Source organism: Podarcis bocagei (genome assembly GCF_964188305.1).
Source record: "Podarcis bocagei genome assembly, chromosome: Z".
NCBI lineage: Eukaryota > Metazoa > Chordata > Lepidosauria > Squamata > Lacertidae > Podarcis > Podarcis bocagei.
In genome coordinates, this window is record NC_138140.1 from 21,132,745 (window position 1) to 21,276,040 (window position 143,296).

At 45.3% G+C, this 143,296-nt stretch overlaps 5 protein-coding genes across 9 annotated transcripts; 4 read left to right on the forward strand and 1 right to left on the reverse strand.

Moving 5' to 3' along the window:
• Nucleotides 1–44,636: 44,636 nt before the first annotated feature.
• Nucleotides 44,637–48,647, forward strand: P2RY4 (pyrimidinergic receptor P2Y4). The gene is made up of 2 exons (XM_081179100.1): nucleotides 44,637–44,691; nucleotides 46,659–48,647. Exon 2 carries the CDS (start codon nucleotides 46,662–46,664, stop codon nucleotides 47,715–47,717), a length of 1,056 nt encoding a protein of 351 aa, XP_081035226.1. The 5' UTR covers nucleotides 44,637–44,691; nucleotides 46,659–46,661; the 3' UTR covers nucleotides 47,718–48,647.
• Nucleotides 48,648–50,460: 1,813 nt separating this feature from the next.
• Nucleotides 50,461–77,258, reverse strand: LOC308578447 (diacylglycerol O-acyltransferase 2-like). 2 transcript variants are annotated; one of them, XM_081178843.1, is made up of 9 exons: nucleotides 76,914–77,258; nucleotides 72,472–72,679; nucleotides 62,928–63,056; nucleotides 61,461–61,568; nucleotides 59,551–59,621; nucleotides 58,599–58,803; nucleotides 56,724–56,898; nucleotides 54,594–54,796; nucleotides 50,461–53,199 (listed from the first exon to the last, which is right to left on the reverse strand). In XM_081178843.1, exons 2-9 carry the CDS (start codon nucleotides 72,509–72,511, stop codon nucleotides 53,045–53,047), a joined length of 1,086 nt encoding a protein of 361 aa, XP_081034969.1. In that variant the 5' UTR covers nucleotides 72,512–72,679; nucleotides 76,914–77,258; the 3' UTR covers nucleotides 50,461–53,044. The 2 variants fall into 2 exon arrangements, with proteins under 2 accessions (XP_081034969.1, XP_081034968.1); XM_081178842.1 differs by having other exon boundaries at nucleotides 72,472–73,665.
• An 80-nt stretch (nucleotides 77,259–77,338) lies between these two features.
• YIPF6 (Yip1 domain family member 6) lies at nucleotides 77,339–85,990 on the forward strand. Its single transcript, XM_081178912.1, has 7 exons — nucleotides 77,339–77,450; nucleotides 78,755–78,883; nucleotides 79,870–79,948; nucleotides 80,496–80,538; nucleotides 81,391–81,516; nucleotides 83,155–83,312; nucleotides 84,297–85,990. The coding sequence occupies exons 1-7, from the start codon at nucleotides 77,394–77,396 to the stop codon at nucleotides 84,410–84,412; spliced, it is 708 nt and encodes a 235-aa protein (XP_081035038.1). The 5' UTR covers nucleotides 77,339–77,393; the 3' UTR covers nucleotides 84,413–85,990.
• Nucleotides 85,991–88,958: 2,968 nt separating this feature from the next.
• On the forward strand, nucleotides 88,959–97,137 carry LOC308578419 (uncharacterized protein). Its single transcript, XM_081178770.1, has 2 exons — nucleotides 88,959–89,083; nucleotides 93,645–97,137. The coding sequence occupies exons 1-2, from the start codon at nucleotides 89,077–89,079 to the stop codon at nucleotides 95,414–95,416; spliced, it is 1,779 nt and encodes a 592-aa protein (XP_081034896.1). The 5' UTR covers nucleotides 88,959–89,076; the 3' UTR covers nucleotides 95,417–97,137.
• A 2,111-nt stretch (nucleotides 97,138–99,248) lies between these two features.
• Nucleotides 99,249–114,310, forward strand: EDA2R (ectodysplasin A2 receptor). 4 transcript variants are annotated; one of them, XM_081178806.1, is made up of 9 exons: nucleotides 99,249–99,352; nucleotides 100,989–101,112; nucleotides 103,033–103,143; nucleotides 104,606–104,784; nucleotides 105,520–105,605; nucleotides 106,647–106,817; nucleotides 108,402–108,548; nucleotides 110,378–110,889; nucleotides 113,745–114,310. In XM_081178806.1, the coding sequence occupies exons 2-9, from the start codon at nucleotides 101,065–101,067 to the stop codon at nucleotides 113,823–113,825; spliced, it is 1,335 nt and encodes a 444-aa protein (XP_081034932.1). In that variant the 5' UTR covers nucleotides 99,249–99,352; nucleotides 100,989–101,064; the 3' UTR covers nucleotides 113,826–114,310. The 4 variants fall into 4 exon arrangements, with proteins under 4 accessions (XP_081034932.1, XP_081034931.1, XP_081034934.1 ...); XM_081178805.1 differs by having other exon boundaries at nucleotides 99,339–99,473; XM_081178808.1 differs by having other exon boundaries at nucleotides 99,339–99,473; nucleotides 110,378–110,460.
• The last annotated feature ends 28,986 nt before the right edge of the window (nucleotides 114,311–143,296 follow it).

Genomic DNA, 143,296 nt, shown 5'->3' on the forward strand with positions numbered 1-143,296 from the left:
GTTAGGAGTTGTTTAAGATTGGGTGGCTGTCTGTAGGCAATGAAAGGTCTTCCTCCCAGAGCTTGAGAAAGAGAACTGTCATTGTCCAGGAGAGGTTGTAGATCTCTGATGATGCGTTGAACTGTTTTAACTTGGGAGCTGTATGTGATGACTAGTGGTGTTCTGTTATTTTCTTTTTTGGGTCTGTCTTGCAGCAAGTTCTCTCTGGGTATCAGTCTGGCTCTGTTGATCTGTTGTCTAACTTCATCTGCTGGGTATTTTAGTTCTGAAAAGGTTTGCTGTAGATCTCTTAGGTGAGAGTCTCTGTCTGTAGAATTGGAACAGATGCGGCTGTAACGTAGTGCCTGGCTATATACAATGGACTGTTTGGTATGTTTGGGATGGTAGCTAGAGGCATGTAGATATGTTTGTCGGTCAGTTGGTTTACGGTATAAGGTGGTGTCTATGCGTCCATCCTGTAGGAGAACACTTCAATCTCCCAGGACATTCTATACAAGATCTCAAAGTAGCTGTTTTACTACAAAGGAATTTCAGAAATAGACTGGAAAGAGAAGCTGCTGAATTGCAACTCATTACCAAACTTAAAACAATGGAGAGACCTGGTCTGAACAGAGACATTGGATTCTTATCTCATTATACATGACTAAACCATTTCTCACCTTCCCACCCCTTGCCTTTTCCTGTAAGACCTATTACAGTCGTTAAGAGTCGTCAACAGGCTCATCAGGCTCATCTCAGCTATCTGCCAATCTCCGATTCCCACCACCCTTCTGAGTAATACCCCTCCCCACCTTCTCTATATATAGAAGGATCTGGCAACTTCTGTTTCAGTGTATCTGAAGAAGTGTGCATGCACACGAAAGCTTATACCAAGAACTAACTTAGTTGGTCTTTAAGGTGCTACAGGAAGGAATTTTTTTATTTTGACTATGGCAGACCAACACGGCTACCCATCTGTATATAAAGCAGATATTGTGAGGGAACTTCCATTCCTCCTCACCACTATGAGCTGAATAAAGAGCATGAAATCCACTCTCGATTCCGAGTATATTTCAGGTACCTTCCATCCCCACTATCCTACAGTTCTATGAATAACAGCAACAACTCTCCTTCACTAGAGGTTTTTAAAGCAGAGGTTAGATGGCCATCTTTCAGGGATTATTCAGCTGTGATTCCTGCAGAACTAGTGTCCTTTCCAGTTCTACTACTCCATGATTCTATGATCCAGTGAACACTGCCTAGTTGGTGAGAGTAGTTAAGGGTTTTGTCACCGCAAGACTCTCTGAGGAAGTTGTACAATTTGCTCACCTGCACTCCAAACTCCCTCTCACTTTGTGGCCTTGAACATGATGCTTTCCTGAAAGGAAGGTGGGCAACCGAGATGCAAAATAAGCCATCCCATAATGAGATTAGCCCAACAGGAGTCAGGATCCCCATTCCCAAAGGGGAGCGGGGTAGTGGTGATAGGGCAGAGGCATGGTGGATTTCCACTCCCCGCAAAAATAAGAAGAAAGTAGCATATTTGTTATTGTGAGCAGAGCCCTGACCTTATAAGAAAAGGATTATGTGGGGTTTCCAAGCGGAAATGAGCACTAGGATGTCGGGTGAGTGTGTGTCTGTGTGTGCTCAGCTTAATGAAACCTCAAGTTCAAGGGGTGACTCTGATGAACGTTTCAGGGGAGGGAAGTGTCTCTTTGTCCTCCATGCATCTGTCCATGAAGCACCACTGTCCCCTGGTGGGCCTCTTCAGGAACTGCACCCACTAAAAGAGAAAATAGTGGCTGAGTTCACTTTAATCCTGACAGTTAATAGCAGTCGGCTTATGCACACTTCCTCTCCTCTGTGATTTCCAGGCATGGTCCAGGATTTAAAGCTCCATGTCCAAGCATTCTTTCCCTTGCTCTGGAAATTTCTGTGGAAAACCTGAACTGATGTTAGCTCCAACTGAGCACTAAACAGTGGGTTTTTGTGGGGAGAGCTGGGGGGGGGGGGAGATCCACGCTCAGACATGGAGCGTTAAAGCATGGATCTCTGCCTGGAAAGACCAGGGCAAAAGGTAAGCATGGATCAGTCCTGAGTGGAAATATTTTGTTGCATGGCAAAGGTTTGGATTAGATTATGCTTGGCGTGCTCCTGCCTCCCAGTTCTATGATTCTGTGATTCTCTGGAGGTATTTAAAGAGAGGTTGGATGGTCATCTGTCAGGAATTCTTTGGCTGGGATTCTTGCATTGCAGGGGGTTGGACAACATGACCGTTGAGGTCCCCCCCATTGTTACAATTCTATGAGTCTATGTCAGGGTCCTTACCAAGTGCTGTTTCTGGGACACTGCCACTACAGTGGTACCCCGGGCTACATATGCTTCAGGTTACATACGCTTCAGGTTACAGACTCCACTAATCCAGAAATAGTACCTCGGGTTAAGGACTTTGCTTCAGGATGAGAACAGAAATCGTGCGGCAGTGCGGCGGCAGCGGGAGCCCCATTAGCTAAAGTGGTGCTTCAGGTTAAGAACAGTTTCAGGTTAAGAACGGACCTCCGGAACAAATTAAGTACTTAACCCGAGGTACCACTGTACAATGCCTTAAGCAAAGTGACCATGGTCTGGTTAGGCAGAAAGCAGGCGTAAGAAGAAATGTTCACTGGAGGCTTTTAAAGTAGAGGTTAGATGGCCATCTTTCAGGGATTCTTTATCCATGATTCCTGCATTGCAGGGGGGTTGGACTAGATGACCCTCAGGATCCCTTCTAACTACAATTCTAGCATTTTCAGATTCTTTAGAAACTTCCTCCTTCTTCCGTTTCCCACCTTTCTTCCTCTCCACCCCACCATCGCGATGATGAGATTAGTCCAAGACTCGATAGCATAAAGGCAGTAAACCATTAATTTAGCATAAAATCTTTAAAAATCTAGCATAATTTAGCATAAAATCTTTAAACCAAATATATATTTCAAGCACTGCACGAGAGCGGGTCTGCACATTTTCATTTGTTCTGCTCCTTCTCCAGAAGACTCTGTCCAGGTGCCTGCGAGCCCTGGCAGTGGGGCATCTGCTGTGAATGTCTCTCTGTGTTGGAAATAACAGAACCCCAGCCTCGCCTCACATGCATATTTGCACTCATGCCTTCCCCCTGGAAATGGTTCTTTAGCTGTGTGATTGACAGATGGCAACCCTGGAAAATAGATCCACCCCTTCTGCTGCACACATTTTGTCAGAGCAATTGGCATTTGTGGCACTAAATTGCTCTCTAATTTCCCTAGCAGTCTCACAAAATGCTGATGTCCTCAACACACATGCACACACACACACACTTAAAGGAATAAAGGCAATGTAGCTTTCAGGGAAGGAGGGAATTGAACTTCGCTTTTAGGGGGTGTCCTATGTCAAAATCTCTATCCATCAGTGTACATCAGGATGGATGAAAGAAATTCCTTCTTCACACAGCACAAACTATACACAAGGGTAGGGGGGAGGGGAATAAAAATCTTCCACATGTCATGCATTCTTTTTCTCCAGAGAAAACTGCCTTCCTCTCTAAGAGCGGAGTGAATGATTCTATTTCACAGATGCTGACCGTGACACCTTTTCAGCACCAGGTGTCAGTCAAGTGAGTGTGGTAATAATTGAAGGAAGAGTGAGAATCTCAAGAGGCTAATGAAGTCCCTGTCAATGGGGGCGGGGGGGGGGGGACACCTCCTGGAGAGGGCAGAAAGCAAACATGTTATCCCTGTATAATAAAGCCATCATGTGAACTGTGCTTGAGAAAGGAAGCTCTACCTTCACAGAACTGTAGAACTGTAGAGCTGGATGGGACACCCAAGGGTCATCGAGTCCAACCCCCTGCAATGCAGGAATCACAGCTCAGGAATCCCTGACAGATGACAAACCAACCTCTGCTTTGAAAATTCCTAGGAAGGCGAGTCCACCACCTTCCAAGGGAGTCTGTTCCACAGTTGAACAGCTCTTACCCTCAGAAAACTTTGCCTAATGTTTAGTTGGAATCACTCTTCTTGTAATATAAACCCATTGGTTTTGGGTCCTCCCTTCTGGAGCAGCAGAAAACAAGCTGGCTCCAAGAAAGGAGATTCAGACTAAGCTTTTGGAAGAATTTTCTGAGGTTAAGAGCTCTTCGACAGTGGAACAGACCCTTTCCAAAGGTGGTGGATGATTTTATGGTTCTGTGTCAAGGATGCTTCAGTTCTGATTCCTACATTGCAGGGGGTTGGACTACATGACCCTTAGGGCCCCTTCCAACTCTACAACTCCATATTTTTAATGAATTTATCTTGGTGGGATGCATGGAGACTGGCTACAGATGACATTTGCCTATGTGGCAGTCCATGGTCCTTGGGGGCCCATTCCATGTTCTTTCCCAAGAAACCATGAGTGTCTCTGGGCTCGTGCTTTCAACATGATGTCACTTGACTGCCATTGCTAGAGAAGGCTTTCAGTTGTGGCTTAATACTGGGGGTGGAGTTGTACTTGAAAGAAAAGAGTTATTAGCCTGACAAAAATTCAATTACAAGCTCTGATTAATTAGGGGCGGGGAGGAGGGGGCTCAGGGTAAGAAGTTGCTGTTCCAGATGTGAGGGGGGCTTTTTTGTTGTTGTTCTGATTCCCTCCCCCTCATCTCTTCCAAGGATTTAAGCCCTCTGGCTTTCTGATTCTGCTTTCAAAGCAAAGGAAATATGGATTGTCAAGCTCTGCCTGGGTCATCTTCTCTGCTGTGGGCAACACATGATTAGAATCATAGAATTGTAGAGTTGGAAGGGATGCCAAGGGTCATCTAGTCCAACTCTCTGCAGTGCAGAAATCACAGCTAAAGCATGATGGCAAATGGCCATCCAACCTCTGTTTAAAAACCTCCAGGGAAGAAGAGTCCACCATCTTCTGAGGGAGTCTGTTCCACTGTCAAAGAGCTGTTACTCTCAGAGAGTCAGAATATGTATTTTCATTTGAATCCATCAGTTCAGATCTCCACCCCCCACCCTTTGCAGCAGCGGAAAAGAAGCTTGCTCCATTTTCCAAGTCCTTAAGATATTTGATGATAGCCAACATACGTATCTCCTTTAAGTCTTATTTTTTCCAGACTAAACATTCCCAACACCTTGAACCGTTCATCATAAAGCTTAGTTTCCAGATCCTTCATCATCTTGGTTGCCCTCCTCTGCCCACCTTTCACCTTGTCAATATCCTTCTTAAATTGTGGTACCCAAAACTGGACCCAGGACTCCTGATGGAGTCTGACCAAGGCAGAATAGAGTGGTACTGTGACTTCCCTTGACCTCAACACTATATTGTTGATGCAGCCTAGAATAGCGTTAGCTCTTTTTCTCTCTCTTCTATTTCATCACATTGCTGACTCATTTTAAGCTTGCAGCCTACTAAGGCTCAAGATCCTTTTCACATACACTTCTAGCAACAGTAGAAAGGTGTCAATACGAACCAGTCTGATGTGGAGGGGACATTGCAGTTTTTGGGCTATGTGGAAATTATTTGGGCTTTTGCATATACAGTATTGTACTAGTTCTCATCTGAATGCTTTCCTGCATAATACTGTGCCAGTTTGAGGCTGAACTCAACAGCCAGGCTGCTGCACTTTCATAGAATCATAGAAGTTGGAAGGGACCCCAGGGATCATCTAGTCCTACCGCCTGCAATGCAGAAATCACAACGAAAGCATCATGCAGCCATATGATTCTATGATCTTGTGAAAATGGTTCGAAAAATACCATACACAGCTCTGGGCTTCCAACTGCAAGGGAGAGCAGTCTGAAAACCAAATCATGAATACTCTCCTTCTTCCCATGTTTCCGAAATGATCAAGGGGATAGAGTGACTCCCCTATGAGGAAAGTTTGTTTCGTCAGGGACTTTTTAGTTTAAAGTAAAGGTGAGTAACGGCTCATCCATACTAACTCTCGTCCCACTGCTTTTCCCCAAGGAAAACCACTCTTTAGCTCTAAATCAGAGCAAACAGCAATTCAGATTTTCTCCAAATTGACATTTGCTCTGATTTAGCACTAAAGAGCAGGTTTTCCCTGGGAGGGAAGCTGGGTGAGGGGAAAACTACTTGGACCCATGATTTCTAGGCTTGGTAGAAGCAGAAGTATGGATGAGCCCTACGTGACAACACAATGGGAGATGGGAGGGGTATAAATAATAAAATGATGATGATGATGGAATAGGACATCCCTATTTCCATTGGAGAAAAGTTGGAGGGTATATTTCCAGAGCCTGCTGCCCTGAGGCAACTCCCTCACCTAGCCTCAAGGGTGATCTGGCCCTGGGGTGGAGCAGCATTTTCATGCACACAAATACACACACATAGACAAAAATCAGCCAGTTTATGGCAGGGAGGCCTTACCTTGACACTTCTTGGCAGCCTGGTGCTCTTTGCACACATGTACCTGACTCTTCATCATTTTTCTCTTCTCTTTGGTGGCTCAGTGTTAAGGGCTGCTAGCACTTTTGCCAAGCTAAGCAGGGTTAAGCAGGGTCCCAAAATGGATGGGAGACCTTGGATTCTTCATTTGACCCTCTTTAACTCTGGGCTGTTACCAGCCATGTGGAACTATACATATATTATTATTATTATTATTATTATTATTATTATTATTATTATTATTATTATTATTATTCTATTAGGAGACATATGCAACTTTTCACTTACAAGTGACAAATCTCAAAGCAGTTCATATATACATTTTAGAAAAAAAGAAAGAAAGAAAAAGATAAATCAATGAATAGCAATGATTAGAACATCCATATAGACAAAACACAGAACATATAATTTCAGCATTTATAGCTGCCCGAACCAAAAGAAGAGAGAGGAGGAGAAAGGGAATGATCAACAGCTAGGAAACAATGGGGTAAATAAAGAGATATTTGAGCGCCTGCAAAAGCATCTAATTGTCACTATAGTAAACATGGTATCTCTGGTACAGGCAATATTGAGCTAGAAGGACCAATGTTCTGAGCCTGGGCATGGCAGCTTCCAGGTCTCAGCCATGCAGTTCCCATTATGGCACTGGACTACAAACCAATGGGGTAACCCTGGAGACCCCAATAATTAATGTCTACAATATTTATTGAGGGACTTAAGGATCTGAATATATTTACATTATGGAACTTGCTCTCACAAGAGTTATTAGTTTTGTTTATTCATTATGGTATGTATTCCTGTGTTTTTGTACTGCAAACCATCCTGTGATCCTCAGATGAAGGGTGGAATATACTTTTTTTAAAAAGCAAGTAACAAAAATAGTCATGATCACCAACTTGGATGGCTTTAAAAGAGAATTAGACAAACTGGGGTCTGCCTCCACAGTTGGAGACAGTGGTGCTTCTGAGTGCCAGTAGCTGGGGCCATGGGGAGGTGCTCTTGTGATTGAGACCTGCTTGCTGGTAGATTTGCATAAAGAAAGACACAAACCAATAAATAAATTTTAGAAAGGGGCAAGATTAAACACAGACACACAAGGCATTAAAAAATAATAATAATCAAGATTCCTTGTGCTCCACTCCCTCTTTCTTCCTGCCCAGCTGCCCAAAGGAGGAGGCCAGCAGCAGCAGCAGCAGCCATGGATAGGCCATGGAGAGGCAATGGGATGCTCCTTCACGCTGGCAGCACCATAGTGACCTCTCTGGGACGCAAATCTGGGCAGTGTGTATGAAGGTCCGGGGCTGTCCAGATGACAAGACTGGCCTTGCTGATGTGGTTCAAAAGGAAAACAGAGCAATACATTTGGCACCAGCTTGGCTGAAAGAGATGCCATCCAACCATCTTAGGGACTCTACTCTGGATTTGTGTAGGATTTACACCATATCCTTTTCTTCTTCTGAAGTTATTCTGCAAGGCGGCAAAGGTTTAGAATCAGAATTTTCCTTCTCCTAGGTGGGCTCCCTTCTCTTCCCAGGTTGACGAGCCCCATCTGCCCCTCACTTCCTTCTATGGCACATGCAGAAACTGCCTTCTTGACCATTGGACTCGCTATTGGTCTTGTCTGCTTAATCTGCTGGAGTCTGTCTTCACACACAGGGGAAATCCCTAACTAACTGAGAGTTTGAGACCCATCAGCTACCCTCACCTGGTTTAGCTAGCCAGTTGAAGCCATTTCCCAGAGTGTGACTACTGTTGCATGCTGACGGCTTGTAGGAGCCACAGGTGAACGATGAATGCAGAGTGGGGACCAAAGGTAATAAACAGAAGAAGCACATGTCTCTCACCAGAAGTACTACCTGTGATGGCCTGGGAATCCGATTCAGAGGCCGAACCGGAGGAGTCCCAGCCTGCACAGGAGTCCCCGCCTCCAGGGCCGGCTGAGCTGGGGCAGGGCCTTGGATCTGAAGCACCTGCACCTGTGCTGGATCCTCAGGAGCAGGCACCAGGTGAATCCTCTCTGGCTCCAGAGGTGATTGAAGACACAGTGCCTACAGGTGCGCCTCTCCCAGCCCTGTCAGGGGAAGGTGAGTCTTCCCCTGGGTCCAGTAACCCTTCAGCCTCTCCTGCGCTGCAGAGGCTCAGGGCAGAGAGGCGGAGGGAACTAAGTTCTATCAGGAGGAGTGCTCGCCTTAAGGCCAGGAGAGGCGGGTCTCCTGGGGGCCAGGACCGCCCCTGGCCTCAGAGAAGATAAAGGCCAGTCAGCCCAGTCCCAGGTTGCGGGAGCAACGTCGTTGAAGAGCTGTTTCGGCCAGCAGCCTGTCCTGTTCCTCCAGAGTTCCTGTCCTTGCCCTGCTCCTCGCCTTGAACCCCGCTTCGCCCGTGGAGGACTGTCTGCCGACCCTCGACTCAGGTCCTGGACCTCGCCCCACGGTAACCTCCCCCTGGGACCAGCACACTACCCCTCCCCTAATACACCATTCACCACCCACCTGGACAACTGTGTCCCTTTCTGGGCACCATCATTTAAGAAGGATATTGACAAGCTGGAACATGTGTAGAAGAGGGTAACCAAGAAGATCAAGGGTCTGGAAACAAAGCCTGATGAGGAATGGTTGAGGGAGTTAGGGATGTTTAGCCTGGAGAAGAGGACCCTGGGAGGAGATAGGACAGCCATCTTCAAATATCTCAAGGGCTGTCACATGGAAGACGGAGCAAGCTTGTTTTCTCCTGCTCCAGAGGAAAGGACCCAAAGCAACAGATTCAAATGGCAAGAAAGGAGATTCTGACTAAACTTTAGGATGGACTTTCAGATGGTAAGAGCTGTTCAATACTGAGGCAGACTTCCTTGGATGCTGGCAGATTCTCCTTCATTTGAGGTTTCAAAACACTGGTTGGGTGGCCATCTGTCATTTAGGTTTTATTTCTGCACTGAAAGGGGTTGGACTAGATGATCCTTGGGGTACTATCCAACCATGCAATTATTTGATGGTATGATTCTTTAGCTGTGATTTCTGCATTGCAGAGAGTTGGACTAGATGATCCTAGGGTTCTATCCATCTCTACAATTCTTTGATTCTATGCTAGGATTGCCGTATTTCAAAAAGTGAAAATCAGAACACAACGTTGTTGTCTATAAAGAAGAAGAAGAAGAAGAAGAAGAAGAAGAAGAAGAAGAAGAAGAAGAAGAAGTTGTTTTTGAGCTATTTTAAGGGTTGCCATAGGCCCAGATTTTCCTGGATATTTAAGCTCTTTCCACCCGGGCATTGTTTCCAGCAGCCAAATCACAACAACAACAACAACAACAACAACAACAACAACAACAACAATAATAATTTTTTATTTATAGCCTGCCCATCTGGCTGGGTTTCCCCAGCTACTCTGGGTGACTCCCAACAAAATAAACAGAATAAAACTTCAAACATTCAAAACTTCCCAAAACAGGGCTATGTTCAGATATATGGCATACCTTTCTGGGGTAGAAGTTCCATGTCATCCAGTTGCTAAGGTTACGAGAGTTGGGTAGTATCTCCTGAAGCTGCAAACTTTGGGGCACAGATGCATCCACTCTAAAGTGAAACCCCCAAACCACCCACTCAAAGATTATTGAAAAACAGTGATACCAACTTTGATTCTGAGTCAACCTTAATTGGAGAATTGTTTGTAATTTTTTCTCACTTGGCAACGGCTCATTTTCGCTGTTGGACTGGGAGGCTGCCAAGCAGATTTTCAAATCAAGTGGCAGCAATGAAAGGAGTCTTTCCTCCTCCCCTTTTGCTCCCTGCAAACAGCTGCAACTGGCTTTGGTGTTTTTTGCTTTTTATCTTCACTGAGCACTGGGCCAAATATCCCCCTTACGAATCCAAATTCAAAGCAATTATTGCTCATCGTTGCAGTCCCTGAGCAGCTGTGAGCCCTTTTTTCCTCTGATTTCCCCTTTATGTGGAAGGCTTCCCATAAAACAATCCACACGAAGCTCAGTCTGTAAAATCACGCCATTCCCCCAGTTATTGGACAAAGGGTGTGACAGGCTAACACCACAGAATCATGCAGACTTGGAGTTGGAAAGGACCCCAGGAGTCATCTAGTCCAACCCCTTGCTATTCAGGAATAGTATCTAAAGAATCCCTGATAGGTGGCCATCGAACCTCTGTTTAAAAACGTGCAGTGAAGGAGAATCCACCACTTTAGAAAGTGGTCCATTCCACTGCCAAACAGCTCTTGCCCTCTGAAAAGTCCTCCGTAAGTTTTAACTGGAATCTCCTTTCCTGCTACTTAAATCCATTGGTTTAAGTCCTTGTGGCATTTGCCCATTCGTTTGAAAATGTCTGTACGGGGGAGAGAAAGAGTTAATAGGTAGACCAATAGAAAAGCAGGAGGCGGAGCCTACCTGTTTATAAAAGGGCTTAGCCCAAGGTTTAGACAGTTGGTTGGTTGGTTGGTTGGTTGGTTGGTTGGTTGGTTGGGAAAAGGCAGCTGGGAAAGCAGTTGGCAGACAGATGGAAATAGAGAGACAGTTAGTGCAGTTGGTTCTTGTGTGAGGGGAGGTAGAAGAGTTAAAGACAGAATAAAATAAGACTAAGAGGGTAAAGGGTAACAGTGTTTCAAATGCATTTAAAGTTTATTTGTGTTTGCAATAAACTACAATCTTCATTGTTAACTTAAGAACCTGACTGAGATTAAGTGATTTACCGGAGAGGACCTGGTTGGTGGCAGCGGATTAGTGGTGTATGGGTCAATAGTGCGTGAGACGACCGGGGCTCCATATGAACACCAAGGTCCTCACCTCTGGAGTGGCAGTAAACAAGCTTGCTCTGTTTACTTGGGACAGACCACCAGATATTTGAAGGTGAGATGTGTTTCCATCTGGGGTACTGAGACACCAACCTGCTAATATCTGTCCCCAATCCCTCCTTTAAACTTTCCCAAAGCCACAGCCTAGAGACATTATCCAGTCCCACACATCGATGATGTTAAATTTCCACTTACTAAGAGTTGTTAACAGCCCTGCTCATAGGATGATCAATCACCTCCCTGCACTGCACAGGGACTCACAAAGCATCACTCTAGCAGCAGTCCCCACCACTCCACCCCCATCTTCAAAGCTTCCTACTTCGCTAAACTAATTGATACACAAATCTGCAGATGACAATAAACAGGGAAGGGTAGCTAACACCTCAGAGTATGGAATGAGGTTTCAAGAGGACCTTAAGAGAAGCTAACTGAATGAATTTCAATAGGGACAACAGTAAGGTTCTGCACTTAGGCAGGAATAATCAGCTGCTCAGCTATAAGATGAAGGACATCTGGCTTTCCAGTAGGATATATGACAAGGATCTAGGGGTCTTAGAACCATAGAATTCTAGAGTTGGAAGGACCCTGGGGATCATCTAGCCCAACCCCCTGCAATGCAGGAATCTCAACTAGATCATCCCTGACAGATGGCCATCCAACCTCTGCTTAAAAACCTCCAAGGGAGGAGAGTCCACTACCTCTCATGGGAGTCTGTTCCACTAACTTGCATTGCAAAGGGTTGGAATAGATGACCCCTGAGATATCTTCCAACTCTATAATTCAATGATTCATTGGATGTTTTTAAACAGGGCCATCTCTTGGGGATTCTTTAGGTGTGTTTCCTGCATTGTTGGGGTTGGACTAGATGACCACTGAAGGTACCTTCTATTTCCATAATCTACCTAGGAGATGGTGGACTCTCCTCCGCTGGAGGTTTTTAAGCACAGGTTGGATGGTTATCTGTTATTCTTTAGTTGTAATTCATGCATTGCAGGGGGTTGGACTAGATGACCCTTGGGTGCACCTTCAACCCCAGAATTCCATGGTGCTGTCTATTATTCTGCCATGTGAAGTAATCCATTGGTACAAGTCCTCTGTACTCAGAATTTCCCCCCCACCCAGGCCCCTACTCTTCCCTTCACCCCTCCTGGTCTCTGCGGTGGAGATGTTGACTTTAAAGCCTTGAAAAACTTTTATCTGGAGATCTGGTCCTTTCTCTTTCACTGTGCTCCACTTTCCCTCCCCCCCACCCCACCCCTAGCCCCCACCATCCATCACTTTGAAAAATGACACTTCCTTGCTTTCCCCCTCAAGCTGCGCTTTCTCACTAAACCACCCTCCTTGCAGTTTTGATCCTGGACAGGAAACACTGCCATGTTGTTAATTAATGGTGATTATTTAGGGAAATCACAGCTAAATACCCCGGCTGGTCTTTGGGATGACAGATGGACCTTCGCCCAGGATGCCCAGCACAATTCATTCCACGAGCGCAAAAATCCCCAAAGTTCATGAACTTTTCAACTAGACCATTCGTAGAGAGGTACACCGGTTAACTCCATTGCTGCTGCTACCAGCTACATTCAGTGGCAGATATTCTGTTTTATTATCTATATATTAATAGAGTACTTTTTGATATTGCTTTTATTCAATTAGAGTTTTAATTTAAACAAAAAACGATTACCTTTAATACATTTTTAGCTTTTGCATTTTATCCATGTTGCTTTAATTCATTGGAAGTTTTTCCACAGAGGTCGGGTGGCCCCCTTTCAGGCATCCTTTGGCTGTGATTCCTGCATTGCAGGGGGTTGGACTAAGTGTCCCTTGGAAGTACCTTCCAACTCTCTGATTCTATTGTTCTATGACGGGCTCCTCATCCTGTTTGCTTAGTTAAGACTGATTTGGCTTTGTTGGGAATCAAACAGGATGCACTTACCTATCGCTTTTATATCCCACCTTTTTTTCCTTCAAGGAGCTCAAGGTGGCATCCATGGTTCTTGCCCCCCTCTGCAGTTAAGCCCCCCAAAAAAACCTCTATAAGGTGGGATCAGTCAAGAAGCAGTCACTGGCCCCCAGTGTTGTCACACCCAGTGAGAGCTTCATGGCCAAGTGGGGGGGGTGTCTCTCCCAGGTCACAATCCAACACTCTAGCCCAGGGGTCAGCAACCTATTTCATCAGGGGGCCAGTCCACCGTCCCTCAGACCATGTGGGGGGCCAGACTGTATCTTGGAAAAAAATATGAACGAATTCCTCTGCCCCACAAATAACCCAGAGATGCATTTTAAATAAAAGGACACATTCTACTCATGTAAAAACACACTGATTCCCGGACCGTCCGCAGGCCGGATTGAGAAGGCAATTGGGCCACATCTGGCCCACGGGCCTTAGGTTGCCTACCCCTATTCTAACCACTATACCATGCTGATTTTCTTGGATATAGTTGAAATTAAGGTTTTGCACAACCTTGAAATTAAGGTTTTGCACAACCACTTGCAATGCTGGTATAATTCTATAATTGGAAAGGGAGTGTGGTTAATTGGCCTGGGTTTCTGCTCTCTACTTGAAATGCCAACCCTTTACAGGATCGGACCATTAATTTTTATTTCATTCATTCACACACACACACACACACACACACACACCACACTTCATTAGCAGAAACCTCAAAGCAGTTTAGAAAAAGGATAAGAGGCAGAAAAATTAATGACAATCATTGAAGACATAAAAGCTAACATAACAATGGTCTAAAAACAGATGAAACTAGCATTAACTTTCTACATATCTGTAAATAAATAAATAAAAATTGTTTCAGCCCAAATGTGTGTAGCCTAAAACCAGAGAAATCTCATTTAGAAAACTGTGGACCAGATCAATGGACATCTTGAATGGCTGAAGGAAGATTCTGGGTGGATAAAAGAAAGTCCTTCTTCATGCATTGAATAGTTAAACTATGACACTTGCTCCCATAGGAGGCAGTGAGGGTCATCTACATAGATGGCTTTAATGGAAGATTAGACAAAGTCATGGAGGAGAGGGCTATTGGCTTCTTGCCAGGATGGCTCTGCTCTGCCTCCATGGTTAGAGGCAGCAATGCTTTTGAATACCAGTTGCTGGAAACCCCAGGATGGGAGAGTGTTTCCTTTGTGCTCAAATCCTGCTTGTGGGCTTCCCAAAAGTGGCATCAGGGTGGCCACTGTGAGAACAGGATGCTGGATGCCATTGGTCTGATCCAGCGGACTCGTCTTATGTTATGTTCTTGGGTTAATGTCACAGATTGTGGTAGAACTTAAAATGACCCTTTCTTTGCCAGCCCCCCAAAAATCAGCCCAAGTCAGAAACTTCCTGGCTAAACAAATGGTTGACCTTGGATGGCCTTTACAGAGTCTAAAATCATTTCCTTCTTGATACATGGGCAACCTTGGAGGATAACTCCATATTTTTTCAGACAGAGCTCCCTGAGCACCAATGAACAGTTGATTCTCTAGAGCTATCAACACGCCAGAGGTCAATGGTTGACATGACACTGTGCTAGCTGCAGGAGAAATGCTGAGAACAAAGAATCCCCTTCCACATCACCTTCATAGACCTGATAAAGCCTTTGACCCCGCCAGTGGAAAATAATTCTTCACACTGCTCCACAAACAAGTTGTCCACCTGAGCTCCACAGGATGATTGCATCCTTCCACGAGAACATGCGCAGCTCCATCTAGTGTGGCAGTTCATCCTCGGATGCCTTCCCTATAAAAAGTGATGTGAAACATGGCTGTGTTCTCGCCCCAACTGTCTGTGGCATATTCTTCTCCCTGTTGCTCTCATATGCCTTCAGCTTGACTGAAGATGGTGTGTACATCCATTCAAGGAGCAATGGCAGTCTGCTCAACCTTGCATGTCTCCACACCAAGAAAAAAGTGTGATAGGTCTCTTTCTGAGAGATGTTGTTTGCAGATGAAGCAGCCTTTACAGCACACTCCAAGGAAGCTCTACAGGGGCTATCAACCATCTTGCCCAAGCCTACAGAGAGGTCGGCCTTACCATCAGCCTGACAAAGACCAACATCCTGGATCAGGACATTGCCAGCACTCCATGCGTCAGCATTGGTGACCAAACGCTTAAGCTTATAGACAATTTTGTGCTTCTGGGCTCCACCATAACCAGCAGCCTCTCCATTGATGCTGAGCTGGACAACCGTATTGGCAAGGCAGCTCTGGCAATGGCTCACCTCTCCAAAAGAGTATCAGAGAATGTGATGCTAATGACCAATACCTAGATGAAGGTCTACCAGGCTTGCATGTTAAGCTTTCTGCTAGTGAGATATGGGAGTGATGTCTCAAACCTTTCCACATGTGCTGCATTAGGAATATTTTGGACATCACATGGCAGGACAGAATCTCAAACAAAGATGTGTTCTCCCAAAGCCCACATTCCCAGTGTGTTCGCACTCCTGTTTCAGTGACGTCTACACTGGCTTGGTTGTGTCCACAGAATGGAAGATGGCAGAATCCCCAAGGACATGCTCTACAGGGAGCTGGCTACATGGACCAGGCCCATTGACAGACCAGTTCTGTGTTACAAAGATATCTGCAGATGTAACATGAAGGAGGGCAACATCAACCGTGGTGTGTGGGAATCACTTGCAGACAAACGCAGTTCCTGGAGACAGGTCGTGCATCTACAGCAGTGACCAGAGGAGAAGTGACCACTGCCAGGGATTCTTTAGCTGGGATTTGCATATTGCAGGGGGTGTACCAGATGATACATAGGGACCCTTCGAACTCTACAATTCCATTGTTCCCCATGATGGGAGAAGCAGACCTTTGGCGTCCCACAATCCCGCCAGATAATGATCCTCTGCCTGTTATTAGGAAGGTTAGCGAGGCATGGAGCAAGCCGGTGGCCACAATTAGTGCTTTATTTTTGAAACAATTATAAATTGTGCAGAGTTATAATGAAAACAGACTCCAGGCCAAGAGCGTCCCGCTGCCAAAAGCACTACCAAGGGAACAGAGTTGGAATGAGCGATTCTTTCAAGATGGGAATCCATTTATTTTGCTTGTGTGCTCTCACAGAAGGGTTCAGGGTGAGCAATTTGGGGCTGGCAAGGAAGAAGTAAGCTATGGCCTCAGAGTATTATAGTACACCACACTGACAGTGGAAGCACACTCCATTTGAAGATGGTGGGCTCAGTTTCAGGTGCCCACCATTCCTTTTCAGCTAGAGTTGGGTAGAAATGTCCCAGCATTTGTTCACACCTGGTCAGTTCCAGTGAGAAATCTGGATTCAATAAGGTCTGTGATTCCTGCATTGCAGGGGGTTGGACTAGATGACAATTGGAGGCCACTTCCAATTCTACAAATACTATGATCTACATGGGCAAGAAAAGACTTCACTGCATTTGCAAAACTGTATACAGTTCTGGTCACCTCACTCTCAAAAGGATTCAGAAGGTTCAGAAAAGGGCAGGCAAAGCAATCAAAGAGATGGAGCGAATCCTCTATGAAGAAAGGCTGCAGAGTTTGTGACATTTTGTTTACAAAAAAGGTGACTAAAAGGGGACATGAAAGATGTTTATAAAATTATGAAAGGAATGAATAAGTAGATGAAGAAAAGTTTTTCTCCCTCTTACTTAACACTAGAATCCATGGACATCGAATGATGCTGAAAGGTTCAGCATACAAAGAAATATATTTATTCATGCAGTGCCGTTATACTCTGGAACTCCCTCCCACAAGAGGCACTGCTTGCTGTACTGTGACTTCCCTTGATGTGGACACTCAGCTTCTGTTGATGCAGCCTAGAATTGCATCAGCCCTTTTTTTGCTGCTGTGTTAAGTTTGTGATCTACAAAGACCCCCCAGATCCTTTTCACATATGGTGCTGTCAAGCCAGGTGTCCCCATCCTATATTTGTTCATCTGAGGATTCCTGCCTAGGTGGACCAATGGCCTGACCCAACAGGCTTTTTTCACATTCCTAATACTACTACTTTCAACCTCTCTCTTGCCTGCCCCCTGCCCAGCACCCATCCTTTCTCCTTTTTGCACAAAGAATCATAATCTAATTTTCAGAATGCAAATCCTTAACATGGGGGGGGGGAGGGAGAGAAGCAGAAAAACCCACACTTAAAACCCCTGTTGCAGCCCAGAAATCTGGTTGAATTGCATCACGAATGTATGTGTGTGTGTTTGCAATGGAGAGAGAAAATGGAGGTGGTGCAAAAGAAATGGAGGAGGAAGGGGGAGCTCAGAGATGTCGGGGAGGGGGCCAGCCAGGGCCTTTTCAAACAATCTGTTTACCCCTGCAGCAAAGGAGCCCATTAACCAGCCGCCGCCTCCCTCTCATTTCCCATCATGCTGCGTCCCGCAATAACCCTTGCTGTGTTTATTTGGAGAAGCAGGAGAAAATTGTTTGTATAATTAGATCAGCAACAAGGGCTGCCCTCAGATGGTCCTCAGCAAGTGCTGAGGACCATGGGCTTCATCCTGCTCCATTGGAGGGAGCAGTTTGGGGGCTGCCAAGAACAACAGAGACCAGCTTGGATGGGCTACAAGGCCTAGATGGGCCCCATATGCTTTTTGCCCCCTCCTGCTGCTTGCACAGACCCACATTGTTCTCTAGCCTACCCTGTGGTGAGAGATGCTAGCCGCAGATAGGATTCGGCTGAAGAATGAAGCAAAGGGGCTGATTGGGCTGCCAGCCCTCCTTAGTGTCCTGGGAAGGGCACAACATTGCAGACATGCTACCTTTGCCTGCTTAGATAATAGAATCATAGAATTATAGAGTTGGAGGGTCTATAAGGGTCATCTAGTCCAACAGTCTTCAGCGCAAGATTCACAGCTGAAGAATCTCTGGCAGATGGCTATCCAACCTCTGCTTAAAAGCCTCCAAGGAAGGAGAGCTCATCACCTTCTGAGGGAGTCCACTGTCACCCATCAAACACTGGAAGGAGAGGGGGAGGGGGAGTAGCAGCTGAATAACTCGGGACCAGTTTACCTGTGAGCTTACTTTACCCCGTATATGCTCCCTTGACCACTTTGATTGGTGGAACTGGCACCATTATAGGTGCCACATGTCACTTGTTCAGCATTTATAAGAAATTAATCATTTATTGTGTTGGCACCTACACTCTGGAACTCCTTGCTGTTTGGTGTCAGTCAGGCACCTTTGCTGTCCTAGTTTTGGCATGTGCTATTAAAGAAACAACACATTTTGGTTTAGGCAAGTCTGCCCAGACATGATGACGTATGTTTTAATCTGTTTTTAGTTGGATATTGGTTTTTTATCATGTGAATGTTTTATAGAGCGGTTTTTATACTGATAATTTTATTGTTTTATTCCATTTGTAAAATGCTTTGAGGTTTCTCAGTTATCAAGCAGTGTATAGACTTTGTGAAATAAAATAATCACACCACGACTGCTGCCCGCAGGATCTTCTGCAAAGCCAATTTCCCCAGCATGTTGGGAAGTGGACTGAAGGTTCCACTCCAGAGCGAGGTGCATGTGAAAGATGGCATTTGGTTTGATTTGATTTAATATTTGTTTTCCACTTTTCCAACAGCAGCTGCCTTACTTCAAAGCTCACAATGATTGCAATAGCAATGGGGGGGGCACATGCAGATATTGTAGAATCATAGAATCATAGAAGTGGAAGGGAGCCCAAGGGTCGTCTATTTTAACCCCTTTCCATGTAGGAATCACAGCTAAAGTATTCCTGACAGATGGCCATCAGACCACTGCTTAGAAACCTCCAGTGAAGGAGAGCCCACCTACTTCTGAGGGAGTCTGTTCAAACAGCTCCTACCATACAAAATGTCTTCCTAATGTTTAATCAGAATCTCCTGAATCCGTTGATTTGAGTCCTATCTTCGGGAGCAGCAAGAAACAGGCTTGATCAGTCTTCCATATGACAGCCCTTTAGCTATTTGAAGGTGGCTGTTGTATCACCTCTCCTTCTCTTCTAAGGCTAAACATGCCCAACTCCCACCAACATTCCTCAGTATTTATCATCTTGGTCACCCTCCTCTGCTCACATTTCAGCTTGTCAATAAACTTATTAAACGGTGGTGCCCAGAACTGGACACAGTATTCCAGGTGGGGTCTGACCAAAGCAGAATACAGTGGGACTGTAACTTTACTTGATCTCCAGATGCAGCCTAGAACAGCATTAACCTTTTTTGCTACTGCATCACACTGTTGACTCATGTGAAGCTTGTGATCTGCTAAGACCCCGAGATCCCTTTCACATGCCCTTGGCAAGCCAAGTGTCCCCCATCTTGCATTTGTGCAGCTGGATCTTCCTGACATTTGTACCTATTGAGATTGTAAACACTATGATAGCGAACACAGTAACATATAAATAACGCAGGCAACAGCAAGCTCATCGAAACAGTGCATGAAGTTTGGTAAAATCATAATAATTCAAAACATCAGAAGGGGCTGCTGAGCACCAACCATGGCTGCCCTACCCGTGAGGCTGGTGAGGCAGTTCCAAGGAGCATGTCTCCCATCACCTCCTGTGCTTGTCACCTACTGCTGCCTCTGCAACACTCCTCGCCTTTTGCTGCTTTGCTCCCCTATGGCCTTATTTTTTCCTCACCTGTTGCCTTCAGCATACCGGGGATTCCTTAGGCCACCTCCAGTTGCCTGAGGTGGCAGCAGTGGGTGGAAGAGGAGGAGGAGGAGGCACCAAGGGAGGTGTCATTTCCTGTTTTGACTCAAGCAGCAAAACACCCTGGGCCAACCCTGACACATTCTCTTGGGGAACGGGCTTCTTCTTCACTCATTGTAGCAGGTAGTCCACTTTCAGGCAGCGAGATCTTTCATAGTTTTTTTTTATAAAAAAAAACTTGCCAGGTCCTTCTATTTGCGCCAGTGGATGAATTGGTCGATTTCATTTCTCAGGACTTAATAATGGACTTCCTGTCCACATCAGTTTGTGGTCTTTTTTTTTTTTTTAACTCTACCATGTATCTTCCATACATTCCTGTGTTACACTGAGACCCACAAGGAGTGCTCCACCCCAGTTTCTGCACCTGAGCTGATCTAGGCACTAACAGGAAAATCATCCCCAGTGTTCAGTGCTAGAAGAGGGCTAGACAGCCGCAGCCAGACAAAGAGCTCTTAACGGAAATTCAATGCACAGAGCCTTCCCACTCTGGCTGCTGAACACTGCCTGTGTCTGGGGCTATTGAATCACCTGCCTAAGTACCTGCCTCCCGGCCTCACAGGGGATCTGCGTTTATGTCCTGCGGAAAAGGTATCCTGCTCAAACAAGCAGAGACCTAATAAGGAGAGCATCCATTAAAGAGAAGGAAATGAGGGCATGTTAAGCATGAAATATGCATGAGGGCTGTTGCTGGCTTGTTAATGCATTTTGTTTGCGAAATAGGCCTCCCTCACTAACAAGGCCACACAGAGATATTGAGCTTCAGAGAGGAGTTTCCAGGAAAGATATCGGGAGACCAAAGAAAAGATAGAAAGGTACTTTTGGATCCTACCAGTTTGAGACATTCGTCCAGGAAGAAGGAGAGCCTGAAGCTTAAAAATATATCACAGATCCAAATAAAGGCACACTGATTTGGTTTTGGTTTTTTGAAAAGTGTTACTGCTTTTTTATTTAAAAAAATCGGCAGTTGTGAAATGAGCAGAATATATTAAAACGCTGCTTTTGCAGGAACACTGTCATTCCACTGAGACACGGTCTTCATCTGCAAAACCAAGAGGAATTCTAGGAGACTCTGTTGAGTTTCAGCCCTAGAGAAAAAGTCATCTATCTCACTGCTGGCTACAAAGAACAGATGGAAGTGATGCTTCTAGGACAGGAGGGGGAAAATGATTCAGAATGCTATTTGAATATTAAATGATGACTGGCATGCTGAGTGTCATAGAACCATGGAATCATAGCATTGTAGAGTTGGGAGGGATCCCCAAAGGTCATCTGGTCCAACCCCTGCAATGCAGGAATCTCAAGTAAATCTGTGTTTGTTTGTTTTTAAAAAAACCAAGAACACTAAAAACTAACAGGTTCGCTTTTTACAGCTCAACTCCCTCTCAAGGGACCAGAGACCCCGCAATGTCTGCTATCGGTCAGAGGAAGTAAAAATAATCAACAACCAGGGGGAAAGTATCATGACTGACAAGTCCTGGGTGCCATGTCTGTGAACTCCTGCTACAATTTCTGCAACACATCCATGCTAGATGACAGTTATTTTTATGTCCTTATGGATGTGGTGTACATTTACAGTCTACAATGAAAAAGATTGTTGATATACAAAGTTTGGCAGTGACATCCCGATCATCTGAACATTAGGACACAAGAAGAGGCTGCTGGATCAGGCTGAAGGGGGCCCATCTAGTCCAGCATCCTGTTCTCAAACTGATCAACCAGAAGCCTGTGGGAAATTTGCAAGCAGGACCCAAGAACAAGAGCACATTCTCCCCTCCCACACTTTTCATAAGAATATAAGGAGAACCTGTTGGGTGAGGCTAAAGGCCAGCATCCTGTCCTGACAGTGACCATCCAGAAGGTCACAAGGAGGACATGAACACAAGAGATCTCTCCCCTCTTGTGGCTCCCAGAAACTGGTATCCATAAGCATTGCTGCCTCCAACTGTGGAGGGTAGAGTACAGCCATCACAGCTAGTAACCATCAACAGCTTTCCCCTCTATGAATCAATTCAATCCTCTCTGAAAGCCAGTGCATTTTTTCTGGGGGGACGCAGGGGTACACATACCCCTAAACATTTTGTGAACATTTTGGCCTCATTGAGGGGCAGTATTTCAATATGAGTAGGAAAATGAGAGTACCCCTAAACATTTTTTAAGGAAAAAAAGCACTGCTTAAAGCCATTCAAGTTGGTGGCCATCACTGCCTCAGGTGGGAGCAAATTCCACCATTCAGCTCCATGAATAAATCCTTTCTATTATTTGTCCTAAATCTTCCAGCAATCAGCTTCATTAGATGTCCACAAGTTGTGGAGTTAGGGGAGAGGGAGGAAAAAATGTCTCTGGTCACTTGTATTTATAAACTTCTATCATTTCACTGTTCCTCACCTTTTCTCTAAACTAATCTGCCCCCTGAAACACTACAACCTTTCCCCATAAAGGAGTTGCTCCATCCCCCTGATTGGTTTGGTTACCCTTTTATGGAATCATAGTATCATAGAATCATAGAGTTGGAAGAGACCCTGAGAGTCATCTAGTCCAGACCTCTGCAATGCAGGAATCTCAGCTAAAGCATCCATGACAGATGGCCATCCAACCTCTGCTTACAAATCTGCAAGAAAGGAGAGTCCACAACCTCCTGAGGGAATCTGTTCCACTGTTGAACAGCTCTAACTTTCAGAAAGTTATTTCTGATGTTCAGTCAGAATCTCTTTTCTTGTAAGTTGAGGCTTTTGGTTCGAGTCCTACGCTGCAGAGCAGGAGAAAGCAAACTTGCTCCATCTTCCATATGACAGCCCTTGAGATTTTTGAAGATGGCTATCCTGTCTCCTCTTACTTTCCTCTTTTCCAGGTAAAACATACTCAGCTCCTTCAACCGTTCCTCATAAGGCTGGGTGCCCAGACCCTTGATCAACTTAGTCACCCTCTGCACACAATCCAGCTTGTCAATATCCTCCTTAAACTGAGGCACCCAGAACTGGACACCCAGACAGGGCCAACCATGGCAGAGTGGTACTATTTTCTCTCTTGATCTTGACACTAGACTCCTGTTGATGCAGTCTAGAATAGCATTAGCCCTTTACAGGGCTGCATCTCGCTGTTGGCTCATGTTCAGCTTGTGGCCTCCTAAGACACTAGATCCTTTTCTCATGTGCTGGTGTCAAACCAGATGACACCCATCCTATTTTTGTGCATATGGTTATTCCCGACTATGTGTAGCACATTCAATTTGTTCCTATCCATGTGGAAGACGGATGAAGCTTCTTTTCTTGTTGCCTCAATGGGAAGCAGCATCTAAAGAATTTCGAGTGGCAATTTCTCTTTCAGTCAGTACTTCATCTCAGGCCTGGTATGCTGATATACATCCCCTTTTCTGTGTTAAGTTAAAAAATCCCCCAGGTTTGCCATTGGGGTTGTTAAAGTGATGTGTCTGTCATCTCACAAAATTAGCATGTCATGAAAGAATTAAAAACAGAGTGCTGTTTCCAGCCGCTGACGGAGATCAAACTCACCTCTCCCCGCTGCGGCCTCCATTCAGTTAACATCAGCCTCCAAACTGCAAAAAAGCCAGAGTCAACAAAAGTGTATTTGCCTTGTGTGCAAGGAGGGTTCAGCACTAGACTGCCCTTGGTGGGATTGCAAAGGCTGGAGACTCTGAAACTGCAGGAGAGTCTCTGTCAGCTCCTCATTAGACTTCCCTTAGAATCACAGAATCATTGTAGAGCTGGAAAGTAGCCCCCAGAGTCATCTACCCTAACCCTCTTCAGTGCAGGAGTCACTGCTAAAGAATCCCTGAGATGGCCATCCGACCTCTGCTTGAAAACCTCCAATGAATCATAGAATTGTAGGGTAGGAAGGGGTCCCCAGGGTCATCTAGTGCAACCTGCTGCGATGCTAAATTTATTTGCAATTGACATCCATTTGCTTTTAGTTGTGAACATATGAAACAGACGTTCCACTCCATGGAAAATTAAAGTTGTAGAGAAGGTGTTGATCCAATGCTGGTGAAAGCAGAGTGACTTGGGTAAGCCATTCTGCAGGGGCGAAACTAGGCTTTATTTCACCTGGGTCAAAGACCCAGTTCGGCAGGCCCCCCCAGTGCATTTGCATGCACGTGCACACACACACAGACACACACAGAGACTGGGAGCCTCAATGGCACCTGTCTGGAGACTTCACCCAGGGTAAAAAACCCACCTAGCTCATCCATATCTGTGACACTGCGTACTGACCTCACTAGGATTCACATAGGGGTCCAAGTACATGCTAACCCTTGGCAAATAGATCAGGGTTAGGTTGGTGCTGCCACCCCTTCTGGATGCTCAGGGCATGTCCAGATCATGATAATGAGGATAGCCTGTGTGCTGGTTCTGGATCACAGATATAATAGTCAGCAGTCTTGCAGGGCTAGGCAAATCTTCTGATTGCAGATTCTTTGGGATGGATATCATCCCTTTGCTTTGTCCTACTGCAAACCTCCATGAAGCAGCAGCCTTGTGTGGACAGACAAATCTTCTAATTCAAAGGTTCAACTAACCCCACCATCCCACCATGGTGTCTGCTTCTTGTACCCACCGGATGCAGATTCTACATGGATATATTCTCAAAGGGAAATGTGCTACCTTGGAGTAAGGCCTTCCTACTTGCCTGAAACATCAGTTCAATCTCAAGAAGAGCTCAGGACTCTGGTGAAACTAGCAATTTTCACAATCCGGGGGGTGGGGCAGGGGGAAGGAAGCATAGACCATAGATGAGCAAAGTGGCTTTAATTATCCATTAGCCAATTGACTGAACGGAGGCTTTGCAAAACATGGTCCAACCACAACGTCTCCATCCGTTCCTGCTGCTGGACTTAATGAGCAAATTGATCAGGAAGAAGCACAGAACTGACCCCTATCTCTGCATCTGCTCTAACCACTGCATGCCCCTCCGAATACTTCATGGCCCGATATGCTTCAAACTGCCTTCCTCTTTCCCCCCACTTTGGGTGGCATTGAAATCTAAAAATAAACCCACTTCCCCTCTCCGTCTGTAATGCAAAACCAGGTTAACATAAACAGTTGGCATACACTGAAATTAAATGGATTAAGGCAGTGGTTCCCAATTAGCAAAGTACTGCAGACCCCCTGTTTTTCAAAAGCCAAGCCATGGACAACCTACTTTTGAAAATGTTGATATCTCTGTGGTAGTTTTTGTTATGGGAATGGTGCCACCATACCCTTCAAAATGTCTCAGCAGAAAACCAGATGCATGTCTTTCGGGCTGCACTCTGTGCGAGTCACGTGACCCATGTGAGAGTATGGCACCTAAAATTGTGCATTTTGGGGCACTGCAATTTTGCCTGCCATGATCTTGCACATTTTGGGGCACCATGCTTTCATGCACCAGCACAGCCCCCAAACAGCATGCTCCAGACAGTTCACAGGTATGTGCCACTGACCCCCTGAGTGGGTTACACAGATCCTCTGATCCACAGACCACCAGTTGGGAACCACTCTATAAAGATATTAGGACTCCCTCATAAGGTGGTGCACTCTCCTTTTAGCAGAAGTTGGAGGGCCAACTGTCAGGGGGTTCTTTAGCTGTGATTCCTGCACTGCAAGGGGTTGGACTAGATGACTCTTGAGGGTCCTTTCCAACTCTACAGTTCTATGTTTCTACTGAGCGAAGGGGGAAGCTGTCTAAGGTACAAGTCATTTGTTTATATATTCAGACTCCAAGTCATTATGGACCAGCAAGATCTTTTATAAGTAATGAACTGGTATTGATTCCCTTTGCCAGTAAGCACAGAGCGAACTTTATTAAAAATACACGGGGAAGGAAAAATGCACTTAGGGAAAGTTGCTGCCATTTAACTACAGATGGGTTTACACTCAAGCCTGATTTATCCTGCAGCAGCTGGAGACACAGAAGTGGAGAGGAAGAGGAGGCGCCCTCCCCTGCCCATCAACTCACCACTGCCTGCCCCCACCCAAGCTTCATGAATTATAACTGCATCATCCAGGTGTGCTGCTGATGTTGAAAGCTTGCCTTTGGAGCCAGACAATGGATTCTGGATCAGCAGCTGGGCAAAAGTTTAGGATTTAGAAGCAGGTAGAATCATTGCATTGGATGTGATCCCAATGATCATCAAATCCAGCCCCAAGCAATGCAGGAGCTAAAGGATCCCTGACCTCTGCTTATAGCAGCTTGAGAGAGCAGGAACCAGAAAAATGGGAGGGAAACGGCAGCTTGCAAGCTGGCTTTAGTGTCTGATATTCTGGAAATGTTCCCAGATAGCATGCAAGGGCATGATTATACACCCACAATGCTGCTAGGTGTTTTAATAATAATTCTTAAAAAATCATTATGGGTGAGTAAGTGGCTTGTCTGTTTATATGTTCTTCTTTCAAGGAGAGTCAGTGTGGTGTAGGGGTTACTGCATCAGACTACAACCTGGGAGAGGCCATGGTTCGAATCCCTACTCAGCCATGAAGCTCACTTTGTGACCTTAGGGATAGCCACTGCCTTCCCTCAGCCTAACCAACCTCACAGGATTGTTGTGGAGATTAAATGAGGTGGGGGAAGAGAACCATGTACACCATCTTGAGCTTCTTGGAGGAAAGAAAAGGTTGGATATAAATGCAATAACCCATTTGATTACTCTCCTGCCCCACCCTAAATATGCCTTCCTGTTCTGAATACCCTATGCCTATTGTCATAGCACTAGAAGTTAGGGGTACCCAGTGAAGCTGAATGCAGAGGATTCAGGACACATAAAAATAACTTTTTCATGCAGTGCATCATTGAACTATGGAACTGTTGGAAAATTCTATTCCACCTGAAGGAGCAGACATGGGATTGTTACATGTCACATGTCTGTTTACATACCAGCACAGCTTGATGGGAACTTCTGTTGTGTGTATGCTCTGCTAATATAGTGTGCTCAGGCTTTTGAAGTCTGAGTCGCTGATTTACGTCGCACCAGAGATCGGGGGATTGCCACAGCTGGAAGGGCATGATCCTGCTGGCGGCTAGCTAGCAGGCATCTCGACCCCCGAAGGATGCCGACAGGAACTCTCTCCTGCAGGAGGCAGTGATGACCACCAACTTGGATGGCTTTAAAAGGGACTGGAGAAATTCATGGAGGAGGAGAGGGCTATTGATGGGTTTTAACAATGGCTATGCTCTACCTCCACAGTTGAAGGCAGAAATGCTTCTGGATACCAGTTGCTGCAAAGTACAGGAGGGAAAGGCTCTGTTGTGTTCAGATCTTGCTTGAGGGTTTCCCACAATAGGTATCTGGGCTGCTGCTGTGAGAAGAAGATGCCGCACTAGATGGGCCATTGGCCTGATCCAGCAGGACTCTTCTTATGTTCTTAACCATCCCGCCCTCCCCACCCCCAAATGGAGGGCTTCCTTACAAAGTATGGTGGATTCACAATGTGCAGTTTTGAGTGGGGGTGTATGGAGAGAAGGAAAAAAATGAAGTGGGGGGCCTGAGAGGGTGCCATTGGAAGGCCCTATCAATTTTCAGATATCTGTCTTGGGGCTCACATTGTTTTAGGAGCTTGGGTGCTAGTTCTTGTTCCTTTGCAACACTAATAAGCATTGCATTTCTCCAAGAGATACACAGAATGAATTAATCCAAAGTATTTTTGCCACCATGACCCTTACATATCTGTCTGCACAAGCTGGAATCATTAAATCACAGAATTGCATGGTTGGAATGGACTCCCAAGGGTCACCTAGTCCAACCGCCTGCAATACAGGAATCACAACAAATGAATCCATGATAGATGTCCAGCCAACTTCTGTTTAAAACCTAAAGTGAAGGAGAGTCCACCTCCTTCTGAGGGACTGAATTCCACTGTTGAAAGGTTCTTACCATCTCAAAGTTCTTCCCAATGTTCAGTAGGAATTTCCTTTCTTGTCCTTAGAATCCATTGGTTTTGGTCCTACACTCTGGAGCAGTAGAAAACAACCTTACTCCATCTTCCATGTGACAGCCATTTAAAATGATATTTGAAGATGGATATCATATCTTCTCTCAGTCTCCTCTTCTCCAAGCTAAACATACCCAACCCCCTCAAGCATTCCTCATCAGGCTTGGCTTCCAGACCCTTGATTATCCTGGACACCCTCCTCTGCACACCTTCCAGCTTGTCAATATCCTTCTAAAACTTAAACTGGACACAGGAACTTCATGTGTGGTCTGACCATGGCAGATTAGAGTGGTATTATTACTTTCCTTGATCTGGAAACTATGCTTCTGTTGATGCAGCCTAGAACTGCATGAGCTTTCTTGGCTTCTGCATGTTCAGCTTGTGGTCTACGAAGACCCTACTGTCCTTTTCATATATGCACTGCTGCGTTGGAGAATGTAGAAACAAATGTGAAAGCTGAGTTGAAGCTAAATGTTATTTAATAAGCAGTTTATTCAGAGGACTCAATGCAACAGAAAATCTGAAATATTATCAGTGGGGTTTCAGTTGGGGAACCACTCTGCAGGATAATTAGACTCTTACCACTTAAAAAAATAGTTTTCAACATCCCAGGAATTATTTCACTTTGCTTCCTATAATGCAATAGGTTGGACTAGGTGACATTTGGGGTGTTTTCAAACTGAAGTTGGAAATCCATCTGACGGGGATTCTTGAGCCATACAATGCAGAGGGTTGGAGTAGAAGACCCTTGGAATCTTTTTTTTAACAATTCTAAGATTCAGTGGTGTGTGTGTGTGTCCATGTAACAAGGGTTTATTGGAGAAGTCAGCCAGTCTGTATCTTTTCCATCAACTTCTTCTCTCCGCTCTTAATGCTCGGACAACCCCCCAAGGGCTTGTAGACATGACGGATTGTCTGAAGAAATCCTCATGCGATGAGGCAGCTGGTCTGGTTTCAATAAAATCCATTGGGTTTCTTCATGGATGGATGGGGAAAGCTGCAACGCATCAGGATGGAGCTCCACTCACAGCTGGATTCTGTTTGCCCATCAGAGATTCTTTTTATTATTACTGCTTAACTCCATCTTAATATTTATTTCACTTTGCAAACTTGGAGTTGCTGGCAGGTGTGGGCGGTAGGGGTAGGAATTGTTTCAACCAGAGGTGCCAGCAATGTGCGGGCAATGGGGGGGGCAACATCATGTGTGTGACATCATGCATGACATGCGGAGGAGCCAAATGGTGGCTCCTCCTTCGCTTCCTGCCGGTGCCACCACCAGCAGGAGGCTGCTTCAACCCTCCTTACCCTCCGCAGCAGGAAGAGGTGGAAAAGAAGCCAGCCATTGGAGCCACGCTGTGCAATGCTTGGCTCCACACTTCACCTCTGTACTTTTTGGACACTGGGGGGACCTGGCCCCTACCCGAAAAATATCTGAGGGGCCCCAATAGGGCTGGCGCCCCTGGTCTTAATGAAGGACATTTTCACTCTAAGTCCTGCTGAGTCATACCCAGGCTGTGGGGAAACAATCTAGGGTCATAGGATTGTAGAGTTGGAAGGGACACCCAAGGCTCATCTGAATGAACCGCTGACAACTCAAATCTCCAAGGTCTGATGAGCTGCACCCAAGGGTACTAAAGGAGCTTGTAGATGTGATCTCAGGGCCTCTTTCTATAATCTTTGAGAATTCTTGGAGTACCAGTGAGATCCCCAGTGGAACGGACTCCTTCAGAAGGTGTTGGACTGTCATTGGAGGTTCTTAAGCAGAGGTTGGATGACCATCAGTCATGGATGCTTTCTACAAGCCATGCATAATTTTATAAACTTCCATCATGTTGCCTCTTATTTGCATTTCCATCCAAACTAAAAAGTCCCCAGTGCTCACAGAGCCATAGCTGGGGGGGGGGGTAGCCAGGTACTTTTTGCCCTGGGTGAAGCCTCCAGAGGGGTGCCATTGAGGCTCCCAGCCTGTGTGTGTGTGTGTGCGCGCGCGTATGCGTGCAAATGTGCATGGGGCTTTTGTGTGTGTGCCACACCGGGTCTTTGACCTTGATGAAATAAAGCTTAGTTTCGCCCCTGCACTGCAACCCTTTTTCATAGGAGAGTTGCTCCATCCCCTTGACCATTTGGGTTGGGTTGCCTTTTTCTGAACCTTTTCCATCTCTACAATCTGCTTTTCCAGGTGAGATGAATAGAGCTGTATGCAGTACTCCAAATGCGGTTACATCTTAGATTTGTATAAGGTTTTATTTTTGGTTGCTTTCTTATGATCCCTAGCATGGAATCTGCCTTTTTCACAGCTGTTGCACACAAGTTCTACATATGCCCTAAGCTCTGATCACACCTGTCTCATGGAGGACATGGCAGCACCCACATTTCTTTGAAAGTAATCAGCAGGGGTTGTTTGAAATCCACTCCCTCGACACGTGTATGTGTTTTTGTGTGTGTGTGTACTTTTATTAATCCTATGTGTTGGATGTAGTAAATAAGTACTCGAGAACACTTTCAGAGACTTAATCAGCAATCTTTGGGCAAGCCTTCATTTTTCACTCTTGTCTCAGCTGATCTGCTCCAGGATGGGAACCACTGAATTCTGGGTCCAGGTCCATTTCACTTCATGCTACAAAAATCTAGAGACTTCTTTATACTGTAGAAAAAAATATAATATGCCTTGAATATTTGCTACCATTGTAGGCGTAATCTCCACCACCACCCCTTGCTTACATTAGCAGCACTAGAACGGCATGCCAGAGAGAGCGGCAGAATTCCAGAATCCTAGAACTGTACAGTTGGAAGAGGCCCCAAAAAGTCCTCTCACCTGCCATGCAGGAATCACAGCTCAAGATTCCCTGACTGATGGCCATTCAACCTCTGTTTAAAAGCCTCCAATTGCAGGGGGGTGGGCTGGGAATAGCTAATGCAATTCTAGGCTGCATCAACAGAAGCCAAGTGTCAGATCAAGGCAAGGAATAGGACCACTCCTTTCAGTGATTCCTGCACTGTGGGAGGTTGGACTAGAGGATCCTTGGTGGACCCTTCCAACTGCATAATTCTTTGATCCATTGGATAGGGATCTTTTAGATGTGAGTGCTGCTTTGCAGGCGGGTTAGACAAGATGACCCTTTGGGATCCCTTCCAATTCTATAATTATTTTTTAAGCAAGAGGGAAGTTGCCTGTATTTCCCCCTGACTTGCCTTCCTCTCTGCTCTCGCATAACCACCAAACAGAAAGAATAAAGCATCAGCTTTTGGGCCCCAGCAGGGAAAGGAAAAATGTATCGGGATGGAGCATCTGCAATCAGTCACCCACATAAGGGAAATTTGTATGAAATCATTTTGATGAGTTGTTTAGAATAGGGAGGCAGAGTACATTAGGTGTACATTTACCATTAATTAATTGCTTGCTTTTTGCTCCAGTTCCAAACATTTCCATGCTCTGTGAGTGGGGTGTCAGAGCAAAGCAGATTTTAATTGGTTAGCAAAAGGGGGTTCATTCCAGACAGTGGCCTGCAGCAGGGAAGGCAAGTGAAAGAGGCATTTATTTTCACCCCACTGTAAAACCCATCTCCTGAGGAAAAGAGCAGAGTCCCCTTTTGAGATGGGAAGAGGAGTCCAACAACTTTAAAAGAAAAACCTGACTGGGAAGGGATACAGTGGTACCTCGGGTTACAGACGCTTCAGGTTACAGACTCTGCTAACCCAGAAATAGTACCTCAGGTTAAGAACTTTGCTTCAGGGTGAGAACAGAAATCGTGTGGCGGCGGCGGAGCAGCAGCAGCAGGAGGCCCCATTAGCTAAAGTGGTACCTCAGGTTAAGAACAGTTTCAGGTTAAGAATGGACCTCCAGAATGAATTAAGTTCTTAACCCAAGATACCACTGTAGTGTATTACAATGGAATGATTCATTAAATGATTCTTTCTGTCATGGAATTGTAGGGACAGAGGGGGGCACAAGGGTTTTCTATCTACCTCAGCTGCCTACAATGCAGGAATCACAGCTAAATAATCCCTTGCAGGTGGCCAGCTGACTTCTGTTTAAAATCCTCCAATGAAGAAATTTCAGTATATCCAAACAAAAATTGCCGCTCAGTGGCGTAGCGTGGGTTGTCAGCACCCGGGGCAAGGCAAGTAATTTGTGCCCCCTAAACCGTGGATTTGCGCCCCCTAACCCATGGATTTGCGCCCCCTAACCCTAACCCCCAGATGTTGTGCCCAGTGCGGCCGGCCCCCCCTGCACCCCCCACGCTACGCCACTGTTGCCGCTTGCATTTATTTAAAAAACTGCTTTAAAATGCTTTTTGCTTTTAAATGATATTATGTATTAAAACTTCACTTCACAAACCAAAAAAAAAAAAAGGTGGTCACAAAGTTTTTAATTGAGACTGGATGTTATGGTCAAAGCTCAGTAGGGCTGTAGCCTGACATTCTAATCCGCACAACAATCCTGTGAGGTAGATTAGACAGAGAGGCAGTGAGTGCCCCCCCCCCCAGGTCATACCCAAGGAGCTTCATGGTTGAGTGGAGATTCAAACCCTAGTCTCCCCTAGGTCCTAGTCTAACACCCTAATAACTACACTACGCTGCTTCTCAGAATCATAGCATTGTAGAGCTGGGACCTCGAGGGCCATCTAGTCAGCAATCTCTAAATACCATCCCCCATCCAATTTGAAATTACACCAGACCCTGTTTAGCTTTGCAAATGTGCTAGCAGTTTTACTGCAGCACCCCCAGGAGGGGAACTCTTGAGATGCTATATAGGCCAGGTTTTGGATCCCCCTTGTCAGCAGTTCAGCCCAAGAGAAAAACCTAATCTTGACTCATCCTAGCAAAAGCTAGGAGTTGTTCTCCCAGGACCTAACACCGCCTAGCCAAATGTTCAGTTATCCTGACTTGAAACAAGTGCCCAGCCAACATTTGGTCTGAATAATGATGGTTTGTTTTGAAATGCAGATGGTTTCTAATCAGATGGGGAAAGGTGGAAATAGACACTTACTCTCTCCCCCCACACCAAACCTTTTAGAATAATTTTAATGAAGTCATGCATCCATTAAAAAGAAGAAGTAGAAGAATTGGTGGATAATTTGAGCGTGGCATAAATTTGCTCGAAACAAAGGGAAGCGAGTCGTAAATAGAAACCAGTTTTTATTTTTATTCCTCTTTTCTAGCAACTTTATTCTAAGAAGTTGATGAGGGGCAGCAGACGAGATACCACCCAAGAGCTTGGAGGCCTTTGATTCAAGAATGACAAGACTTACAAAGTCGCTGCAAGGAGGCTGGGTGGGTGGCAGTGAAATAGGATTTGGAGGGAGTGGGGCCATAACAAAGCATTTCTGACAGCCAAGGCAGGGGTCCATAGAATCATAGAAGCATAGTATACCCAAGGATAATCTAGACCAACCCGCTTCAATGCAGGAATCACAGCTATTTTTCTGCCACTACAGTTGGAGGCAGCAATGATTTTGAATACCAGTTTCTGGAAACCACAGGAGGGGAGGGGATTATTGTGCAACTTGTGGGTTCCCCACTGGGGCACCTGCCTGGCCACTGTGAGAAGAGGATGTTGGACTTGATAGGTCATTGGCCTGATTCAGCATGCTCTTCTCATGTTCTTACCATGTCCTTTTGCTCAGATCTTATGGGGCAAGGGAAAACTTCTGGCAACTTAGAGGGGATAAATTTGCCCTTCCCAAAACAAAGCAGACAATGGTACAGTTGTCAGAAAGCACAAGTAAAGAATTGCCCACTGGGTTATTGATGAACGGAGGCTTGAAATTTCCCCAGGCTTCTTACACACACACACACACACACACACATCCTTTCCGCTGCTAGGACATCCATCTCACAGCCTCCGGCCTCTAATGGGTTTCCTGCTCCTGCCCATTCTCGGAAAACACAAGAAAGACCCATTCATCACTATGGGTTTTGAATGTTGCAGGGCAACCAAGGGCTGAGAACTTCCTTCGTCCCACCTCTGCCAGGCCCAGGTAATTGAATCAAATTGTCCTCCCAGAGCTGGCTGGTGTTTATTCAGCTCCTACCAAAGGCTAGCAAATTATCCCCGCAGCTTCATAATGAAAACTGTCATCATTCCTGCAATCAGGGAAGATAAATAAGTTATTAAGCACCAGGACTCAATGCCCTTTGCGGGTTGGGCACCATGCCAGAGGACTATTAAGCATTATCCATTGCCTATATATTGCGCTAGAGGAAGAGACGCAGCATGTTTAAAAGAACCAGAATGCATTTTGCTTGGTCCATCTTTTTGAAGATTTAAAGAGGCTGCCAAATGAGGGGCAACCACAGCCTTCGGACCTTGCTGTCTGCCGGCAAATTGGGAGCCTTTGCACTTGCAATTCCTCTTCAGAGCTGATCTGCAGGAGGGCCGGAGATACACTGGTTACTACTAGTACATTGTAGTTTAAGCATCTGATATGCAGAAGAAAGTAAGAGGAGCTTGCTGGATCAGGCCAGGGACCCATCTAGTCCATGTTCCTATTCCCACTGTGCCTGTGGGAAACCAGAAAGCAGGATTTGAGCCCAAGGGCAGCCTCTCCCCTCCCATGGTCTCCCGCAACTGGTATTCAGAAATATTGCTGCCTCTGACTGTGGGAGGCAAAGCAAGGCCACTGTGGCCAGTAGCCATCAATAGCCCTCTCCTGCTGTCTTCTTACTTTCTTAATCCTGCACTCCTAGACCTGGAAAGACTAGATGGAGGCCCTCTTGGAGCAGGCACATACACAGGGAAGCTGTGATTTTGGATAGGGTGCATATATGTATGCCCAGGCACACCCTAACATTGAAAAATAAATGGGTCTTTTTTCATGATATTTTATTAAGGTTTTCCCCCCATACAATAAAAGAAACTAATCTAAATAAAAACAAAAACAGGGAAAGAGAAAATGCAGAGTCCTCTCTCAAAGGAAGCTCTTAATCCTTGTCTCACATAGAAAGTGGTGGACCCTCCCAGCTCTCACCTGAGAGCTTCCCTTTCTTATCCCAGTCTCTCACCTTGGAAGGCCTTCCTTTCCCTGCCTCTCATTCAAGGTCCTTTACCAACCATCCATCACCTTCATGTGGTACAGCCCCAGTTATGGCCCAGAGAAGAGGACACCCAGGAAAACAACAAAAAAATAAAATAAAAGAGAGAGAAAGAAAAATATAAAAGGAAGAAAAGAACAGAAAAAGAGAGAGGGGTTAAGTGTGGGTAAGGCCCTAGAATCACAGTAGAGTTGGGAGATTCCTCAAGGGTGATCTAATCCATGGGTAGGCAACCTAAGGCCTGGGGGCCGGATCCGGCCCAATCGTCTTCTAAATCCGGCCTGCAGTCTGGTAATCAGCATGTTTTTACATGAGTAGAATGTGTCCTTTTATTTAAAATGCATCTCTGGATTATTTGTGGGGTCTGTGTGATGTTTTTACATGAGTAGAATGTGTCCTTTTATTTAAAATGCATCTCTGGGTTATTTGTGGGGCATAGGAATTCGTTTATCCCCACCCAAAAAAAAAAAAGTCCGGCCCCCCACAAGGTCCGAGGGACAGTGGACCGGCCCCCTGCTGAAAAAGTTTGCTGACCCCTGATCTAGTCCAACCCCCTGCAATGCAAGAACCATAGCTAAATAATACATCCCAAGTTCAGTCCCTGATGACATCCCCAGGGAGGGCTGGGAGGGAGACCTCTGCTTCAAATTCTGGAGAGCCAATGCTGGTCAGTGTAGACAATACTGAGATAGCTGGACCAATAGGCTGATTCCGTATAAGGCAACTTCCTAAGAGGGAGTGGTGTTGGCGGGATCACCTTTGCTCTGGGATGTCCTGACTCGTTTTTATTAGAAGTTTGTCAGCTGCAGGGTTCCAAATGTTGGTCCCTCTCTAGAAAAGGCTGCAATGATCAAGCTGTAGTTGCAACCTCCTGAACTCAACACCCTTGTTCTCCCCTCTGCTTCTAACAACCATCCTTCATGCTTTGTTCTGTGGGGTGCTCCTGCCTCCTCCAACCAAAGATGTGGCTCCGTTGGCAGCAGAGCATTTCTTTGTAAAGGCACATTGCATTTCCTTCAGGCAGCCCTGGAACCTCTTCACCCTCCGCTCCTATCAGCCTTTTGATCCTGGCATCTATTTATATCAACCTATGGGATGCAGCTGACACACCTCCAGGATTGAAGAAGCAGAGGTGCTGCAGGGGGCACAGAGGCAGTTAAAACAGGAATGCTGCCAGAGCAAAGAGTACCTGCAAGAGCATGCCTAGGACACATTTCTTGGAACTGGTCACCTCCATCTTTTAATTACCTCCACAGGGACTACAGGGCTCAACATGCAGTGATTCTTTCTTGATCCAGGCATGGGGAGCCACACACAAATGAAGGAGCTGACACAACAGAGGAGCCCTTCCCATGTTCAGTGCTTTTTTCCCTCTTGAATTCATAGGAGCATAAGATCCTGATGGATCAGGCCACTGGAATCTAGTCCATCATCCTTTTCTCACAGTGGCCAAATGGATGCCCCAAAGGGAAACCTGAAAGCAAGACCAGAGCACAAGGCCACTCTCCCTTCCTGTGGCTTCCAACAACTGGTATTCAGAAGCATTTCTGCCTCCAACTGCGGAGGACAAAGCACAGCCATGCTGGCGGGTAGCCATTGATAGCCCTCTCCTCCTCCATGAATTTGACTCATCCTCTTTTAAAGCCATCCAAGTTAGCGGCCATCACTGCCTCCTGTGGGAGTGAGTTCCACAGTGCACTGCATATTTAGGACTTTGTTTTCTCTGCCCTGAATCTTCCGAGGGGGTTGGATTAGATTGCCCTTGGGGTCCCTCCCATTTCTACAAGTCTATGATTCTTTGATGGGATGTCCACATAAAAAGAGGATGGTTCACCTGGACAGGTCACTTTCTCAGAGAACAAAAAGAAGCAAAACGCCTGTTTTTCATTCACATCTAGGAAGCCTTTGTGCTTGTGTGCTGCTCATAGGTTTCCTGTTTAGCCACTGTGAGAACAGGATGCTAGACTAGATGGGCCACTGGGCTGATCCAGGAGGACTCTTCTGATGCTTTTGTGGAGCCTCCAGACCTATAGGCAGTCTATCTAGATTCCTAGGTTCTTAAGGGCATTTGGTCACTGTGAGAGGAAGATGCTTGACTGGATGGGCTTGATCCAGCAGGCTGTTATTATGTTATTATCCCACATCTTCCAGAGCTGTCTCAAATGACCTTGAAGTCACTCCAAAACCCTCCTTCATTCTGGCTCCCCTTCCCATGCAAGCCTCCCTCTGTTGCTCTCTCGCCTGCCATAAAAATATAGAACATTATTTTATAGCACACTATTAAAAAAAAAAATGAAACCACACCAAGAACTCTAAAGGCGCAGGCCAAACCTCAGCACCACATGTTGGAGTATCTTTGTTCCAAACTGTTCTCACATGCCTGTGACTCTCTGTTGGGTCATGCGGTTTTGTAAATCCTCAGCTGGCCAAGGGAAGGGAGTGGGGAGGGTGACTTGATTTGGTAGCTTTTCAATCCGCGTGTGGTCGAGATACCAGAACATGTATGCTGTTTACAAAAAGGAGGGAGAAAGGAAGGGAATGAGGGAGCAAGGGGGGAAGTTATCATATCCACTGACACACTGCTAGAAAACTCATAGAACTGAAGAGTTGGAAGGGACCTGAGAGTCATCTAGTCCAACCCCCTGCAATGAAGGAATCGCAGCTCAAGAATCCCCAACAAGTGGCCATCCAACCTCTACTTAAAAACCTAGAAGGAAGGAGTTCACCACCTTCTGAGTTCATCCATTCCTCTTGGAAAGAGCTTTCACCATCAGAAAGTTCTTCCTAAGGTTTAGTCAGAATCTCCTTTCTTGTCATTTGAAACACTTTGTTTGGCTCCCATCCTCTGGAGCAACAGAAAACAGGCTTGCTCCGTCTTGCATGTGACAAGGGTGACCCAACCCATTTCACCACCAGAGGCAAAATGTGCCACTCCCTGCCCCCTGCACAATTGCCAGAATAACGCAAACGCCACCACCAAACTCTGTGACAACCAGGGCACTCCTCAAGGCAATGCTGCTCATCTTGTCCACTCCAGGGACACAGAAGACAAGTGGCACCATCATATTCCAGAACGCCTCCTTTTGGCCAGAAGTGGGTAAGACAGGACATCCACTCTTGTGCTTCCCACCTCATCAATGGGCCAGCTCTGCCTTCAGCTATTTGAAGACAGCTATCATATCTCCTCTCCATCTCCACTTTTCCAGGCTAAACATACCCGACTCCCTGGAGCATCCCACATGTGACTGAGCTGGTGAGCATTTTTTCCCAGGGTTTCACAGAGGCTGTGGCATTTGCTCTGGCCCTCTGGAAGTGACCTGGCATTTGAGGAACTGTCTGCATTTCTTATCAGAACAGATGCCAGACCATAAATAATCTGGAGAATGCGATCCAGCCAACTCCGTGGGCTTGCTGCAAGGGCAAGGCTGCCTGGTTCCCCGCAAGCTTCTTAGTACTTGGAAAGGAAGCAGAGAAGAGCTGAGATCTTATTGTGGAAAAGTGCATTTATTCCTTGGGTTGAAATTCCACAGGTTTACCGCTGGACAAATTCCAGAAGCCTTGGAATTGTGCAAAGTCCAAGTGTTGGGATAATTCTTAATGGAGGTTCTTACTTTCTTGCTTTCAGAACAAATGTATGAATATTTCTAGCTCTACCTATCTACTATCTATCTATCTATCTATCTATCTATCTATCTATCTATCTATCTATCATCTATCTATCTATCATCTATCTATCATCTACCATCTATCTAGCTATCTATAGCAATCTATGTATATGTATATTTCTATGCACAAATGAACCCACTCAGTGACAGGTGCACATCCTATAAGCAGGCACACCTGAGTAGTTATTTGTTTGTTTATTGCCTTTATATCCCACCTTTCCCTCCAAAAAGCTCATGGTGGCCTGCATGGTCCTCCCCCACCTCATTTATGAAAATGTAAAGCACTGCCTGGGAGACCCTTTAGAATCCGATCCATCTCTCACCTCCCTCCCTCCCCTTTGCTCCTTGAGGAAATCTCTTGTAAAAACTTGTGAAAAACCAAGTTTCATAAACCCCCAATTCATTCTGCAGATATTTCCTGCATGGGGGCTTTCAAGCAGCATCTGCTGGTTTGAAGTTGGTTTTCTTTTTCTTTTTATTTGTCCTGGGGGAACTGTTACTTTTCAGTTTCGGCTGCTTTCCCCCCTTGGTCTCCAGAAGGCTTTGTCCGTTGAAGAAAGCATTGGTGAAAGAATAATTATTATGAAAGGCATAAATATAGATTTCACATCTTTGTGTGCCTGGGATGAAGCTGATGAGAAGAGCAGAGAAAGAGATGCCGGGAGAGGCCATCTAGCTGGGGCAGCCTATATAATTTTTCTCCCCCCTCATTCAATCCCCACAACAACCCTGTGAGGCAGGTTAGGCCGAGAGCCAGGAACTGGCCCAAACCCACCTAGTGAGCTTTGTCACCAAGTGGGGTTTTGAACCCGGGTCTCTCCCAGGTCCTAGCCCGACACTCTAACCACTACACCATACTGGCTCTCTCATCTATTAATGAACACCTTTGAGTGCTGCTGGCTTCGTCAAAGCCAATGACCCCACCCTAGGGGAATCACATCTGTGCCTACAAAGACATCTAGAGGCAGTTTAGATTGATTTCCTAACAGGACTGGAGAGCAAAATCACTTGAAGAGGCCAGAAATTATTAGGCATGCTAGCAAAACTTAAGAGCCTAGGAAGAGCCCTGCTGGATCATCAGCCCAGTGGTTCATGTAGTCAAGCATCCTATTCTCACAGTTGCCAACCAGATGCCCATTGTGGAAAACCCATAAGCAGGACCCAAGCAACTCCTGTTGCTTCCAGAAACTGGTATTTGGAATCATTACTGCCTCTGGCTGTGGAGCATAACTATTGTGGCTGGCAGCCCTTTAAGGATAAGAGAAAGAACTTAAATATTAAAGCAAATGACTTGGCAGGATTATGAAGGTGTTTGCTTGCTTCCTGAGCCCGGGACTGTGTCTTTCGTGATGTGGGGGTGGGGAGAACAGGAGAATAAATTGAATAGCATAATTGTAGAACTGGGGTTGGAAGGGACCCCAAGGGTCATCTAGTCCAACCCCCTGCAATGCAGGAATCACAGCTCAAGAAAAATAGAATCAGATTCATAGAGCTGTGGAATTGGGAGGGACCTCTAGCTGATAACACAGACATTTTGGCAATCCAGTGCCTGCACAGGGCTGTTGCATACTTCCAGCCCCAATATCAGTTTTGAGTGACATTTCACTTGGACCATGTCTTGTCCCTGGTGGTGCAAGACCCTTGATGTGGCTGAGAGGACACAGGGAATTCACCCCAGAGAGGAATGGCACTGGAGCACCGAAGAGCTTCTGAACCATGTAAAGTACCAGCCCTCAAGAGTTCCAGGGTGTGGGCAGGGCCACCCATCCAGCTGTGATTGTTTTGTGTGGCTCAAACGGGTGAGCAGCCTGCATGGACACTCCATGTTGTTGGTGTTAAAACAGTCCAGAGGACGGTGACCTTGGACCCAACTAGATGCCAACCTGGCTCTTTCTGAACCTCATCTTTTGTTTCTTTAAACTCCTTTTCCCAATTTGTTCTGGAAATGAGGTTGTTTTTCTCTCACGATCCCCGAAATGCCCCTGAGGAGGAAGGGGAGAGGGAAATAGGGCCAGGTCTCTGGCTGTTTCTCCTTCCCTCACATGCACAAGCCTCTTCTGCTGAATTGCAAGAGATGTTTATTTCTGTAGATACTGTAAAACACACACACACAAAAAAAAAAAAAACCACAGGAAAAACCCTTGACTAGGCTTTCAAGAATTATTATAGCTACCATTTAACACAGTCCTCTACTGCCATCTGTTGTTCAAATTGGGATATCTGTTCATTTCCTTCGGATAGAGTATTGGGTTTTTTGGGGTTTTTTTAAATCATTTTATAATGTATGTAAAACAGAGAGAACAGTCATAGCAGCAGCTGAAAATTAAAAGATTAAAAACAAAAGTATAAAATAGGCATATGGACTGTGCAAAGCTGCACCTGGGGTAAAATTACAAAGTCCAAGTAAAGAATATCAGTGTAATCTGAGGATCAAGTCTCATTCCAGATTTGCCAGGCTTGTGAGAAGGCTTGTACTGAACATGATTGTTCCACTGCATATTTAATAAAGGAATGCCAAATCATATAAAAAGTGTCTGGAGGTTCTAGTCCTTGTGGAACTAGGCATAATTTTCTCAATGCTAGCTCTATTCCGGAGTGAGTGATACTGAGCGTCCAGTGTAAGATTTAGGGCTGAGTTCCACTGAGTTGCAATGACTATTTAAGCTGCCAAGATCACATACAAGACCAATTATTTGGATAATACATCTACATTGGTATGTCCATTGGTATGTCAATCACATTAATTTTGGACAACAAACAAGAGTTTCTTTCATAACATTGGTCATTTCCATCAAAATTAAATTCCAAAAATCTTGCACCAACTTCCTTTCCCACCCTAAATGATAATGCAGTCGGGCGGTGAGAGGCGGCAGCGGCGAGGATCCGCGTCGAGCCGGGGGCGGCTCCGCGGTGGTGGTGCCGAGCGGCGGGGCAGCGCGTGCAAAAGGGAGGAGCGCGAGACAGCGGAGGAGGAGGAGGCCGGCATGTCCGGGCAGCAGCAGCAACAACAGCAGCAGCAACTCCCGCCGCCGCCCCCTCCTCCGCCCGCTATCGCCGCCACCACCACAACAGCCGCCACCGCCTCAGCTGCCGCCGTCCCTCAGTCCCTCGCTCTGCTGCCTCCTCCCCCCCCCACCCCCAAAGCTTGGAGGTTCCCCGGCAAGGGGGAGGGGAAAAAATTAAAAACTTTCATTTTCGTGCGTCCCTCCCGGCGTGACGCTGCGCGCTGACGTCACGGGGCTGTAATGGTGGTGTGCCGCGAGATTTTTTTCATTAAACAGGTGTGCCGTTGCCCAAAAAAGGTTGGGAAACACTGCTGTAGAGTTAGAAGGTTCACAAGGACCATGTAGCCTACCACCTGCAATGCAGGGTTAAAGTTAATGTTACCAGCTGAAAGAGGAGATGTGATCCACATGATCAATAATCCCCTGTACCTGCTCTGGAAATGGTTAGGAGGATAATCTCAGACTAGTCCAAATTCTGTTGGTGAATAATAATAATAAAATAATAATTTATTATTTATACCCCACCCATCTGGCTGGGTTTCCCAGCCACTCTGCGCGGCTTTCAACAGAATATTTAAATACAGTAGTCTATTAAACATTAAAAGCTTCCCTAAACAGGGCTGCCTTCAGATGTCTTCTAAAAGCCATCTTCAAATACCTGTAAGACTCCTGTGTGAAAGACAGAGCAAGGTTGTTTTCTCCTTCTTCAGAGGGGTTGAACTAGATTACTCCCAGAGTCCCATCCTGCCCAGACTCATGTCATAGTCTCTTACTGTATGTCAAAGGCTGTGTCATTTGCACGCGCATGGATCAGAAGGAAGGGGCTGTAGTCAGTGGGCTTTATAAGACTTGCCAACTTCTCTGTCACATCATTAATCTTTCCACCTGGAAGACAGCACACCTCCTGGGACATCCTGTTACCTCCGCACACTGCTGCCTCTGTTCCCCCTCAGTAGGGAGTCACATACCACCACCTCATGTGTCTTCCTCCTCTGGGGAGTGGCAGAAATCATTCTGTGCGCTGCACCTTCCACAGCCACCTCTGTGTGATCTGAGGTCTGTAACTAATGTCCTTGCTCCTCTGGAATTTGAGGGGAGGCATGGAATCGATTTTGCAGCTCGAGAGACACTGCACGACTCCTGACAGACTTGCTTCTGTGCATCACGTACCTCCAGGGGACCATCTCTTGCAATGAGTGATCTTCAACCACCTTGCACACACATCACTATTCCAGGACAGTCCACTCTCTGCTCCACTGAGAAATTCCTCATCTTGCCCAGTAGCTCCAAGTGCTGTTTGGTGAGCCTCAGATTGCCGGACCTTCTCTTCCAGCAAGGCAACCAGCTTGCACTTGTTGCAGGTGTAGCTTTGCACATGCTCAGGCAGGAAGACAAACATGGCAGAGGTGTTGCAGGTCACTGCAGCAGCTCCCTCGCCCTCTATGTCTCTTGGTTCTCTGGGCCTCCCCTTCAAAACGCCCTCACAAATGCCCATTTGCAAGTCCAGGTCACGAGTTCCCAGAGGAGCTCATTAGAATCAGCTCATTAGAACTGCTGCTGGCTGCTAATTCCTTCGCTAACTCACTTCATCCAAATCCCCAACTCCTAAATCCTCCAATGAAGCATAGAATCAGAATTGTAGAGTTGGAAAGGACTCCAAGGGTCATCTAGTCCAACCAGCTTTGATGCAGGAATCTCAACTAAAAAATACCCCTGACAGATGGCAACCTCTGCTTTAAAACCCCCAATGAATCACAGAATCATAGAATTGTAGTCAGAAGGGATGCCAAGGGTCATTTAGTCCAACCCCTAATGTATTTTTTCTCCGTTAACTATCAGGGCTAAACAGTGTACTCAATGTAACAAAAATAAATAAAATGAGGGGAGTGGGGGAATCTACACCACATACAAAAAAACAGAGAATACAACAAATTTTATTTCAGACTTCAAAAATTGGCCATAATAAGGCAACTTCCCATAGCAGGAGGGAGCATTCAATGAGAGCCCAAAACATATTCAATAAGCTGAATATGCCAGATTGAAAGTCACAGCCGTGTCTCTGGTTTCTCCGGAACAAAACGAAGCCCATTGAATTCTCCTCACCCTGAGCGGCCAGCCCCAGCGGGCTCTTTTGCTAGGGTACAACGAGACTAAGCTGCATCTTAATTGCTGTGAGGGCAATTGGAGCTTATCTTGCAAATGAGATATGCTTAATCGATTTAGCCGACAAGGGCTCTGGTTATTATCTACCCAAGATTAGCTGGGGCTGCCTTGATAAACTGAATCAGCCTGTAAATTAAGAGTTCAGACAGGTCAGCGTGTTCACATTCAGGGGAGCGGGGAACCAGGCATCATCAGCATAGTTAGCTTCATCAAATGCAATTAGTTATACAAGGGGAAGGGGGAGGTGCTTCCTGCACAGACGAGGCCGGCTTGAGGGTTGTAAAGCCAGGCTGCTATTAGGTTACTGTCCTGTGTGGATGGTCAGCGGTCATCTCGCAAACCAAGGCTGGTCATCTTGCATAGTACAGTTAGCTGATATGGTGTCTTTCAGTGGTTGTGGGATACAACTCCCATCAGCCCTAGCCAGCATGACCAGTGGTCAGGGAAAAGATGGGATTTGTAGTCCCCAACCATGGGTGAATACTACATTGGTTCCCCATATTTAAGGAGATATATCTTTTCTCTCCCAGGATCACTAGATGTCTTACATGGTTCCCCCACTGCTCAATTCATCCCCGCAACCTCGTGAGGTACCGGTAAGTCAGGATGAAAGGTGCAATTAGTGGCCTCCACAGTCACACACATTGAGTTTCATGGCCAAGTGGGGGTTTTAAACCCTGGCATCTCCCAGGTCCTAGCCTGACACTCTAGCCACTACACAACATTGCCTCTCAATCAATAGGGGAAGGGGCAAAGTGGGTGCACTCTCGTGGACCAGATGGGAAAGACCAGCATTCTACAGTTGCCTTTGACAGTTCCACAAGATTTTGCGGCAGCACAAAGATCCCTTTGAGACATTATTTTTCCCTGGGTGACCCTGCATTTGGGCAACACCAATTACGAATCATTTTTCTAGAGGGGCCAGCCATTCTCACAAAGGCTCTTTTGTTAGCTCTGCGGGATTATTTGAGCAGCTTGAATTAGAGGGCAGGGGACATTCAGGGCAGGTTTCCCCAGGAAGTTGTTCCTGTTTTCTCACTCTGCTCGAATCCTCAAGACGGAAGGTGAGTAGGGGGATAAGAGAATCCCACATTCCCTTAGCTGGAGCTTCCTCCACCTTTAGGGCAATCCTATACATTTCTAGAATCATAGAATCGAGGAATTGTAGAGCTGGAAAGGACCCCAAGAGTTCTCTAGTCTGGCCACCATCCCACCCACCCACCCAGACAGGAATCACAACTAAAGAATCCCTGACAGATGACCGCCCAACCTCTGCTTAAAAACTTGCAATTAAGGAGAGCTCTACCTCCTTCCAGTAGAATTGGAAGGGACCTCACCTAGCCCACTTCCCTGCAGTGCAGGAATCACAGCTCAGTGCAATCCTATGCATGTCTACTCAGAAGCAAGTCCTATTGAGCTCATTGGGACTTGCATCCAGGTAAAATATCTGAACATGTGCAGTGAGAGAGGAGCTTTCCACCTCCCTCCATGCTATGGGCATGTGATGGGGTGGTTGTTTTGAAGGAACTTCTCTCACAGCCGCTTTCTGTGTGCAAAAAGAAAACCTGGCTTGCTTTAAAGAGACAATGGCTGGCCCAGGATCACTCAATGAGCTTCATGTGTTCAGGGGTGGAGGCAGGGGTGTGTGGTAGGTACGGGCCGCCCTGGGTGTCACCACTGAGAAGGGTGACAAAATGCCAGGTGGCACTCACCATGGGGCCTGCAGAGCGCCCAAGCCACGCGTCTCTCCTGGGAGAGACACGGTGGCTTGAACACACACAGGCTCTGTGCTGCCCAAACGGGTCGCCCGCCACCCCCGCCACCCCCAGCTGTAGGGCGGCTGAGTGGGAGGAGGCAGGCAGAGTCTGGAGGCCCCACGGTGTGCCCTGCCCCTATGGGCGGCTCGCCCCATCTCTGGGTGTGCTGACCCAAATGCCCGAGCGGCTTCCTTCGCCACTGCATGTGGTTGGTTGATAAGGGATTTCAACCCCCCAGTTCCCTGTCTGACACTCTGACCATTATACCACAATGTCCTCACTGACAGCAGCGAAAACAGGGGTTTATTTAGCTTCATGGGCCTGGCATCCAGGATCTCAATCATTTTTCTAATAATCCTCACACCGGAATGGAAGGGTGGGGCAGGCCAGCTCCATGTGATGCCAGTGGTTAGAGAGACAGATGGGGACCTGAGAGAGATGAGGGTTAGAATTCCCATTTGGCCCTGAAGCTCACTGGGTGACCTTTGGAGTAAGCTGCTGCCTCTCAGCCTGACCTACCTTGCAGAGTTGTTGTGAAGACAAAACTGGGAGAGGGAACAACATGTATACCATCCTTGGAGGAAAGGTGGCCTATAAATGAAATGATGGTGATGGTGATTATGAGAGTACTAGATCACATGATAGTCTATAGAATTATGTATGACCTGGAGAAAGTGGGCAGAGAAAATCTTTCCTCCCTCTCTCATAACACTGGGACTTGTGGGTATCCAATGAAGCTGAATGTTTGAAGATTCAGGACAGGTAATAGGAAGTCCTTCTTCATGCATCACATAGTTAAACTGTGGAACTCCCTCCCCCAGGAGGCAGTGATGGCCACTAACCTGGATGGCTTAAAAGTGGATTAGACACAGTCTTGGAGGATGACAGGGCTAGTGATAGCTACTAGCCAGGATGGTCATGCTCTGCCACCACAATTGGAGGAAACAACGATCTTGAATGCCAGCTGCTGGAGACCACAGGAGGAGAGAGGGCTCTTGTGCTTGAATCCTGCTTGCAGGTTTCCCCTAAAGGGCATCTAGTCCAGGAGGCTGGAGTAGACGGGCCATTGGTCTGATCTAGCAGGATCTTCTTATGTTCTAATAATATCATCATCGTCATAGAATTATAGAATTGTATAGTTGGAAGGGACCCTCAAGGGTCAATGCAAGAATCACAGCTAAATAATTTCTGGTCAGGTGCTCGTTCTGCGTCTCCACCCGAGAAGCTTATGGCCACCAGCCTTTGTGAAGCATTTTTTTCTCCCTGATTTTCAGGAGATGGAAAGCCTGATGGTGCCACTTCCTATGGCGGCTTTCACCACCACACCCAGGACTGGGAATGCCACTGGTGGTAACAGCGCTAGAGAGGAGAAGGAGAACTGCATCTTCAATGAGGAGTTCAAGTTCATCCTCCTGCCTGTCTCCTATGCCACTGTCTGTGTGGTGGGCCTCATCCTCAACTCCTACTCCCTGTGGGCACTCATCTCCAGGATGCGGCCCTGGAATGCCACTACCACGTACATGTTCCACCTGGCCCTGTCCGACACCCTCTACGTCCTCTCTCTCCCCACGCTGGTCTACTACTATGCCAACCGCAACAACTGGCCCTTCGGGGAAGGGATGTGCAAGGTGGTGCGCTTCCTCTTCTATGCCAACCTCTACAGCAGCATCCTCTTCCTCACCTGCATCAGCATCCACCGCTACGTGGCGGTCTGCCATCCCATCCAGGCCCTCAGGTGGGTCAAAACGAGGCATGCCCACCTGATTTGTGGAGGAGTGTGGGCGGTGGTTGCCACCTGCCTCATCCCCAACCTGGTCTTCGTCACCATCAGTGCCCGGGGAAACGATACCCTCTGCCATGACACCACAAAGCCAGCCGAATTTGGCCACTACGTACGCTACAGCTCCTCAGTGATGGCCCTCCTCTTTGGCCTTCCGTTCTTGGTTGTCCTCATCTGCTACTGCCAGATGGCACAGAAGCTGTGGAGGCCTCACTCTGGCCAGGAGGTCCCTGCCTACAAGGCACGCTCTGTCAAAATGATTGTGGTGGTCGTGGTGGTCTTCGTCATCTGCTTCCTCCCTTTCCACATCACGCGGACTGCCTACTACACCTCTCGGCTGCTCAAGGCTGACTGTCGCACACTCAACGCTGTGAATGTGGCCTACAAAATCACCAGGCCCTTGGCCAGTGCCAATAGCTGCATTGATCCCATCCTCTACTTCCTGGCTGGGAACCTCTATAGGGGAAAGCTGCACCAGAGCTTGTTCAAAAGGCCCAGAAACAGGCATGCACTGACTCTGGCCCCCATTTCCCAGTTTGTGGGTGAAATCTGACTGTGGGATGTGCTCCATTTCATCGTTCTGAAGGTTTTTAAACAGAGTTTGAATAGCTGCCTGTAAGGGAATCTTGAACTGTGATTCCTGCATTGCAAAGGGTTGGACTGGAAAACCCTTTGGGGTGCCTTCCAACTCTACAAATCTATGCTTTTATAAGTCTTCCAACACAGAGTTATACTGACTTATCTAAACCTCTCTCCTTCTTTAACCATGTCTGTTAATTTAATAGTTAGCAGTTTTTAGATCTTTCTGGAAGTCAGTTTTGAAGGGCTTCTGATTGTGTTCCATGCAGTATTCCAGCACTATACAACGTTTGGCTTTGATGGATGCTTGCCCTCTCCTGTCCTTCCAACTTTATGCAACTTTCAGGGAGACCATTTCTATTGATATAAAGACTCTATCAACTGTTCCTCACAGGGCTTGGCTGCAAGGGCCTTTATCATCCTGGTAACCCTCCTCTGCCTAGTTTCCAGCTTTGTCAATATTGGTACCCAGAACTAGGCACAGGACTCCAGGTGTGGCCTGACCAAGGCAGAATAGAGCAGTGCTATTATTTCCCTTCATCTGTACACTAGACTGTTGATGCAGCCTAGAAAATAGCATTAGCTCAGGTTGAGCTTGTAGTCTACGGAGACTTCTGGATCCTTTTCACGTGGACTGCTATCAAAATAGGTATTCCCCAACCCTATATTTGTGCACCTCGTTATTCCTACCTAAGTTGTTCCTGCTGACATTCTTTTGGCCCAGTTCTCCACTCTGTTAAGGCCCTATTGAATCCCATACCTTCCAACATTTCTCCGATGAAAATAGGGACATCCCATTCCATGATGATGATTTTACTATTTATACCTCCCACATCTTACTGGTTTGCCCCAGCCACTATGGGCAGCTTCCAACTTATGTAAAAATGTAATAAAACATTAAACATTAAAAAAACCTTCGCTATACAGAATTGTCTTCAGATGATTTGGGGGTCAGGTAACTACATACCCCCCAATGTTTCTCTGATGAAAAGGAAGCTGTGGTTCCTGCATTCTCCTAAGGAAAAGTGACATTCTGGGATGAAATCAGAAACTGGGGTGCTTTCTCTAAATCAGGGACGTCCCTGAAAAATAGGGACACTTAGAGGGCTTGCTCCTTTAAACTCACCTCCTTATTGCTGGCCCCTTCAAATCATTGCGCTCCACAGGAAAAGCAGCAGAAACTGTGAAACTTGCTGGGGGAGTTTGGAGGCCTGTCTCTGCCTCTCAGCTTAGCCTACCTCACAGGGTTGTTGTGGGGATTAGATGTGGACTAGGGCCCGGCAGGGGACACAGGTGGCGCTGTGGGTTAAACCACAGAGCCTAGGACTTGCCGATCAGAAGGTCGGCGGTTCGAATCCCCGCAACGGGGTGAGCTCCCGTTGCTCGGTCCCTGCTCCTGCCCACCTAGCAGTTCGAAAGCACATCAAAGTGCAAGTAGATAAATAGGTACCGCTCTGGCGGGAAGGTAAACGGCATTTCCGTGCGCTGCTCTGGTTCTCCAGAAGCGGCTTAGTCATGTTGGCCAAAGGACCCGGAAGCTGTACGTCAGCTCCCTTGGCCAATAAAGCGAGATGAGCGCTGCAGCCCCAGAGTCGGCCACAACTGGTCAGGGGTCCCTTTACCATTTTTAGGATCTGGCAGAGACCAGGATTCAAATCCTTACTTGGCTATGAAGCTCACGTGGGTGATCTCTAGGCCAGCTGCTGCCTCTCAGCCTAGTCCACCTTACAGGGTTGTTGGGGGATTCAATAAGGAGGGAGGAAGGCTACTGTTTTCAAATCCAGCCTCCTGTTCTCACAGTGGCCACCCATATGCCCCAATGGGGAGCCTGCAATGGGGAGCCTGCAAGCCTGATTTGAAAACAGTAGCCTTCTCCCACTCCTGCTCTCCTGCATTCGTTTTTTTTTTAAAGAACAGTTTAATTGAACAACTTAAAATGAAACTGGAAAAGACAAACAAAAGAAAAGGTATATCACTATTAAGAGCTGCAAGTAGTGCTTGTGGGTTTATATCCAATAGATGGTATTTATCTCATGAAACAGTGTATGTTAAAAAGTCAGTTGATCCAAAGTCAATAGGCTTGCTTCCATCCAAATTTTCCAATTGCCATCTTTCCCCCCAATTTTTAAAGTTGGGTTTTCCCACAGAGTCAAATTAGCATGAGAACATGAGTCAAACCTATTTTTTATCTCAGACATCATATTCCATAACTTTCTAACTGACATAATTGTTTCCAGAGATTCCCGAGTTCTAAAATATTTTATTCCTAATACTGTCCTTCCAAGCAAAGGTGCTATAAATGTACAATATATTCTAAAATTGTCCAGATTGGAAATTTAACACCAATTGGTGGGTTTCCAGTATTTAATATTTGCCATTAAGGAAGCATTGTAGCACAGCTCCATATTTGGAATACCAAATCTTCCTTCATTAATTTGTAGCTGCATTTTCTGTAAAGATATTCTCAGAGGTGAAGAACCCCATAGATATTTTCTAAAGAAAGGATTTGTTTTCTGAAAATATTTTCCAGATATATGAAGTGGAATTCCTCTCAAAATATAGATTAATCTGGGGATAATATTCATTTTCAGATCATTCGCCTTTCCATCTATCAACACCTGAAGAACTGAGGTGTTAGGGAAGGAGTACCTCTAATATTTAATTTAAAATGTGGTTATATGAAAAGAAATAGGATCAGAATAAATTGATATACAAGCTGGCAAAATGCTAATTTCTTTTATTGACAGTATGCCCAGGCTTTTTATCAGAATGGGTCAGTATGAGAAAACAAATGAGAGGAGAAAGAAAAAAGAAAGTGAAAACACAGAGTCATTCAAAATGAAACCTCTCCAGGACATCTTCAGAGATTTACATTTCTTCCTTAAATCATCATGTCTGATCACCTGCAAATTTGATTAAGATAAAGGCCTCTGCATTCGAGGGACTGACAAATTTGTGAATTTGATCTTCATGGTTAATGCAGAATGTAGCTGGAAAGCACACGAAATATTGGAGTTGTTCTGACCTTGCAAGAGTTGGTGCTTTTGTGGAAAGTCTGTGCTTTTCAGACATTTCTTGACTAAAATCAGGATAAATTGCTATCTAATTTTGATTCCATTTCACAAGAGATTTTACTGATTGGCAAAATGTATGTAGAATCTTGTCTCTCGCAGTGGCATGCAGAAATTGCACAATCATAATATTGGAAAGAGTTGCAGTCCTCTGGCTTGTTACAGGAATTAAGATAACGTGTTCTATCTCAATTGGGAAGTACACTCCCAGAGAGAGAAGCTTTTTGAAAAAATCCACCATATAGTCCAGGTCCTCCGAGTGTCCCTATTTTCCAGGGACACCCCTGATTTGATCCCGGATTGTCCCGCTTTTCCTTCCTTCCTTTTCATTGGAGAAATGTTGGAGGGTATGTGGGGTGTCCCTATTTTCATTGGAAAAATGTTGGAGGGTATGGAGTTATCCAACCCCCAAACTGTCTGAAGGCAATCCTGTATAGGGAAGTTTTTTTAATGTTTAATGTTTTATTATGTTTTTATATATGTTGAAAGCCGCCCAGAGTGGCTGGGGCAACTGAGTATGATGGGTAGGGGAATAAATAGTAAAATTATTATGGAATGGGACGTCCCTGTTTTCATCAGAAAAATGTTGCGGGGTATGTATGCTCTGCACCATATATTTTGCTTGAGTTGGAGGATTTTCAAAGCCAATTATAAGCTGATTTTTCCAGTGTAACTGTGACTCCAAACAGGTAATTTGTTTATCCAGAATATTATGGCTAGCTTGAGTAACGGTCTCATGGATATTCAAGCGATCTTCATAGTGAACCATCTATCTTGCATCTGCTTCGGATCATTCTTAAGCTCTGCCAAGACTTTTCGGATTGGCTTCAGAACTTGTATTTGAGACAGGATCACTTTCACTAAATCAGTATTCGAGTCCTCTTCCGCCATTTTCCTCGACTCAACCAATAGTGAAAGTTGAACTTGAAGAAGCTACCCCTCATTAGCTCTAGCTCTTCATGGCTATACCTTGTCAGAAGGAAATAATATATGATAGGAGGGTTTTTTTTACTGATAACCAGAGTCTTTGTCCAAGCAGCCTGATAATTTGGTAGTTTGAAATTCTCCGGAGAGAAATGAGAGACATGTTTCACAGCACTACCTCCAAACTGGAAGACTGTTTCCCCCGCCCCATTCAATGTTAGATTGGCTCCATTCATGGAGGTTCCACTTAGGAATCATAAGAAACTAAGCTCAGACCTGCAACAGCTGTCTAGTCCTGTGTCCTGTTTTCACAGTGGCCACCATGGGATACCTATGAGGAGGATATGAGTGCAAGAGCACTCTCCCCTCCTGTGGTTTCCAGCAACTGGTATTCAAAAGCTTCACCGCCTCCGATGATATAGGCAGAGTACAGCCTTTCCTCCTTCATGAATTTGTCGAACCTTCTTTTGAAGATGTCTAGGTTAGAGTAATAAGTATATCTACACGCTGCATAAAGAAATCCATTGATCCGTGTGGCTCAGTATTATCTACTCAGGCTGGCAGTAGTTTTTTTCCTTGTCGTCGACTGGTCAATCCTTTTTTTAACAAAACATACATTTATTTATAATAAAATGGAACAAAGTATAATGGCAGATGCCAAATACATAGGGGATAGCCAGAGCTAAGCACATAGGAACAGATTTCCAAAATCAAATGTAATAAATTAATATCACAAGGTGACAACTAACACATGTGGGTTTATCTTATTACTCCAGAACATTATAAAAATACTCCATTTTTAGACACTATCTTGTTGCCTTCCCTCTCTAGTTCTCATCAATTGTGTAAGTTTAATTATGCATACTATGTCCCATATTTTAGTTATCCATTATCCACCTGTCAGGGATTATTTAGTTGTGATTCCTGCATTGCAGAGGATTAGACTAGATGACCCAACAGGGTACTTTCCAACTCTACAATGTTATGGTTATATGATTCTCTCATGGATGGTGTTCAATTCCCCACCCCCATTTTTGTCAAATAATGATTTCTGGCAGCAGTTAAGAGGTGTTGCCTTAATTTCCTGCCCTCTGTTAGCACAGTTTCTTTACTGTGGCCAAATAGGAAAATCAGGGAGTCCATGGGCAAAACAGTCAATCTTTTTTAAGGCTATGTTGCTGGGGGACTTGGAACTTCTGCATGGCAAGCATGGGCCTGGTATAAGAGGTGAGGGAGCCCTTGCTGAGGGGCAGGAACCTATCTGCACCTTTGTCTCCTCCCTCCACCCCCTTGTTGCCAATCTCAGTCATAGGATCCGAAGCTCGGCCGTCTCTGACAACCCGTACGTGGCTTTGTGGTCGTCAAAGAGCTTGCGGAGAGAATCGATGTACATGGCGTGGTAGCGATCCACCATCTCACAGGTTGGGTTCTCCATCCTGGGCACCATCAGGGGCTCTCCAACTAAGGAGGGAAGAAGAAAGGAGAGGCTGAACATGTGCAGAAGGACAAAAAAGGAGGAGGACCTCATAGAATAGTAGAAGTGTAGGGCTGGGGAGATCCACCCAAGGTAATCTAGTTCAACTCACGGGCAAGACCAAGGTGAGATGATGTGGACCCCTCAGGGTACATATGTTACTCTTTCTTTAATTATGCTATTTTAAATGTGCATTTTATATTTGACTTCCTTTAGTAATGTTTTCTTTTGAATTTTTTCTCTTAACTGTGCTGAGTTAAATGTGCATTCCATAGCTGACATCTTTGTAATGTTTAAGATTATATTTTCATTTCCTATTAATTACATTGGTTTGAATGTATAATTTAATATATTACTTCCTTAAGTAAAGTTTTATTCTGCATTGTTTTATTTTATGTTTTAATGTGTTGTGAACCGCTTTTAGAATTTTTTTTCTTTATAAATATAAAATCGTATAGAAATAAAATGGTTAATAATAATACTACATAGGAAACCACCTTAGACCAAATCAGGCCCTTGGTCCATTAAGCTCAGTATTGCCTACACTGACTGGCAGAAGCTCTGCATGGTTTCAGGCAAGGGGACTGTTTCCCAGTCTTATCTAGACATGCTGGCAGAGATTGAACCCGGGACCTTCTGCATGCAGAGCAGATGCTCTACCACTGAGTTACAGCCTTTCCCCAATGATATACAAACTATGAACCCCATGATGCAATGAGAGATTTCAGATTACAAAACCCATGATGCAGTGAGAGACTACAGACTACAGTGAGCCATAATGCAGTGAGCTACAGCTATTCCGTATGTGGGTATGGGAGGGTCAGGCAGCGGTGGAGCATATGCCCATGCTGCGCGGGGCAGTCAGGTGGGGCATGCCCCCTGAGCGGAGCGTGGCGGGCCCCCTCCATGAGCCACAGTTCAGGGTTAGGAGAGGGGTGGGGAAGCGACTGCCAACTCTCCCCCTGCTCTCTGCCACTGGGTCGGGCCTGACCCGGCGACGAATGTGCCGGGCGCACCTCACCACGGCTAAGGTGGGATGCTCTCCACTGCCAGGTCAGAAGTGACCCAGCGGCAGAGCTGCTGCTGTTGGGCGTGAGGTGTGCCATGGCCGAGGAGGGTGAGGAGGTTTTGCAGCTCTGCCATCCACTTGTCTGCTTTCCTCCCCCAGATCAAGCCTGACTGGGGGGGGGGGGAGGCAGAACTGCACCAGGCACAATTTCTGCAGCCAAGGCGGTGTTCCTTCTGGTGTGGAGCCAGGCTATTATGAAGAAGCCTGCTGTGGGGGCTCCTGTTTGCGACCCCTCTCAAAATTGCCCCTGGGGCCAGGGCGCCCATGGTCCCATCCCCCCACGCTATGCCTCTGGGGTCAGGAAATACTCACTGACAGTGGTGACTGGTCTGGGGAAAGGAAGGAGTCCCCAGGAACGGACAGAGGAGAATCCCCTTCCATAAAAAAAGCAGGGGGAGAAGCCCAGGATCTTTCTGAATCTGTCCTGGATTCTCCGCATCCAGCTCCCCTCCTTGAAGAGAACCTGCTGGAAAAGGTCATTCTCTCCAAAGGAGAAAGCAGGAACCAGATGGGCCCTGGAGGAAAGAAAGCATGGAGGGATGTTAAGACAGAAACCACCTGAAAACAATCACATACACAGCCCAACAAGACAACGACAAAAATCCACCAACAGCATACAAATCAATATGGCTAACCTGATACAAAACACCCACCCACTCACACATGAAAACGAAGATCACCACAGCCAACCACAAATGAACAACCATACCCTAGGCCCACCCCAACCTCTCTCACCACCAAAGGAACACAAGTGAACAGCACAGAACCTGCACAAGCGACGCTGACACAAAACCCCACATATATTAAGTATAATAGAAACATCACCACCTGACCCAACCTTCACCCCCTTTCCCCTTCTTTTTCTAAATGTCTCAACAAATGAAACTGATCTGTAAAAATGTTACTTGGAGGGGGGGAAGAGAGAGAGAGAGAGATTGCATATACTTTTGTAAACTAAGAAAATCTTTTTAAAAAATACATTTAAAAAAACAACAAAAATAAATCATGAGAAAACACGAGATTGTGATTCTTAAACAGCAAGGGGGTAAACTAGTTGACTCTTAAGCTCCCTTCCAACTCTACAGTTCTATGATTCTATGATCAAGAGCCCCCTGCCCCAGGAATAAAGAGCTCCCCTCAGAAATTTAAAACACAAGAAGATGAAAAGAGTGTGGCTGCTAGATCAGGCCAAATGGGGCCCATCTAAGTCCAGCATCCTGTTTTCACAAGTGACCAAATGCCACTTTGAGAACAGAATGGGCACAGTAGCCAAATGCCATAAGGAATCAAAACAGACTGCCTCTGGGCCTGAAGGTTCCGGAAGAGCACTGCTGGATCAGGCCAGTGGTCCATATAAGTCCAGCATCCTCTTCTCACAGTGACCAACCAGGTACCTGTTATTTGCAGCAAGGGTCTGGAAACCAAGCCTTGTGAGGAATGATGGAGGGAGTTGGGGATGTTTAGCCTGGAGATGATAAAGAGGTGCCATGATAGCCATCTTCAAATATCGAAGATGGAGCAAGCTTGTTTTCGGCGGCTCTAGAGGGGAGGACCTGAACCAATGGGTTCAAATGACAAGAAAGAAGATTCCGACTCAGCATTGGGAAGAACCTTCTGGTGGTGAGAGTCATTCAACAGTGGGACGGACTCCCTTGGAAGGTGGTGGACTCTCCTTCCTTAGAACCTTTTATACAGAGGTTGGATTGCTGTCTTCAGTGCCAGATTTATGTATAAGCTAAACAAGCTTTAGCTTAGGCCCCCACTCTCGAGGGCCCCCCAAAAACTTAAAAGGAAAAAAAAAACCTGGATGTACATTTTCAAAATATAAGTTTAAAAACAAATAAAATAAAACCTACATACAGTGTGATACATACAGCAATAGTGTTTGTGTTGTGTATGGACTTATTAGGTTCATAAATTACCATATAGAATATATTCAACAACAAAAAACAACAGGGACAATTTGTTGTTGACAAAGGACAGCTGGACATATAAAGAGCCCCATTACTTTCAGTAGCTTAGGGCCTCATCAAACCTAAATTCGGCCCTGGCTGTCTGCCAGGAATTCTTGCAACTGTAACTCTTGCATTTCAAGGAGTTGGGCTAAATGTCCCTTAGGAGACCCTCCTATGATTCTGTGCAGGAGCTACCCACAACTACAACAACCATGATAGCTTCCTTGACCCTCCAGAATCAAAATACACGTGCTGCTGAATATTGCTGCCAGAGTTTCATAGAAACAGAATTGTAGAGTTGGAAGGAACGTAACGGGTTGCCTAGTCCAAACCAGGGGCCACTGGTTGGCCAGTGTGGTACCTTTCTTCTGATTCATCTGAAGGGCTCTTCAAATGCCATTGGCATCTTAAGTCTCTGGCCCTCCTGGGGACTCTCTGCCACCTGTCAGCTAGGAAAGGAATTCAATGTTCAACTGGTGGTACGCACCCATGTCGGAGCGCCATCCGAACAAACCCCTTGCGCTCACTCAGGATCAGTGTTGTCACTCCTGGCCGACAGGAGAGGGCCTCTGCTGCACCACCAACTACAATCGCTACAGCATTCCCAGTCCCATTCCGGGATATGAGGTATTCTATTGCCTTACGGGTCACAGGGAAGAGACCTAAAGGGCCAGAGAATCAGAAGAGAGTTAGAAGTTGTAATCCCCACCAACTTGCAGGGCTGTTGCATGTCCAAATCATTTCTTCAGCTTTTTAGACCTAAAGGGCTGACGATATAATAAAGAGACATCTGCACAGGGAATCAAATCATAGAATTGCAGGGCTGGAAGGGACCATCAAGAGTCATGTAGTCCGATTCCATGCAATGCAAGAATCACAACTAAAGCATCCATGACAGATGTCCCTCCAACCTCTGATAAAAACCTCCAAGGAAGGAGAGTCCATCACTTTTCAGGGGAGTCCATTCCACTGTTGAACAGCTCTTACTGTCAGAAAATTATTCCTGATACAGTGGTGCCCCACAAGACGAATGCCTCGCAAGACGGAAAACTCGCTAGACGAAAGAGTTTTCCGTTTTGGAGGTGCTTCGCAAAACGAATTTCCTAAGGGCTTGCTTCGCAAGACGACAATGTCTTGCGAGTTCCTGCTGGTTTTTTTTCCTCCCCCCCCCTTTCTAAGCCGCTAAGCCGCTTATCAGCTGATCCGATCAGCAGATAAGCCGCTAAAAGCCACTAATAGCGCTAATAGCGCTAATCCGCTAATCCGTCAATGGTCTCGCTTAGCAAGACGAAAAAACCGCTAGACGAAGAGAATCACAGAACGGATTCTTTTCGTCTTGCGAGGCACCACTGTATCTCCTTTCATGTAACCTGAATCCATAGGTTCATCCCACACTCTGAAGCAGCAGAAAACAAGCTTGCTACGTCTTCAATTGGGCAACCCTTTAGATATTTGAAGATGACTCTCATGTCACCTCTAGGTCTCCTCTTCTCCAAGCTAAGCATCCCCAACTCCCTCACCTGTTCCTGACAAGGCTTGGTTTCCAGACCTTTTATCATCTTGGTTACCTCTCTCTGCATGCATTCCAGCGTGTCAATATCATTCTGCCCTAAACTGGACACAGTATTCCAGTTGTGGTCTGCCCAAGGCAGAATACAGTGGTATTATTCCTTCCCTTGACCTTGACACTAGATTTCTGTTGATGCAGCCTAGAATAGCATTAGCTTTTTTGCTACTGCATCACACTATTGACTCATTTTCAGCTTGTGGTCTACGAAGATCCCTAGATCCTTTTCTCATGTACTATTGGCTAGCCAGGTGTCCCCCAAATTTTATTAATGCAGCTGGTTCTTCCTGCCTAAGTGTAGACCAGAGCTTTCCAAACTGTGTGTCATGACACATTAGTGTGTCAGCTGCAGTGTGTAGGCGTGTCACGCGAAGGCTTCCTATACTCCTCCCGGGGCTGGAAAGGGGTTAGTTTAACATCCGATTTGCTAGTAAAACTGAATAACTGTGTTGCGAAATGATGCATGTCTAAAAAGTGTGTCACCAACACGAAAATTTTGGAAAGTTCTGGTTTAGATCCTTACTTTCGTCCCTATTGAAATTAAATTTGTTAGTTTGGGCACAGTCCTCAGATCTGTTAAGGTCATCCTGAATCCTGATCCTGTCTTCTGCAGTATTTGCTACCCCTACCAGTTTGGTGACATCTGCAAATTGGATGAATATCCCCTCAATTCCTTAATCCAAGTCATTTTTACAAATATGTTGAACAACAGGGCCCAGAACAGAACCCTGCAGCACCCGACTTGTCACCTTTTTCCAGGATCTCAATGGAGACAGCACAGAAGAAGACACTCACCCCCACTCATTAGGTATTCCCTGAAGACAGGCAATCGGAAGTTGCCAGCCAGTGTGGCCAGGAAGGGTTTGATCCCAGGAAACTTTTCATGGAAGCCGGTGGCTCGAGTGACAAGGTTGCCGAAAGCTCCAACACAGAGGATCCCATGCGGGTGGATCCCAATGATGTAGTTGTGGCTGGGGAGCAGGTCATGAGTCTTCACCAGCTGAATGATATTAAATAATGATATTGACAAACTCAACCAAGTGTTCTTAGTACACCAAAAGCTTAACATGCGTCAACAGTGTGATGCAGCAGCAAAAATGGCTAATGCAGTTCTAGGCTACTTCAGCAGAAGTCTAGTGTCCCGATCAAGGGAAGTCATGCAACCACTTTATTCTGCCTTGGTCAGACCACACTTGGACTCCTGTGTCCAGTTCTGAGCATCTCAGTTTAAGGAGAATATGAAGAAGGTGGGAGGTGTGCAGAGGAGGACAACCAAGATGGCCTGGAAACCAAGCCTTATGAGGAATGGTTGAGGGAATTGGGTATATTTAGCCTAGAGAAAATGAGAATTAGAGGGAACATGAGAGCCATCTTTAAATATCTAAAGGACTGTTGTATGGAAGACTAAGGCAGCTTGTGTGCTGCTGCTCTGGAGGGAAGGATCCTGATGGATTCAAAGGGCAATAAACAATAATTCAGACTAAATAATCTTCTGAGGGTAACAGCCATTTGCAATGGAACAGACTCGCTCAGAAGGTGATAGGCTCTTCTTCACTGGAAGTTTTTAAGCAGAGGTTGGAAGGCCACCTGTCAGGGATTCTTGACCTGTGATGCCTGTGTTGCAGGCAGTTTGACTATATGAGTCATGGGGCCCTTCCAAGTCTATGGTTCTATGATTCTATGGCTTGCAGCCTCGCCACAGCTGGGAGGACCCAGAAGTGCCCTTGTACCACACACTGGTGCTTACCTGAATCGGAAAATAATCTCGGAAGTAATTCCAGATGGACCAGTTCCGGACCCAAATAGAACTTCTCCCACCTGCAGAAATGGGAAGACAGATTTATTCTAGCCTCTGAGTGCCCTTGCAGCCAAGAGTTATAGAACATGAGAATGACTCTAGGAAAAGAAGGAAAAATTAAGGGGGGGGGCAGGAACCAGTGTAGATTGGAAACACAAGTCTGCTGTCCAGCAATTGCTGCCACTGACCCCTCCATCTGGGTCTGCTGCAGGTGTCTCAAATTTGGTCTGGAATGGACTTCCTAAAAAGCAAATGGTTTATGGCCTTTATTCATTAAAATTTGCACCGTTTGATTGTTAAAAGAAACAGGCCATCCTCAAAGCGGTTTACAGAGAGAACCCAATAATTAAACCATTGGATAAAACAGCTGAAAGCAAGTATTTAAAGCATTCTAACAATAAAAAAAATCAGAAATAAGCTAAAACCAGATTAAAACATACATTAATGTTCTACATGTCTGGGTAGGCTTACCTAAACAAAAATGTTTTTAGCAGGCACTGAAAAAGGTACAGGGAAGGCACCTGCCTGATGTCAATAGGCAGGGAGTTCCAAAGTGTAGGAGCTACCTCACTAATAGACTGATTTTTTTAAAATGTGGGACTGGAATTATGGGGCACCTGTAATGGTGTCAGTTCTGTGCATCAAAGCAGTCAAGAGGGCAAAACGATCTCTCAGGTCATTCTTCATACCTCCCACCACCAATTTGTAAATATATAATCACTGTTGTGTCAATGAAGGTAAAGTCCACCACAGCTATGTGCCTGCCTTTCCAAGTAGCCCAGTGATGCATTGCAGGGGGCTGGACTAGATGACCCTCTGGAGGCCCTTTGCAACTCTCCATGATTCTGTGAAAACAGATCTTCATTTTGGGGGCATCTGGTTGGCCACTGTGGGAAAAGAATGCTGGAATGCAAGGGTCATTGCCATGATGCAGCAAGCTCTTCTTGTGTTCTTATGAGTGTCATCCAAAGGAAACCAAACACAGATAGTCCTGCCTGCCCCTGGACCTGTTCACAGGGTCACAGAATCACACAGAGATGGAAGAGATCTGAAAGGGTCATCTAGTCCAAACACCTGTGGTGCAGGAACCACTACAAAAGTTTGCTTTGCCCCTTCTCTTGCAGAAATGTCACGTTCTGCAGCCTGCCACACAAGAGAGAGCTGCTCTTGTGGGATTCCTCTCTTTGTTGTCAGGTGTGATACTTAGACCTCTGAGGAGTGACGTTGGATGGACTTTGGGTTTGTGACAAAGCTGGGCAAACATTGTGGGCTAGGCTGGGAGTACTGTCAAGGAACGCACAGAGTGTTTGCAGTCATGTGGCTGAAACAAACCTCCTGCTAACCTGGTTTCCCTTTTTCCTATCAGTGGGAATAGTCATTCCAACATCTCAGATACAAAGGTGATTCTCGAGTCGTTCATCACAGAATTGTAGAATTCAATTTTTCATCCACAGTGTACAGAAAACATTAGCTGAGGCAATTCTCCACCATGGAAGCATTAGGAATAACTTTCTAAGGGTAAGAATCATTCAACAGTGGAATGGGCTCCCATGGACTCTTCTTCCTTGGAGTCCTTTAAGCAGCTGGTCGGGCAGCCATCTGTCAGGGATTCTTCAGCTGTGATTCCTACATTGCAGGCAGCTGGTCACTACATGACCCTAGAGGTCCCTTCCAACTCTACATAATTCTATGATTTCAAGGACCTGTGAAAGCAGGATCCAAAGAGTACTACTGTGGCAGCCAGCCTCAGTTAATGTTCAAAGAGAACAAAATGCCCAAAGACAAATGCACACACAAAAAATAAGAGCTGTACCTTCAAACAAAATCCCTCTAAACAACCAGGATGCTTCTTCACTCACCATTCTCAGGAGTATTCCAATCATAGATAAGCCAAGCCAGGTAGAGAGCAGAAATGGGCCAGAAACTGGTGAAAGCCAGATAGATAAGGAGAATCAGGGAAACCATCCCTAAGGGAGAAGAAGAAAAAAAATAGCTTATTTAGCTCAGTTAAAGCCACTTTATTAATTTATTTATTGCATTTATATCCCATGTGTTATGTGAGACCTTTAGCTAACAGAAGGCTGCAAGCAGCAGCTGAGACACAGAGACATATTTGATTTCTGCTAGAATCCAGGGCTGTGAGTAAGGAAGAGGCAAGACTTTCTGAGGTGTTAATGCTTGTGGTCAGGTTGTATATATGTGTAAATAAACCATATAGCCAAATGACACCACAGTCTCTGCTGCCCCTCATTCCAAGGAAACTGAACCCTAGGTAAGTGCTTGGAACACCTGGAATTTTGCTTTGCTCAGAGAGGCTTGTAACAATACATACATGCATACATTTACACATTTAAATATTCATTCATTCATTCATTTTTCCATTCAATCATTCATTCATTTGTATACTTACTTACTTCGAACTCTGAATGGCTCAGGGCTCCTTTGAGAGCCAAACTGGTATAATGGTTAGAGAGCTGGGCTAAGATCCAGAGAGCCGGGTTCTAGTCCCCTGCTCAGCCACAATGCTCTCTGAATGTGACCTTGGGTAAGTCACCATCTCTCAGCACAGCCTAATTTATAGGGTTGCTGTGAGGATAATATGAGCTGATCTTTGGCTCTGTGGTCTCAGGACAACTGTTTGGCCAGAGAGATGGCTTGACCAAAGAACATGTGTCAAATCAGCCATCCCTTTGGAGGTCTTTTCCCATTGTGTTATCCTGGCAAATGTGTATTTTAAACCTCTGTTCTGAATTATGATGGAACTCACAGGTAGAGAAAACTTTTGTTTTATATATCTTTCCAGGAAGGATTGGAAAGGAAAGTGCCCAACAATCGCTATGTCACCAATGCAAAGCAAACCGGTTTCTTCACTGTCTCCTCAGTATTCCCCACTCCTGCTTAACTCCTTTAAGGCTCTCAGGTCTTGATTAGCAGAATTGCACAGTTGGAAGGGACCCTGAGAGTTGTTTAGTGAAGTCCAACTAAATCTCAACTAAAGCATCCGTGACAGGGCCACCTGTGAGGTGGGTTAGGCCAAAAAGCAGTGGCTGGCCCCCAAACTTCCCCAATTGACTTCATGGCTGAGGGGGGATTCAAAGTCTGATCTCCCAGGTCCAAGTCTTATTTAATCCCCACAACTGCCCTGTGAGGTACGTTAAGGTGACGGCAGTGACTGGTCCCCATGATCACACCCGGTGCATTTTGTAGCCAAGTAGGGATTCAAACCTTGGTCTCCCAGGTCCTAGACCGAAACTCTAACCACCACATGACACTGTCCCTTTTCTCAAGTTGGCCATCAGTCAGAAAAATAGTCACATTCTACTCACCCAGCATCAAGAAGCTGAAAATCCACTGGAGGACAGACAGGAGCTGGAGGCCAGCCAAGAAATCTCGTTTTGAAGGCCATGGCACAGCCAGCAGCACGCGGAGAGCAGCCTGGATGCTGGCATGGATCCCTGGAAAGGAAAAGGACACCCAGACCAGGTTGCACTGACCTGTTTGCTTAGCTTTTCTCCACCCTCCCACCATTGGGAGACGCCCTCAGTGACTGAACCAATCCCCAGAAACATCTGGTGGATTCCACCCTTGAGAAAAGCAGGTTGCGCCATCCAGTGACATACAGACAACAGGAGCATGCAGGACAAAGGGCAGGAAAGGTCATGGGCAGAATCACCCCTCTTTACCTAGGAAGGCAGCCAGCCAGCCAGCCAGCCAGTAACACGTATGCTGCTTAAGCATGGCATTTCAGCAAACAGAGACACCTGGCATTTCTGTGTGCATCAGCAGCCAGCCAGCTAGCCAGTAACACGTATGCTGCTTAAGCATGGCATTTCAGCAAACAGAGACACCTGGCATTTCAATGCGAAAAGGATCTCAGGGGTCTTAGTAGACCACAAGCTTAAGGTGAGTCAACGGTGTGATGCAGCAGCAAAAATAGCTCATGCAAATCTCGGCTGCAACGATGGAGTTCTTGTGCCCAGCTCAAGGGAAGGAATAGTCGTACAATGATTGCCCATCTACAGAACTAAGCATACACTCTAATAGGGTCTGCCCCGAAGAATCATATAACTGTAGAGTTGGAAGGGGTCCCCAAGGGTTATCTAGTTCAATGCCTGCAATGCAGGAATCACAGCTAAGGAATCTCTGATAAACGAGCATTCAGACTCTGGTTTTAAAAAATCTAATGGAGTCCACCACCTTCCATAGTCATCTGTTCCACTGTCAAATGGCTCTTACCATCAGAAAATCATACCCAATGGAATCTCCTTTCTTGTTGTTCAGGTCTCCTTCATTGGTTTGGGTCCTACCTTCTGAAGCACCAGAAAACAAGCTTGCGCCATCTTTCTCAGTGTATCACTTAAGGTATTTGAAAATGGCTATCATCAGTGCTATTTTACTAGAAAAAGTGGTGCCGGAATTCACCATGAACACCTCCCTTGTACTCTTAGAAGGGCAACATTTGATACCCACCTGAGAGTGGCTGGAACTGAGTTCCATCTGAAAAAAAGCCCTTTCATATATCCTCTCAGTCTCCTCTTTTCTAGGCTAAATAACCTAAACTCCCTCAACCGTTCATCCTAATGCTTGGTTTCTAGACCCTTTATTTTCTTGGTTGCCCTCCTCTGCATACTTTCTAGCTTGTCAATATTCTTCTTAAATTGTGGTGCCCAGAGCTGGACACATGACTGCCAGTGAGGGCTGCCCATTGCAGAATAGAGTTCCTTTAATTTAGACACACATCTTATGTTGATGCCACCTAGATTTACATGGGGGATTTGCTATGTCACACTGTTGCTTCATGTTAAGCCTGAAGTCTACCGAGACTCTCAAATTCTTTTCAAGCCAGGTGTTCCCACACCCCATAATTGTACATCTGCTTATTCGTGCCTAAGTGTTGACTCTTTCCCTAGATTCTTGTATTGCCACATCCCAGCAGTGTGAAAACAATGATGAAGAAAAGGGTTGGCGACCCAAGAATAAGTTCACCCTGGCCCGCCACCTGCCCTTGGGATGGTGGGTGGGAGGGTGGTGTCCAACTCTGGCAGCCAGAACTAGTGGCATGATATGAACTGATATTTGTTCAGACAGTTGGCAGGAGGATAAAGGAGTAAGGAAGGTCAGGGCAGATGACAGAGATGCAAACAGGATTTGCTTTGCATAAAGGATCATAGAATTACAGAATTGTAGAGTTGGAAGGTCATCTAGTTTAACCCCCTATAATGCAGAAATTGCTTTAAAAAATTAGAGTTGTAGAGCTGAAAGGGCTATAGGTACTTGAATTTCCTAGTAAAAGCCAGGTGCCATCTATGAATTGAATGAATCATACAATTGTAGAATTGTAGATTAAGCAGGGAACTGTTGTTAAGCTTGCATGGCATCAGGGACCCAGTTCTGATATTGTGCTTTATCCTACAGTTTTAAGCCTAAGGGGAAGTGCAAGGGGGAAAAGTTGAAAGACTCTGAGGATCGTGGGTTGAAGATATTATATGTATCATCCCATGGAAGGATTATGATATTGAAGCTCTAATGCTTCCTAAAAATGAACAACATTGATCGTGTATTATAATATACTAACCTTACCATAAGATTGCATTTCTGGTTCTAAGGCTAAGTAGAGTTTTCATCTATCTCAATCAATACAACAATTAGGGGAGCCAATTAAAACAAGTAGAGTATTTATCTTTGCCCCTTGGTGATTTGAGGGAGGGGGTATCATTCTTTGCAGAATCCCAGTGAATAATCCGACCAGTAAAACAAAGGTGCAGATCTTTTTTGTAAAACATTGGAATGAATTGGGTGAACTGTAAATGCTTCAGATGTGAGTCTTCGCACCAATATATTTTGCGAATGCCTTAAAAAAACAAACCACTTCCACAGAATTGCACATATCCAGCTTGATTTATATAAGAAAATGGCAACTGCAGAGAAGGGCTGAGGCACGCCATTCCCAGAGTGATTTAACAGACAATTCCTCATTCCAGGGAATTATAGCTTTGGGACGAGGATAAAGGCCTCCTATAGCAACACTCAGAACTCTGGACAAACTACAGCTCCCAGGATCCTCTGGTGAGAGGGTGTCTTGGGGGAAGCCATAACTGTTTAGGCTGATTATCTGCGAGGTGAGAAAAGTGGAAAGTGGAAACTTCTAGACTGCAAAGCATGAGAAAAGGTATATCAACAACAAAAGAAAGGAAACGACACCTCCTGCCTCCAAAAAGGAATGTTCCTATGCATATCCAATTAACTATACCTCCATCAGAAAATGGTACCAGGTGCTATTTTGACACACACACACACACACACACACACACACACACACACACACACAAATGGAAGGAGAATGGCACTGACTAAGCTTCTGTCCTAAGCAGAGGAAAACTAAATGATGTCATAGTTTTTGAGCAGTTATACTCGTGAAAGTGGCACAATTCAATATCTTCTCCCTGTTGATGACCTAAGGGCTCAGATCAACCAAGGCACAGAAAACAATACCTCAGATTCGTACAAAATGCCAGGAGTAAAAAAGGACACCCTCAAACACTCACGACAGTGATGAACTCCCCTTTGAGATATTCACATGGATAAATAAAAGGAATTTCAGTTGGCCGGAAAGAACATAAAGTGAAAGCCTTTGCAGATGACTTGGTACTAACTATAGAAGAACCATTAAATAATGCCAAAGAAGTTATTAAAGAAATAGAACAATTTGGACAAGTAGCAGGTTTTAAATTAAACAAAAGCAAAACTAAAATATTAGTTAAAAATGTGAAACAAGACTTTGTTGATATGTTGCAGCAGGAAATTGGTATAGAAGTAGTTAAAAAGGTTAAGTATTTAGGAATTTGGTTAACCACAATGAACATAGATTTGTTTCAAAATAACTATACACCGGTGTGGAATGGAATTAAGAGAGACATGGAAATATGGGGAAGAATGAAATTATCATTTTGGGGAAGGATTTCAACTATAAAAATGAATGTGCTACCAAAGATGTTATTTTTATTTCAATCAATTCCTATAATCAAGGGGGCAGCAATTTTTAAAGAATGGCAAAAAGCAATTTCAAGATATGTCTGGCAGGGGAAGAAACTGAGAATACAATATAAGTTGTTAACAGATGTTAAAGAAAGAGGGGCTTCGCCCTGCCAGACTTGAAGTTGTACTATGAAGCAGTATGCCTCTGTTGGTTAAAGGAATGGATGTTGTTAAGAAATACAGATTTGTTGGATTTGGAAGGTTATGACAATAGATTTGGTTGGCACGCATATCTATGGTATAATAAAACAAAAATCCATAAAGGATTTGGTAATCACATATTTCGAAGATCTTTATATGAAGTATGGGACAGGTATAAAAACTTATTAGAACGTAAAACACCGTGGTGGTTATCTCCATTAGAAGCTATGAGTGTGAAAAAGATAAATATGAGTAAAAATTGGGTTACCTATGAGAAATTGTTGGGGGGGGAGGAAATAAATGGAATATGAAACCATATGAATATGTAAAGGATTGGTTGCACTATCGCCAAGTCAATGAAATATATAAAGAGGATTTAAAGGAAAAAGGATTTGATGATAAAAAATCAAAATTTGAAATAGAAATATTAAACAATGAATGTAAAGCAATGCCTAAAATGTATAAAATACTCTTGGAATGGCATTTGAAAGATGAGGAAGTGAAATCGGTAATGATACATTGGGCAAAATACTTTGGATATAATATACAGCTTGAAGAATGGGAAAGGTTGTGGAATGAAAGGATAAAATCTACAGCCTGTAATGCTTTGAAAGAGAACATGATGAAAATGATATATAGCTGGTATATTACACCAGTGAAATTAGCTAAAATGTATAAGACGTGGGTGGTGCTGTGGGTTAAACCACAGAGCCTAGGACTTGCCGATCAGAAGGTTGGCGGTTCGAATCCCCGCGACGGGGTGAGCTTCCATCGCTTGGTCCCTGCTCCTGCCAGCCTAGCAGTTCGAAAGCACATCAAAGTGCAAGTAGATAAATAGGTACCGCTCCAGCGGGAAGGTAAATGGCGTTTCCGTGTGCTGCTCTGGTTCGCTAGAAGCGGCTTAGTCATGCTGGCCACATGACCTGGAAGCTGTACGCCGGCTCCCTCGGCCAATAAAGCGAGATGAGCGCCGCAACCCCAGAGTCGGCCACAACTGGACCTAACGGTCAGGGGTCCCTTTAGCTTTACCTTATAAGACAAATAATAAATGTTGGAAATGTAAAGAAAAAGAAGGAACATTTTATCATATGTAGTGGGAATGTAAAAAAGTAAAGAACTTCTGGGAAATGATATATAATGAGATGAAAAAGATGTTGAAATATACATTTTTTAAAAAACCAGAAGCATTTTTACTTGGTATTATAGGTCAGGACATTAATAGGCAAGATGTTAAATTGTTTTTATATGCAACAACTGCGGCAAGAGTATTGTTAGCCCAGAAATGGAAACAAGAAGAAATTCCGATGAAAGAAGAATGGCAGACGAAATTAATGGACTACGCAGAATTGGACAAAATGACAGGAAGGATTCGAAACCTGCGGGACCAGAGATTTACAGAAGATTGGAAGAAGTACAGTGGTGCCTCGCAAGACGAAAAGAATCCGTTCTGTGATTCTCAGCTGATAAGCGGCTTAGCGGCTTAGAAAAAGGGGGGGGAACCGCAGGAACTCGCAAGACATTGTCGTCTTGTGAAGCATAGGAAATTCGTCTAGCGAAGCACCTCTAAAACGGAAAACTCTTTTGTCTAGCGAGTTTTCCGTCTTGCGAGGCATTCATCTTGCGGGGCACCACTGTATATGAATTATTTGAAGAGCAACTGTAATCAACAAATTACGCTAGTAGGACTACAAGAAGTTTTGTAAGGAGAAATATACGAAGTGTTACAAAGTAGAAAAAGATAGAGATATTGGTTATGAGTTTGAAATGTAATAGGGAAGATAAGAAATGCATACTGAGAGATTAGAATGGAAAATTTTCAGACAAGATTGATGGAAGTCAAAAATTTGAATAAGATGTAAAAGTATGTTTAATTACTGTTGAAAATGATATGTTAAAAAAACTAATAAAAATTATATATATATAAAAGAGAGAGAGAGATTCACATGGATATTTTGATAGCCTCATATCACAGAATTATAGGGTTGGAAGTGCTCAAAATTGTCATCTGGTCCACACAGACATCACAGAGTCACTGACAGATGGCAAGCCAACCTCTGTTTTAAAAGTTCCAGTGGAAGAGAGTCCACCAATATCTGAGAGAGTCAGTTATGCTGTTGAACAGCTCTTACTCTCCTGGAGTTTTGGAGACTGAAATTTGATTCAAGGATGCCCCTCAATGGCTAATGCACTGGAGGGAGCCAGGGGGTTGATTCCTTGAAAAAAAGAGTGCTAATGAAAAGTCCACAGGAGACAAGGACTTGGGAGCAGCTCCCAGGCTCTGGAATGCTCAGCAGACCACAAGCCTCCAGCTTTGGAAAGAAAAGGACCTTCACAACCTCCCCAAAGAATGCTCCAGTCCAGAATTTCACAGAGCATATGGGAAGCGGATCCAGGATGTCCAAACTCTCCCTGGCCTGCTCAATAAATATGCACTCCCTGCATTGCCCAGGACCGATGCAAAGGCCATATGGCTGCAGAAACCAAGTATCATTTGAGCATCCCCACCTTGACTCTACTGAGCCAAGTACTCTGACTCAGAGCTGCAGATGAACAAGGTTGGCCACAGGTTAGGGCTGGGTCCAGGATCTGATCCCATCTAAGTGGTCATGGAGCAGGAGCAAAGCATCAAAGCACTGGAGCTTCTGCTAGGCTTGAGCCAGGTTGAGGACAGAAAGGGGGTGCCCAGAATGAGCAAGGGAGGTTCTGAGAAACCTGAACCTAGGCAGCTGGCTCAGGTGACGAGGCAGAAGCCCAGTTCTGCCCCCAAGTAGCAGAAGTTCTTGAGCCCAGGCAAGGGGGTGTCCAGTCAGAAAGTGAGAGGTAGCGCCAAGGTATCTGGGAGCCCAGAGACTGGGAGGCCTCATGTGGCATCATCAATCTTGCCAAGAGAATCTGAACATCACTAACTGGTATGGTTCTGAGTCCCAGATATTGCCGGGTGTTTTTCAACCTGCTTAGACCTGCTCCCTCAGGAGTCCAATGCACTCCTGAGTTTTCTTGCAATAAGATCTGGAAATTTTCAGATGTGGTCTCCCTTATCAGTAAGAGATTTTAATGCCTGTTTTCAAAAGGTGTTAAAAGCTCTGGTCATTTAAGCTTTGATTTCTGGTAACACTATGAAGTGGGTTACTGGAAGGTTGAATGGAGCGTGCTTGTTTTCTGCTGCTCCAGGGAATAGGACCCGAACTGATGGATTCCAGCTGCAAAGAAGAAGAGTCCAGCTCTGACAGTAAAAGCCATTTGACAGTGGAATGGACTCCCTCGAAAGCTTAACATGAGGCAACTGTGTGATCTAGCAGCGAAGAAAGCTAATGCCATACTAGCCTGCATTAATGGAAGACTAGGGTCCAGATCAAGGGAAGTACTGCATTGGCCTGAATATAAGCCTCACTTTTCCCCCAAATTCCAACCGTGAAAAGTTAAAGTGTGGCTTATATTCGCAACTTTACGGTATGCAGCCAGGAGCGCAGGGCAAACAGCGCCAGGAGCGTGGTGAAGCAGTGCCTGCCCCATGCGTAGTGCCCCATCCTCTCCAGAAGGAGCAAGGAAGGGAGTTGCTTATCTTTGTGGATTTTTTCTTTTTTCTCCTCCAATTTTTAAGGTCCTGCTTATATTTGGGGGTGGCTTATATTCGGGCCAATATGGTAATAGTCTTGCTCTATTCTGCCTTGGTCAGACCACACCTGGAATACTGTGTCCAATTCTGGACACCACAATTTAAGAAGGATATTGACAAGCTGAAACATGTGAATAGGTGGACAGCCAATATGATCAAGGGTCTGGAAACCAAGCCTTATGAAGAACAGTTAATGGAGTTGGCATGTTTAGCCTGGAAAAGAGGAGACAGAGAGGAGATATGATAGCCATCTTCAAATATCTAAAGGGCTGTCACATGGAGGATGGAGCAAACTTGTTTTCTCGTACTCTGAAAGGCAGGACCCAAACCAATGGATTCAAGTTACAAGAAAGGAAATTCCAACTAAACATCAAGAATAACTTTCTGACGGTAAGAGCTGTTGGACTCCCTTGGAAAGTGATGGACTCTCCTTTATTGGAGATTTTTCAACAGAGATTGGATGGGCATCTGTCATGGATGCTTTAGCTGAGATTCCTGCATTGCAGGGGGTGGACTAGATAACTCTTGATGGTCCCTTCCAACTCTAAAAAAAACCTCTTATTCCATCTCACAAGCATGGCCAAGTTGTGACTTGCTGAAGGTCCCATCCCCGCTTCCCCACATCCTACCTGCAGGAGAGGGAAGTTTGCAGAATTTTAGCCCATCTGGTCTCTCAGAGCCCATCCTGTCCTACTGTGACTGATAAGGAAAGTCTTTGGTCAAGGTCTTTCCCGCCTCTTGGCCACGAGACTCCCACATCGGCATTTTATTTCCTCATGGCTAAAATATGGTGAAACATTAACCACTGCCACAGATGTCACAGCCCAATATGGACTAAAATAATGAAGGAGGTTGCCAACCAATCCCCTCTTAGAGAAAAGTACTTAACTTAAAAACTCAGGAGCTAAACAGGGTGGGAGGGAGGGATCATAGAATCCTGGAATTGTAGAGTTCGAAGAGATCCCAAGGGTATTCTAGTCCAATCCCCTGCATTGCAGGAATCTCAAGTAAAGCATCCATACATAAAACCAACATCTGCTTTAAAACCTCCTAGGAAGGAGAGTCCACCACCTCCCAACGAAGTTCATTCCATGATCAAACAGCTCTTACCGTCAGAAAGTTCTTCTCGATGTTTAGTTGGAATCTCCTTTCTTGTCATTTGAATCCATCATTTCAGGTCTAAACCCCCCCCCCCCAGGGCAGCAGAAAACACGCTTGCTCCGTCTTCTGTGGGGCAACCCTTTCAATATCTGAGGTTGACTCACATATCACTTCTTAGTCTCCTCTTCTCCAAGCTAAACATGCCCAACTCCTTCACTCATTCCTCACAAGGTTGGGTTTCCAGACTTTTTATCATTTTGGACACCCTCCTCTGCACATGTTCCACCTTGTCAATATTTCTCTTAAATGGTGGCACCCAGAACTGGACACAGTGCTCCAGGTGGGGTCTGACCAAGGCGGAATAAAGAAGTATTATGACTTCCCTTGATCTGGACACTAGACTTTTGTTGATACAGCCTAGAATAGCACCAGCTTATTTTTGTTCAGTTTGTGGTCTACAAAATCATTTTTGTACTTTCAAGTCTGGTGTCCCCCATCCTATGGATGTGCATCTGATTATTCCAGCCTAAGTGCAGACCCTTACACTAGTCCCTTTCATTCATCTGCAAGGTGCTGTGGCACTGAATGGACATATGCTCATCAAGAAGCCATCTGCTTGCAAGACAGAATAGATGGTTTCCTGAAATCAAGATAAATAACATCCACAGCATCTCTACAATATGTAAAGGTTGTCATCTGATTTCTTTTTTAATGCAATTGTATTTTTGTTAAACTGGTTAGAAATACACTTCAATCTTCCCTGGGATCAATCCCAGATCACCAGATTCTATCCACAGACATTCCTAAAACCCTTGAGACACATTTTGTGCCCCCAAATCAAAATGTGTTGCTCAGGAAACAGCCAGCTGTTGCACAATTACCATGAAAACACACATCACCCAATGATTTTTTAAAAGGGACCTTTTTGGTAGACATATTTGCTATAGCTTTAAATCTTATGCTGGCTTTTTCCTTACCACTCTGGTTTTGGAAATATGCAGCAATGAGAGTCTTCATGGCGATCTCAGACACCCGGACACCCTTTTGCAACCTTTCTCAGACTTCGGTCTGGCGGGGTTTGCAAAGCAATGAACTCTGGAGTTGAGCTTTTGACCACGTTCAGGCTCCAGGACAGCTAACTAGGAGGAGGGGTGAGGCAGTGAACAAATCCTGATCCTGCTTCCTCTTTGGAAAAAAATAAATAGGTGAGGTAGGACAGGGAAACACAGAGGTACAGAGAACACAGGATGTAAAACAGGTAAATCAAAGATGACTTTTTTTGTAAAGGACGCAGTGAAAGTGTTTTAATTCCTTAAGGGTTACATCAAGTATTTAGCAGAAGATTCGCATGTAAAATGTAGTCCCTGGGATCTCCGTGGAGGAGGTTTAGAATAATAGAAATGTAGAGTTGGGATTGATCCCAAGGGTCATCTAGTCCAACTCCCTGCAATGCAGTAATCATAAATTTTTAAAAGGCAGCCAAGATCATCCTATTGTTGAATTCTTCTCCTCAAACCAAATTCCATGTTTCGGCTGAAATGCAAGAAAGAGGAAAGGAAAGAACAAACACCCATCTCTCCTGACAAATCTTAGGGCAGAAAGCCATTCAACCCCCAATTAATTAATTGCTTGTGGCTTTTTAAGCAGAGGTTAGATGGGCATCTGTAAAATTGTTGAGCTATGATTCCTGGACTGGAGGGACTAGATGATCCTTGGGGTCTCTTCCACCTCTACTATTCTATGGTTCTGCATTAGTGGAGATAAATGACTAGGATTGATGGGCTTTAACAAGGATTAGACAAATGTGTGGAAAACAATCTATGCCTCTTAACTGGAATGGAAGCTTTCTGCTTAGAAGTATTAAACATATCTCTCTTCTTACAATATAACAGAGATTTGACAGATCATTCCCATCATATTGTTACACACCACCCCAATCTCCACAGCTGTGCAAGATTCCAGGGGTTACAGGGATTTATCCCAGGCTCGTGTGTCCTGTGAAATGAGGCACAGCAAAGACAGTGGTGTCTTTATGATGTAAGCAACCCCCATTTTGCTTGGGGACTACTTTCTGGGTCATCATGTGTGCTGGCAGAGCGCACATAAGCCCACCCTGATCCGCTGTGCTCTCTTCTGGATCCAAAACTGGTCTATGCATGCATGTTCACGTACTGTGAAAGCACACAAAACAGGAGATTGCATGTTTATAGTTTACTTACATATGCAGTGGTACCTCTGGTTACGTACTTAATTCATTCCGGAGGTCCGTTCTTAACCTGAAACTGTTCTTAACCTGAAGCACCACTTTAGCTAAAGGGGCATCCTGCTGCCGCCGCGCCGCCAGAGCACGATTTCTGTTCTCATCCTGAAGCAAATTTCTTAACCCGAGGTACTATTTTTGGGTTAGCAGAGTCTGTAACCTGAAGTGTATGTAACCTGAAGCGTATGTAACCAGAGGTACCACTGTATATGCAACCTGAGCATACTATGGAGGGGTTCAAAGCATTACACTCAAAACAGGTTCTCACTCTCTTGTCGGCTGCAATGTTGGGTCCAAAACTGCCAGCCCACAATTGCGCTCTGACCCCGCTTTCTCTAGCTGACAAACTGCTTTCCAAATGTTAACTAACTTTCCTTCAGCTTACATCACCGCCCACTCCAATTCCACCCCTCCCCCCTGAAACTCTGCCTTTTTTGTCTCTTACTATCTCTCAATCCAGGCTCTACCCTTCTGCCTCCAGCAGAGAGTTTTTGCCTTGTTGATAGTCATCACACTGTCTTTATTTGCTTAAGAACTCATGCTGGCCTGGACGCAGGAAGATTTGTTTGGCCTGTATTTTACCCATGCTAAACACATTGTCTGGCAATCAGGAGACTCCGGGCACCCCACAAATTCATAAAAATATGCACAAAAGGAGGCTCTGGGGGCTTTCGGTGGGTCAAGGCCAGAATTTATTTTTTATACCCCGCCCATCTGGCTGGGTTTCTCCAGCCACTCTGGGTGGCTTCCAACAAAATATTAAAATACAATAGTCTATTAAACATTAAAAGCCTAAACAGGGCTGCCTCCAGATGTCTTCTAAAAGTCTGGTAGTTGTTTTTCTCTTTGACATCTGGTGGGAGGGCGTTCCACCGGGCGGGTGCCACTACCGAAAAGGCCCTCTGCCTGGTTCCCTGTAACTTGGCTTCTCACAGCGAGGGAACCGCCAGAAGGCCCTCGGCGCTGGACCTCAGTGTCCGGGTAGAGACGTTCCTTCAGATATACTGGACCGAGGCCGTTTAGGGCTTTAAAGGTCTGCACCAACACTTTGAATTGTGCTCGGAAATGTACTGGGAGCCAATGCAGGTCTTTCAAGACCGATGTTATGTGGTCTCGGCGGCCACTCCCAGTCACCAGTCTAGCTGCCGCATTCTGGATTAGTTGTAGTTTCCGGGTCACTTTCAAAGGTAGCCCCACATAGAGCGCATTGTAGTAGTCCAAGCGAGAGATAACTAGAGCATGCACCACTCTGGCGAGACAGTCTGTGGGCAGGTAGGGTCTCAGCCTGCGTACCAGATGGAGCTGATAAACAGCTGCCCTGGACACAGAATTGACCTGCACCTCCATAGATAGCTGAGTCCAAAATGACTCCCAGGCTGTGCACCTGGTCCTTCAGGAGCACAGTTACCGCATTCAGAACCAGGGAGTCCTCCACACCTGCCTGCCTCCTGTTCCCCAAAAACAGTACTTCTGTCTTGTCAGGATTCAACCTCAATCTGTTAGCCGCCATGCATCCTCCAACCGCCTCCGGACACACAGGATCTTCACCACCTTCACTGGTTTTGAGCTGAAAGAGATGTAGAGCTGGGTATCATCTGCATACTGATAAACACCCAGCCCAAACCCCCTGAGGATCTCTCCCAGCGGTTTCATATAGATGTTAAAAAGCATGGGGGAGAGGACAGAACCCTGAGACACCCCACAAGTGAGAGCCCGGGGGCCTGAACACTTATCCCCCACCACCACTTTCTGAACACAGCCCAGGAGGAAGGAGCGGAACCACTGTATAACAGTGCCCCCTGACTATTGGTTTAAAAACCAATATTGATTTTAAGAAGAAGAGGAGGAGTTTAGATTTGATATCCCACTTTATCACTACCCGAAGGAGTCTCAAAGCGGGTAACATTCTCCTTTCCCTTCCTCCCCCACAACAAACACTCTATTAAACCAATAGACTAGCCTGACTATTGGTTTAAAAACAGGAAATTTTTAAAATGTTGCATAAATGGAGCAAAATTCAGGCAAATAGTAAAAGAAATAAATATGCATCCTGACACTGATGCTAGTTTAAGATACAGAACTTTGGTGCTATTCTTTTTTTACTGAAAAAATGTGACCTAACCTAAAAAATGTGACCTGGGAGAGACCAAGTTTCAAATCCTGCTACTTGGCCGTGTTTACGGAGCCCCACCTTGGGAGTCAGTCACTGCCTCTCAACCTAACCTACCCCACACAGTGTTGTTGTGAGGGCAAAATGAGAATGGTGAGAATATGCCAGAGTTCTGATAGCCCAGAAATGGAAAACACCGGAATTACCAACTGTGAAGGAGTGGCAGACAAAGATGGTTGAATATGCGGAATTAGCAAAACTGACCCATAGGATTTTTAGTCAGGAGGAAACAAGGTACCAAAAAGAATGGAGTAAATTTATGGTCTATATAAGTGAGAACTGTAGAAACTTGAAGACGTTAGCAGTACTGAAATAAAACTTATGTCATGGCTTAGTTACTACTAAGGAACTGTGGATTAGATTGGAATAAGAAAACCTGCAGAAGGGAAGGAGGGAAGTCAACTGCTCCACGGAGTGTAAAATAAGACAGATGTAAAAAGATTTGAAATATCTGTGTATTTTGTTGGTGTATTTGAAATAAAAACTTAACAAAAAGCATTTTTTTAAAAAAAAAAAAAAGGAGAGAGAATGGTGAGAATAATGTATGCTGCCTTGAGCTCCTTGAAGGAAAAGTTGGGATAGAAATGTAATCAATATTGAAATAAATAAATTTGTACCCTTCGTTTTCCACTTTGTAGAAATGTGGTTTTATTATTGGAGATACACTCTTGAAAGCCATGATTATGGATCTGAAGCATATATTGTAGCTCCTGTGGTTTTGACCCACAAAAAATTAATCAAGATTCAGGAAAAGTCACGTTCACTTTCTTGCTGATTCAGCAGTTTCATGTGGGATTTTATATTTTCTGACTCGCCGATCAAATAGAGGTGGACCCCCATTCGGCAATTCCTACGATGGCAGAGATTCCTGCATTGCAGGAGGTTGGACTAGATGACCCTCGGTACACTTGCACCTCTGCAATCCTATAATACTATGGATCGGTATTAGTGGAGATGGTAGAATAGCAACAACAATAATAGTATAATACCTGGGAGCCACCTTCGTGGGATTAATATCCTGAAAGGTGGTGTAATGTTAACAATAACAGCACCTAACGTCCATCTACCTTTCTCAGCCTACAACTCCCATCAGGCCCCGCCAGCGCTACCACCGCCCCACCAGTCCAGCGCCGTCCAATCAGCCCGTCGGCCGTGCTAGCCGATGGGAGTTATAGTCCAAATTCCCAGGTTGGGGAAGGGACGCTGTTTCTCATTGTCATATTTCAAAACTTGGGGGAACATAGTGTGCGTGTGACTCAGAGTTGTGGGGGAGTAGAAGACAGGCCCTTATGCTCCCTTATGAGAAATTCGGCTCTCTCTTTCCCCACCAGCGGCCCCGCTTCAGACCTAGGCCTCCTTCGTTGCTATGACAACAGAAGCTCCTGAACGATGGCGCGGTATGATGACGCACACGCGGTAGGGGGCGTGGTCGCTGGCCACGTCGTCGCTCCATAGTAGCTGGGTCCAAGATGGCGGCAGCCGAGGAAGCGGCAGCGATGCGGGCTGATGGAGGCACAAAGCCGCTGGTGGGTCGGGAGGAGAGGCGAAGGGAGGGGAGGGGAACCGGCTGAAGAAGGCCGCGGGGAGGGCGTGCGACCCCCTCACGCGCAGGGCTGATCGACGGAACTCCCTGCCACAAGATTGGGATGACGTCAGAAGCAGGGCGCTCCTGGACCCCAAGACTTCCTGCCCGACTAAAATGCTTGTGACCCCACTCTCCTCCCCTGATAGCGCTCTCGGAGAGAGGGAGAAGACCAAGGGCAGCCGAACCTCCATGTCCCAGGCAGTCTACCTCTGAGCACCAGCCAGATACTCTGGAAGGGCAGCTCCGGGCTTCTTCCTGCCTCCACCCTCCTCCTTCGTTGGTTCCCTAGGAGGCTGGGACCTTCGAGCTGACCCAACAAGGCTGTTGTGTTCTTACGTTTAAGTTGAAAAGAGGCGAGTGGGGGCTGATAACTGCAGCCTCCCTCCCTCTGTGGTTGCAATCTGCATTGCCATCAGCATTATTCTTGCTATTATTCTTGCTGCAAATCATTACCAGCCTTTCAGTCATATGTGGGTCACAAAAATTGAAATGAGCTTAATATTGAAACGCAATCTTAAAAATAGTTTGAAACAACTTTAAGAAACAGGCCCCCAAATTTTGTTGAATCTATATTTGTCAGTGAATATTATTGTTGTTATTATTTATTAACTTTCTATACTGCCCATCGAAGGTTCACTGGGCTCTTTACAATATAAAAACACAAAAATACATAACATAGTAACAAAGAAAAACAATAACCTCCCCCACAGTTATTTTATTATTTATTAAATTTCTATGAGAGCTGCAATAGTGTAAAATAGGATGCTCCTAATTAGAAGATGCATATATCTGGTAGGCAAATGCTGGAATCCTAACAGCACCATGTTCTGCAGGTGTCCAGCCTGTTGGTGCATTGCAGGAAGTTGGACTAGATAGTCCTTGGGGGTACCTAGAATTCTAAAATTCTGTGATTCATTGGAGGTTTTTAAGCAGAGGTTTGATGGCCACCTGTCAAGGAGATGTGCAGGGAGTTGGACTCGATGACCTTAAGGGTCCTTTTCCAGCTCTACAGCTCAGTTATTCAATGTAGAGCTTTAGTCTGACCTAAAAAAGCAATCATAACCATACATTGTATGTCCCCCCCCCAAGAATGCTACCCCTCCCCGCTTTCGCATGCTTAAACTTCAAGTGTTATATCATTTGTTTCAGTCCTTTAAAATTGTAAAGTGGCTTGGGTGCCTTGCAGAAAGGTGGTTCATAAAAGCTAATAATAACAATAATTAAAAGTGTGTTGAAAATATGCAGTTTGCAGGCCTTGCAGATGTGTCAATATCGGAAGATATTCCAGTAGAAGGAGAAATCACAGTTCCTGTGGGATCTCGTTCCCCAGACGAAGACAACTCCACCCTGGATGAGCCGGTTAAGGACACAATTGTAAGTGTCTTGTAGAGGCTGAGGGGTAGAAATTTAAAATAATATCTTAAAATGGTGCAATCTGAGTTTCCAAAGTGCTTGCAATTTATGCAAGTTAATTTCGGGGATTGGCAAAACTATATCACCTCTTCAACCAAAGATGTGTTTTACAGTAATTAATAATGTGGAAATTTAAGTGGCTCTGGCACACTGCTCACTTGATGGGTTTGTAATAATTAGATTGTGCCATAGGGCACAACTCAAGAGTAAGCTTAGTTTGACCCTGTTGCAGGGACCCTGTTAGAAGTCATGAAAATAAAAAACATGCATCACAGTTCAATCTTATTGTCTGTAACACAATATCTTAATGTTAACATGGCATGCCATCTGTCAAGGGGTGGGCTATAACTCAGTGGTAGAACCTTGTGTGCAGATGGTCCTGGGTTCAGCCCCCCAATGACATGTCCAGATAGGGCCAGGATAGGTCCCTGCCTGGAGCCCTGGAGAGCTGTTGCTGCCAGTCAGTGTAGATAATACTGAGTCCGACTCAGTATAAGGCAGCCCCCTACATTCCTATGAAGGCATCTAGGAGTCTTGCTGCTTGTTCCAGGCTGAGGGGGTGGGAGTGGTTTGCGTGTCACAGTATACCTGCCATTTTTGCTGTTCTACATTGACATAGCAGGGAGGCCTGGATCAGGCCCATTGCTGCTAGCTGGCGTGCCTCAAGAGCCAGTGAATCCTTGGTCAGCCCAGCTTTACCATACAAATGCCCTGTTTTGTGGGTCTGCACCAGCAACCACTGATGATAGCTTCTGCTCACCATGCATTCAGCTCAGTGGAAGCACTCTGTTGATAGAACCTGGCAGAGAGGAACCTGGGCCATGTTCTGACCCCATCCAGCCTGTCAGTTTGTGGGGCGGGGGAGAGGGTTAGCATTGCTCTAATAGCGTCCTTTGACCGAAAATTTGTACAGCCCAGTAATACAGCCCATTCCTCAAACTTTTCAGATGCGGGACCTGAAGGCAGTTGGGAAGAAATTCGTCCATGTCATGTATCCCAAAAAGAGCAGTGCCCTCCTGAGAGACTGTACGTGCCAGATTCATTTCAAAGCTTTGAAACCTGTGGAAATATATTCACCTTTTTCTCTTACTAACCTGTCTAAAAATCAGCATTTTTTTCAAGCAAGGGAGTAACACGAGGAATTCAGAGGTGTGGTGGGGAGGAAAGAGAAGTTTTAAGTGAAACATTTGGTGGGTTAAATTCTCCATTTGAAACTTAATGTAGTGATACAGGGATTTGACCTGACATTTGTGCCTAAACAACTCAGGCCCCAAATACCCCAAAGGCCACCTTCTTCCCTACAGACCTTTGGGTGCTGAGGGGGCTCAATGTGTAGCCTTCAGAGGATACAGACCCATTTTATTTCTGTGGTTGCAAGTCGTTTAAACTCTTCTTAATATTCCTTTTTAATGTTGTAACATGCCCTAGGGCCTTAGGACAAAGCATGGGGAATAAATAAACAATTTGATGCCCTACAATCAAGAGTGACTGGGGAGGCAGAAAGTGGCTGGAGGAAAAGGAAGTCATGCTCCCCACCCCTTCATTGGTTTTCTTTCTCTTTCTTTTCTTCCAGGGGATTTATGGGGTCCTCTAGTCCTGTGTGTTTTACTTGCCCTGTAAGTACCAACATTCCTCCCTTCCCCTTCGTTGCTCTGGGATTTGTTGGGGGAAACAGCCAAATGCAGTGCTGAAGCTACAATAATAAACCAAAGCAATGTAGAATATGAATAAAACAATGCCACACTAATATTTTTTTAAGCCAGCATTTTTAAAGATTATGATTTTCAGGATCCTCATATAGGGCCTAATCTGGGTTTGGCAGTTGCTGCAACAGGCTATGGGCTACACACAAGGGCTTCTCCTTTTTGGCAGAGGGTAAAGTTTATTTTTTATTTATTACATTTATATCCTAATTTTCCTCCCAGGGAGCTCAAGATGGTGTACAAGATTCTGGTCCTCCCTGCCCTTTTGTCCTCACAACAACCCTGTTAGGCTGAGAGTGCAAGGTCACACCCAGTGAGCTACATGGCCAAATGGGAAGATTTGAACCATGATCTCTCCTAGGTCCTAGCTTGACACTGAAACCATTATGCTACATTGGCTCAACTGCCACATCCCTCGACTCGGCACCAATGTGGCAGTGAATTCTGTTGATACAGAGGGCAGTGAAGAAGTAACTGCATGCCATCCAGACTTCTTATTTAACTTAATTACAGCACATTGCCCTTTTCTCCAAGGAGTTTGTGGTTGCATACATGATTCTTCCCCTCCTTATTTAATCCCAGCAACGACCCTGTGTGGTAGGTCAGGCTGAGTGACTGGCTCGGTGAGCTTCATGGCTGAGTGGGGATTTGAACCTTGGTCTCTCCCAGTCCCTAGTCTGGCACTCCTAAACCAACGCACCAGTTCTCCAGATTTGCCCACTGTTTGCTGCTGATCTAATTCCCTTGTTTCCCCCACTTTCCCAGAATGCTTCAGGGAGGAGCAGCAAATAGCACGGAAGACAGAGGTCCCCAGTTTGCAGAGGTCTTCGTCATCATTTGGTTTGGAGCCGTTGTCATCACACTGAATTCCAAGCTGCTTGGAGGGACCATGTGAGTGTGTGGTGGGTGGGTGCTGTAACCATGTTCTCTGGTGGCAGGGGTCTGGGGAGATGGGAGAGAGGCAGCCCTCCTTGCAAAGCTGTTCCCCACATCTTCCTTTTTTGCTTGAGTAACGATGAAGAGTCCCTTTGAAAAACAAGAAATCCCTGAGATGGTAGGCAGCCCAGTCAACCCTGATGCCAAGCCACATTCATTTCCAATATCCGAAGAGGGCAACACAGAACTAGTTTGTAAAACTCTTTATTATATATTTGTTGTCTGCAGCTAAATTGACTTATCACTCAGGGATGCAGAAATTACATTGGACTTTCCCATTCCCATTTGGTTTCAGAAGGCCCTATGCACCCCAATTTCAGAAAAGTTTACACATGATACGTATTTCAAGAGGCACCACCTAGCTAAATAAAGTCATATTTGGTCCCCACCAAATTTTACTTTATTTGGTACTGATTACATACTAATGCCCACTATTACTAGTGCTCTCTGTTCATGCTAGAACAATAACCTTTTATAGTCTGACCTTAGATTGCAAACTGCTTTGAGGTTTTTCTTTAACAATGCAGCGGTGTATAAATTTTATGAGATAAAAATAAAATAACTGAACCTCTTCACATTCCGGTGTTCTAGCCAACCATGTACAATGGCTCTCTTAATAGCATGCCACTAACTGACTCATTGTTTTGTTGTTAAATATGTTGATTATTTAATTAACCTTTTTTATATTGTAAAAAAAATTAATCCATTAAGGCCTCTGCCAAAGACTGCCATCTTAGGCTGTACCGTGTGCATTCTCATTTGAGAACAGACTCTGTTGAGTCTCCCTTTCTGCTGGATGTTTGCACATTCTGGAGAAAAGGAAATATTTTTCAGCCGTAAGAGGCAGAGCTATGCTTCAGTGTCCCATGGACTCAAATGTCAGTGTCCATATTTGTATGAAAATGCTTATAATTTCATAAAATTTATACACTGCTTGATTGTAAAAACAAACCTCAAAGCAGGTTACAAAGAGACTAAAACAATCAAATTATCAGTGAAAACAGTTTAAAAGAACTACAGGCAAAGGTTACATTGCAGGTTATCACATGCATCGGCAGAGCGTGCCTAAACCCACCCCATTACGTCCCCTTTTCCTGCCACTTCTGGATTTGTGGTGATACGTGTTCTTTGAATGTGCGCAAAATGGGAGTAGACTGTATTTAAAACATTTTTTAAAAAATCAATAAACTAAAAAACAGATTAAAACATACATACATCAATATTCTACATGCCTGAGTAGGCTTGTCTAAACACAAATGTTTCCAGCAGGTGCTGAAAAGAGTGGGGAAGCCATGAGCTTGACATCAATAGGCAGGAAATTCCAAAGTAGAGCTGCTGCCCTGCCACTTAGTCATATGCACTTCTCAATCCACATAACCACAAAGCCCTTAAGGTGGCATGGCACAAACTTTGTTGTGAAGCCTCTGGCCGTTCATGAGGGGTAATTTATGCTCCCCAATATGCTTCTGGACTGCTGTCTGGAGACCAGAATCCAGAAGCTGACCATCTGTGCTCCAGAAGTGAGTGCAATACACCTGCCCTTTCTCTTCCCCATACCCACCCAGAATTTAATGCTGTTTCTTCCTTCCCAAGATCTTTTTTTCAGAGCCTCTGTGTCCTGGGTTACTGCATCCTCCCCTTGACGGTGGCTCTCCTGGTCTGCAGGCTTGTCCTGCTAGCAAGCTCTGATACTCCTGGCTTCATTGTGCGTCTCTTAGTCGTGGTGGCCATGTTTGCCTGGTCGACGCTAGGTATGTTTGAGAAGGAAGTGCAGTCTGGAACCTTTTCAGTCCTGTCTGCAAAAGCCCCCATGAGCTCAGCAGGGTTGCGTCCTCCAATTCACATCTTTGATTTGTCCAGCACTGTCAGTAAGTACCTAGGAGAGAGCTGCTTAAAAACATTACAGAAGAAGCGGAGCTCGTCTGTGTGGCAATGATGCCCCCCCCCCTACGTTTTCTTCAGGGTTAGCATTTCGTTCAGCTGGTAGCATGTTTGACTCTGGCGTTCTGCGGTCTAATGCATGGAAAAAGCAAATATAGAAAAGTTTTTCTCCCTCGTAACACTCATGGACATCCAGTGAAGCTGAATGTTGGGAGATTCAGGACAGAGAAAAGGAAGTCCTTCCATCACAGAGTTCAGAGTTAAACTATGGAACTCACTCCCACAAGAGGCAGTGGCCACCAACCTAGATACCTTTATAAGAGGATTCGACAAATTCATGGATGAGGAGAAGGCTAGTCATGGTTACTAGCCATGATGGCTGTGCTCTACCTCTACAGTCAGAGGCAGCAATGCTTCTGAACACCAGTTGCTGAAAACCACAGGAGGGGAGAGTTGCTCTTGTACTCAGATACTGCTTGAGGGTCTCCACAGGCATCTGGATGGCCACTCTGCAAACAGGATGCTGAACTAGATGAGACCCTGGCCTGATCCAGCAGACTCTTATGTTTTTAAGATGCTATCTAAATTTTCAGGTTGGTGTCCAGTGTTCCCGTTCCATTAATGCAAGGGACATGTGACAGTGGAATAGAACTTTCCTGTTCCCTCTGCTCCCCGTTGCACACCTTCACATAAGCTCTGGAGGGTTGGGGGGTGTCCTCCTGGGAAGATTTTGGGGTGCATGTGGGACACAGAATAAATGTAGGTGCTGCTGGGGCAGCTTTGGATACAACCGCAATTTTCTGCTTTTTCAACTGTTGGTGTGTATTCTAAATATTCCTTCTCTTTCTTTTCAGCATCCACTGCTTTCCTGGCAGACAGCCAGCCCCCAAATCGCAAAGCCCTGGCAGTCTATCCCATCTTCCTCTTCTATTTCGTCATCAGCTGGATGATCCTCACCTTTGCCCCATAGTGACACAAAATCAGTGGAGACCCCAAAGCTGAATGAAGGTGGCTTCTGTCTCTGTTAAGCCTCTCGGTTGCTGGCTTTCCCCAACGTTGCCCTCTAATTTATCTACCTGTATTTATGCTGTGTGTTGGACAAAGGCAGGACTGGTCCCCAGGAGTATGCTGAAGGTCCCTTTTGTGTTTCTGATTCCCCTGAGAATGCAACTGATGTCTGTCTGCTTACTCCTCTTCTTGTAAATACCCACGAAAAGGCATTGTTGCCCTTTTTGAAGAATGCTGCTGATGCATAAGAAAGTAGAAATCCTGTCTCAATCCATCAAAGCTGTTGATAAAGGCAGATAGCAAAAGATACCCATCCTTAACCAGCTTATCAGAACACTTGGCGCTTTGTCTTCTGTACATCAGGACATTTTCAAATGCTTGTTATCTGTTGATGGGAGAATGCTAGGAGAATGTTCCATTGAAGTTATGCAAAGTGATGCAATAGTTTATGCCAACCATGACACACCTTGTTGCCTCCAGAGACTATAGGACTACACCTCCCATCATCCCCTACCAGCACAGGCATGCTTACCGGGACTGATGGATATTGTAGACCAGCAACATCTGGAGGATGTTAGTTTAGCAAAGGCTTGTTTGTGTGGTCTTAGCACATCCATGATAGATTTGCCCCTGCCGCCCCTAATTCTTTGTGGAGGTGTGATGCAAGCCTAGTGGTTCCTTCCGTACAGGGAATTATCTCTCTCTTGAAATGCAAATATATTTTGAAGTGACTTCTGAAAAGAATGCTTGAGTTATGCTGTCTAGAGGTTACATTGTGTTGGGAGTGCCATGTGTTAATTGCAACTTATTGGGCAGATTATACTTTTTCTAACTGCAGAAGAAAACCTACTACTGACCTTCCAGCAGAACTCAGGTTAACTGTTACCAATCTTGTGGACAAGGGACAGAAAAAATAAGCAAATAATATCAGTATGCTTTTCCCTTTCTTTCTTTCTTTCTTTCTTTCTTTCTTTCTTTCTTTCTTTCTCTCTCTCTCTCTCTCTCTCTCTGTGTGTGTGTGTGTGTGTGTCTGTGTGTGGTGGCTAACAAGTCAGAAATTGACAGGGGAAAGCTGCCCAGTCTTATGTCCCAAGTGACCCAAGTGGTGTTAAATACCTTTTAATATGTCAGGACTTCAGCATTCAGAACACAGCCTGTGGGAGACTGGTTTCTTCTTCTTTTCCTTCTTCTTCTTTGCCTTTCCCCTTGGTTGAGAAGTAGGGATGTGGGGCAAGCAGTTCCCACCTCCCATCTCCATTTAGAGCAGTTTTTATTTTGTTTTTTGTCATTTGCCTTAATAAACCTGAGAAATGTTATCCAAAAACACTAAATTTTAATATATGATCCATGTTTTCCTCTGCTTGCTGTCTTGCCATTTGCTGGAGGCAGGAAAATAAATCTCTACCCATCTTAATTGTAACTCCAGTCTTGTGTATAGCTCACTGCTGGCATGTCTGTGTGCGCGCGCGCTTCAGTTGGGGAGCAAAAGGTGTAAATTGTTTTAATTTCAAACTTTTATAAATAAAAATGCTGAAAGAGGTGTTTGGAATCTATTCTGTGTCCCAAAGTTTGCTGAGTAAAAACAAAACAAAAACTTTCATTTTCAAATGTAGATCCTTAGCAACATCCAAACTTTTCTGTTTCAACTTTGAACCAACACTCCCAAATCTGGGCAAGGTTCTGTCTTTTAAGGACCATGATTCCTAGAACAAGCAACATGACTAAGGTGTACTGAAATATACTCAGAGTCGAGAGTGGATTTCGCTCTTTATTCAGCTCATAGTGGTGAGGAGGAATGGAAGTTCCCCCACGATACCTGCTTTATATACATTATTTACACAATGGGCTGCACGTGATTGGCTAATTCCGGGATTCTCCTGTAGGCCAATCAGGTTGTGGATTCACTTCCACCTGGAGCTGGATTGGGTGGCGCCTTTGGACCAATCATACCGCTGCATTGCTCTAGGACCAATCAGACTGCTGCATTTTGGATCCTATTGTTCTAGGACCAATCAGACTGCTGCATTTTGGATCCTAGTCAACTCAGTACATAACATGTACAAAGTGTTTTTCAGACAGAATGAAGATATTTCAGTTGTGGGGCATGTTGGAGGAGGAACATGGTGAATTGAATGTCTTTTGTTGGTGGGCTGCCAGTGGAGATCAATACATGGTGAATGATGACAGCCAGACATAAATCTTGGCAATTAAATTTACTCTGGAAAAAAGAGTGAATGGGAGGCTCTGGAAAAGCCACTTTTCGTTTCAAGGGTCTGAAAAGCTGTCAGCTCTTGGGAATTCTGATGGGGGTTAAGTGATTTGCAAGCTGAGGAATCAGCACCTTGGACCCAAAGCCGTGTAAGAGCCCTAATGGGCATGGGATCTACAAAAGTCTCCCTTAATTATTTCTGAGCCTTATGATTTATAACAAAAAGATATGGAACTGCTGATGGAAATTTACATTTGATGCTTGAACTGCTTTCTGCCTTCAAGAAGAAAGCAAGGGAAGGCAGAAGAAAAAAGCCTACTTTAATGGTTTGAGTCAAGGAAGTTTTAAATGAACATGCAAGTTCTGTGTGCTAAAAATTTTTATTACTGAAATTTCAAAAAGAATACACAAAAGAATATGCAATATATTTTTTGAATCAAATATAAAAAACTAATCCAAATAAAAACTAAAAAAAAAAAGATGAGAGAGCTTTTGATTCTTCGTCTGTCAGCTATATATAAAAAATTGTTGAAGCATCCACTCCAAGATAACACCTCAAATTCCACTTTCTATAAACCAATATTTTCTTCAATTATCAAACCCATGTAAGTTCATTTTCTTTTTTACACAAAGTCTATAAGAAGTTTCCAGTCTAGTAAATGTAGACAATTATTTTTCTCTGAGCAAACACATGAATTCCACCATCTCAGCTAAGTCCAGTAATTTCAACAACCATTCATCCACTGTAGGTAATGATGAATCTTTCCATCTTTGTGCATATGAAAGTCTTAGCACTGTGATCGTGTGTTGAAATAAAGATCCATAGTCTCTTTCTAATTGTTTAGCTAAGTCCCAGCAGGAAAATTGCCCTTCAAATCTTCCGTATCAGTGTAGGTATTTGTATTCAATAGTTTTTAGCGTTTTTACCTGTCCACCAAGATTCAGTTAACTGTTTTTAGGCAGGAATTCCCGTTGATCATGAGTGAAATCTTGTAAAAAAAAAAGGGAAAAACTGACAGGGGGCCATGAGCCAGAGGCTTGCTGAGGCTGCTCAAGAAAGCTTCCCTGCGTGTCAGCTGAGCAGCCTCAACAAAACACTGAGGAGACCCTCCCCGATCCCAAAGAGGATGTCATCTTTGGAAAATGGAAAGGGTCTACTCATGAGCCAGGAGGGCTCTCCAGGGTGCTACCCACATTTGAGCGAAGATTATCTTGTAATCTTTCCCCAGCCCATGCAGCAGACTGAAAACTACAGGCTGAAAAAGTGGCCTTTCCAGAGGCTATCTAGTGAAACTGTGTTGGGATATTTGAACTCAGGACTTTGCAATTCACAGCCCAGCCGGATTCTTGTAATGGGAATCCTCTCCTTGCAACACAGAAACCAAAAGATAACCTGGAATAACTACACAGCTACATAAAGCTGGATCCAACTGAACCTAGCGCCTGGACCTGATGTGGAGTTGGCACTTAATATATGCCACATGCTGGTCTTCCCTTCAGACAAAACCCAAAGGAGAATCCACACAACTGTGTGTACAAATTCTCAGTCCCATTCCCCAATGCCATCTTAAATCAGGCTGAAGACAAAGGATTTCCCAAGGAGCCTGCAAAGAATGGCCTAGTGCAAGGGTCTGCAACCCGCGGCTCCGGAGCCGCATGTGGCTCTTTTACACCTTTGCCGCGGCTCCAGGGCGGATACTAGCGAGGGGAGGAGGAGCTTTGTGCACCCTGACACTCCCCACTGTGGTGGGCGCTGTACTGGCTGTGACGTCGCATGGGGCGGTGCGTGCGTTAGTCACGCACCGTCCCGACATCACTTTCCCGCCCACCCGCCCGCTACATTGTAAGGGGCATGTACGCTGGTCACTGCATTGAAAGGGGGCATGTACGCTGGTCACTGCTTTGAAGGGGAGTGAAGAACACACACACCAAAAAAGGTAACTTATTAATTTAACATTTATTTCTATGAGGAGGAGTAATTCTAAGGGGTCAAACAAATAAATAATAAAAAAGTGACAAAAAAGTTATTTTTATAATGACGAGTTTTGCGGCTCCCAGTTTTTTTTTTCTTCGGAAACGGGTCCAAGTGGCTCTTTTTGTCTTAAAGGTTGCAGACCCCTGGCCTAGTGCGTAGGGTAATCTGATCACACTTCCCCCACCCTAAGCTCCGGCCCACTTTTCAGCCTTCTGCAATGACATCATCTTCCATCATCCAATTCTGATTCTAAGATTCTCCTGGCCCCTTCCTCAGCATCTGCAGGGTTGCCATAGAGATGGCAACAAACTTTTTTTTTGCATCATCATAATTCCGTTGTCTACTTCTTACCGGACGCTTCCTTGGTAAGCATTGGTAAGACAAGCCTAATGACCCACAATCCAGTTTCACCCCTGTATAAAGGGAACGTCCTCTTGTCATCATGGCAGGTAGGAAATTGAGTTATCTAGGTGCTTAGAAGGGACCCTCCATTGTCCCAGGGGGCTAGAGAGAATTTGAGAAGCAAGCAGTGAGATTGAGGGTTTGCATCTAGGGAACAGGTGAAGTCTTTGAGCAACGTATACCTGCATACACGGAAACTGGGATAGACAAGAGAAAGAGGTTTTGGTTCAAAAGCTGAAGGGCACAATCTACCCAAATTAGTCACAGCTAAATCCTAGGGTAGGGATTAAATCACAGAGCCTAGGACTTGCCGAACAGAAGGTCGGTGGTTCGAATTCCCTGCGTTGGAGTGAGCTCCCATTGCTCGGTCCCTGCTCCTGCCAACCTAGCAGTTCGAAAGCACGTCAAACTGCAAGTAGATAAATAGATACCGCTCAGGTGGGAAGGTAAACAGCGTTTCCATGTGCTGCTCTGGTTCGCCAGAAGCAGCTTTGTCATGCTGGCCACATGACCCGGAAGCTGTCTGCAGACAAACGCTGGCTCCCTCAGCCAATAAAGCGAGATGAGCGCCGCATTAGGTCATGACTGGACCTAATGGTCAGGGGTCCCTTTACCTTTACTAAGTCCTAGGGACACCCAACAGTGCTGAGGTTAGCCATCCCTAAGGCCTATTCCATGGATTTTGGTGGGCAATAGATGTTCCCACTAGGTCATAAGTACTTTCAAATATGTGGGTATATTTCATTTTGCACAACAGCCAATGTGCATTTGTAGAACAGGCAAAAAGAAGAAGAGGAATGTGATACAGGTTCCCACCACTCTCAGGAGCCACTACCAGCTACTTTGGCATTCACTGATCCAATAGCCCAACTGCCCATTGCTTTGCATCCTCTTTTGCATCATAACATTCTCTGGCGGCGTAGAATCTTGGGGGTTATACTGTGGAGATGGTGGCAAACCAGTTCATACAACTGCAGTTTCCATGGGTGCCCCTCTTTTGGTTGCTGACTTGATTTGAGTCCTCAGTGTATGTTTCTTGGGACCAGTTTGCCTCCCAGCTCAGCTTGGACCATCTGTGCCCACTCAGCCACTTCAATCTTTGGAACTGACATTCGTATGGGTGCCACATAATCGCCATTCTTTCTTCGTAGGAGCTTCATCTATTAGTGTTGCAGTACCTACACTTTGGAATGCACCTAGAGCCAGTGTGATTGTAGTGGTTAGAAGAGTGGGCTAGGAGAGACCAGGGTTCAAATCCTTGCTGAGCCATGAAGCTGATCTTGAACCAGCAAAAACGCCACCAAAAGGGAGTTGGGTGCTGCAATTCTTACTATAACCAATCATCTTCACGTGCAGCAAAACCAAGCTGTAGAACTGGACTTAAGTGATAAGGTTTTAACTTAGCCACTCTTGCTTGGAAGTAAGACCCTCTTGAATTTAGCAGGCTTACTTCTGAGTAAACATCCATAGGATCAGGCCGCACAAAGCAATGGATGAGGAACAAATGCTTCTGCTCTAGAGAAAGGAGGAGATTGCAGGCTTCAATCTGCTGCTACTTGGAGAGAATAGTTTCATTTTAAGCTGAGCTGCCTCCCTTTTTTTGTCTGATCTGCCTCCCATTTCTCTCAGTCCCGCCTTTCTCTTGATAAAGTTGCAAGGGGAGAGAAATGGCACATAAACAATTGCCAGTTTGCATGTGATGCTCTTCCCAACCTCTTTTTTCATTTCCTGCCTCGAACCATAATGAGCAGACACCATGATGAGCAAAGGAACGGAGAGGCATCTCCCCACTTTTTTAGGTAAACAGCGAAAGGTATAGGGAATAGCGCAGGGTTAGCCTGACCCTTTAGCAAAGTGGGATTGGTACTTTTCCAGCAGGGTGGTGGTGGGAGATGAACACTTTTTGCAAACGCTGCAAAAAGGAAGTTTGCTGCTGCAGTTCTTTTTATAACCAATCTTCTTCACATGTAGCAAAAATAAGCTTATAAATTAAGGATGCTGCACCCCTATTATGCTTACCTGGGAGAAAGTGCCACTGAACTCGGCTGTGCTTGCAACTGTAGACTTGCTTCTGTAGGGCTTGCTTCTGAGTAAACATGCATATGATCAGACTGCAAAAAGCAATGGATTCATTTAAACCCAAATGCAGTTCTCCCTTTGTGTAACATAGTGTTTATAGTGATATAGATGTATATATGAATGATGGGGGGTGGGGGGTGGGAGGGAGAGGGAGAGAGATGCATAACTGCTCTGAAGACCAGATCACCTGTTTTGCTACTTCTTTAGAAGAATAGACATGTATTCATTATTTCCAGAGAGGACGTACAGAATCTTAAAGGTTTCCATATATCTCTCTACTAGTAGCCTGTGTAGAAGGGATCTAAAACTGGGGTGGCTGTTACATCTATAGATGAGGTTGCCATTCTTTTTAGAAGCCTATATTCTAGCAAAGTTATCAGCCATTATTTGTATACAGTAACGAGTGGTTGAAAGTAAAAGTGGTAAGATTATGAAGCTGCTGTTGGGAATCTTAAAAAAAAAAAAGGTGCAGCAACAAACTGTTGTTCAAGGTCTTTATAAATGACTTGGATGAAGGAATTGAGGGGATGCTCATCTAATTTGTAGATGACACCAGACTGGGTGTCATCGCCAAACTAATGCCACAGAAGGCAGAATTGGGAATTCAAGATGACGTTAACAGATTGAAAAACTGGACTGAAACTAACAGAATGATTCCAAGAGGGACAAATGTAAGGTTCTACAATTAGGCAGGGATAACCAGATGCACAAATATACAACATGGGGGACACCTGGCTTACCCATGTGAAAAGGATCTAGGGGTCTTTAGTAGGCCACAAGTTTAATATGAGTCAACAGTGTGATGCAGTAGCAAAAAATATAAATAAATAAATGCTAAGGCTATTCTAGGCTGCATCAAGAGTAATATAGTGTCCAGATCAAGGGAAGTCATAGTACCACTCTATTCTGCTTTGGTGAGAACCCTCCTAAATTGTGTGCATTTCTGGGTGCCACAATTTAAGAAGGATATTGACAAGCTGGAATGCGTGCAGAGGAAGGCAACCAAGATGATCAAGGGTCTGGAAGATATGTAGCCCCTGACCACAAATTAATCAATATCAGTCTGTTGGCCACCACCAAGGTGTGTAGAATCCATTTCCTTTGTCCCATTGTTCATTTCTGTACAATATGGTTCAAAAGAATATTATCCGCTGAAAGTTTTAACTTTTTCTGCACACATAGTTATACAGTCCAGCGCTTTCTTCCAAAACTTAGTAAGTACAGGGCACATAATGCCACTATACAAATCTGTTGTGTGTGACCCCATTTGGAATACTGTGCAACTGCTCTGGTCACCTCAGCTCAGAAAAAAAGTTGGAAAAGGTTTGGAAATGATTGAGGGGGTGGAGCGACTCCCCCATGAGGCAAAGTTGCTGCATTTGGGACTTTTTAGTTTAGAGAAAAGATAAGGAAAAGGTGACATGATCAAAGTTTCTGAAATGATGCACGGCATGGAGAAAGTGAACACAGAGAAGTTTCCCTCACTCTTTCATAACACTCGTGGACATCTGATGAATGTGGGAAGATTCAGTACAGATAAAAGAAAGGGTTTATTCATGCAGTGCATTGTTAAAACTGTAGAACTTGCTCCCACAGGAGGCAGTGATGGCCACCAACTTGGATGGCTTTAAAAGAGGATTAAATGGGGTTATAAAGGAAAATACCTTTGATGAAACCTGGTCTCCCTTTTTTCATACATAAGGAGAAAAGAAAGGAAAGCTCTTTCAGCAGCCTCACAAACCTGTCTGTGGAGAACCTATATGGACTGCCAATGCTGAGTACCTGAGGGCCCCGATCCTGCCACTCTCCAACTGGCCCGGGGCAGCACCTGACAGGCCTCATAAGGACTGCTGCTGCCCAGCAAGGACTGGGGTATTTTGAGGGAAGTTTTGTTGGGAGTTTTTGCTGTTGTTACTGATATTAACTGATATTACTTATACAGTGATACCTTGGGTTAAGTACTTAATTCGTTCCGGAGGTCCGTTCTTAACCTGAAACTGTTCTTAACCTGAAGCACCACTTTAGCTAATGGGGCCTCCTGCTGCCGCCGCACCGCCAGAGCACGATTTCTGTTCTCATCCTGAAGCAAAGTTCTTAACCTGAGGTACTATTTCTGCATTAGCGGAGTCTGTAACCTGAAGCATATGTAACCTGAAGTGTATGTAACCCGAGGTACCACTGTATTAATTTTTGTATCTTTATTTTTATGTGGAAATTGTTCAGTTTGGTTATGTAGTTTGTATTGGTGACTTATTGTATTTTATTATTTGCTGGAAGCTGCCCAGAGTGACTGGAGAAACCTAGCCAGATGGGCGCGGTATAAATAAAAATTATTATTATTATTTATTTATTTATTAAGACAATGTAAGATGACACCATGGGCTTGGTGCTATGTTATTTTCTTTGCTGTGACTGTATTGCATAATAAATATTTTTTAAAAAAGAAATGGAAAAAGAGAATTAGACAAAGTCATAGGAGAGATGTCTATTTATATATTGTAATGTATCTTCCTTTTGTCTTTCTTTCAGTGGTAGCCACTCAGACACATGAGGGGGACCAATCACATCACCCTCAGTTGGCAGCTGAAGGAAGCCACCTTGGGGGTTTGTTCCATCTGCCGGATGATCTCTTCAGTGACTGCCCTGAGATCAATAACCTGGTTGCATCCTTTGAGCCGCTCTTTCCAGAATGTCTTTCCACACCTCTGGGTTCCAACGAGGCAAGTGAGGGGACATCCAGGGAAGCCCCAGGAAGCGACCAGGTGTTAGCCACAGCAACTGTAAGGCAGGAGGCAAGACCTAAATGTGACACCGCCAGTAAAAACCAACAGCAGAGTGAGGGGCAAATCAAAGATGATAGCAAGGTTCCTAGTGTTACAGGAGCCAAGGGAATGTGTGTGGATACATTGGCAGGCCAGCCCTCAAGTCATTTCCCCAGGATCTCTGCAGAGCCAGAACTGAGGAAAGAGGGATTTGGAAAGAGCCGGAAGACCGATCCAAAGTCTGTGGTGTCAAAGGCGCCAGACTCTACATTTTCTAACATAAAGGGAAAGAGGAAAGCCATTTCGACTGAAGACAAACTGGTGAGAAATTTCCCCAGAACAAGTCTAGAGTTGGAGGCGTGCGGCTCTTCCCAGCGTCTTCAAGAAGGGCTGAGCGCCAAATGCTCTCGAGGAAGCCATCCCAGCCAGAAAAGCCAGGAAGAGAAATGCAAGGAGGAGAGAAAGATGCCTTGCCAAGACTTTCTGAGAAAGGGGAAGGCAAAAACCATTGGGCTCCAGCAGGAAGCTTTAAAAATGGGTGAGGACATGCTGAACAGCAGCAAATCCAAGACAGCAAACAATGATTCCAAGCCGGGGGGAAATCTTGGAGAAACTAAGAGTAGAGAGAAGGCACAAGCTAAAGGGAACCTGGCTGGGGTAAAGGGAGAAAAGCATGAGGTGCCCTCAAAGGCGGTCCCCAGAACCAACCTGGCTTTGCAGATGATAGAGTCTGTGCGAGTCTTCCATCCTCTGGGCAAGAAGAAGCACATAATCTCCATGCCTACTAAAAAGTCTGTGCAAGTCTTCCATCCCCTAGGCAAGAAGAAGAACATAATCTCCATGCCTGCTAAAAACATCTCTCCACTAAATTCTGCCAACAGCAGTTTTGCAAAGACAGAGGCCACATTGGAAAGACCTATGCTAAAGATATCACATAAGCTCAGGCTGGCCCCCCTGGCTCCGCTAAGGCTAGTGTCCACCACCTTGCCAAAGCCCCAGCCAAAGCTGGCAGCCACTCCATTGCCAGAGTCACCACCAGCACCCTCCCCCCTGTCAAAGTCACCTCCAGCACCTGCCCCACTGACAAGGCAGCAGGCAGATTTGTCACCTGCAAAACCTCCAACCTCTGTGTGGAATCTGCTGCCAGAAACATCCACTTCCTCTGAAGGAGTGCCATCATCTCCTCGGGGTTGCCAAGCCAGGGAGTGGGCAGTGCAGTCCAGTGTCCCTGCAGAAGGACCTGATCCCCCGATCCAGCTAGCCACTCCAGCTGAAAACCCTTGGTGGCTCTGCAATGTCTACCCACTTGCAATGAAGCTAGTGAAGCCTGCGCTACCTGGGCAATCTGTGTCTCCACCACAGGAAGATCCAAAGCTTATCACACAGAGGAGGACCCCAGGAAGCCCAGAAGAGTCGCTACCAGTAATGGAAGAGCAGCAATGTGCTGAGGAGGTGAGGGAGAGAAAAGCTGAGGGAAACTCCAGCCCCAGGGAAGGACTTTTGGATATGGGAAAAGAGGAGGAAGATTATCTCTTTTAGACATATGCAAAATTATTGTGCCCAGTTTTAACATGTGCTATCCTGAGAGCTCTTAGAAATGCTTTGGTGATCTATCATATCCTTGGACAACAACTAAGAAGTGGACAGGAACTGAATGTTATCCAGATCTTTGGACCCAACAGGCACATGAACAGATTAAAAGAGACTTCCATTAATGTTGGATGGATGGACGAGGTAAGGGATGTTGCAAATTAGCATCCTCAGGGAGAAAAACCTCAAAAAAGTCTTTTTTTGGGGGGGGGGGGTAGTAGCAGCTGCAGCAGCAGTTCCCAAGATCTGACCATCTCACTCCAAAGGGGAAGAAGACATAAAAGATCCACCAACCTGAAAGTTTCCCAATTTGTGGCCTATCCCTTTCAGCCAATGCTGCATCATGACTGACATCTTATAAGGCTACCTACCCATGAGGCTGCTTGTTCTCCAATTACGAGAGACTAATTTACAACACAAGTGTGAGAAAGCACAGTTAAGGTGGCAAGAAACCAGTAATTTCTTTTGCAGAATGTCTCATCCTAGCAACCTCTTCTCATTCCTGTTGTTCCTTCACCATTGCGCTGCACTTGTCTGGAACAGAATAGGTGCCCCACCCCCTGGTGTCCAACAGGGGTACTCATTGTTAGGTACTCATTGTTAGGGGTATCATTCCTGATCCTCTGCAAGGGACAAAGTTGTGTTGATGGTCTTCTTTACAGTCATCTGCTGGAATTTTGCAGGTAGGAAGTTGAAGGAAAAGTGCCGTCAATCATTAACAAAACTGTTGGAATCACACTTCTGTTTACAGCAGCTGATGCCTTACAGTAAACCTCCCTAGGTCTAAATGAACTCACAAACAGTTCCTAAACAAACAAGGGTCAAGGCAGCCCTCAGGTGATGAAAGCCAGCTCCCCTTTTGCTTCTGAAAGTGCATTGCAATAAATAAACAAATCAGTAGATAGGACACTGAAACATCCAGGGTTTGGGGTGCAGCGGACAGGTCAGAATACCCAACATTTAGATAGGAGATGGTTATTTTGGCCCAAGGCTGTCTATTTGAGGTGCTGGTCCTTAGTGACAAAGTGTAATCTCTCCTTACTATGTTCCATCTCCTCTCTAACAGCCAACAACAAGGGTTTCTGAAAAACAAACTAGAAAAAGTAGACGTACTCAGGAAGGGGTAGGTTATTATGGGCTGTAATATGAAGTGCCAGGTGCCAAAGTGGGGTGGAAATGGTGGGGAAGGTGCCACTCAGCAATGTTCCTGCAACTCCTGCTGGCCAAGCTAGTTAGGCTTAATTGACCTCTGGAGATCATGCAAGCAAAGTGTCTGTGTTTACTTGTTTTACTGAGATGCATTCATGCATATTGTTGTATCGATTATATGCAAGTCACACAGCATCTTAATTATGGAGTCCATAATCTGGAAAATAACTGAATCAGATCATGCTCCAGTTAGGGATTGCTCAACCCCCAACTTCTAAGTATTCCTTGGTTGCTTTCCAAAGTTGGTTTGAGCTCTCTCTTTATTACACACACACACGGGGGGCGGGGGGCACTGCTAGAGGAACAAGTTTTCTGCTTAAGATTTATAGGTTAAGGTTCTTCTACTATAAATATTCTTATTTTTTATTAGAGTAATTCAACCCCCTCACCCTCCTCTTCTTTGTGGAACTAATGGAACTCCACAGTCATCAATAAATGACTTCCAGTTTTGCTCACAACTATCTTGCCTCTATGTTTTCTCCTTTGTCCTTTCAAATTTTGTCCTGGGACAATTTTACCGTTAAAACAAAATCCTGGCATTTGTCAGACAACGGGATGCAAAATGTCATTCAACTGATGCAACGCCAGGGACACCCCAAGGATACAGAAGGACAGTTGCATCAGCATCTGGACTTTGATAGGTCAAGTCACCCTTTTCTCAGGGGCAGTTGTGTCATGGATCCCTGACAGGTGCCAGGATGTCAGGCCCTGGGGAAGGGTGGGGGGAACCAAATGGAGCTTTTCTGTTCTTTTTCAACTTATTTGCTCACCACCTATCCAAAGCATGAGCAAAATTGCCTTTGCTGCTCTAAGGTACTAGTATACTGATAGCATATAGATTCACTGTCTTGACACACTGTCTGCTTTCCTAGCTTGGTTATTTTCTGCTAGGGATTTATTTCGTAAAATTCATACACCACTCCATTGCAAAAAAAAACACACCAAAAAAACCTTCAAAGCAGATTACAAAAAGAATAAAACAACAAAATTATCAGTAAAAATAGTTAAAAGCAACTATTTAAAACATTCAGAAAATAATTAAAATAAATGATAAGCTAAAAATTGGATCATAACACTTGTCAACATTCTACAGATCTGGGCAGGTTTGCCTAAACAGAAATGGAAAGTGGACGGTGGAGGTGTCTGCCTGATGACAATAGGCAGGGAGTTCAAAAGTTGTAGGTGCTGCTGAGCAAAACTATCACTTTTTTACAAGTGCATATTGAGTATTATGTGGCACTCGTAAAAGTGTATTGCTAGAGGAATCTTCCTGTGTGGAAGCCGTGCCTGTCCATTGCATATATCAATAGCTAGCAGGTAAGGACTGTGGTGCAGCCCCCAGTGGCCCCTGTCTCATGTGCCACGGAGAGGCTACACCACTGGCCTCATGCCCCTGTGGAGTGTACAGAGCTGGACCTGCAGAACCTCTTCCCCCAGGCTGACATCCTGGCCACCATAAGAGAAGAGAATCACCGTGGGGAAGGGGCTGCTCAGGCAGGGAGCGGAAGTGGGCTGGAGCTAAACCCCAGAACTCCTGAATGTCCTAACCTGCCGAGAAGCAGAGGCTTGGCTCTCTCCTGAATCTTTTTCATCCTTCCAAAACCTTACAGTTGAAAGCAGGGAGCAGCCGGTTAGTCACCCAACTTTCTCTGCTCTTGAGCAAAAAACTATAGAAGGGAAAATAAGGGGCTGCCCTTTTTTATTATTAATATTACTCTGGCTGTTTTGATGTGCAGATTTCTATAGGCCACTTGACTGTAAAAAAGCGAAATTGTTTACGAAAAGAGTAAAAGAGAGATTACAGGTAAATACAGTTTAAAAAAGGGACGCGGGTGGCGCTGTGGTCTAAACCACTGAGCCTCTTGGGCTTGCCAATCAGAAAGTCAGCGGTTCGAATCCCCATGATGGGGTGAGCTCCCATTGCTCGGTCCCTGCTCCTGCACACCTAGCAGTTCGAAAGCACATCAAAGTGAAAGTAGATAAATAGGTACCACTCCAGTGGGAAGATAAATGGCGTTTCCGTGCGCTGCTCTGCTTCGCCAGAAGCGGCTTAGTCCTGCTGGCCACAAGACCTGGAAGCTGTACGCCAGCTCCCTTGGCCAATAAAGCGAGATGAGTGCCGCAACCCCAGAGTCGGCCACAACTGGACCTAATGGTCAGGGGTCCCTTTACCTTTACAGATCTGAAATTGTTGTTTATGGTGAACATTTTTCTATTTTCTAAATTTCTATTTTTAACTTCTTTTCTTTTTTTCCTTTCTCCCTCTTTTTTTTTTGAATATTGCTTTATAGATGTATAAATAATTCTACTCGTGCATATGTATGAAATTTGTTTCTTTATTTCTTTTCTTATTTGATTTTTTTTAATTCAATAAAAATTTAATAATAATAATAAAATAATAAAGAACCAAGCGAGCTTATCCTTCCAGTGTGTGCACGGTAAACCACGCCCCTCGGGAAGCTCAATCAGCATAGCTGTTTCGGCAACAGCCAATGGGAGAACGGCTTCTCTTATCTCGCCTCTTCGTCTTCCATTGATTGGTCAGTAAGCCCCACCCCTCGGGAAGCGCAGTCTGTATAGCGGCTCAGCCGTCAGCCAATGGGAGAGCAGTCTCTCTCTATTTGTCTCCGCCGCGGGATGCAGCAGTCCAGAGATATATCTGTCGCTGCTGTTCAGGTAAACGTTCAGTCTGACAGGTGTGCGCCTGGGGAACTGAGCCGCACCACCTTCAGTCTCTGCCTTGGGGTTGGTTCGGTTTGACTCCGAGGGCTGACTCGCTCGTCCTGCGTGTCCCCAGGTAATCGGGTCCGGAGGACGCCCGCGGGTTTACGGAACGTGTGCACGGTGCTCTGGCTGAGGCCCCGTCGGGCGCGTCTAGGCATATCGCCACAGCCTGCCTGCCTGTCTTCGCGTGGGAAGGAGAGACGGGAGTTTTTGGCTTTCCCGGTTTCTAAACGGGGAAAACAAGCCGAAGAAGTATGGGGAGGGAGCGGAGTTGCGGGCAGGCAGGAACTGCTTTCATAGAATCATAGAAATGAACAGTTCGAAGGGACCCAAAGACCAAATAGACAACCCCGTGCAATGCAGGGAAGAAAAAAGGGACGGAGAAAGGAGCCTTCTCGACCTCCCTCACTTTTTAAGAAATGTATCCCGCCCCCGCCTCCTAAAGCTGGGAGCCCGGCCAGGCTTCTTCGGGAATCGAGCCCTGAGCTACAGGCTTGGAGGGCAGCCAGGCAAAGGGGAGATGAAGCGGGTCCACGTGGACTCCCAGAGGCTGGGCTGCAGTTGGGCAAGCCCGGGCTTGCAGCGTTGAGTCGGTGGAGGAGAGGGTCTTAATCTTTCATTCCAGGGAACTTACTGGCTTTCTGGCTCTTTGAACCTGACAGGTCGGATCCTGGAATGACAGATGGTGGGGTTTAGTTGACAACAAAAGCGCTCACCACGAATTTGGAAGCCACGGAAGCAGAGCCAAGAACTGTTTTGTTTTGTTGTTGTTTTTTGTGATTGCAAGTGTTTAAAAACTGTTTTAAATATTTTTTTAAACGTAACTTTTATTGACGTTTTAAAATTATTAGAAAAGGAAAATAGAGAGATGATACCAGAAAAACATGATGTAGCATCAAGGTTTTTCTACTAGACCCTTTGGAAACTTAAAGTTTATGGAATCCCCCCCCCCCAAATTAAGCTCTCTGCCAAACACTTTGAGTACGAATATTCCAAATTAATACTGCATTTTCGTGTTGTGACCTACCCTGGGACCTAGGGTGAAGGATGGATAATAAATTAGTAATAATAACAACATGTCACAGGAACAGTATGAGATAAATCCTCAAGGCCATGATTGTAATACTATATCATGCACTGTAGATTGATAGCTAGATTGGTAGTGACTGAGAACTAAAGAATTTCTCCTTATCTGCAGTAATACGCGTGGTTTTATTTAAACTGCGACCTTCACCTAAATTTAAAAAATGCAACCAATGCATGCTTTGCTCCTTCCTGGCTTGCTAACTAATTTTTTAAAAATGTATTTCTATTAAAGAGTTATTGGTTTACAAAAGTATGTGCAACGTCTTTTTTCAAGTTACATTTTTTACAGATCAGTTTCATTTGTTGAGACTTGCTAACTAAAATTTGAGCAGGGATTAAGAATGGTACAGCTATTTGTGATGCTGAAAGTTGTTTGTCACAACAAAGTTGCTTTGTATCTCAGGGTGAAAGAGACTTTTTTGGGGGGGGGGATCACCCTGTCTGGGAAAAACCTTAATTCTTAATTCTCCCCTCACTCTTTCCCCTTTTTGTTCTTTCATAGTTTAGATCCTAAGGAACGAAGTTCACAAGGGCACCTGGCCAGCTACATTTCTGACTGAGGAACTGCTGTGTTGGAGATGAAGAAGGAAGTGTGGCTGATGCTTTTGGTGGCGTTTGTTACCAATGTAGGAATCTTCTCTATTTTATCTGCTCCATTGCATAAAACTCTCTTGTGCTGTCAAGCTGAGGGGAGGGCAAGTGTTGGGGTATTTTAATAAAAATATCTAAATCTTCATTATGGGAGTTACAGAGCACAGCCTCTAATGATTGGAGATATTCATAAGAGCTAAAGCTATCAGTGGGCTAGAATATCGTTTCAGAGGTGATAAGCTCCTGAAAAGCCAAAATAAGGTTGTGGTGCTATAATCTCCCCCCCCCCCAAAAAAAAACACACCTGGGAATAAGTCCCATTTAAACACAGTGGAACTCACTTCTGAATGGACATGCATTGGATTGCACTGCAAATGTATTAAAAATTTACTAGGAGGACGATGGGGATGAGTACTTTTATATCCCATATTTTCCTCCTAAGGAGCTCAAGGAGGAGTACATGATACTCCCTGTTCCCTCATTTATTCCTCTTATCCCAAGCCTTTGGTTTGTTATCATGCCATGTATTTTTGTGTTTTTAAACATTAAACCACTCTGTGATCCTCTAATGGAGAGCAGTATATAAATTTCATATCCTTACAACAGCCCTGCAATGTAGGTTAGGCTCAGAGGCAGTGTCAACCCAGGGTGTGGCGGCCATGGAAAAGGGAAACATCATTACAAAAGGCCATGAAAAAAAGAAAACTTCCAGTATTACAAATCTTATACAAATATACTGTGGGATCACATTTGAAATGCTCCATACAGTGCCAGTTGCCTCACCTAAAAAGGATGTGGTAGAGATGGTTCAAAAAAAGGGCAACCAAAATGTTCAAGGGGATGGAGCGACTCCCCTAGGAGGAAAGGTTGCTATGTTGGGGACCTTTCAGTTTGGAGAAAAGGCAAGTACAGTGGTACCTCTGGATGCGATCAGGATTCATTCCAGAGCCCCGTTCACATCCTGAAATAAACTCAACCCGCTTCCGTGCGTCTGTGGGTCGTGATTTGCCGCTTCCACGCATGCGTGTGATGTCATTTTGAGCATCTGCGCATGTGCGAGCGGCGAAACCCGGAAGTAACGCGCTCCATTACTTCCGGGTCGCCGTGGAGCGCAACCCGAAAATGCTTAACCTGAAGCTACTTCAACCCAAGGTATGACTGTAAGAGGGAACATGATTGAAGTTTATAAAATGGTACATGGCATGGAGAAAAGTTCTCTCTCTCTCATAACTCTAGAATTCGTGAGCATCCAATGCAACTGAATGTTGGAAGATTCAGGACACATAAACAGAAGTCTCTTTTCATTCAGCGCATAGTGAAACTATGGAACTCAGTCCTCTAGGAGCCGGTGATGGCCACAAACTTGGATGGTTTTAAAAGAGGATTAGTCAAGCTTCTGGAGGGAGAAGACTATCGGTGGTTAATAGCCATAATGGCTCTGCTCTGCCACCACAGCTGGAGGCAGCAATGCTTCTGAATGCCAGTTGATGGAAACCACGGGAGGAGAAAGGGCTCGTGCTCGTTTCCTGCTGGTGGGCTTCTCATTTGGGCATCTGGTTGGCCACTGAGGACCACATGCTGGACTAGATGAATCATGGCCTGATGCCGCAGGGGTCTTCTTATGCACTTAATGAGCTGGGTGTTCTTGAAGGCAGGACGTGTATAAAGTGCCCCTCCTGCAGGTCTCCAAATAACTGATATTCAGCAGTACCATATCATTATGCACCAAGAGGTGTCTCTTGCAGGGATTTGGAAGTTTCTGTGTGCAACAGGTTCAAGCAGAGGCACTTTGGGAGTTTAGGAAGTTAAGCCCTAAGAAAAAAGGATTGTTGTGCTGGTTTTGGTTTGCTCCGTTTGCTGTACAACCACCCAGGTCCCTGGGAAAGATCACAACCTTAAGCTAAGGACAGATGCAAGTTAATGCAGACCTTAAGAGGCTCTTTTCCTTCTGACAGGTGCCACAGTTGCCTGCCAACCCACTCAAATGTGCACAGGATGAGTACCTGGACGATCAGGGGAGATGCAGCCCTTGTCTGAAATGTGGTCCTGGAACGGAGCCTTCCAAGGTAATCTGAAGCTGTTCAGGGCTGTCAATAATACCTTCTGGGCTTGGCCCCCTGCACTCTGGGCAGCAGCATAGTGTGGGTTGCCAGCACCTGGGACGGGCAAGTCGGTGCCAGAGTGCTCCATCCCACTGGAGCCAAGTGAGGCTGTGCTGCACCACCTACCCACAAAAGATGGAGCCCAGCTCCCCATGGGCCTGAGTTGCTCTGCCACCCACCAGGGTGGGGCAGATATCCCTGTGGGAGTGCCTGGTTGCACCCCCTCAGAATTTTGTGTCTGGGACCATTCCCCCCACCACCACACACACATTACACCACTGGCTGTGGGATGCAGATGAGAGATTCCTGGTGTAGAAGATTTTTTTCAATTGATCACTCCAGTTACGATATTGGAGACAGCTCTTATTTGATTGGAATAGGAACAGCTGCTGGGAACCCACATAAGTGGAGTCCACAGATGTATAAATCACACTGGCTTATACAGAGGCATTCCCTTGAAGGAATGGGTTTCTTTTTCCGGACATCGGTCCCTACGTATTTTGTGGTGAGCACATAAGATATTGACGTGTTTTCTTTGTTCCCCTAAAGAGTCAGGGTCATCCCTTGCTGTGACTGATAAAGGAGAGAGCTTGTTTATGCAATTGCGTCCTTATTTTGCTTTTGCTCAACAGCTCAAGTTTTACGCATTTTAAAATGCTCTCTTTTGAAAGAACAAAGGGGGGGGGTTGAGTCAGTTTTAAACTTGCTACACAGAAACCCATTCCTTCACCCTCACCTTAGCTTTGCAAATGGGTAGAAATTAAATCATGTCCTTAGAGGAAATGCAGGTCTGGATTATTAGAGCTGCATTCAGCAGGAAGAACAAAGTTTCTACTTTCTATTACTGGTGTAATCTGTTAAATGGAAGCGTTGTTGTTGTTGTTGTTGTTGTTGTTACTATTACTATTTTTATTTATGTATTTACATTTGTATCCCACCTTTCCTCCAAGGAGCCCAAGGCGGTTTACGTACTACTTCTCCCCATTTAATCCCCATAACAATGTTTTGAGGTGGCATAGTCTGGGAGGCAGTGACTAGCTCCCAAGGCCATTCCATGAGCTTCCAGGCTGAGGTAGCATTTGATCCCTGGTGTCCCAGGTCCTAGTCTAGCACTCTAATCAGTATGCCATACTGGTTCAGGTAGAAGACCCCTAACGGATGCAATGAATTCGGATCTATTTACAAACTGTGTTTAACCGTGTCATTTACATTGTATAATTATTGAATTTTTATTGGGTAGCAGTAGGTACATGGGGATTGCTTGTTATATGTATTTTAGAAACTGATAGATAAGAAGAAGGGGGGGGACTTAGAAAAGGATGCCAAACCTTCTGCCTGTGGCATTTCATCTAGCTCTTTTTTGGTGGGGGGAACACGGTCTCAGGCTGCAGCTACAGTCAATGGCTTTGTTCCTGTGTTTCGACAGGAGTGTGGTTATGGTGAAGGGGGAAATGCCCATTGTGTTCCATGCCCGCCCAGGAGGTTCAAGAACAACTTGAGCCACCTTGGCTGCAAACCCTGCGTCTCATGCAGTCTCCTCAACCGGATCCAGAGACACAACTGCTCCTCCATCTTGAATGCAGCCTGTGGAGAGTGTTTCCCTGGGTAAGTACAAGGTAAACTCCAAGAGCAACACAGGACCTGTGGAACTGGCACTCTTACAAGTGCCACATAATACCCATTTCACATTTGTAAGAATTCAATCTTTTAGTGCAGCAGCACCAACACTGGAACTCCTTGCCTGTTGACATCAGAGGGACACCTTCACTGTACTCTTTTCAGCACCAGCTGAAAACATTTTTGTTTAGGCAAAATGTCCAGATGCTTAAAAAGTTGATGTCTGTTTTAAACCGTTGGTGAGGGTTTTTTGATTTTTGTTAATTGCTTATTTTTATCTTCTAAATGTTTGAAAGAGTTGATTTTTTGAAGATAATTATATTGTTCTCTTTGTGAACTGCTTTGAGGTGGTTGTTTTTCCAGTCAAGCAGTGTATAAACTTTATGAAATAAATAAAAAATTCTCATCAGAGTAGCTCTGTCCACTGGTTTGTGTTTTGGTGCAACTGAACATGAACTGGGTGCATGGTGAAGCATTCGTCCAATTGATTCACCCAGCATTGGATGTAGTAATTGTGCATTGGGAACAATTTGAGTGCATGGATTGGTCCTTAGCACTGCAGTGTTGAGGGACACAGAGAGCCAGTGTTGGAAAAATACTTAAACAGCAGCAATGGGGGCTTTGAGCTAATGACCACTGCACAGAGCATCCTCTGTCACTCAGGTTCTTTTGGTACATATGGCTCTCATAACTTGTCTGCTCCATTTTTCTTCCTCTTGACAGTTTCTACAGGAAAACTCAAATTGGAGGGCTCAGGGATCAGCAATGCATTCCTTGCACAAGGCGGACCCCCTCCTCTGAGCTAGACTGTAAGTACCTGCTAGGTCTTTTGCCCATCTGTTTCCCCCAATTCAGATTGCAATTTCATCATGCCACTTCATTCTAGAACTGTTTCAACTGCAGCAGCGAGGGAAAAAATGCTTTACAAGAAAGAAGTTCCATACTAAGAGGGTGGGGGAAGGGAACACAAGATTCTACAATCTGTATCAATTTATGCACATATTTCAAATTTCACATTTTGCATAACTTATTCTGCTGGTCAAGCAAAGAAATCACTGAAGTTTCACTGAGACTATAAATCATGCCCTGGAAACCCGACTCAGATCATTACCCTCTCGCAAGCTATTTTTGCTGTATCCAAGACCACAGTTTCTACTTGTGTAAAATTATAACAGCTTTGCTTTAGAAGCCCTATCTATTTTCAGGTTACTTGTTGTATTTCTATATCCCATCTTTTTCTCCAAAGAGCTCAAGGTGGCGTGTAGACAGTTCTCTTATGAAATCCCCACCACAGCCCTGTGAGGTAGTTTAGTCTGAGAAGCAGTGACTGACCCCCAACGTCTCACGCAGTGAGTTTCATGGCCAAGTGTGGGATATGAAACCTGGTCTTTTCCCAGGTCCTAGTCTGACACTCTAACCACTGTGCCACACAGTACGTTGCACTTTATTGGGCCCTAACTCTCCCTTGTCCCCTTCAGTGCAGGGAGTTCCATAGATGGAGCTTGGAGCTTTTAGCAGCTGTTGACCCATAGAAGCAACACATGTCCTCACTGAAAGGGTTTTTTGCCGCCACCTCCTCATGCCTGCAGATTAATGCACCCTGAAGTAAAGAAGCTCATCTCTTGCTGGGTGGCCCTGCCAATTCCTTCAATGTTTTGTTTTCTGCAAACCTTCTGAGATGGAGGGCTGCAACGAATTTCAGTTTTGCAGTCTGGAAAGATGCAGCCCCCCCCCCTTTGCATTTCCTGCCCAGCCAATATGCTTACTGAAGGGCAACTGGGATCTGTGACCTTACTAATGAGCAAACTGAAGCATCTGTGGCTGTTCATTCCTCACTGATGTGTCTGCAGGTGACTCCGAAGAGAGCGTAGTGCCGGTGCCGGTGAAGTATCCCATACCTGCTACTCAGGACCTGCTCTTTGTGGTGCTGACCCTCACCACGTTTATCATCACTGGGTTGGCACTGGTGACCGTCACCATCCTCTACTGCAAACGGATCTGGAAGAACCACTGCCAGCATGGTGAGTCAGTCCTGTGCAGAAACTCTTACCCCCTTCCTTTCCAGTGGCTGCTAGCCATGGTGGCTCTGCCTCCACAGTGAGAGGCAGTCATGCTTCTGAATAGCAGGGCGGTGGGGAGGGTCCCCTTGTGCTCAGGTCCTGCTTGTGGGCTTCCTTTTAGGGGCATCTCGTTGGCCACTGTGAGAACAGGATGCTGGGTGAGATGGGCCACTGATGTGGTTCACTGGTCCTGCTGAGAGGTCTCACCTCTCAAGAGTTTTTTTCACTTCTGCAGAATATGTTCTGTTGCTTTCTCCACTTCCTTTGGCATTCCTTGCTGTTGACTACACCCTTCCCCACTTTTCTGCACCATCCTAGACAGCCCCATAATTGTGTCTCTTACCCCAGGGCTCTTTAAACTTCCTAAGTGTGGTGTGAGCAGGTAGAATGGAGAGTAGGTAGCAGGCTAGTGGGACCCAGAGGACCTATTCTTTGCACATCCCCTCTGGATGCTTGGTGCAAGTTACTGTTTTTTGTCCTCAGTTTCCACATTTGCAAAAATGGGCATAATAGGTGCATATCTCGTTGGGCTGTTGTAAAAATGAAAATGCTAATTGTGAAGTGCTTTCTATAGTTTGAGCAGTGCTTATCTTATTATGTAATAATAACTGAGTTGTAATAAAAGAAAGGTGCTAGATTGTCCTCAGTTACATATGTCCTTACTTTATAATAGGTAATTAATTACCAATCACAATAATAACTGGACTGGTTCTTTTCCTTTTTTGACAAGCTCGGTGGATAGTCAGAATGTGGTCAGGTGGGATTAATAAAAAGCACATTTGTTTTATTTACTGAATTTATATCCCACCCTTTTCTCCATGGAGCTTAAGGTGGCACATGCAGTTCTCCTTCCTCCTCACTTAATCCAACAACCCTGTGAGGTAGGTTAGACACAGAGAGACAGCAATTGGACCCAAAAGTCTCACCCAGTGGCCTTCACATGGCCGAGTGGGGATTCAAACCTAGATCTCCCAAAAGTCCTAGCCCAGTGCTGTATCCACCACAGTACACTGGCTCGCATCATGGCTATGTAGTCAAGGTAAAAAGGTAAAGGACTCCTGGATGGTTAAGTCCAGCCAAAGGTGACTATGAGGTGTGGTGCTCACCTTGCTTCAGGCTGAGGGAGCCGGAATTTGTCCAGGCAGCTTTCAGGGTCATGTGGCCAGCATGACTAAACTGCTTCTGGTGCAACGGAACACCGTGATGGAAACCAGAGCACACAGAAATGCCATTTACCTTCCTGCCACAGCAGTACCTATTTAGCTACTTGCACTGGTGTGCTTTCGAACTGCTAGGTGGACAGAGCAATGGGAGCTCACCCCGTCGTGCGGATTCGAACCGCCAACCTTCTGATCGGCAAGCCCAAGAGGCTCAGTGGTTTAGACCACAGCACCACCCATGTCCCTGGCTATGTAGTATCAGTTTCTCAGTGTATGAAGACTTACTTGCAAGGCTGATATTCCTGGGGTTTTTTTATTCCTTACATCGCTGATGACTAGGTGTGTGTGTTGACAGTGTTTTTCCTCTGTATCTTTATCTTTCAAGCGTTCCACAGTAGTCAGGATTTATCTGACCAGGAGGAGACATTTCAAGATTCTGCCATGTCTGCTGGCTTCCCTTGCCGCACATTCCTGTCCAACACCTGCTCTGTAGCCATCAAGCGTTTGAGTCCTTGGCAAAGGCCACAGGAAGGTAATACTCTAATGGTGATGCTCTGAGGCCCAGAGGGGGTGGGCGGTGAAGGAATTGTGGTTTCTCCATCTCTCTCTCTCTCTCTCTCTCTCTCTCTGTCTCTCCGGCTCCGCTTCTTTAAGCAATATACAGTGGTGCCTCACAAGACGAAAAGAATCCGTTCTGTGATTCTCTTCGTCTAGCGGTTTTTTCGTTTTGCGAAGCAAACCCATTGACGGATTAGCGGATTAGCGCTATTAGCGGCTTTTAGCGGCTTATCTGCTGATTGGATCAGCTGATAAGCGTCTTAGTGGCCTAGAAAAAGGGGGGGAGGGGAAAAAACCAGCAGGAACTCGCAATACATTGTCGTCTTGCGAAGCAAGCCCATAGGAAATTCGTTTTGCGAAGCACCTCCAAAACGGAAAACTCTTTCGTCTAGCGAGTTTTCCGTCTTGCGAGGCATTCGTCTTGCGGGGCACCACTGTAGTTCATGTATCCAAATACTTAGGATCTTATTCAAACACAGGAATCTAGCATGCCTAACAATAGAACTTTCGGACATCCAATGTAGCTGAATGTTTGAAGATTCAGGACAGATAAAAGAAAAGGGGCTTCTTCATGCTACACAGTTGAACTTTGGAACTCCCTGACACAGAAGGCAATGGTGGTCACCAACTTGGATGGTTTAAAAAAAAAGGATTGGGCAAATTCATGGAGGAGGAGAAGGCTACTAGCCATGATGGCTGTGCTCTGCTGCTATAGTTGCAGCAGTGCTTCTGAATTCCAGGTGCTGGAAGCTGCAAGAGAGGAAAGGCTTCTTGTACTCAGGGACTGCTTGTGAGTTTCTCTTTGCGGCATCCACTGTGAGGACAGGACACTGGACTAGATGGGCCATTGGCTTGATCCAGCAGGGCTCTTATGACCAAAAGAGTGGCAGGATCATGAGGGTGACATGCAAATGACAGCCTGCGAGAGAAGCCAACAGTAATTTGGCCTTCTTAGTTTAGGGGTGCACAACCTGCGGCCCTCCAGATGTTGTTGGACAACACCTCCTATCATCCCTGACCACATGCTATGCTGGCTGGGGCTGATGGGAGTTGTAGTCCAGAAAGATCTTGCCCGGGGGGGGGGGTTGCAGTTTGTGTACCCCTGGATTAGAAGAAGCTCAGGGAAAGGGAAGCATGATCAGGAAGACCCATTGCTTTGAATAGTTGTTGTTTTTTTCATTTGCAAAGGTACAGATGAGACTGTTGCCAATTTGGGAAGGCAGAGGGAAAATCCATTGGTGTTGAGAGGAGGAATTACCGGTAGCTACATAGAGATCCATGAGGTGATTTGCCTTCTCCTCTTCCCTTTCCTGGGAGACCAGGGAGAGGTGGCTGTAGGAAACCAGTGCCTTTAAATTGAGAGATTTGCAGAGGGTGGTGGGGTTGGGGTCCTAATTTCAACAGCATTTATGAAAGCCATATTCAAATACCTGAAGAGCTGCCGCATGGAAGAGGAGCAAGCTTATTTCCTCTTGCTCTGGAGGAGAGCATGCAAACCAATGGATTTAAATTACAAGAAAGGAGATTCTGACTAAACACCAGGAAGAATTTTCTGAGGGCAAGAGCCATTTGACAATGGAATGGACTCCCTTGGAAGGTGGTGGACTGTCCTTCCTTAGATGTTTTCAAGTGGAAGTTGGGTGGCCCTCTGTCAGGGAATCTTTAGCTGTGATTCCTGCACTGCAGGAAAAAATGGGACTACATGAACCTTCGGGGTCCCAACCTTACAGTTCTATAATTCCAAACAACATCTTGCTCCATGTTCTTAAATTGTCTCTTTCCCCCTCCCCTTGATTTTTTAAGGTCTGGCTGAAGCTGTCCACTTTGTCTCAAGAGTTCCTGGGGTTCACTGGCCCTTCCAGGAGCCCGACCGGGACTTTGCTCAGGTGATTCCTGCCGGCAACCAAGCTCCTCCGGGCAGGAGCGTTGCGGAGCACATGCACTTTTTCAGGGACTCTGGCTACAGCGACTATTCCTTGACAGACCTTAGACAGGAGTGTGGTGCAGCCCCCAGTGACCCCCCAGTGGCCCCTGTCTCCTCATGTGCCACAGAGGCGCTACACCACTGGCCTCATGCCCCCGTGGAGTGTACGGAGCTGGACCTGCAGAACCTCTCCGCCCAGGCTGACATCCTGGCCACCATAAGAGAAGAGAATCACCATGGGGAAGGGGCTGCTCAGGCAGGGAGCGGAAGCGGGCTGGAGCTGAACCCTACAACTCCTGAATGTCCTGCCTGCCGAGAAGCAGAGGCTTGGCTCTCTCCTCAATCTTTTTCATCCTTCCAAAACCTTACAGTTGAAAGCAGGGAGCAGCCGGTTAGTCACCCAACTTTCTCTGCTCTTGAGCAAAAAACTATAGAAGGGAAAATAAGGGGCTGCCCTTTATTATTATTATTATTATTCTGGCTGTTTTGATGTGCAGATTTCTATAGGCCACTTGACTGTAAAAAACCGAAATTGTTTACGAAAAGAGTAAAAGAGAGATTACTGGTAAATACAGTTTAAAAAAGGGATGCGGGTGATGCTGTGGGTTAAACCACAGAGCCTAGGACTTGCTGATCAGAAGGTCGGCGGTTGAATCCCCGTGATGGGGTGAGCTCCCGTTGCTCGGTCCCTGCTCCTGCCAACCTAGCAGTTCGAAAGCACATCAAAGTGCAAGTAGATAAATAGGTACCACTCCGGAGGGAAGGTAAACGGCGTTTCTGTGCGCTGCTCTGGTTCGCCACAAGTGGCTTAGTCATGCTGGCCACATGACCCGGAAGCTGTACGCCGGCTCCCTCGGCCAATAAAGCGAGATGAGCGCCGCAACCCCAGAGTCGGTCATGACTGGACCTAATGGTCAGGGGTCCCTTTATCTTTACCTTACAGTTTAAAAATAATATGGAAAATAATCAGTGATAAAATGAAATCCAGATTAAAGCTCACCTTGGCATTCTGCACATCAGGGTAGGCTTGTGTAAACAAAAATGTTTCTAGTAGTACCTGCTTGATGTAAATAGGCAGGGAGTTCCGAAGTGTAGATGTTGGCACACAAAAGAATAGATTTCTGGCAAATGCAGAGAAGTATTATGTGGCACCTGTAACAGTTCTGGTTCTGCAAATGGCAATGGCTGAGTGGGTGAATGAATGAAATCTTTATTGCTAAAACCTATAAGCCGTCACAATTGGTCACAATGTGTAGGATACAATTAATTAATTTAAAACTGAACAGCAACAACAGCAAAGCAAACATACAATAATGCAAAAATCACATTTGCGTATGTTAAGCACTCTGCTTCTCTCTTCCCCTTATGATACTTGTGTTGGTGCTAAGCTCTCAACTTACTTGCAGTCAAGGCAAATTTTGCAACCTGTGCAGTAATAAATACGTTATTGCCAGCAAGCAAAATAGATATTTGCTCAAGGGGAGGTCGGTTGGAGAGAGAACAGAGAATGTAATCAAGGATTTTTTTTCTAGGGGATATATATAAAGAGCATCATAACAAATAGTGTTGAATATCCTCCACATCTCCTGACTCATAGATGCAGAGTCTTTGGTACACAGGGGTGTTATTAAATCTTCCCTTTAGATATGCGGAGGGCATACACTGAAAACACAAAGCTGTAAATGCTTTTTTAAGTAGTGCCAGCATGAGATTAATAAAGTATTGCTCCAGCCCAAAAGATGTTTTATATATTGGATACCAGGATGAATATGCCACCTGGGAAAGTGAATGAAGGTCCCTCCATTTAGAGACTAAATAAAAATTTTCTTTGATGAGTTGTTTGACTCTGTTAGAGGCAAAATTTGATAGGGAGTCCACATTAAACCCATAATAATGGAGACTCTTACTGACTGAGTTTGCTCAAGAGCTTCGGGGCATAGATTGCAATTGCTCTAGGAAGCATTTTTTAGGGAACCTAGTATTACTCATGCTAGCCAACTTCAGCCAGAATTAGCCCTGCTTCAGCTCTTAAAAAGGGGCTGAGAATAATCAACAGTGATTTCAGGAAAGAGTTCTGCACCACTTCTAACGGGAGGGCATTACTATATCTATACCCCCAAATCTCTGCACCATGCAATAATTGTGACACAATCTTCTTTTGAAATACCTCAACTGTGGGGGCAACTAAACTCCCGCCCCTGACCTCTGCAAACCGTAATAAAGAATGAATCAAGTGAGAGGATTTCAGTTTAGCTGCGAGGAGGTGTGGCTTCCAGGACAGTTTTGAATTAAAACCCAAGCCCAGGTATTTATAATAGCATTGTCGTTCAATGGGTTTATTGTCCGAACTCCATTTGTGAGGTTTTCTCTTCTTCCCCAAAATCACCACTTTAGTTTTAGAATGCTTGACTGTTAACTGGGTTGAGCGCGTGTACATGGTGTAAGGTGATCGTGCACATACATTAGTCCTTAGCTGGTATGGCCTTCATATAGTACTTAAATACTTCTTTGCCACTTTTCTAAAGTTGTGCGCAAAGCAAATAATGGTCCAAAGCTTAACAGCATATAAGCAACTTTGCAGGAGGTTGGACTAGATGACTCTACAGTTCTGTGAGCATCTCAGTCATTATACCTGTTAACGCTATGAATGTCAGTTGGGTTAGGCACATACAGAAGTGTTTTGGGAGGCAAGCCTGCTCCTGATTTCCCACTCCTACAGGTGCCACATAGCACCCACTCTGCCTCTGTAAGAATGGATGCTGACTAGGGACAGAGGAGAAACTTGATTTAAAGGTCAACCTGCCTGATCCACAGGTTTCAGAACCAAAACAGCCATCCTCCAAAACCTGGACTTCTCCAAAGTCTGCAGTTCTCTAGCCAAGTGATGCGTGCAAAAATGCACATTCCAGCACGAATCATGAACAAAACTGTGTGTATTGGTGAAAGCCAGGTGCAAAAATGCATTCTACTAAAAGGAAACTGTTCTGCAATAACGTGTTAGTCATATACAAATGGGAATAATGGGAAGAATTTGCACTAAAACACTTGAGTTTTCCTGAGGGTGTGTGTGTATATATACACACACAAACATTCAAAGTGTTGAGAACTGAACTTGGAAAAAAGAGGAAACTGAATGAAATCAAAAAAGAAAGATTTGCCCACCCCTAGTGCTGACAGAGGGATGTTGACAAGATTGCCCTGCAAGTATTTCCTACTAGCTGACTTGTTTATTTTTCCCCTTATCAGGAGAGTGATGCTTGGAACCTCGTAGTCAAGACTGACGATGCCACACAAGGTGAAGAAGTGTGCACCATTTGCCAGCAGTAGTCCAGTTGTGCTCCAATGTGACATCAGAGTCAGTGTGTCATACTAGGACCTAGGAAAGACCAGGGCTGAATTCTCCACTTGGACATGAGGCTCATGTCATGAGATAAAGGTTATTGAGAGCAGAATAAGTAACGCAAGGCCTACAAGGCCTACACAATCATTCAAGCCTGAAAACTGATAATTGTTAAAAGCTAACTGCTGAATCATTGTGATTAATCTACAGGATCACTCATTCTCTCTATAAATTTGTAGCCTGTTTGCAGGAAGGCCCAGTGTAGTATCTGTGCTGTTGTTGAAATGTGTTGCTGTGAATGTAACTCTAAGGCAGGCAGAGTGGCCCCAGGCCTCTAGTTAATCAGTAGCTAAGACTATGCCTCTGTGAAGAGTCAGATAGCTACTTTGAGCTCTCTGTGTATGCTCTTTAACTATGCTGTTTATGAACAAGTTAATTTTCTTCAGTAAAGTTTAATTCTGTTTATGAAGAAGACTCTGCGTTGATTAATTTACCGCTGCGCGACAGTTCACTAGGTGGCCTTGGGTGCCAGTCACTCACCCTGAGCCTAAGCTGCCTCACACAGTAGTTGTGATGATTAAATGAGGAGGGGGAGAACCATGTACACTACACTGAGCTCCCTGGAGGAAAGGTGGGATGATAATAAATGATTAAATCTCCAATAAGGAGCACCCACAGTAAAACACTGCAGTGTGTAATGCTTCTATTCAGGGCTCCAACCACTTCCTCTCCCTTCAGTTTTTGTTCCTCTCCCCCAAATACAGTCAGTCAACAATCTGTGGCCATTGAACATGCTCAGACCACCTTCGGGTGCTTTTCTGAGCAGGGGAGCACTTCCCCTTATTTCCACCCTCCCTCCAAAAAGTACTTAAGTGTGGCAGCATCTTGAGAATTCCCTGCCTACTCTTTTTGGTGCCAGCTAAAAACGTTTAGGAAAGCCTGTTGAGAAATTAAGAAAGTTGATGTGTTTGTAGTTTATTGCTGGCTTTAGCATTTTTGGATGTTTGATTCTGTAATATCTTTGAATGGTATTTATTTTGTAAACCACTTTGAGGCGTTTGAACAATCAAGTGGCATATAATTTTTAAGAAGTAAATAAGATATATTCTTGTAATTTTATGCTGTGAACTACTCTGGGATCTTCAAATGGAGGCCAGTATTCAAGTTTAATTAAATAATAAAAATAAATAAAATTGTTTTCGTTTTAGCAATTCTTCAGTAAGGAAAGGGGCTTGGATGCTTGTGTTTGTGTGTGAGGAGAATGGTGCAGATGGTCTCTCCCTATCTGCCATCTGTCCTTCTCGCCACTAGACCTCCCAAACTCCCTGGTGCTGCCTCTTGCCTGCTGGTTGCACCTCACCCTTGCCTGGGCTCAAGGACATCTGCCTCCTGGGGCGGAACTGGGGTTTCCACCTCACCGCCTGGGCTACCTGCAAATTGTAGCATAGACACTGGGGTGGGGTGGGGTTGGGGTCTGCCCTTGTCTGATTTTCTCTCCCCACACAAACTGTGCTGCTACTGTTCGATGCCCTCCTCTCAGGGATGCAAAGCTCATTGGGACTTCCATTTGGTCTTTAAATTACAGCGGTACCTCAGGTTACATACGCTTCAGGTTACATATGCTTCAGGTTACAGACTCCGCTAACCCAGAAATAGTGCTTCAGGTTAAGAACTTTGCTTCAGGATGAGAATAGAAATCGGGCTCCAGCGGCACGGTAGCAGCAGGAGGCCCCATTAGCTAAAGTGGTGCTTCAGGTTAAGAACAGTTTCAGGTTAAGTCCGGACCTCCGGAACGAATTAAGTACTTAACCTGAGGTACCACTGTACTGATCAGGTGCTCTCAAAAGGATTCTCCTCTACAGCCACTGAGGTGATGTGTCACTTGGTTAAAACCAGTGCTTTTTTCCTAAAGAAAGTGTTTAGGAGTACTCTCATTTTCCTACTCCTATTGAAATACTGCCCCTCAATGAGGCCAAGCTTAGATTCACAAAATGTTTAGGGGTATGCGTTCCCCATGGGGGGGGGGGAAGCACTGGTTAAAACTGAACAGCAGCTTTGGCTCAACCAGATCTCCATTGGCAAGGCATTACATTTTTGTTTCTTGGCACCTTAGGTACAAAGTAGATTCTTGGCAGCTGTGGACAAGATCAAAGACCGTAGTTTCAGAGTATCTTTGCAGTTGCCATTTTCTTATATAAATTCAGCTGTGTATGTGCAATTCTGTGGCACTTTTTAAAAAAGGGATTTGCAAAATATTTCGGTGTGTCGAGTAATATCTTAAGTGTTTACTGTTCACCCAATTTATTCCACTGTTTGTACAGGATCTGCACTCTCATTTTACTGGTTGGTTCATTTACTGGGATTCTGGAAACAATAATACCCCCCTTAAAAAAAATAATCTCCAAAGGGCAAAGATAAATCCTCTACTTGTTTTAGTTGGATCCCCTAATTGTTGTATTGATTGAGAGAGATGGAAACTATACCTTGCCTCAGAACCAGAAATGCAATCTTTTGATAAGGTTCATATATTATCATGCACGATCATTGCTGTTCATTTTTAAGAAGCCTTACAGCTTCAATATCATCCTTCTCCTATGGGTTGATACCTCAGAGTATTTCCTCAATTCCCCTCAGATTTAAAACCATAGGATAAAGTATAAGATCAGAAGTGGGCCCCTGATGCCATGAAGCTTAACTGGAGTCATCTGGTTAATTTGCACCAGGAAGGAAGCAAATAATCCAGACTCAAGGATGGCACAAGACTAGCCTGGCTGCTCCCCCTGCTACCAGTATCTTAGCAGGACCATATCACAGCCAGCTTTCTCTTACCATCTCCTCTCACCACCACAACCCTGTCACACACATGTATGCAATTAAATTTGCACCCCCAGCCCCATGCCTTTTAAGCTATCCCTGCAAACTGCTGTCTCCAAGCACTGAGATTCGCTCTGAAAAAGATGGCCTGTTCTCAGTATCCTCATCTACATCCCCTGTAAGCTTGCCCATAGAATCATAGAGTTGTAGAGTTGGAAGGGCCAGGAATATGCAACTGTCCAATACAGGGACTGAACCTGCAACCTTGGCATTATCAACACCACGCTTTAGCACGGTGTATGTGCATATTGAACTGCGCGATTACGAATATAGGGTCCACAAGGAATTACCCTCTTCTTCGAGAAAGAGAAGTTGAAAGCAGGTTCTTTTGTGAAGTGATTATCTCTGGAAATGCTCTCTTCTCAAAGGATCTGGGCAGCCTGTGGTTTTTTACTTGAAAGTAACTCCAACTGACCTCAATAGGGCTGGGTAGGTGTCTGCAACCAACCATGCCTTGGGCCCTCTGTACTTTCGCAGTGCCAGCAAAATAAAATACCTGTCTACGTGATGCTGACACAAAAGCTTTGCACATATACAATGTAAAATAAAAATAAAAATTCACTGTCTTCTCCTTTCTACCTCCCTCTCTCCCAACTTCTCTTTCCCAACAACCCCATATTGTCTAGAACAGTAATGTCTCACCCCAAATATGACTATTTCGTGTGAATGATTCAATAACCTGAAAACAGAGACTATATGGTGTGTGTGTGTGTGTGTGTGTGTGTGGTAGGAATGTGCATGGTCACAGTTAGTGTCACTGGCAAACAAGTAATTTGGCAATGGATGCTGCAATCAGATGGTGACTGAGATCTAACTGAATCTTTTAAAAATATAATATTTATTAGTTTTCCATTTTGTAACATTTAAATACACCCTTATTTCCCACAGTAAATTTTGCGAATACGAGCTATTCGACTTCCCTCCCTCCCTCCTCATGGTTACCATATTTCCTTTCTGTGTCATAGCATTTGTATTTTTTCCTACTTATCTTTCATCATTTCAATTGTCACATTTTTACATAAATATAAGAACGTATGAATCATAATCATTACAAGTCTTTTAGATCAGTCCTGCTACTGTTGTTAATTGTTTGCAATTGTCCTTCAAATATTGTACAAATTTACCCAAGTCCTTTTGGAAAGCTTGATCATGTTGGTTTCAAATTTTCCTGGTCAGCTTCGCCAATTCTGCATATTCCATCATCCTCGTCTGCCACTCTTCAATCGTTGGTAATTCTTGTTGTTTCCATTTTTGGGCTAAAAGAGTCCTTGCTGCCCTAGTTGCATACATAAACAGTTTTTGATCTCTCTTCAGGATTTATTCACCTGTTGTTGTTGTTGTTTAGTCGTTTAGTCGTGTCCGACTCTTTGTGACCCCATGGACCAGAGCACGCCAGGCACTTCTGTCTTCCACTGCCTCCCGCAGTTTGGTCAAACTCATGCTGGTAGCTTCGAGAACACTATCCAACCATCTCGTCCTCTGTCGTCCCCTTCTTCTTGTGCCCTCCATCTTTCCCAACATTAGGGTCTTTTCCAGGGAGTCTTCTCTTCTCATGAGGTGGCCAAAGTATTGGAGCCTCAGCTTCAGCATCTGTCCTTCCAGTGAGCACTCAGGGCTGATTTCTTTAAGAATGGATAGGTTTGTTCTTCTTACAGTCCATGGGACTCTCAAGAGTCTCCTCCAACACCATAATTCAAAAGCATCAATTCTTCGGCGATCAGCCTTCTTTATGGTCCAGCTCTCACTTCCACTTAAATCAAGGAGTAGATCTAGAGACGGTTTGGGATGCGGGTAAAGCCGTCATAAGAGGCTTCTTTATCCAACAAAACGCATTCCAAAGGAAAATAAAGGAGAAAAAAAAATGGAGATATGGGAGGAAATTAGAAAAAAGGAAAGGATCCTTTTCCAAAAACCAGATGATGAACTAATTAAGCAAAGTATAAAAATTTTACAGATGCAATTCTCCATGATAATAAATGAAGAGATAGAATGGAAGATAAAATGGTTGAGACATAGAAATTTTGAGTTTGCAAATAAACCTGGCAAACTTTTGGCCTGGCAATTAAAGAAGAAAAAGGAAGATAGAATTATCAATAAAATTAAAATTGAAGACAACTGGATTCAAGAACCGAAGGAAATTAGTAAAAACTTTGCTAGTTTTTTCAGAAAACTATATAAAGAAGGTCCAGAGACTCTAGAAAAAAATAATTGATTATTTGGGCAAAAATAAACTACCAATAATACCCAAGGAAAAAACTGAAATCTTGAACTCACCAATAACAGCTATGGAGGTGCAACAAGCTATACAGAAATCAAAATTAGGAAAGACAAAAGGCTGGGCTGGGATTCATCCAGCCCAGCCTTTTGCATGATGAATTCTGCATATAGGTTAAATAAGCAGGGAGACAATATACAGCCTTGTCGTACTCCTTTCCCAATTTTGAACCAATCAGTTGTTCCATATCCAGTTCTAACTGTAGCTTCTTGTCCCATGTAGCGATTTCTCAGGAGACAGATGAGGTGATCAGGCACTCCCATTTCTTTAAGAACTTGTCATAGTTTGCTGTGGTCGACACAGTCAAAGGCTTTTGCATAGTCAATGAAGCAGAAGTAGATGTCTTTCTGGAACTCTCTAGCTTTCTCCATAATCCAGCGCATGTTTGCAATTTGGTCTCTGGTTCCTCTGCCTCTTCTAAATCCAGCTTGCACTTCTGGGAGTTCTCGGTCCACATACTGCTTGAGCCTGCCTTGTAGAATTTTAAGCATAACCTTGCTAGCGTGTGAAATGAGTGCAATTGTGCGGTAGTTGGAGCATTCTTTGGCACTGCCCTTCTTTGGGATTGGGATGTAAACTGATCCTCTCCAATCCTCTGGCCACTGCTGAGTTTTCCAAACTTGTTGGCATATTGAGTGTAGCACCTTAACAACATCATCTTTTAAAATTTTAAATAGTTCAGCTGGAATACCATCACTTCCACTGGCCTTGTTATTTGCAGTGCTATCTATAGCCCATTTGACCTCACTCTCCAGGATGCCTGGCTCAAGGTCAGCAACCACACGACCTGGGGTGTACGAGCCATCCATATTCTTCACCTACTAAACCCAATAGGAACGCTTCTGGGTTTTTAACAAATGTACTCTTGTACAATTTCTTTAACTCATTATATATCATTGCCCAGTAAGCTTTCACTTTACTGCAAGTCCACCACATATGATAGAAATTCCCCTCCTTTTCTTCACATTTCCAACATTCCTTATTTTTTCTTTTATACATTTTTGCAAGTTAAGATCTGACAGATTCTTGTTCACTTTCCCTTTCCTCTCCTTCCCTGGAGATTTTTAAGCAGAGGTCAGATCACCATCTGTCAGGGATTCTCCAGCTGTGATTCCTGCATTGCAAGGGGGTATATTAAAAAAATATGTACTGCTTTTTATAGATTTATAAATCTTGAAACAGATTTTGCTACAGCTGCTATGGTTGAGAAGGAACGAGGACAGGGTTTCTGGATTCAAAATATGTTTTTCTCCATTTGACAAAGTAAATACCCATTGCATCCTGGTGCAAATGCCAGGATGCTGGAAGCCTCTTCCATGCCTGTCTACCAGGTCACAGTTTGTAGTGGGTGGATTTAAAATATGTTCCCCAATAATTTTTTATTCCACGCAAACCCCAAAATGAAGAGCTGATTGGATTTATTTTATCTACTGCACTTCTACCTTACACTTTTCCTCCAAGGAGCTCCAGGTGGCATGCATGTTTCTCCACCTCCTCATTTAATCCCCACAATAACCCTGCAAGGGAGGTTAGGCTGAGAGGCAGTGACTGGACCAAGGTCACACCCAGTGAGCTTCATGGCTGAGTAGGGGGATTTGAACCCTGCTCTCCCAGCTCTTAGTTGAACACTCTTTAACCACCACACGACACTGTTGGCTCTGTAAGTGAGCAAACCAGCACAGAACAGAAGCTTACGTGGCTGTTTTCAACAGCATTGTTCTCAAGTGACACACAACCGACCCTCGGTATACAGCAGCTGCACCATACATTTAAAGCACTATGACACCACTTTAAACAGCCACAGCTTCCCCCAAAGAATCCTAGGAGCTGGAATTTGGTAGGGGTATTGAGAATTGTTAGGAGATGCCGTGTTTCCCTCCCAGAGCTTACAATTCCTAGAGTTCTCTGTGAAGAGCAATTGATATTCTAAAGGCAGACTGAGCCATTTGATAGTGGAACTGATAACCTCAGAAACTGGTGGGCTTTTCTTCCTTGGAGGTTTTTAAATGGAGGCTGGATGACCACCTCTCAAGGATACCCCAGTGTTATGTACTGAAGTTCTCACCCTGGGCCAGCAGGGGAATACTGTAGATAGTTCAGGTCCACATATGCAAATAAGGGATCAAAAGTGACATTCAGTGATTGGATAGTTACAGAAAGTTGTTACAGTTACCTTGTACTGCAGCTCTATATAAGCAGGCTGGCTGAACCCTTCAGTTCAGTTCTTTTCTGACCTGTGATTAAACAAGAGTTGTTTGGAGAATCGCTGTGTTGTCTGATATGTTCACCCACAACTTAACACCCAGCATGGCTGGGGATTGGATTAGATGACCCTGGGGTGTTGCTTCTGATTCTACAATTCTATGATTCTATGAGGCCCTGCTCCTTAAAATTACAGCAGGTTCCAACAAGGCTTCATTAGTAAATCTGTGCTTTTATTTCTTTTGAAACTTTTGCGGTTTCTGGCCCCAGAGATTCAACTAAAACTAATTTCGTCACCCTAATTGACTTGAATGGAAGAGAGAATCCCTTCAAGTCAATCTTTATTGAAGCAAATTAACTCAGAAGCTCAGATTCTTGAACTTGTCACACAGTGCTTGTGTTTGCTTTGGTTGGATCAATATTAATTTCATGGATTCATTTTTAAATGAAGCACTCGGTGTTCAGTTTTAAATAAATGCACAAGCTGAACTGCTAGCCGTCACATAGAAACAGATCCTCTTGAAAATAAAATTCTCAAAGGGGTAATTTCAGATATGCGGGTTTATCAAAGCAAATTAACAGTCATATTTCATTTCTGAATTGTCTACTCAGGTACACCCTGAGACTGATCTCTTTGTTAAATTAAAGCTGCATAGCTGAATAAAATGTTAAAGTAAGCTAGAGAAGAGGGATGCTTTTAAGTAATTTCAGCCCAGATGGAAACTCTAGAAAATCATTAACAATTTCAGTAGGCATAATTCTATGATTCTGCACTTAGGCAGGAAGAACCAGCTGCACAAATATAGGACAGGGGACACGTGGCTTGTCAGTAGGACATGTGGAAAGGATCTAGGTGCTTTGGTAGACCACAAGCTGAACATTAGCCAAAATCTGATGCAGCAGCAAAAAAACCCTAATGCTATTCTAGGCTGCATCAACAGAAGTCTAGTGTCCAGTTCAAGGGAAGTCATAGTATCGCCTTGGTCAGACCACAGTTGGAGTCCTATGTCCAGTTCTGGGTGCCACAATTTAAGAAGGATATTGACAAGCTGGAATGTGTGCAGAGGAAGGCAACCAAGATGATCGAAAGTCTGGAAACGAGCCTTCTCAGGAATGGCTGAGAGGGGTATGTGTTTTTATTTGGTGTCTGAGGGCTCAGTATCATATACTTGTAGAAATAAGGTAAAAGGTATGCGGGTGGTGCTGTGGTCTAAACCACTGAGCCTCTTGGGCTTGCCGATCAGAAGGTCGGTGGTTCGAATCTGCACAACGGGGTGAGCTCCCGTTGCTCTGTCCCAGCTCCTGCCAACCTAGCAGTTCAAAAGCACAAAGTGCAAGTAGATAAATAGGTACCACTGCAGTGGGAAGGTGAATGGCGTTTCCGTTCGCTCTGGTTTCTGTCACGGTGTTCCGTTGCACCAGAAGCAGTTTAGTCATGCTGGCCACATGACCCGGAAAGCTGTCTGTGGACATAAGCCACCCATGGCTACCATCTCCAACGAATATGCATGCTTGAGCTGGTACTTCACACCAGTTTGCTTACCACACAAGATCTTAATACTATCTATGGTAGGCTTGCCCCCATGTGCAATAGTTTTAGACTTTGGTTTCTGGGGAGATCAGGAATATAACATCACAGGCAATCAACCGGCACTTTTCAATACCTTTGCTGACTTGGACACAGATCTTAAAGATAAGCAAATACTGTAATAGGATACCTACTGATGGCTGCCAAACAGTGTAAGGCTCTGAATAGTGGAACTGTGGCTTACTGTTATAATAATGAATGGTTTATAGTTTTTATGGAAAAACTAACACAGAAACTGAGGGTGCTACATGGCCTTTCTGAAATGAACAAATTTATTAAGTCTGGGATTCATTTATAAATTAGCAACACAGACAACATTGACCCTTACACCATGTACAAATCTGTAATTCATTGTGGTTAACATCACATTGTTTTCTTGTCATACTGTGCTTTTATAATGCCTGAAATAAGGGGGCAAACAGCATAGATAAGTTATGCAAACAGCATAGATCACTAAGGCAATTTTTACCTTTTTGCCTTCTTTTCTTCATTTGCATAGATTTAATGCATAACATAGATATATGCGTTTGTTCTTGTAAATCATGATCTATAAACTCACTTTGCTTCCTATGGCATGAAAGACGCTTTTTGCATAAAAGAAAATGGCTTAAATTTAACTGGATTGTTCTGGAAATGTGGAACACTTTGGGAAAGAGTGAGAACGTTTCAACATTATATTGTACCATACCAACACTACATAATGATGTTGTTTATGAACAATAATGTTCCATTTCAACTCTGTATTGTTTTCTGTTTTCTTGAAAATTAATAAAATATTTATGAGAGAGAGAGAGAGGGGGAGAGAGAGGAAATGAGTCCATCTAAACAAACTTGTTTTCCAGGCAAGGTGTATTTCATCCCTTTTGCCAGCAGAGGGTGACTAAAGATTGCTCTAAATCTTCTTTTTACATTTGGCATTGACTATTGTTTGCACTTGGGCTTCAACAGAGAGATAAATCAAGTGGAAAGTTTGTCTGGAGAAATGTCACAGTCCTAAACACAGATACTTGCCACAGGACCAATCTCTCGTGACATGCCTCACGAGCTGCTTGACTTTACAAGCTGCTCCAGTGACACCAGGCATCTGTGCTGAGGATTCTTAAAACCAGGTCAAGGCCCCCTGTGGTGACTCAGTGAGCTGGCTTAGAATCATAAAACTGTAGGGTTGGACGGGACTCCCAAGGGTCATATCATCACAGCTAAAGAATCTGTGATCAATGATCATCCAACCTCTTAGCTTGAGTGTGTGAGAGAGAGTTTGTAGGGGGATAGACAGCTCAACCTGCATCATCACCACTATTATTGGAGAATCAGAGAATTATAGAGTTGGAAGGGACCCTGGGAGTCATCTACTCCAACCCCCTACAATGAAGGACTTGCTGCATTCTTCCTTCACAGCCATGCCTGTGATCAAGCCCAGCCTGGCTCACGCCATGAATGTAGCTCATCTCTATCTCTCAGGGCTAGACTAAGCACCTGTGCCCTTGTGAGTAGAGTTGTTACAGGGTGTTCATCTGAACCTGCACATGTGCCCACCACCCAGGTGGCCACTGCTGGAGAACAGGATGCTGAATTTGATGGAGCATTGGTCTGATCCAGCAGGGCTGTTCTTATGCTATTATGATCTGGCCACTAACTCTGAACTTTGAAACAAGAGAGTAAGCTTTCACTTCTTGAAAGGAGATTGGAGGCCAATGGCCAAGATGCAAGAAATTGTTGGTTAGACTCTGGGATTTGGAGTCAAAACTAGAAAATGGTATAGAAATACTTCTACCAAGCATAATCTGAAATGTTTGCAAATAAGGGCTGCGATATACTTGATAGCTCCCAGAGAATTGTTGTATCATTTCATGCAAGAGTATACTCTAGCGAGACCAAAAAGAAAGACCGCAGATGTTTTTAATGGGATCTCTCTCTCTCTCTCTCTCTCTCTCTCTCTCTCTCTCTCTCTCTCTCCCTTTATTCATATTACTAAATTATTAATTCAGTATTATTGCTGTCCCTTTTGTCCTTCAAGGATGTCCTGATCAAATCAAAACTCATCAGGTAAAATAAAGTTTTTCTTCATGCAGCGCATAGTTAAACTCTGGAACTCACTCCTGCAGGAGGCAGTGATGGTCACCAACCTAGATAACTTATAAAAAATAAATAAATAGAGAAATTCATGGAGGAGAGGGCTATCAATGGCTATTAGCCACAGTTCTGAATACCAGTTGCTGGAGACCACAGGAGGGGAGAGGGCTCTTGTGCGCAGGTCCTGTTTGTGTGTTTCCATTGGGCATCTGGTTGGCTCCTGTGAAAACAGGACGCTGGACTAGGTGGGGCCATTGGCCTAATTCAGCAGTACTCTTCTAATGTCCTATTGTAAACTTTTCAACCTAACTTCCCAAGCTTTAGATTTTAAAATGTTAAAAGTATTTGTTGCAATGATGCTGAAAGGTCTGAAGATCTCCTTTGAAGTTTTGCCATTTTTCAATCAAAGTTCAAAAAACCTGCCAACCCAAAACAGGCGGATAAGTGACAACCCAAAACAGGCAGATAAGTGACAATCTGTGGCAGTGATTTGAATTGGGGGGCCAGAGAATAGAGGGGGGGAACCACCATCACTGTCTTCAGGCGCCTTGCCAGGTTATGATTTGGAACAGAATTAAAAGGAGCCTTGAACAGCTGTGTTGCAGCTGGATTGATTTATCAGCCCCTCAATAGGAGAGCAATTCAAGATCCTCCTCCTCTACCCCTAAGGTGCCAACTATCCACTTATCATCTCTTCCCACTTATGCATTGAAGAGGCCTGCCAAGACTATAATAGAATAATTATATCTCTTTATGCAGCCGTTCAGCAACAGTGTACAGCCCATTCTGTGAAGACTCTTCTTCTTCTTCTTCTTCTTCTTCTTCTTCTTCTTCTTCTTCTTCTTCTTCCTCGGAGATCACTCGTAGCTGAGCAAGTTTGTCTTCCATAAACACAGTTTTAACAAGGAGTCTGTAAGTGACTGTGGAGGCCAATTCTGGATCCACATGTCCTTCTACAATATCTTACATTGCTCAGTGAAATATACTGTCATAGGTTTTGCGGGGGGGGGGGGGTCAGTCTGGATGATGCACTGAGACACTTCCATTTCTTGGGGGCCTATACACAGTGGGGGTTAGACTCAAATAGAGGAGGTTGCTGAACTAGTCAGAACTTTGTAAGAAAATGACCTTAGCTGGCCACTGATGTGTCCTCATGGCATCCCAAAAGAATGATCTGGGCTGCAAGAGATGCAACCATGCGATGGAACCCTCTATACTGATGGGTGGGTCTTTCCTCCACCCCCCTCACCTAGCTCCTAGGTCAGAAAACAAAAGCCAGTGTCGTGTGTGTAAGCCAAGCTGGAAGCAGGCTGGAAGCTGGAGACACAGAGACCTGCTTGCTCTGTGCTGGATCCAAAGCTGTGACTAGTGGAGAACTTCTGCTCAGGCTGTATATGTGTGCAAATAAAATCATATTTCCTAAAGACACCACGGCCTCTGCTAACTTTCATTCCAAGAAAACTGAACCTGGATAAGTACCTGGAACACTTGGAGTCTCTTGCAGCTCAGAGATTGGGGTGGTACATAACAATTCTTTGCACTGATGACTGACTGAGCAGTGAGGCATTGAATAGGCAGGCATGTTAATATTCCTCTTTGCTTTACAGCTGGGATAAACATTTAAAAGGAAGCAGGATCTGAACCACAAAGAAGCTGGTAAGACTTAATCTGAAATGCAACATGCTGGATGCAGGGGGGCTTCTCTTTGTTTTCTTGGCCCACAAGGGAGTAAGGAGAACAGGAATATTTGTAGGATCCATGCCAATTCCCCCTGGATGAAGGAAAGAAGGAAAGAGGATGAAGCCAGCAGAGGGTGGCAGCTCACTTTGAAAGCCTTACCCCTACGCAGTGAAGGCAGTGGCTTGTTTCAAGTAGAAAACTATTATGGAGAATTTTGTTCCAAAGCCAGAAAATAGCCAGTTGGAGCTAACATCAGAGGCAGATAAGTTGTCTCCTCCCAATAGCAACTTTTGGCCTCTGTTTTCATCTCTGTGATCTAAAAGGACTATGGTGGTTGGCTGACCCAGAGCAGCTTTTCCCCCCACCACCAGCCCTGCACCCCTTGCACATTGTCTCTGCCTGTTCAAGCTGCTAGTGGGTCAGACACATCCAAAGCAGGAGTGGATTTAGTTCTCAGCAAGTATAGCTTGCGTGTCAAAACCCCTCCCCCAGAAAGAAAGACACAGGACACGATGTTTAAGTTTAATGGGCATGAAATGGCCACAACTTTATTGATTAGAGAATTGAAGGTATTGGCCCTAGGCATTGGCTCCTATCCGCTACCCGGCATGATGTGGGAGGCCCCCGTTGGAGTACGCCAACTAGGGTCCCACGGGTGTCACCGCTTGGGGCGTGCCGGGGGCCCTTACCTAGGTAGGTTTCGGACAAGACAACGCCCCTCGGAGTCCTGTACCGGACTACCCCATTCTCTGGGGGAAGGTGATGGCGTTCCTTCCCCCCCATCCATTTGCATAACAATTGAACCCCAGCCAATGCCTAACCGCCAATACAGAGAAAGTTGTGACGGTTTGCTACGAGGTAGGCGAAAAAACCAAATGGCGGAAGATCGCCAACTTGGAAAAATTCCTACCAGGCCCCTTGCGGCGACCAACCGAAGTCCATAGCAAGGTCATGACTACCTACGGCTACCTAAACGTCTAAGGGTGGGTGGGATGGGAAAACCTCTCAGCTGGCCAGGAGTGAAGAGGGCGACCCCTGGGCATGCCCGGCTTAAAATACCTTAAGCCACGCCCCCCCGGCCCGCCGATAGGCGGGCGGGGTCGCGAGCACGCCCAGGGATTCCCCCAACTCTCGCGGGGGCAAAGGTTAGCCCCCGCGCTTGGGGAGGAGGGGCTAGACCGCAACCCCCTCTCCTCCCATAGTCGGAAATGGCTTTGCGTGTCAAAACCCCTCCCCCAGAAAGAAAGACACAGGACACGATGTTTAAGTTTAATGGGCATGAAATGGCCACAACTTTATTGATTAGAGAATTGAAGGTATTGGCCCTAGGCATTGGCTCCTATCCGCTACCCGGCATGATGTCCGGGAAGGGTTAACACTAACCGTGGGAGGCCCCCGTTGGAGTACGCCAACTAGGGTCCCACGGGTGTCACCGCTTGGGGCGTGCCGGGGGCCCTTACCTAGGTAGGTTTCGGACAAGACAACGCCCCTCGGAGTCCTGTACCGGACTACCCCATTCTCTGGGGGAAGGTGATGGCGTTCCTTCCCCCCCATCCATTTGCATAACAATTGAACCCCAGCCAATGCCTAACCGCCACTCGAGCAAAGCTCGCCGCCAATACCTTCAAACCTGTAACCAACTCCTACGCCCTGCTATGGAAACCCCTGAACCCAGGACCTAATCCCCGCTATGATATCACCCAACCACATGTCGTTCCCTGCATCTGACAGATGCACGCCATCCCTTCTGTAGAGGGCCTCGTTGCTGAACTGGATGCCCGGGTGTCTGATGACGCACCCGCCCAGAGCTGCCACTCTACGTTCCACTGCTCGTTCTAAAACCTTTCTCGCCTTGTTGACTCCTACTGGGCTCACGCAATCTCTCCATGTCCTCCTCTCAAGCAACGAGGACCAAATTATTGTGATATGTGGGTATGCAATTACCAACTCGGTCAGATCATCAAAAATGTGCCACCTCAGATCGATCGCCTTGCGATAAGCGAGATCGTTTTCCCCCAATTGAATCACTAGGGCGTCAGGCGGACCCTCGGCCGCAGCCCTGGCCATCACGGCTGGTTTGAATTCACTCCAGCGCATCCCTCTACGCGCTATCCAAACCAGCTCCACCCTGGGATGTAAACTCAGGTTGCCGCCCAGACCGCTTCTCAAGGCATGAAACTTGGCCCAGTGCACGATGCTGTGGCCCACCAACCAAATGCGCAATCTCGTGGGTTCTGAAAGGCAAATAGAAAAGTGGGCGGAGGTCAGGGGTGTAACACGCAGTCACAAATTGCTTCTCACATAGGCCTTGTACGCGTTAGATTTCCACCTCCCCAAGTCTTTAATCCTCTCCGTGGGGAGCCCCAAATGTACTGCAGTGGTGGCTGCGCCAATACGGAAGGAGTGAGCAGCAAATTCTGATGCCGGGAAACCACAAGCCGACAATGCCGACCGCATAACCCTAGTGAACTGGTGTCTAGTAAGGCGGGATCCGTCCGCATGTATCAGAAGCGGACCGGGTCCGCTAGGCCTTAGGTAAAGAAAACGCCTCGTGTCCCGAACCGGACAAGGGCCCTTCCCGAGAGCTGCCGGCAGCCGGAGCAGGGCCCCCTTGCCCTGCTGATCTGTCTTTGAGCTCCGCACCCGCACTATGAGATCGGTTCTAGAAAGGGTCAGGTCGCTCATCAAAATTCCCCTCTGAGACTGGGCGGCATCCCCTTCACATATTACCTCGCCTACCCGTAGGGCGCCGAAGAAAGCTATGGAAAACGCTGCTGAGAATAAACGCGCTTCGTGCTTTGACCAGCAAATTTCACGAAGAACTTTGTGAATCTTAAACAGAATTTCATAAGTTACGGGCCGCCTCCTGTCCGCACATGGGGGTTGCTGTCTGCGCCATCCCTCCAGAGTTTTGCGCACAATGAAGGCTGCGCAGGGGTCTTTCTCGAAAAATGTTTTACAAAAATACGAGATCCCTGCTGAGTAAATATTGAGTGTCTTAGGAGCCCGGCCCAACTCCCTCATGTGTGCCAAGTAGCGGAGGACCTCCCTGGTTGAGGGAGTGGTGTGACTACTAGAGCCAGGGATGCGTGCGCGAAATCTTAAAAAATCGACCCAAGCCTTCTTATACGATCTCATTGTGGACGGGGCCACTGCACCGAATACTCCCTTCATTATGTCTCGCTCCCAATCCTCCAGAGATGCTCCGGGAAAGGCATCGATGATTGGTCCGCTTCTGGCGCTAACGAGCGGAAGCGCTCCATCTGAAAACGAGATAGAGCGTCCGCGATGTCATTATTAATGCCAGGCACGAATTTGGCCGAAAAGTAAATATTCTGTTCTAAACACAGAAGGACAAAAGCGCGCAATAGGTTACCCACTCTGGTGGACCGTGCAGATTGCCTAGCAAGGACTGCTACCACTGCTTGATTGTCGGTGTTAAAACAAACCCTGCGATTACTAAATTGATCCGCCCACAAATGCACCGCTACGACAATCGGGAAGAACTCCAAGAAGGTAAGATCCCTGGTGATGGGCTGCCCTTGCCACTCCGCGGGCCACCTTTTGGCACACCACTGACCGCGAAAGTAAACACCGAAACCTGAGGACCCGGCTGCATCTGATTGAACTTGGAGGTCAGCATTAAGGAGCAGGGTATCCTGCCATAATGAAATCCCGTTGTACTTTTCTAAGAATTGCAACCAAACCCCCAGGTCTGCTTTTACCTGCTTGGAGAGGCGCACCCTGTGTTGAGGGGCTCTGAGGCCCGCCGCCAGACGAGCCAGACGGCCGCAAAATGGCCGCCCTGGGGCAACAACCCTGCAAGCGAAATTCAAATGGCCTAGGAGGGATTGGATCTGTCTCAATGTTATTTTCTTTAGGGGCAAGAGCTGTTGTATGATTGTCTTGAGCGCCACCAATTTTTCAGGGGGTAAGCGGGAAGTTTAGGCCACGGTGTCCAACTCGATACCCAAATAGACTAGGGATGTGGCTGGGCCCTCTGTCTTGCCGGCGGCTAGGGGTACCCCTAATTCGCCGGCTAGGGATGTAAAAGCCTTTAGCATAGTGGAGCACCGTACTTTACTGTCTGCGGCCAAAATAAAATCGTCAAGATAGTGTGATACGCCAAAAGACCCTGTTCTGTTGCGTAGGGCCCAGTCCAGGAATGTGCTGAAAGATTCAAAGGCTGCACATGCAACGGAGCAGCCCATGGGCATAGCCTTGTCAATGAAATACGCGCCGTCAAATTTAAAGCCCAGCCATCTAAAGTCATCTGGGTGCACTGGAAGAAGGCGGAAGGCGGACTCAATGTCGCATTTTGCTAGGAAAGCCCCCTGACCGAATCGACGGATCATTTTTACAGCCTGATCGAAGGAGGCGTATTTCACTGTACAAAGCTCCTGAGGAATCGCATCATTAACAGAACCCCCTCTCGGGTAAGAGAGGTTGTGAATCATGCGGAATTCCCCCGGGGCCTTCTTTGGCACGATGCCCAGCGGGGAAAGGTGAAGCCCCTGAAAAGGCGGTTCAAGAAAGGGACCTGCGACCCTGCCTGCCCTGATTTCTTTCTCTATTTTCTTTCTGACTATGTCGGGCCGTTCCCTAACAGATTTTTGGTTATCCGCCTCCCTGGAGTTGGGTGGGGTGGCCACCGGGATCCTAAATCCCGTGGAAAACCCCTCCCAGAGATATTTCCCCGCGGTTTTATCTGGGTATTGTTCCAATAGGGCTTTGAGGGGCTGTAGGCGAATAGGGGAGAATGCCAAACCTAGGTCAGTGTTACTGGCGATTGCCGGGACCTTGACGGGATGCACCGGGGGCACCTCTGGGATTGTTATGGAAGTACCCCCTGCCCCCCCGAAAGGGCTGAGGCTTGTTTTTGAAGCACGCGGAAGCGGGGTGATTACCCCAGCATTGCTCGCATTCATGTAGATACTTACAAAAGGGGCGAGAGCACACGCCCCTGTTGAACTCCCAGCATTGTCGACGCTTCTTTGGCTCAATCTTACCCACTTTTGCTGCCTCCTGACTCTTCTTCTCGATGTAAGGGTTTACATCCTCGCCCCAGTAGTTAGGATCTGTGAGGTCCCATCGAGTGGTGGGGTGGAGAGAGGCATTCCTCCGAAAGTCCTCGTCGTAAGTCAAAGCAGCGTATTCACCTGCCAGGGCCCGAGCTCGCCTCACATGAGCCTGGTAAGCTACTAAATCCATGGCGCGGTGGGGGTAAGCTGCGCAAACTACACCCATGAAGACCTGGTACCCGTCTAACCAGTTCTCAAATGTGCGCTCCGCCCTGGGTGATCTATATTTCCTTCTACCATAAGAGCGTCTTTTTTCACCTTTTCCTGTTATTTTTGTTGGGGGGAGCAGGGTAAACATATCCACGTAATCCCCGTTGAGGATCTTATTCCTCTTCCTATGTGACAAGTGGTTTCCCAGAATGAAGTCTGTGGGCTGATTGGTAGCAACCTTAACGTCCTCTACCAATGTCCCATCCTTCCAATACAAAACCCCGTTAAAAACCTTTCGGTGGGAATTGGCCCTCCTTTCATGAGCCCAAAGGGGGATCCCATGGTTGGACTCCCCAATAACCCAATAGCCATCCATTGGCCCTTCAGAGTCAGAATCTGAAGAGGACGTACCTGATTCCTCCTCTTCGGTGTCTGAATGCCTGCTCCTCTTCTTCTTGGCCGACGTGTGCTTCTTTTTGGACTTCCTCTTACCCCCTTGTGGCGCACCGGCAGTGGCGTCGGCCGATGGCTGAGATGGCTGATTCTCCCCTAGATCCCCTTCGGAACCAGAACCCGCGCTGTCCTCGGTGGAACTGTGCGCCTGCTGCTCCTGAAAGGCACTTGGTATACCTATAGCTTGAGAGATGGTGTTACTGCCGCTCCCTTTTTTGGGTGCCTTCCCCTTACCTTTGCCCTTTGCTGGGGCCTTGGCTTTACTGGTAGCTTGTGTTGCTTTTTTAGGGCGGGCAGAGTGCGCCCGCGTACCGGGTCGGCCACTAGCCACGGCAACGGGCTGAGCACCAGCTGTTGATGCAGCCGCCTGGGCACCGGCTGCTGGTGCGACCGATTGTGCCCCAGCCGTCGCTGTAGCCGGGGACCCTGACAGCCCCTGGTTGGAGGGGGGAGTATCAGGTATTACGTCCTGCGAAGGCTCTAGAGCGGGCAGCACCGAGGGCCCCGGTCTACATTGCCTATAAAGAGTTTCGAACATCCTGAAAAACTGTTGTAAAGCTTGAGGATCGCAAGGTAAGGCTGAAGCCTGCGCGCCACCATTACTAGTGGAGGGGACCGGCTGGTCGCCGCCAGTGGAGGACTGCTGGTTTCCACCTGAATCCATGACTGCTGAGCAAAATTTAGAATGCGTAAGCAAATCAGATACTACCCACAAAACCTGGGGGTGCAAGCTGCTGCAGGGATATTATTAGCCAACTGCCTCCCGCGGATGGGAGTCCGTCAAGTTCAGTACGTTCTACACTGGCAGGAGCTTGGGAGAATGGATCCGACTTCTAAACAATTGCGACTAGTCTCTTTATTTATTTATTAAGCAAAAACCTTTTTATTTATTTATTTATTTATTTATTTTTTAATTTTATTTTAATCTATATATGTATGTTATTTATTTTATTATTATTATTATTATTATTTGTTATTTATCTGTTAATCTCTCAATTTATTTATATTATTTCCCAAATTGAGACCACATCGGACCCTGCTTAGCTTTGCAAATGTGGTAGCAGTTTTCTTGCTGCACCACCAGGGGACTCTCCAATCTTGAGGGAAACAGGAGCTTAACTTCCAAGAGGTAACAAAAACTTAGCTAGTATTTAAGCTGCTAAAGCCAATATACTATCTAGCACTACTAGGCAAATAAGCAAACCTGATAGGTACACAACCACAGAATAAAATAACTAGGAATTAAATCACAAGCTGCTGCCAAATTAAAGGAATAAAATAACCAGGAATTAAGTAATTAAAGGAACAAAATAACTAGGCAAATCAGCCACCTGATAAGCACACAACCACAGCTGCTGCTGAATTAAAGGAATAAAATAACTAGGAATTAAGTAATATAGGGAACAAAATAACTAGGCAAATAAGCGACCTGATAAGCACGCAATTACAGGCTGCTGCCGAATTAAGGAACACAATAACTAGGAATTAAATCACGGGCTGCTGCCGAATTAAAGGAATAAATTAACTTAGAATTAGGTAATCAAAGGAACAAAATAACTAGGCAAAGAATCAACCAGATAGGCAAACAATCACAGGCTGCTGGCAAATTAGAGGCATAAACATAAAACTTCCAATAAAGCTGCTAATATCACTCCTGCCGCTAGATGGCGATGTTCACCAGGAGTTTGCTTGCACGCTGGAAGAAAAGCTTACAAACACTCCTCAAATTGAAAATAAATGTGCAGCCCTACGATACCGGCAGCATCCCATGAAGCTGCAATGCCCAATGAAAATATCTATAAGTTCTGAGGAATAGGAAGGCAAGAATTTAACGATCAAAGTAATTGCCAGGCCCTTGCCCTTAAACAAAATGGCTGCCCCTGTCCTCACACGTGGTTGATCCAAAATGGCCTCCACAAGTGTCCCTTTCCAAGATGGCGACCGTGATCTCTTCCCCTTCCCTCAACAAAGATGGCCGCTCGCACTACCACCACGTGCGCCCACAAAGATGGCGCCTGTTCTCTGCCCTTAACAAGCCCTTGACAAAAATGGAAGCCTCAGCTACACAGCCCACACCTAGTGGTGGCGAGGGTTAGAAGGGGGGGGGGGCTCGGACCTGGCGCTGAGAGGGAGAAAAGCAGGAAAACAGCTATGTGAGGCAGCCAGCCGATAAAGCCCAGAAAGAAACCACCAACCAACGCACAAACAAAACAGAAACTGAAGGGGGAAAGCCAGGAAACCCGAGAGCACAGTAGGGAAGACAAGAAAACAAACCGCTGGAGAGCAACCCCGCGATCCAGCGAGAAGGGGGGGGAGCGGAAGATAGCTGCGCTCCGTGTACTATACCCCTCCTGCTCTCCGCCTTCCAGCGATACGCTCCCTGCGTTGCCTGATCGTCGGTGATGCAGCCGCCGCCTGGTCCTCCAAACTAACAAGGTAAGTATCCTCCCCGCGCCTTCAGAAACACCCCTGCCAAAGTGATTTCAGCTCCAGTGGGGACCGTGGTCTTCTTAGTGATTTAGGTCTGTAGGGGTGAAACCAAGCACGAGGCAGAAGGTACGGCTCGCGACGGCTCCAGAACAGCTACGAAAAACCTCTCAGCTGGTCGAAAACCTCTCAGCTGGCCAGGAGTGAAGAGGGCGACCCCTGGGCATGCCCGGCTTAAAATACCTTAAGCCACGCCCCCCCGGCCCGCCGATAGGCGGGCGGGGTCGCGAGCACGCCCAGGGATTCCCCCAACTCTCGCGGGGGCAAAGGTTAGCCCCCGCGCTTGGGGAGGAGGGGCTAGACCGCAACCCCCTCTCCTCCCATAGTCGGAAATGGCTTTGTCATCTTGCAGCTGTAGAGATAAGAAGGTAGCATAGGATATTGTAGAGTTGGAAAAGGTTCAGAAAAAGGGCAAATAATCAAAGTGATGGAACGACTCCCCCATGAGGAAAGGAGACCTTTAATCTTAGAGAAAAGGCAAGTAAGAGGTGGAATGATAGATGATTATAAAATAATGCCCAGCATGGAGAAAAGCAGATAGAGAAAAGTTTTCTCCCCCTCTCTCATAACTTCAGAACTCATGGGCATCCAATGAAGATGAACATTAGAATTTGGGCTAATTTTTTAATAGGACTTATACATGTGCAGAGTGGCACTTGCTCACACAGGAAGCAGTGATGGCTACCAATATGGATGACTTAAAAAGCGGACTGGACAAATTCATCAAGTGTAGGGCTATTGATGGCTACTAGCCATGATGGCTATGTTCTGCATTGACAGTGAAGGCAGCAATGCTGGGAACTGCAGGAAGGGAGAGCACTCTTATGCTCAGATCCTGCTTGAGGGTTTCCCATCATGGCCATGTGGTTGGCCATTGGAAGAACAGGATGCTGGACTGGATGGGCCATTGGACTGATCCAGCAGGGCTCTTAGCTTTTGTTCTTAAGATCCCTTCCATTCCACCTTCTAGAGCTAATTCCTGCTTGATGTGAAACTGCCAAAGGGGACTAGTCATTTACCTGTTGGCAGGTGAATCTGCACTTTGCTAGTGGAGCCCTTGTATCAGCCATCCTTACAGGGGGCAGGGCAGCTCCCCAGTTACCTTCCCCACAGCAAGGCTGACTCCTAACCCAGTGTGGCAAGGTGGCTAGAGCACGGGACTTAGAAGCTCAGAGAGACCAGGGTTCAAATCCCCACGGTCACCAAGTTAACTGGGTGACCTTGGACCAGTCGCTGCCTGCGAGGTACTCAGCCTAACCTATCTCACAGGTGTGTAGTGAAGATAATGGGGATGGAGGAGAACCATGCATACTGCCTTGAACTCCTTGAATTTTGGGGGGAATGAATGAATGTCAATTGCCTATTGTCTATACCAAGCAGCCACTTACCCTAAAATATAGAATTGTAGAGTTGGAAGGTAACCCAAAGGATCATCTGGTCCTATGCCTTGAAATGCAGGAACCACAGCTAAGGAATCCGTAAGAGATCCACCCTCTATAAAGTCTCCAAAAAAGGAGAGTCTACCACCTTCCAAGCCCTCTCACTCTAAGAACGCTCTTCCTTTTTCTAAAATAAGATTTATTAAAACTTTTTCATAATACAATGCAATAAAATAAACTAATCTAAATAAAAACAAAAGTGGAGAGAATAAGAGAAAAGGAACTGCACAGCCCTCTGACAAAGGTAACTTTTCACCTTTTTCTCACACAGAAAGTGGTGAAATCTCCCAGCACTCACCTGGGAGCTTCCCTTTCTTCTCCAGTGTGGTGCCAGTGTGGTGTAGTGGTTAAGAGCGGTAGTCTCGTAATCTGGGGAACCGGGTTCGCATCTCCGCTCCTCCACATGCAGCTGCTGGGTGACCTTGGGCCAGTCACACTTCTTTGAAGTCTCTCAGCCCCACTCACCTCACAGAGTGTTTGTTGTGGGGGAGGAAGGGAAAGGAGAATGTTAGCCGCTTTGAGACTCCTTAAAGGAAGTGAAAGGCGGGATATCAAATCCAAACTCTTCTTCTTCTTCTTCTTCCTGGTCTCGCACCTTGGGAAGCCTTTTCTTTCCTTGACACTCACTCAGGGCCTTTCTACCAACCATCAAACCACCTTCATGTCTGTGTAATCCTTAACCCCAATAATGGCCCAAAGCAGAGGATACTAAAGGAAAACAACAACAACAACAGAAAACAAAAGAAAAGGGGGTGAAAAAGAAGCTAACAAGAAGGAAAGGAAAGGAAAGGAAAGGAAAGGAAAGGAAAGGAAAGGAAAGGAAAGGAAAGGAAAGGAAAGGAAAGGAAAGGAAAGGAAGGAAGGAAGGAAAGAAGGAAGGAAGGAAGGAAGGAAGGAAGGAAGGAAGGAAGGAAGGAAGGAAGGAAAAATAAATTTTGATTTTCTGTCTGTAAGTTACATAAAAGAAATTATACAAAACATTCACTCTAGGATGACATCCAACTGTTCTATTTTCTCTTAAGCGATATTTTCACAATATTCAAAGCCAAATGTCTCAAATTCATTCATTTTCCTTTTCACACAAAAAGTCCAAAAGGGTTCTCTAATTATTGTTATTAATAAATGCAGGGCTTTTTCCAGGGGGGACTCACAGGAACTCAGTTCCAGCACCTCTCAAGTGGGTTCTGGCACCTATCAGGTGGGAGCCATTGCCATTCAAAGAGAATGAGGGAGGTATTCATGATGAGTTCTGGCACCTCATTTTCTAGAAAAATAGCACTGAATAAATGTCAGCAATGGCTTTTTTAAAATCAGACAAAAAGCTTTGACTCCAATAACTTGAACAATCACCTCACCATATTAAATAACAATAAGTCTTTCTGACTTTGTCTATATAAGAGTCTCTCCTCTGTGATCATATAGTGAGATATTATTCCATAGCTCTTATCTTGTTATGTATCCATTAATTTGCATCCAGTGCTGTATCTTCTGTTCCCATTTCCTCTTGTGTTTTCCATGTTTCTTTGTCCTTGTCTTTAAAAATTACTGCTTCCATTTACGCTTCTTCCATTTTTTCCCATGAAAAGTGCCAGGGATTTGATAGCTTTTCCCTCTGAATTTACTCTGAGTTGTACACAGAGCCCTTTCTCTCTCAGCTCTAATGCTCCCAAATTAAGATGTCTCTCCATCTCTCCATGGCTTCATTCCACTCCTCCAGAATCACCTCCACCACCTATCTGGGATTCTTTAGCTGGGATTTCTGAAGTGCAGAGGGCTGGACTAGATGACTATTGGGGGTCCCTTCCATCCCCACAATTATATGATTCCTTTTCCTCTCTCTCCACTCCATGGGTTTTGCTTCCTCTGCCCAAATCGACTGCCTGCAGTACTGCCTGATGAAGGCAAAGGACAACAGCTGCCTGGACCATAAGCACACCCTCAAACTCAAGAATCTGCCTTTGTTCAAGGAATGGTGTCTGCCCACTTAACTGAACTGGGATGAAATGCCTGCAACTTGTTTTTAGGCCATTGTTGGCTTCAGAGCTGCAACTTGTGGTTAAGAGCAGTGGACTCGTAATCTGGTGAACCAGGTTCACTTCCCTGCTCCTCCATATGCAGCTGCTAGGTGACCTTGGGCTAGACACACTTCTCTGAAGTCTCTCAGCCTCACTCACCTCACAGAGTGTTTGTTGTGGGGGATGAAGGGGAAGGAGATTGTTAGCCGCTTTGAGACTCCTTAAGGGGAGTGAAAGGCGGAATATCAAATCCAAACTCCTCCTCCTCCTCCACTTCCCCTCTAGTGGCAGAAAGTACAGATGGTCACTAAATGCACAGCTTGGAACTTCTGACACAACTCTTTCAAAAACCCCAAATTCATAGAATCGTAGAGAGATCCAAGGTAGGGCTGCCGTATGTCCTGATTTTCCAGGACATGTCCTGGCATTTGCCTCTGAAAATGGCATCCTGGATTATTTTTTGGGAAATGTGCTGGAAAACTGGCAACAGAGGTTAAATAATGCCAAAAGTGCCTAGATTTTACTTTTAAAAGCTCAACAACTTTCAGGGTCTCCTGTTTTTTACTTTTTGAAATATGGGAACCCTACCCAAGGGTCTTCTAGTCCAACGCCTGCAATGCAGGAATCCATGACAGATGGCCATCCAACCTCTGCTTAAAAACCTCCAAGGAAAGAGAGTCCACCACCTCCCGAGGGAGTCCGATCCATTGCCGAACAGCTATTACTGTCAGAAAGTTATTCCTGATGCTTAGTCAGAATCTCATTTCTTGTAACTTGAAGCCGTTGGTTTGAGTCCTACTTTCCAGAGCTGGAGAAAAGAAGCAAGTTTGAAGATGGCTATCATATCTCCTCTCAGTCTCCTCTTTTCCAGGCTAAATTGCTCTTCATCTTTCTCTTGCATATTTCTTATCCAGGCTTGTGAAGAATCTCTCATTTTGAACTTAGAACACGATAAGGGGCGTCTTCTAAGCCTTCTTAAATTGTGGCACCCAGAACTGGACACAGTACTCTGGGTGTGGTGTGTCAAGGCAGAAGAGAGCGGGACTATTCCTTCCCTTGACATGACCAGTGCACACCTTGAAGATGATGCTCTGGACTTCCCCACCACGACCACTTAATAAGACTCTCCACATCTGTGTTTGTTGTTTTTGTGGGGGAGTAAAGAAGGAATCCTGGTTATTCTAAGAAGTCTGAGAAGGGGAAGAAGTCAACATTTCAATCTGAAAATGGAAAGACTTAAAAAGAAAAAAGGATATCTGTCCAAACGCTCTTAATTTATTTGATTTATTTTGGGCAGGGAAGATGCATTTCCTTGGCCAAAGCTGCTTCTCCCCCCACTTCCTTGCACATACACCCCTGCTGGCCAAGAGTATCCGTAAGCCCAAGCGTAGTTCAAGGGTGAACAGATTTCCTGAGCTATGGCCAAATGTCTGTATGTGGGCCAGATCCACATGATGTGACCTCCACCCACCCATGCTATTGCTTGAGTGCCAGTGTAGTGTTGTGGTGAGATTGTTGAACTAGGACTTGGGAGAGACCAGGTTTCAAATCCCACATGGGCATGAAGCTCACTGGGTGACCTTGGGTCAGTCATTCACTCTCAACCTAGCCTACCTCACAAGGTAGTTGCGGGGATTAAATGGGGAAGGGGAGAACCATGTATTATACCACCTTGAGCTCCTTGGAGAAAAATGTTGGGCTAGAGATGTAATAAATAAATAAAAAAGATACAATTGGCCCTCTCCAATATCCTGTTCTTTTGTATCCCAATAGTCTGGAAAAAGAAGAATTTCTGAAGTTGGATACTTCAAATGTCAAAAGCTGAATATCTTGGATCTCTGAAGGCAAACTTGGCCAAACTAATCTGAGCTCTTTCTGGAGTGGTCCCTGTTCGTTCCAGTAAAAAAGAAAGAAAACTTAAAGAAAAGAACAGGAATGGGCAAGTTTCTTCTTACTGTAATTAATCAGGATTGAACTCTGGCTGGGCAGGTCCCCAACTGCACACACACACACTATAAAATTGTGTTGCCTGGGTATGCAGAATGTCTTGCTGGGCAAGGTGACATGGATCCCTTTTTCAAAGGACAGGTAAGAAAACTGGGAATATTTGCAAGGAAGATGAACGGGAAGATGGATGCAGGTGGTGTTTTCCATACTTCTTGGGTGGAGGAATCTCGGCTGGGCAATTCTATTCACTTGCAAAATGAAGCAAATGGGTTTGCTTTATTCTGAGCCAAGCAGTTGAATATTTATTTAATTTACTTCATAAAATTTACATACCACTAGAGTGTTAAAAGAAAACCAACTCACACACCCTGAAAGCAATTTACAAAAAAGGCAATACTGTCAGCAAAAAACCCCCAACAACAATAATTTAACATGTTTGAAAAGTTGAAATTCCTATAAACAAAAAACAGATTAAAACTCTCTATAAACTTCCCGATCCAGCAAAGGCGCCTGCCTGACATCAAGAGGCAGGTTTTCGCCCTACCCCATAACTCATTTAATTTCACCTTTAATAAGCTGGGTTTAGTGTTTGTTTTTGCTTCTGATATGAAATTAATTTCAACCGCCATGTATATTCCAGGTTATGTTTCTGTTGGAGCAGAAAAGAAAGAAAAGAAAAGAAAAGGCAAACAGAATGACTCCTTTGTTCTTTTCACGAGTGAGCAAGCACAAGCCTCATAATAGAAGATCAAAGCACACAACTTTCATCAGGGTCAGAGAGTTTGCTCAGGTTGTTCATGGGAGACCTAGGCCTCTGATGAGCCACTGCAAGTCCTCTCTGCCCTTCAGAGGAACCGGGACGCAACTTACTGGGACAAACCAAGTAGTCCTTTTAAGGCAGGTCTAAAAAAAAAAAGAAAACCACCACTGGCTGTGAAGCTGATTGAAGAAAATAGATGATCACCATCATCATCATTAATTTTTCAAGTTAAAAATGTTACATGCAAGACACATGTTTCATAACTTAACTGTGGACTTAGTTTGGCACTAAAAGAATAAAATTCAGCAGGGACAGATGTAAGGTTCTACACTTAGGCAGGAAAAAACAGCTGCACATATGGAAGATGAGGAAAACCTAGGAAAGGATCTAGGGGTCTTAGTAGACCACAGGCTTACAATGAGTCAACAGTGTGATGCATGAGCAAAAAAGGCTAATGCTGTTCTAGGCTGCATCAACAGACGTATAGTGTCCCGATCAAAGGGAGGTAATAGTATCACTTTTCCTGCCTTGGTTAGACCACACCTGGAATACTGTGTCCAATTCTGGGCACCAAGAAGAAGAAGAAGAAGAGTTTGGATTTGATATCCCGCCTTTCACTCCCTTTAAGGAGTCTCAAAGCGGCCAACATTCTCCTTTCCCTTCCTCCCCCACAACAAACACTCTGTGAGGTGAGTGGGGCTGAGAGACTTCAAAGAAGTGTGACTGGCCCAAGGTCACCCAGCAGCTGCGTGTGGAGGAGTGGAGACTCGAACCCGGTTCTCCAGATTATGAGACTACCGCTCTTAACCACTACACCACAATTTAAGAAGGATACTGACAATAATAATAATAATAATAATAATTTATTATTTATACCCCGCCCATCTGGCTGGGCCTCCCCAGCCACTCTGGGCGGCTTCCATAAAAACCAAAAATACAGTAAAATGTCACACGTTAAAAACTTCCCTGAACAGGGCTGCCTTAAGATGTCTCCTGAATGTCAGATAGTTGTTTATCGCTTTGACATCTGCTGGAAGGGTGTTCCACAGGGCGGGCGCCACTACCGAGAAGGCCCTCTGCCTGGTTCCCTGTAGCTTTGCTTCTCGCAGTGAGGGAACTGCCAGAAGGCCCTCGGCGCTGGACCTCAGCGTCCGGGCAGACTGATGGGGGTGGAGACGCTCCTTCAGGTATACTGGACCGAGGCCGTTTAGGGCTTTAAAGGTCAGCACCAACACTTTGAATTGTGCTCGGAAACGTACTGGGAGCCAATGCAGGTCTTTCAAGACCGGTGTTATATGGTCTCGGCGGCCGCTCCCAGTCACCAGTCTAGCTGCCGCATTCTGGATTAGTTGTAGTTTCCGCGTCACCTTCAAAGGTAGCCCCACGTAGAGCGCATTGCAGTAGTCCAAGCGGGAGATAACCAGAGCATGCACCACTCTGGCGAGACAAGCTGGAACATGTGCAGAGGAAGGCAGCTAAGATGATCAAGTGTCTGGAAACCAAGCCTTATTGAGGGAGCCGGGTATGTTTAGCCTGGAAAAGAGGAGACTGAGAGGAAATATGATAGCTACCTTCAATTATCTAAAGGGCTGTCACATGGAAGATGGAGCAAGCTTGTTTCCTCCTGCTCCAGAGGGTAGGATTCAAACCAATGGATCCAAATTACAAGAAAGGAAATTTTGATTAAACATCAGTAAGAACTTTCTGACTGTAAGAGCTGTTAGACAGTGGAATGGATTCCCTCAAGAGGTGGTGGACTTGCCTTCATTTGAGGTTTCTAAGCCTAGGTTGGACGGCAATGCTATAGTTGAGATTCCCACATTGCAAGGGGTTGGACTAGATGACCCTTGGGGTCCCTTACAACTCTACAATTCTATGAAATGGTGGAGTGTGCCTGCAATGAGCAGATGAAAGGTAATTGTGGATAAGCCCTAATTTGTCTATTATGCTCTGTAATTTATTTATTTTTTTTACAACAGCCAACTGCCACATCCTATTTCACCATCCTTTAAGGTGAAGTAGAAATAAGATCTCCAGTTCTGGGCCAGTTCCAACCTAGCCACTGTTGCTAGGTGGATAGCTTGGTTCTGCATGATTTCTTGAAAGAGGAAAAGCAGTGCTGGACCCTGGTCTGGAGGGATAATTTGTTGCACTATGGAAGAGAGTTTGAAAGGCCTTTCGCCCAGAAATCTTGTGCCACCACATCCCAATTCCTTAGAACAAAGGTTAGTGAGTAGTGACATGATAGAAATTTATAAGATTATATGTGGCATGAGGAAAGTGGACAGGGAAAAGTTTTTCTCCCTCTCTCATAACTCATGGACATCCAATGAAGATTGAGGACAGCCAAAAGAGAACCCTCCTTCACACACCACAGTTAGACCATGGAACTCATTCCCACAAGAGGCAGTGATGGCCACTGACCTAGACTGCT

Coding starts and splice junctions, on each gene's coding strand:
- LOC308578447 (XM_081178843.1), bottom strand. CDS start 72,511: ATGAAGACTCTCATTGCTGCATATTTCCAAAACCAGAGTG. Junction 61,569..62,927: donor TTTCAGCTTCTTGATGCTGG/GTGAGTAGAATG, acceptor CTTCTCCCTTAG/GGATGGTTTCCCTGATTCTC. Junction 59,622..61,460: donor TTGGAATACTCCTGAGAATG/GTGAGTGAAGAA, acceptor CCATTTCTGCAG/GTGGGAGAAGTTCTATTTGG.
- EDA2R (XM_081178806.1), top strand. CDS start 101,065: ATGAAGAAGGAAGTGTGGCTGATGCTTTTGGTGGCGTTTGTTACCAAT. Junction 104,785..105,519: donor TGTGGAGAGTGTTTCCCTGG/GTAAGTACAAGG, acceptor TCCTCTTGACAG/TTTCTACAGGAAAACTCAAA. Junction 106,818..108,401: donor GAAGAACCACTGCCAGCATG/GTGAGTCAGTCC, acceptor TTATCTTTCAAG/CGTTCCACAGTAGTCAGGAT.
- YIPF6 (XM_081178912.1), top strand. CDS start 77,394: ATGGCGGCAGCCGAGGAAGCGGCAGCGATGCGGGCTGATGGAGGCACA. Junction 78,884..79,869: donor AGCCGGTTAAGGACACAATT/GTAAGTGTCTTG, acceptor CAAACTTTTCAG/ATGCGGGACCTGAAGGCAGT. Junction 80,539..81,390: donor CTGTGTGTTTTACTTGCCCT/GTAAGTACCAAC, acceptor CCACTTTCCCAG/AATGCTTCAGGGAGGAGCAG.
- P2RY4 (XM_081179100.1), top strand. CDS start 46,662: ATGGAAAGCCTGATGGTGCCACTTCCTATGGCGGCTTTCACCACCACA.